This window comes from Echiichthys vipera (assembly GCF_963691815.1).
Source record: "Echiichthys vipera genome assembly, chromosome: 4".
NCBI classification, from domain to species: Eukaryota; Metazoa; Chordata; class Actinopteri; order Perciformes; family Trachinidae; genus Echiichthys; species Echiichthys vipera.
In genome coordinates this window covers 14,865,498-14,974,981 of record NC_139829.1, presented here as the reverse complement: position 1 = coordinate 14,974,981, position 109,484 = coordinate 14,865,498, and the positions used below count along the sequence as shown (strand labels likewise).

General features: G+C 39.1%; 4 protein-coding genes across 5 annotated transcripts in view; 2 read left to right on the top strand and 2 right to left on the bottom strand.

The window, feature by feature from the left end:
• Positions 1 to 3,846: 3,846 nt before the first annotated feature.
• prr16 (proline rich 16) lies at positions 3,847 to 8,644 on the bottom strand (the record flags this gene model as incomplete). The annotated part of the gene is made up of 2 exons (XM_083912734.1): positions 3,847 to 4,719; positions 8,507 to 8,644. The coding sequence occupies 2 exons, from the start codon at positions 8,642 to 8,644 to the stop codon at positions 3,847 to 3,849; spliced, it is 1,011 nt and encodes a 336-aa protein (XP_083768860.1).
• Positions 8,645 to 10,122: 1,478 nt separating this feature from the next.
• On the top strand, positions 10,123 to 31,686 carry hsd17b4 (hydroxysteroid (17-beta) dehydrogenase 4). The gene is made up of 25 exons (XM_083911840.1): positions 10,123 to 10,247; positions 11,304 to 11,357; positions 12,691 to 12,798; positions 13,372 to 13,431; positions 13,543 to 13,564; positions 13,761 to 13,807; positions 14,099 to 14,183; positions 16,117 to 16,304; positions 17,835 to 17,926; positions 18,109 to 18,133; positions 18,274 to 18,402; positions 20,736 to 20,848; positions 24,902 to 25,014; positions 25,140 to 25,263; positions 25,463 to 25,514; positions 26,702 to 26,773; positions 27,805 to 27,908; positions 28,003 to 28,068; positions 28,434 to 28,503; positions 28,671 to 28,777; positions 29,025 to 29,111; positions 29,256 to 29,342; positions 29,477 to 29,615; positions 29,911 to 30,038; positions 30,929 to 31,686. Exons 1-25 carry the CDS (start codon positions 10,196 to 10,198, stop codon positions 31,016 to 31,018), a joined length of 2,214 nt encoding a protein of 737 aa, XP_083767966.1. The 5' UTR covers positions 10,123 to 10,195; the 3' UTR covers positions 31,019 to 31,686.
• Positions 31,687 to 32,206: 520 nt separating this feature from the next.
• Positions 32,207 to 87,966, bottom strand: dmxl1 (Dmx like 1). Of its 2 annotated transcripts, XM_083913222.1 has the most exons (51): positions 87,651 to 87,966; positions 85,250 to 85,489; positions 83,721 to 83,846; positions 79,621 to 79,698; positions 78,979 to 79,057; positions 78,630 to 78,774; positions 78,212 to 78,278; positions 77,544 to 77,728; positions 75,640 to 75,838; positions 72,394 to 72,577; positions 71,652 to 71,828; positions 71,222 to 71,463; positions 69,562 to 70,279; positions 69,018 to 69,139; positions 68,385 to 68,474; positions 67,876 to 67,969; positions 67,600 to 67,719; positions 67,020 to 67,238; positions 65,459 to 66,696; positions 64,969 to 65,227; positions 64,380 to 64,513; positions 62,979 to 63,165; positions 62,744 to 62,854; positions 62,076 to 62,245; positions 61,305 to 61,402; positions 61,029 to 61,194; positions 59,754 to 59,882; positions 59,483 to 59,621; positions 57,565 to 58,361; positions 57,173 to 57,271; positions 56,595 to 56,762; positions 54,838 to 55,029; positions 53,806 to 53,882; positions 51,528 to 51,649; positions 50,790 to 51,047; positions 50,157 to 50,359; positions 49,671 to 49,819; positions 49,360 to 49,445; positions 49,033 to 49,234; positions 48,307 to 48,424; positions 47,849 to 47,911; positions 45,247 to 45,333; positions 43,670 to 43,788; positions 43,022 to 43,166; positions 40,887 to 40,947; positions 40,103 to 40,230; positions 39,017 to 39,094; positions 38,734 to 38,825; positions 37,919 to 37,971; positions 37,181 to 37,398; positions 32,207 to 35,500 (listed from the first exon to the last, which is right to left on the bottom strand). In XM_083913222.1, exons 2-51 carry the CDS (start codon positions 85,334 to 85,336, stop codon positions 35,261 to 35,263), a joined length of 9,318 nt encoding a protein of 3,105 aa, XP_083769348.1. In that variant the 5' UTR covers positions 85,337 to 85,489; positions 87,651 to 87,966; the 3' UTR covers positions 32,207 to 35,260. The 2 variants fall into 2 exon arrangements, with proteins under 2 accessions (XP_083769348.1, XP_083769349.1); XM_083913223.1 differs by lacking the exon at positions 47,849 to 47,911.
• A 17,415-nt stretch (positions 87,967 to 105,381) lies between these two features.
• sema6a (sema domain, transmembrane domain (TM), and cytoplasmic domain, (semaphorin) 6A) overlaps positions 105,382 to 109,484 on the top strand; it is a 100,082-nt gene continuing 95,979 nt past the window's right edge. The window contains exon 1 of the mRNA XM_083912746.1: positions 105,382 to 105,679. The gene's annotated coding sequence lies outside the window, so the exon portion shown is untranslated. The remainder of the gene's footprint in view (positions 105,680 to 109,484) is intronic.

The window sequence follows — 109,484 nt, the reverse complement described above, 5'->3', positions numbered from 1 at the left end:
TACAAAGTGTCAGATATGTTTTTGTAACAGATACCCCACCCACATGTTTATAGAGATACATGTGTGCAGAGAGATTATGCATACAGCTGCTGCCGTGTGGGAGTGAAGCATCATCCAAGGGGAGAGGAAGAAAGACATTAAGAAAGAGAGTGAGAGGGAGGGAGAGAGGGAGAGAAGGTTATAGATAGATAGATAGATAGATAGAGAGAGAGAGAGAGAGAGAGAGAGAGAGAGAGAGAAAGAGAGAGAAAGAGAGAGAGAGAGAGAGAGAGAGAGAGAGAGACAGAGAGAGAGACAGAGAGAGAGACAGAAAGGGGTGGGCTATGAACTAGAGCTGTAAGCTGTGAGCTGTAGGGAGTAGGTCAGTGTGGTTGAGTCAGCTCTGACTCATGATGGAGGCGGTGAAGATCCACCTCCTCCCTGCCCATTACAACTTCATCCTCAAGACTGAAGCACTGGAGCTCAGATAGCCATTTCAAAAAAAAAAAAAAACCCACTCCTACACCCATGCTTAGAGGAGAATTTGTTAGTCTGATAACAAGCCATAGATGTATTAAACAACGGACAATGAATCCAAATAAGAGGCTGGTCAGCCAGAGCAAGTGTCAAAATAGTTTCTCCCACTTCCCGCTGTGGGTGCCATTAATGTATGCACATTAGTGTATTTCCGCCCTCTCCGCAGCTAAATGTTTAAACTGGAAAAGAATGACCTTAATATGTAATTTTAATTCCTTTTGACAGCATATTAGATTATAAATATTAGGGAGTTTAAATGTGGGATATGATAGGATATGACTTGACATCATATATTGTTAAAGTGCAAAAATACCCATTGAGAATAGGGCTGAGTATCAGACCTTGATACTCTTTTTGGTGCCCACCTAAATGTGTCCTCAGCACCGAGCAACGAAATATGTCAGAGCACCAAAAGACAGCAGTGTTCGGTCCGTCTGGTAACCTTCCTTTTTTACTACTTGTGCTTGTATAGAGACAATATTTAACATTTGAGAACTCTGGGTTCTTTTGTTAGGTGTCTGTGGAGTGCCTTGGGGACCGAATGGTTACAGCGCATGCCACATAACCACAATATTGCCGGGGAGCTGTAGACCTTTGTTGCACGCCATAACCCCCCTCTCCCTCCCCCGGTACAAGTACATTACACTGCACCAGTGTTCACCAAGCAGTCAAAGGTAATAAAAATCCCTATTGTAAGTTGAAAAGGGGACATTTGGACAGTGAGTCGTGGCACAAACATTTTTTTGTTGTCAGAGCTTTTCAAACAACTTTGCGTCTTTGTAGCCTGTACATTTGAGCAAGTGCTTTTGTGATGTGTGAACTAAATAAAGTCTATCTTAAAGACAACAGATTTTTTGATTAGAGGGACATTTGGAGCAAACACCTTTGGCTCTAAACTTTAATAAAAACTCTTAAATCACCTTGAAACACAATTATATGTTAAACTCTATTTTCCCACTGAACACTGAAGCCCTCAAAAAGGTCAAAAAGAGAAAATGGAAGATGCAAAGGGAAAAGAAGAACAAGTGCAGATATCTTTACTTTTTCAATGTGTTCCCTTAATCATACGATGCCATGGCCACTGCGTCAATTGAAGTCCACATGACCTGTATCTATTGGTGATACTGGCTGCACTTATTTTGTTGCAGCTGCTCTGTTTAGTCCGAATGTGTGTGAGCATGCTGCTGCTGCCATTCTCATAGAGTTCCATTCATAAAAGGTTAATACAGTGAATGTTTTATACGGAGAGTAATCACCTTGAGGACAAACATACATCCGCATACGCTCTATCATAGTGGAAAACACTGCAGGCAAAGCAGCATCAGCCTCCAGCGCATTACTGTTTGTCTTTCAACATCTCTCTTTCTCCATCATACATGCTCTGTATTCTCTCTCTATCCCTCTGTCCCACACGTTCTCCCTCTGTGTCCTCACCCCCCCTTCAATCTTTTTCTCGTTTTTCTCATGGCTGAATATTCACTGATCCCTAATCCAAATGCAGATTTTAGATTTGTAAGGCCAGCAAGGTTGTGCATTGGATTTATTAATAATAATATTAAAGTGTGGGCTATCTCATACCCTGATTTTCCTGTTTTTATTGTCCTCTAAGCACACACAACTGCCACAAACATCTCTTATAATTCTCTTAGCTTGCTCTCTCTGTTTATCATAAAAAAATATTTGCAGCAGCAGTTCTGAGCTTTGTTGAGGCTAATGTTTGTACAAAGGCTGTCTGAGGCAGTACTGTTATCTCCTGTAGTCTAATCCGTTTAATTAAGGGCATCGCTGGGAGGAAGGTGCTACTATTCTCATTCAACTCCAGGGTATGCTGTCTCCTTAAGTTTGCCAAACTGATGTGTGCCTTTACACACACCTATGCACACATAAAGACGTGTGCACAGACGTAGTTAAAGATACACTGACACTCGATTGTAAAATTATTTCACACATATTTGAAATTTCAGCCTAATGTACACTAAATTTGCAGACACACACGCGCGCGCACACACACACACACACACACACACACACACACACACACACACACACACACACACACACACACACACACACACACACACACACACACACACATACAGGAGTCATTAAATAGGCTGCCTAATAAAAGCTAATAAAGTGGAGAATACCAACTGCTCATATAAACGGTGATAGTGATATGATTTACATTCCCTTTAGGAAATAAAGGCCATTTTTTTCTGATTCTCTCCACTCTAGAGCAGAATTGATTAGCTTACTGTCCTCATAGATATCACAGTGAGTGATAGTCCGGGTCTAGACTAATGGGAATTGAGTTGCTAAACAGGAATTTATATTAGACAATGATATATAACATTTTCAATAAGAATTTGCAAAAAACCTGTCAGCAGACACAAATCAAAATGGCAGTTTTGTTATCTATCACTTCTCTCTCTTCACCCCACCCGCCGTGCCACACTCTTCATTCACTCCTGCAGTCTGACACGTCAGCAAAATGGGAATTGTAGAGACGATGATGAAGGAAACAAACTTCGCCTGTCTATTTCTCAGCCCTAACTGTATCTTGGGAGACTTGTGTGGAGGTATAATGTAGATGCAGCTACCTGTCTGCAACGACTTTAATAAAGGTGCATCCTAACATAACAGCCTTTATTTATGTATGTATAGCCTATTTGTGTGTGTTATAGAGAGTTATGTAGGTGTCAGTGTATGGGAAGATCTTTAGGGCTTTGGATGAAATGTGAGAAAGCAGGTTTTCTTGTTTCATCGAGAAGGACATGAATAAATAAGAGCCCCTCTCTGAAAGAACTTCCTGAGTTTCAGACTCGCTAGTACCAAGAGCTTCCAGAAAGACACAAATACAATTGAATTGTATGTGATGTCAGCAGTCATTTGTCAACTGTTTAAAGTCACTGTACATTTTTCAGTCAATGCTTGCTTGAATCATCACGCTCTGCACACATATGCCTAAGCAAGCACCCGCAAGAAAACATCGCAGACATGAATATACAGGAGAAAAACAAATAAACTTGCATGGAGACAGACTCACAGACATGCTTCAGAGCACACATGCAATTGTTCTTTTTCTTTTCCCCTCTCTCTTCTCCACAAACACACTAATACATGCACAAACACTCACCACTTCTTCTCGACATCTCAACGCCCCCAGCGATGCCTTTCTCTGTGTTCTACTCACTTTATCCATGCTTTTTTCCAACTCTTCCTTTCTCTGTTTGGATAATCCAAAGTTCAACTGGCGTAGAAAGTGCTCATAAAGTAGGAAACACTATGAATGATTCAAGAATGTTTAAGTTAGAACAAGGGGTTTCGGCATCAAACCGTGGTCGTGGTTGATTTGCGTAGGATTGTTTTTTGGGGTTTGAGGGAAGGCGGGTGAGGAGGCACACAAGGTGGAGTTGTGTTTGCTGTTGGCGGGAAACTATGGCTGACCGAGAGGCCGCCATTTTCCAACATTAGTTCATGAGGATGAGTATGAGGAGGAGGAGGGGAGGAGGAGGAAGAGCAGCAATGCACTGGGCTGAGCCTCAGGTCGTTAAACTCTGCCTGTAAGTGTAGTTCTGTGTCGTCTACATCATATTGGAGGTCACAGTCTGGGCAGTAGCCGTGGTACTGAACCTTTTCACTGAATCGGACACGCTCCCTCTCACGAGACTCCCTACCAGTGGCCTTGGGACATTTGTTCTTTTCATGGCGGAGAAGAGGCATTGGCCTGGGTAATGTAGGGACAAGACCCGACTCAGGGATTCCGCTATCATTAGAAATGAAACACGGCGTTGAGGCGAATAAATCCCTGTTTGTTTTCAATGGAAAAACCGTGCCATTCCTCATTAGAGACCCGGTAGTCTTGGATACATTCCCTGATAACACTAATGTTGGATGAGGCAGATTCTTAATGTTGTGGTACTCGGCTCTCAGCGGGGTAAGTCTGGGTGGCGGTAGGGGAGGGTGGGGTCTCTTGAGCACAGTCAAGACTGCAAGAGGGTTGACCGCGACCGGGTCGATGAGGGCAGGTGGTTTGAAGATGCAGTCATCAGGAAAGAGCTTCATCTTCTCCAGACTGGAAGCAGTGGTAGTGGTGGTTGTAGAACTAGAGCTGGAGTTGAGCGTGTCCGTCTTAGAGCTGTCTGTCAGTCCGTCCTCCTCCAGTTGCAGGTCACAAGTCAGGGTGTCGATGTCATGAACAACCTGGTGACAAGAAGACGAAGTGTCACTGAGGTCAGGGATAATAAAAAAAAAGCTGATGTCTTTAAATTGTCAAGTTATTAATGAATGAATTGGAAACCTCCCTGTTTTGAATTTAAAGAAGATACACTTTGATTTAAGAGTGATTAATGAGATTTAAGAACGATTTAGATATCTCTATGACAACTACACCAGGGAGAAAAGTCATATCACTACAATTTATGAGAGCAGCCATGGGCCTGCCAGACTCTGACTTAAGTGATATACTACAACAATCCCATGCACCATCAGAACTGAGAAAAGTGATAATGCTATATATCCTGTAAGCCAAGACATGAGAAAACTATAATTTCTAATACAAAACTAATGTTAGGAATGTAGCAAACAAGGGCAGAGGAACCAGACAAACACAAACACATAAATAGAAAAGAACACACAAATGGAAAATCAATAGACTTTCAGTCCCCTATTGGGAAAAAAGTCAGAGATTGATAAGAATCTTGACATTACTGCAAAAGACAAGCACAAGTCACAACATACTGAATCAAATACTCTGAGAGTGTAGATCCATTTCTACAAACAAAACAGGTATTATATTTCAACAACAGCACAGTAAACAATTCATTGTGGCATGGATTAATTCCAAGAAAGCAACTTTGGTATGACCGATAGAATAAGATAAATAAATAGATATTTTGCAAAGAGCAGAAGATATGCAAAGTCGCCAGAAATCCAAGCAACGCAATATGAAAGGGCACACACTCTCGATCGGTTGACGCACAATAATGTACACAGTGTGCCAAGGTGGAAAAGGAGATATAAGAAATGCACTGTGGCATAGCCCAGTGAATATTTTTGGGGATGTGAATGGGTCCAAACAGAGAACTATTTGAATATCTGAATAACTTTGCAATTTTGAACTGTACACAGCAGACCATGACTGTAAAAGATGGACATTAAACAAAATTACAATAAATAGAAAATGGCAGGAATGCTGTGCTCAGGGCAGTATAAATGAATATAAGATTTCTCAGGACCCTGTGTATACAGTAGATATTTAGATCCAAAGGTACTCCCTCTGAGCTCAAAGAGCAAATTTGTTTTCACAGCTCTCATTGGGAAATATTAAAAAACTGTTGGAGCAGAAATTTGGTTGGTTGGTCCTCTAAAGGCAACAAGCAATACTGGAAATAGCTGTGATGATGCAGCAGCACAAATAGAGATAAAACATGATACACTCACAGCCGATACTGTACTGGACAGACATGCACACAATCTTACTGTATATACAAAACATTCTGGACAAAACATCTTTCAGGGAATGATGGATTGAAATTGATGCAATGTTGATCAAAACTATGCACCAATCTAAGACAAATAACTGATTACACAACTAAAAAGTGACCATACACCTCTGGTTATTATTCCCTGTCCTACAACTGAACACCCTTTGTTGACTTAAAGCAAATGTTTGCAGTGGGCACACAGTGGGCACAATATTGTTACAATCCCATAGGCTATATTTATAAATTCAGTGTTGAGGCAATGTCAGTAAGGACTGAAATTGCATGTACATATAGTACTTATTGCCCAAGGAGCCATTATATTGGATAATATTTTTAAGAAGGCGGTTTAACAAACAGAATCGACATGACGTTAAACTCTACTGAGAACTAATAACTGATATTCAATAATAAAATGTCCATGTTCTTCATCTATTTTGAGAAGTCTATTCAAAACATTCACTTTGGAGAAGAGTTTCTTCCTGGTTCTCTTCCCTTGGTGGAGTTATTACTGCTTCGATGCTCAGAACTGAAGTGCGGTGTTGGACATTTTATTACTGGCTGACTCACTATTGAGAATCCAGCACTCAGTGAGTCCACAGAAAGTCTAATATAAGTTGAGCTGAGCACATCTAAGTTCATTGCATCATAGCTGAAACACAACTGAAATAACCCTTGAGAGAAAAAAACTTACTGCATTTTTCTTTAGAACATTCATGAAATAATTATGACAATTACAATGTGCTTATTTTAATTTTCTGAATTAGTAATGTTCATCTCAGGGTACCCAGTACATTAGCTTACTAGAAAACACAAGTGCTATCATCTAAGGGTTTGAAAAGCATGTCCAAACAGTGGAGTTTGAGAGAAAAATTAAGAGAGAGTGGAATAAAAAGCAAGAATGAGTGACTGAGAGGGAGAGATAAAGAGAAAGATAGACGTCGCGGGCAGAGAGGGTAATGGAGCTAAACTCTCCATGCAGTCTTTAAATGGGTAATTTGTTGGGACACACACAAGAGGTAATACTGCTATCCCAGTGTGCAGCCCCTGCTGTAGGCCAGGCAGCTTATGTGGCTATGCCAAGCATCTGGGCAGGGTCCCTCCTCAGAGCCAGGCTCAGCTCCAGCCCTGCCTGTGAGTTATAACAGATAACGGCATTTCAAATGGATTATATATACCAAACACTGGCTTTGATAGTAACAGACCCTGGAGGTATGTGTTTAGTGTGTGCGGTGTCAGAATAACTGATCCTCTTCACACTTTTCTGCAAGCAAAAAGCGAAAAGAAAGAAGGGCACATCACACACAAAATACAGACAGATTACAATGCCTTCTTCTTCTCATTCATCTCTGGTGCCTGCTGTGAGACCCTGTAAACTGCTGAAAAACACAAAATAAGTCTTATTCAGCTCAAGTTGCAGTAAGGAGAGCAGAGAGGCAGAAGGAGACAGATGCTGTGTCGACTTCCCATCCATAATGTAGGAACCAGAAGCTGTACGAATAGGGTTTTATGAGAATGACAGCCTGTCATGTTAGGGCGAGAGGTTCAGCATAGCAAGCCGGATGCCTGGTGTGGGGCCGGTAGAGGAATGTAAACACGAGAGCAGGTAAGACTGCGGGTCGTTACAACTGGTAGTAGCATGGGATTCTGTGATTGGCAGTAGAGGAAACTGATTTAAAGAGAGCACTTACTAACACAAGAATGAAATGAATCACATATCACATATTCTCTGAATCCTTTAGAGACACCTCTTTCCCTGCATATCTGATATTTGAATGGACAATCGGACAGCTCTAAGAGTTCTGATCTTTGACCAGGATTATGTAGAGCGCAGGAGAGAGAGAGTAAGAGAGAGAGAGATAGAGAGAGAGAGAGAGAGAGAGAGAGAGAGGGAAAGAGAGGGGAAGGATGCAGATGAGTAGCTGCGATAAATACAGACATGTGATGAAAGATAGCAAAAGACAAAGATGAAGATAAAGAAATAGAAAGCCACCATGCACAAGCGATTAAGAAGAGATGAAAAGTGAAAAGATAAGACAACTGCTCTATTATTTTGGGAGGAGATAATTTGCTCCAAACAACAGTCAGCATTAAGATGATGAAATGCAATGCAAAAGCGCCTTCCTGGTAGAACCAACGTGTCCATTAAATATTAAAGACATTTCGCTCACTTTCATTACAGCACTGTGAGTGAGTCAGGGCGAAGAAGAAGATGTCCTGTCATTTCACACCCCTGTGCCAAATGACTCTCATGTTGGAGATAATAGATTACACAGATTAGTGGGCAGGGGGGAGGAGTGTGCCTGTATGTTTAAGAGTGTGTGTGTGTGTGTGTGGTGTGTGCACAGCCTTCTCCAGGCCCCAGAGGAGTAGACGCTGTCCCCCCCATGTCCTCCCAGACAGACAGGGATGCTTAGAAAGAGCATCCTTAGATCAGAGCCTGTAGCAATGACACAAATCACATGATGGGCTGCATGTAATAAATGTGTTGTTCCTTTTTGATTTACCTCTTTGAGCTCTTTGGCTACATCCTTGAGGTCTCCCAGGATGGTTTCCAAATTCTCCACGATTGTCTTGATCTCCTTTTTCACTTTCACTTTGGAGACTTGTACTCCTTCAGCCTCTGCGTTAGGTGACCCTGACATTCTTCAGTTAAATGTCACAATCTACTTCGTGAAGGATCTAAAGTCAAATCCTTTGGTCGCCACGCTGCCACTTTGCCGAAGCATTTTGTATGTAGTCCTCCGCTGCTTTCCTTCACTTTTGCTCCTACATGACGGCCAGGACGGAGCCAAGTGGCGTCGGGCAGCGTTCGGTGTATCCACCACTACTAGGCATGCGCAATAGAGCGTAACACAAAAAAATAACGCTTATGTCAAAATATTGTATCATACTGTCTGCGAAAACGGCGCCTGTGTCCACAGGTTTCTGCACCTCACACATTCATGCATGTCCAACAACAGAAGAAGACGTGCCGTGAATATCCTTCACGTCGAGAGAGCGCTAAATTCAACATTTTTGTAAGAAAAAAAAAAGGTCCAGCACAAATGCGTTGAATTATTTTTTTTCTTTTTGGCTGAAGTAAATAAAGAGAGGGACACCGAGAAGAAGAAGAAGAAGAAGCCGGTCGTTATGGTAATGGTCCATAATCCCCAGGCATCGACAGAATGGTAATGCACTCCTCCTTTCCCCAAAAATATAAGCATCTGGTGATGAGACACTCAGGAAAGACACCAGGTAACGACACCCCAGAGGCACTTTCCTCCGAAAAACACCCCGTCAGCTTCATCCTGCTGGCTCCATCGCAGCCTCCTTGGAGAGACTGAGCAACCAACGTCCGGGCGCAAGAGGATGCCCTCCCTCTCTCTCTCTCTCTCTCTCTCTCTCTCTCTCTCTCTCTCTCTCTCTCTCTCTCTCTCTCTCTCTCTCTCTCTCTCTCTCTCTCTCTCTCTCTCTCTCTCTATCTCTCTCTCTCTCTCTCTCTCTCTCTATCTCTCTCTCTCCACTGTATACTATGAACTTTTGCACATCCTACAGCTATTTCCTTTTAATATGTTTATTGTAATAATAATAATAATAATAATAATAATAATAATAAAATAATAATATAGTAAGCTTAATTTATATAAACCCCTTTCTTGTAACACTGCTACAAAGAAAATAAAACCAGACAAGGCAGAAGAAAAATGAGAATAAGAAGAAAGCACAGCTGGAATAAAAACAATAAAGTTAATAGGAACAAATACATGGAAATTAAAAAGGTATGAATAAACACATATCAAACATTTGAAAATGCTTTCAAAAAGATAAAAGGCAAGAAAAGTGCAGGTAAACAACAACAACAACAACAACAACAACAACTACCATTTACAACATTAAATAAAATACAGAATGTGTTAATGGTGAGCTCAAACAACATATAACAATAATAATAATATAGGCATTCACAAAGTGAATTAATACGATTAAGAAATAAACCGATTAGCCAATTAAAACATAATATCAAAGACCGCATGTGTAAAATCAACAGTGGTGAAAATGAAGGATAATCCCGGTTTCTGATTGGTCACTGCTGAGACTGCCCTCCTCGTAATTGCGGAAGTGGAAGTTGTCGAAGTTCACCCTGCTGTCAGTGTTTTGCTCTTGTAGCCGCTGTGCTGTCAGGGTTCAGAAACAGAGGATAATAACTCACAGGGATGTCTTTGTCATTCGAGGGAAGAGTCGTGCTTGTCACCGGGGCTGGAGGAGGTATAAACACCGTTCAAACAGAGCTGAACCTTAGCTTAGCTGTTATTGCAGCTCACTGTAACTAGGGTAACTGTAGGTTTTGGAACGTTAGCTCCGAATGCTAGCCTGTTAGCTGCATAACTATGAGCCAAATTATGAGGCAGCTACTACACAATTATTTTCTTTCTGTATAAGCTGCCCCGCAGGTAATCTCGGTATCTTTCTAATTGCTTATTCTTTCACTGGCGAAACGGTGTCGCAAAGTCGTCAAAGTAGTCAAAGTAAACGATCTTAGACCACAGTATCCCTACCTTTAACACAATTAACATGATTTACTGCATTTTCATTTGAGCAGCACAGGGAGCAAAGTACATGTGACGCAATGGCTCAAAATGATGCCAGCGCAAGTGTGTGAAAGGGCACATGCAGCAGTGGTTGTTGACAGAATAGAATATCAATACTATATATTGATACTATTAACATATGTAAATAGAAGTAAGAAATGGGTATTGTAGATGAATATAAAATGTATTTGCATTCTATTACTATAGCTGTACAGTATGTAGGAAAATAGAGATAGGGAACAAGTATGTATGCTACAGTATGATATACAACAGTTTAAATAATAATATTGCTGAACTGAAAATGTACTTTTGCACAGTATAAGTATATGCATTTTTAATATACTTAACCAAGTATAATTTAAGTAAACAGGTGCATTGCACAGTTGATTTATTGTTCTTTGTAATTTGCACACAAAGGTTTGTAATACCTTTTATTAGTATGCAGATTGTTTTCATTGTAACCCATAGAGTTACACATATTAAGGTGATTCAAGTGAGTAGAGTCAGAATATTTAATAATTCTATTGCATGTATACAGATATAAATAATGAATAAATAATTATGGGTTAATGCAGCTGATGGGGGTAAACTTAATCTGGGACCAGTATATTTAGAGTGCCTGACACTTTGGCGGAGGTTGAGAGAGTTGAATGGAGGGCAGGGATAGGGTGTTTTCATTCTGTACTGTACATTTATGCTTAGGTATTTTACTAACCAGTCTTTCTGTCTGCAGGCCTTGGCAGAGAATATGCACTGGCTTTTGCTGAAAGAGGTGCCTCAGTTGTAGGTAAATAAAGGACCTTCATTTTCAAGCATCTTGTACCTAATTGTTGAGAACAAGTATTGTGGATATCCTGTGGTGAGTGCATCCAGGCTTTAATCCTGTGTGCTTGGTGAAAAACCTGCTAATAGCAAACTCTCATAACCTCTTTCGATGTTTTCTTTGCCATGGAGACAGTCATGACAGTGTGCATGTTGACATTTGACTCAGCATAATTCCAGATGTTCCGTGAGTTGTTAGGGACTGGACACTAGTTTCTGGTTTTGCATTGCTATGTACTTACACAGAAATAGACTTAACAGCTAGGCACAAGGACACTAAAGCTGGATAGATAAAGGTTAAGAATAGACAGGGCAGGACATTGTGTACACAAATATGTGGAAAAAGGGTGTTTCTGTATGTTAAATAGTGCAAAATGAATGGATAAACATGGACTGGATGATTATGTACATCATTTGCATGTATACATGTGTATATATACTGTGTATACAGCAATATTATTTCTATTGATAGTGACAGATGAGATTATATGTATATTAAAACATAACATATTTCAGGTTTCATTAATCAAATATCCTTGTATATATTATACATATACAGAAAAGTATAGAGGTGACTGTAGGTTTAGATGCGTCCTGATTTCAGGTTTGAGTTTGGATGCACCAATCCAATACACTCGACTGATACCGGCACAGATTTTGATCTTAAGTGGGTTGGTTATCAGCCTTGACATGACCGTTCAACAATAAATAAAGTAAAGGGTCTTTAAGTAAATACAATGTCATTATGACTATGTACTGTATATTTCTGCTGCCAGTAGCATTTATTCAGTCAAAATTCGCAGCAGGCAGACTCAGTTTTAGTGTCACAGCAATCTCTGGTCTCATGTTCACTTTCTCAAAAAATCCATTGAGTTTTACATTGTGAGTTATAAAGATTTTTTTTAAAGGGGGGAAAAGAGCACTGGTATCAGAAATGGTACTTTGTATCAACAGAGATACCTTGAGGTGTAAACATTATCAAGAGAGAAAAAGTTGAATTGGTGCATCCTTTAGTTAAGTGATTTATGGGATAAACTAAACCTCAAAGGGAGGCATGTCGTAAAGAAATGCGCGTTGCATTGTCTGTCACAGTAATGATGTTATTTTTTATACTGCACAGTAAGAGTTGTTTTTTTATAAACATTTGCCCTCCCCAAAAGAATAGCTTCCCCTGAATTTGCCCTTGAACTCTTGCAAGAAATCAGCTTAGCTACACTTTTCTTCTAACCTAATCACTCATGGAGAATTGCAGAACTCACCCCATTATTGCTAATCTTTTTCTTCGTTTTGCAATAAAGTGAATGACCTTGGGGCAGACACTAAAGGGGGTGGAAAGAGTTCTGCAGCGGCTGATAAGGTGGTGGAAGAGATAAGAGCGAAGGGAGGCAAGGCCGTGGCAAACTATGGTGAGAAGTTTGGACTCTTGTCTTAAGTCTTCTTTTCCCTCGTCCCGCACATCGTTATCTCCATCTGTTTTTTGTCTCTTGCTTACCTTGTATTATTTAGATTGTGTATGGGTAGACCCAAACACAATATTGATTTCTTTCAGTCTTACTAGCTCACTGATGATGCTGTTAGCAGGTATTGATGTTATATTGATTCCCTATCATCTTTGTGCATCTTGCATATATACGATAAAACATTTTTTGATTAATGTGTTCAATAGGCAGTGTGGAACAGGGCAGATTTGTTGGTGAATTTAATACAAACGTTGGCATAATTTTTATTCAAGCTATGATAAAGCCCGGAAATCAATAACAATGTTCTATTGTCATGCCAACTCTGCACATTGTTTATATCTATAAACCTAAATACAACAAGGAACAATGTAGCCAAGAATAAGATCTTTACCAGAAGCTAAACGAACAAGAACAACGCATTTATTCAGTCTTCTTGTAAACCAGATATACCAAATTATTTAAGTTTCATGCAAAAATGTCAAAAACAGCTCTATGACCTTTTCTGTCATGCACGTACAGATTCTGTAGAAGATGGAGAAAAATTGATCCAATCAGCACTGGATGCATTTGGAAGAATAGGTAAGTATTCCTTATCACAAGTGCAGCATCATTAAATTATCTAAATTAAATTGGTTTGTAATGTTATTTCTGCTTTTTGAACTAAATTCTGTAATATATCTTTTCATCCAGATGTTGTTGTAAACAATGCCGGGTAAGTCATTTAACTATGATAATCACAATTTTTCCTAGGTCTAATCACATCATCTGTTTAAGAGAGGACATTTAAAAGTTTTAATCGTAATTGGAATATGAGTCACTATAATTATGTGAATGAGAACCTTAAGTTTTGTCATAAAGACCGAAAAGACTAAAAGCCATCCCTGATTTTCTTTTTTTTTTTTGCCAAGGATCCTTCGTGACCGATCCTTTGCCAGGACGAGTGATTTGGACTGGGGTAATTACATTATTTCTGATATTAACATTCACTTCACGCCCATTAACTCATACTTTGTATGGGGTCGTCTCATATCATCACATTATTTCCGTTCGTTTGGCACACTTAATCATAATTAAACCGTGCCACCATATTAAAAGAATACATTTGTTTTAAAGTGGGTTGGTTGTCTATGTAACGTATGTTGAAAAAACAATTGTCAGCTTTATCTGATCCACAATTGTATGGAAGTGTGTAATGTGTGTTGTGTATTCATGCTTAGTGTGTCATTCCTCTCACCCTCCATGTCAGACCTGATTCAGAGAGTTCACTTGAGAGGCTCCTTCTTGGTGACCCGAGCTGCCTGGAACCACATGAAAAACCAAAAGTTTGGCAGGTAAGGAGCCCAGCTACTAATTTCTATTGAGGTTGTCAAAGGCTGTGCCATTCTCCTTTTACATGGGTAGGATTTGTTTTTAGATCCTACAAAGGTAAAGTATCCTCAGCAGACACACCGTTGCTGGACTGTAATCAGAGGGATGTCACTATAGCACAAAATGCTGTTTGATAAAACCTGATTCAGACGTCAGCTAAAGTACCAGAGATACTCAAAATGGTTTCTACGTGCGCCATTTTAAGTGGACTCTTGAGGATATGTACTTGAGGTAATGAGTAATATAAAGCAAGTCTGCCATCGTATTATTAAATATTCTGACTCTACTCACTTGAATCCCCTTAATATGTGTAGCTCCATTGGTTACAATGAAAACAATCTGCATACTAATAAAAGCCCAAGACAGCAAATATGATATGAATATGTAAATCCCCAAAGAATGGAAATGAAATACTTAATTTGGTTATGCAGCACTGTAAGTTAATTTCAGAACGATTTGAGCGCTGTTTAAATCAATGAATCTACAAGAATACTGGATTATCTGTGCAGGCTCATCTTATTCCTGCAAGTAGTACAGCATAAAAAATTCAAATATCCACTAGTCTGAAGTCCCAGAGTTGAAGGTGTTTTGACACTCATTCAAGATTATTCACCCCTGGAGAACCCTCTTGAATTCAGTGAAAAATTCAGTGGATGATTTATACTGACTTAAGGTAGTGAGTATGTATGCAGATATGGCATGTTTTAAGGCATAATAAGTCGCTTGTGAAGATATGTTGACCTGCCAAACATATGTGCAACTAGTAACATAAACAAAGGCTGCATTCTGGATCTGAACTGAGCATCTGGTCTTTCCCGCTTTGGCAAGTAAAAATGTTTCCCCTGAAAAAGGCCTATTGAGGTTTGCACATTCTGAATTACAATTTGCAGAAGATGGGCACACTTTGCTTTGCTCCTGTGTTACTCTACTTCACATGTGCACTTGTTCTACAGTACATGATTGGGAGAAGGCAGTTGTTCATGACCATTGAAGTGACATTTTGCAGAAAGTTTCGCTGCCTTGAAGCCTTGAGCAGCTTTTTATTAAGTAGGGTAGAAATCAGTTGCAAATAATGCAGTTGGTTTTTAGGGTTTTAAATGTACAAATATTCTGTATAATCATGAACATTTCAGAATGATGTGTATTTCCTATGGGTCTGAAATCCAATCTTTGTGTGCGGTCAACCAAAGCAAAAGTTAATTGTGTGTTTAAAGGTAAAACCATAATAGAAAGAAATGAAAAGTAGAAAGGTTCATTGCATCGTGACTGTGAGACAGAATGGACATAGAAGCCAAGGTTGTGAATAAGCATGGAGCAATGCACAGACATAATTATACTCTTATTAATATGTGAACAAAAGGCAGATTGCATGTTTGCAGTTGCTCTTCTATGTAGCAACATTTTTTTTTTTTTTTGTAATAACAATTGATAGTGTGAAAAGTTCCCCCATTAAATGAATCATAGACTTTACTTTATTGTGCTGTGATATAGATGACTGCTTTCTTATAACCAGCGAGGCAGCGTGTTTTAGATGTCTCTTACAGTTAGTGTGATGGTGGTGCTTATCCTCATTACTTTTGCTTGACTGAAGCAAACCGGGATTACTATCAATGCATTTATTTCTGCATGTAGCCTGTGCTCACAATTGTTGAAGTAAAATGTTCGAGTACATTTACGGTGGGCAGTTTTGTATCTGCAATGAAACAGTTGATTGGGGTAGCTTTACATGACTAGATGCCTACATACTGTATGCATACTCCCGTATGTTTATGCATGCATGAAAAGACTGTACCACTATGTAAAATTATGTGTGTGTGTTTGTGGCCTGTTTGCGTCTCCCATCACTGCACAGCAATGCTTGTTACTGACTTGTTGCCTCGGGTTGTCTGTGGCCAGAATCATCATGACGGCTTCAGCCGCAGGCATCTATGGGAACTTCGGCCAGGCCAACTACAGCGCTGCCAAGCTGGGCATGCTGGGGCTGGCAAACACCTTGGCCATCGAGGGACGGAAGTACAACGTCCACTGCAACACTATTGCTCCTGTTGCTGGGTCACGCCTCACAGAGACTGTCATGCCCCCGGGTAAGCAGAGCAATTAACCAACATACATAATTGCATGCACTTGGTCACTATTATGCATACTGTGGTGTTCTGCTAGAATCACACTCTCTCACATATACAACCATCTTTTTTGGACAGACCAACATAGGCAAATGGATTTTAACCACAGCCTTTTTCTTTTTTAAGAGCAGCTGCATAATGTAATGCACATCTCATCTAATGTTGATTTACAAAATTTGAGGCAACAGCACTCCCGTTTGACATGCAAATTTGTCATCTAATATTCAAAAAGGGGGGTTTTTAACTGTGGGTTTTCCAACAGCCATGATGAAATCATGCACCCTGTAAGTGTTTTAAAAGTTTTAATGTGTCAGTCCTAGATTTAAACCGGCAGCTCTGGCCTCCTTATTTTACCGTAGGTGTTAGCTGTTCTTCCAAATACTACATACATGCATGAGTAAGTATGCTAACGAAACATCTTATTTTTCATGTTAAAAATATTTCTTAAGACTGATGGTAATGCAGCATTGGAAACTCCCAGTGAACACAGTGAAATAAAGCTCAGAAAAGCTCATAAACACTTAGTATTTTGTCACCTGTGAACATTATATCAAACAAAAACTAAAACAACAGCCTTCAAAATGACAGCTTGTCAGTGATATAAAAAGGAAGTGTTTTTTAGCACTCTCTGCTGTGCTTTAAGAGGATCTCATGAGGCCATAAAGATGGGGAATGTTTTTCTAACCCATCAAACCAAGTATCTGTAAATGTCTGCACATCGTGAGCATACTGTGCATGCTCTGTGACTGCAGCTCTGTTGACAGGGGTATTAAGTGACAAATTAGAGGAATGGCTTTGCTTCCCTGCTGCGCTGGTCTACAGTAGCATCTGTCACACTGCGCTGTGCCAACTGTCACAGGATGGCCTCACCTTAGTAAATGACTCGGTTCCATATGTTGGCTTTCTCTGAGTCAGGCTTTTTTTGAAAAACAAAAAACAAAACTAATCTTGCTAAACATTGCAGGGAGCAGTGAAACAGAACGCCCTGTTCTTTTACCACCATGTTTTGTTGATTGAAGGGTGCAGATATTTTCACCACACATATGGTGCCTAGAAATAAATCTTTAACAGGACTTTAAAGCCTGTGCCTGATTATATGTTTAAGAATCTCTACCTGGCTTTTGACAAATTAAGAGAATGATTTCAGAAGATGTTGATTCATAATATGCATATTGTATACGTTAATACCAGTTTTATACAAAAATAAAGGTATTTTAAACTACGTTCCTACTATTTGTTTCCCTATATCCTTTTGAAAATGGTTCCGAATAAACAGCAATTTGTAATTCATGTAAGCTTTGTAGAAAGAGGTCAAATGCTTGAGGCTTGTCTATAATAACCATGTAGTATTTTTAAAACGAGCACATTAAGTAAACACAGCATCATTTTAACAATACACTAATGACCAAACAGGGCCTGAGGCAGAAGCTCCCTTTTTCTTGTGCAATAAAAAAGGCTGTACTGTATTTGTATATGTTTTGTTTTATTTAGACCTTGTGGCATCTCTGAAGCCTGAGTATGTTGCTCCCTTGGTCCTCTGGCTCTGTCATGAACAATGCCAAGAAAATGGAGCACTGTTTGAGGTAGACAAGAAGACCCACTTTCTTTCTTTCTCTTCAATGAGATGAGTATAATCCCATTCCCACTGTACTGCCTCTAGATTTGTATCTATTGTTTTCTTGAGAACAGTAATGTACAACTGACATAGCCATTCTCCATAAATAAAAAGACAGATATCTTTTTCTTATGTTTCATTTCCCCTCAGACTGGTGCAGGCTGGATTGGTAAATGTGAGTACTGTGTGTATTTTTTCCTGAGGAAATGTCTGTATGCATCTATGATATTCATTAGCCCCTGGTTCACTCCGACTGTATGTGTGTCATATTCACCATGCAGCAACCTCTTTATTTGTGTGTGTCCATGTGTGCAGTGCGATGGGAGCGCTCTCAGGGTCGCACTGTGAGACAGAAGAACCAACCCATGACCCCTGAGGCTGTCAGGGACCAGTGGGACCAAATATGTGATTTTACAGATTCCACCATGCCGACAAACGTGCAAGGTCAGTGATGGGCTGAATGCACGCTCATATACACAACCTACAAAAACATGCATTGGTGTACACTGGACTGCACACACATGCAGTAGATGTCATGTTAAGCTTTTCATGTGTTCTAGTTGTCTATATGAGACTGTAAACCAAAAAAATAGAATTCATGAAATTAATTTCATCTTGAATAGTCATTTATTCATTGTGAACTTGATAATATCTGTTAAGACCACACAGATTTTTTATTTGAGTCCAGATTGGAGTTGGATCCTACCCTCCGTCATAACCCTGCCGGTCTGCTTTCACACTTGTTTGACTCATTCTGTGTTGAGTGAGAATTATTCTGATTGCAGATCGTTGCATAGCTACGCTGAATGTTATTATTAAGTCATAAAGCCATCAGATGCTTACCAATAAAGTAAGCATGCTAATTTTACATTTTGCTCTTTGGCCTTGTGTCACTTAACTCTGTGGTAAATCAGCTCAGCTGAGTCAGTCATCTTTTTTTACGTTTTCTTTTAAAACCTGATTTTGACTTGTCTGTTTTGTGATGCTGCATTTGAGAAGCACTTTCAAATGTGGATTTTGAAAGGTGCTCTACAGAGTAGATCATATTATTAGTATTATTATTAGAATAAATAAATAAATAAAGCCTATTATTACTCTAAAGTAACCATAATCTTTCATGTTTTAAAAAAGCATTTTAGGGGATAGACCTAGCTTCTTGAAAGTACTTCGACATCGACTGTAGCTTGCTACCTCAAACTGTATACAAGGCAGTTCAGTCCTTTTTTGTGGAGTTTCAGTCAGCACCATGAAGTGAACATCAAAGGAATGCAAGATTTAATCTTTATTATTGGGCTGTTGACAGCTATTTTAGTATGACAGTGTGTGACATTGGTAGATTACTATGATCTGATATGAAAAAGTCAGTAATAAATTTGCAGTTAAAAGTTACTAAAAGAGTTAAAAAAAGAGTTACTGAGAGCAAGATGAGTGAAGAGATCAATCGAATGAGACGGAAGAAAGAAGTGAGGGTGAACATGATGTTTAGGGTTGTTCCTGAAAGGTCTCATGCAAACAAGAGCGTGGCAAATGTTGATTATTTTTTCGCTTGTCCATCCCTTTCCACGCTCCCAGATGTACATTTGAGGAAAGGGCAGCTGTGTTAACATTAACTGAACAAGGGTGGCAATCCCACAGGGCTAGCTGGCCTCATTAGCATGACTTTGTAGTGCCTCCTCATTTGTAGCTTATTACAGAGAGTTGTTGCTGCCTCTGTTCTGTAACTGCCTACCACTGAGTGACGGTAATTAGTAGCTGTGGTCTTCCCAGTCTCATTCTGTTTCTGTTCCTCCGTTGACTTATCTGTGTTCCTCTGTTTGTGTTGACAGAATCTGCATATCATAGCTTGTGCTACCTGGGTGGATGTGTCTATACATACAGTATTCTATTTTTAGGCAAACTGAGATAACAAAGTATGGACTCAAAGTCTTTGGTATGTAAATGATTAAGGTTATAATAGAGAACTGCTCATGTTTATTTAACGCATGTGGATCTCACCTCCATCCATCCATTTTAAAGCTGCTCCTGGATCAGTTTGTGTTAGAATGGATTTTTTTAAACGTGTGTTAGCATCTCCCTGGAAGTTTATTTAACTTTACTTAAATGCAAATTCTTGCAAAAGTTATCGGACTGATGAACTCCATGCATGAACAAATCGTCTTTCCATCAGAGGCACCAGCAGAGAAATGTTTGTATAATCATGATTTTACATGAAAACATCCATATTATTGATAAATCATCAAGGTCTCTTGGTGTGATCACAATTTGACAACAATTTCATTTTATCAATAAAGAGTTGTAACAAGCATGAATACAATACAATTGGTAGTCTTAAGTAATTGGATAGACCTATAACGAATCAGAGCCATGAAACGTGACCTACAGTACAACAAATCACAGCAACAAAACAGCGGTGCTTGCTCAGTGGAAAACAGTGGCTCCCAGGTCCCACAAACGTTCTCAGATTACAGCTAAACAGCACACTAAAATGCGTTTCTGAAAACATTTAATGCAAGAAATAAGCAATAATGTAACAAAATATCGAGTCATATTTATCCTAGTTTGACAGTTTGATCTGAGTTTTGTGAGCTTGAAAAACTGCTGAAGGGACTTGCAGACAGGTTGGTGACGCTGTTAGTCATCACCTTAAACCGACCCCACATGAGATAAATGGCTGTGATTGGCTCACACGATCTCAGGATGATGGAAATATGTATAGGAGAGTGGGCACACCTATCTGGTGTTCTCCTACTCATCTGTCGTCTCTCACCTTTGTGTAGAGTCTCTACAGTTAATTGTGAGTGAGCTGTCTCGAGTGGAGTCTGAGGAAGAAGTCGGTGCCAATCCAACAGCTGCTGCCACCTCTGCAGCCTCGGCTTCAGGGATCAATCCTGTGAGTAGATGCTTTTTTTCTTTGGCAGTCATTTACAGGGTTTGCAAGTCTTAAAAAGTCTAAAAATAATTAAATGAACAATTTTTATGTGATTAATCCATCCACCCATTTTCTGCTGCTTATCTGGGTCCAGGTTGCATTAATGTGATTAATTCTTTCATTAGGGATTATTGTTATGTACTGCTAGGAAGTACTGAAAAACAACGTCTTATCGTCCCTCCTGGTTTTACGTCATGTTTTGGCCGGTATGATCGTGAAACGGGTATTAGATTTCATTCATGTGAACACTTCTTTAATTTAACATGGTGAACTCTGCAGGAACCATAATAAAGAAACATGTCAGACCTGGGTATCAAACTAGGATATGCAAAGAAAGGAAGTCCTAGTTACAGAAAATATTACTGTGACTTGAGTATAATTTGCATCCACCTGTTATACCTACTCGTTTTTTCTTTCTCGCTTACTGTATCTTACTCATCCACTTCACTTGCCCTCCTCCTCCTTTTACCCTTTGCGTTTATTTCTTCATTATTTTCTGGCCTCTGCAGATATTCTCACCAATATTTCTCTCCAGCTCATTTGCTTATGCTCCCTTCATTCCTCCTACTGAGGCTGCATCTAGCGATTGTAACGGTTGGTTGATGATGACTTTTGAAAGTGTGGAGCTGTAAAATCTCAGACAGTTTCAAACATGGCAACTTGAGTCTTTAATACCACCACATTGTACGAAGTCAGGGATGATAACAGCCTTCTCAGCGTAGCTCCTCCTGATGTCTAATACCACCACATTGTACGAAGTCAGGGACGATAACAGCCTTCTCAGCGTAGCTTCTCCTGATGTCTAATACGACCACATTGTACGAAGTCAGGGATGATAACAGCCTTCTCAGCGTAGCTCCTCCTGATGTCTAATGCATCACCATTTCATATTTTACAGCCGAAAGGTGGCAACACAGATCAGCTCAGTGCAGAGACAGCCAAGTGGTTGGGTGTTCTTTCACTCCACTGTGTTCCCCTATCATTGAATCACAGAAAGTGTCTACACTGGCTACAGTTCACACATGGCTGAGTTGATTTAATAAAACATTGAGCCACAAGTATAATTGTATCACATGAAATAATTATACACAGAAATGGCCGACATGTTCTGTTGAGCTGGCTGAAGCATGCAATCGTGAGACTATGTCAACAGATAAATCTGTATATGTAATATTACTCAAACAGATTACTGAACTGCACTGTGTCTAAATTCTACAAATATTTACAAACTATTATTGTGAGTGTTTTCCCCACAATATAAAAGAAATAGCTGATGAATCAATGAAAGTTTAGTCAGAATGAATGCTTTGTTTAGTGCAGTGTGGAGGATGGAGCAATATGATAATTGTTGAAATATGAACAGTATAATTATCGACTAACTCCATGTAGAAATTTAATATTTTGCCCAATTGTTATGTGATGTTTCTTCTGCTAAGAGCATCAAAACTTAAATAATACCCCATGGTGAACTTTACTTTCATATCAGCATCCTTCATCGTAACGTGTATATATGGTAGAAACTAGTTCACTTTTTAAATTGATACCTCTCTCACTTTTGGTGAACTCTCTGCTTTTACATCATGTGAGGCTTTAATATTACTCACTTACTTACCGGTACTTCATGATATTACGATTCAGTACCTAAAATGTTAAAGGATTTGCACGTTGTCTCTGGTATCAGTGTCCTCTCCGCTGTGTGTGTGTGCGTGCGTGCGTGCGTGCGTGCATTGCGCGATTTTGAACACAATTTTGTTACAATTAAGCCTCAAGACAAGCATCACCCTTTTGTCCTCAGCTGCAGTTTTGAAGGCCTTTGGGAAATTGCCTGATTGAATAGAGGTATTAATTATTTGCAATACGTCTGTTGATAGGCAGTCAAAAACATTCTTAAAGGAGTTGGTAGGTAAAGCATCAAGACAGCAGGTGGATGGCTTTAGATCTGTCACTGTTTCCACTAGAGTTTTAGAGTCTATGGCATTAAAGCTTGCCATCATTGCTGTGTTATTTTGGCCTAATTCTGGCTTGAAGAAGTGGATTTAATATCCCTGAAAACTCACCAGGATTCATCTTCCCTTTCAGCCTCTTCCTATCCTATTCCTATTGTTAGACATTATTATTAGCGCTTAAAGATCCCTTCCACTAAAATTTGTTTTTCTTTTGTTTATGTCCTCTAAAATGCCTGACTGTGACAATTGGTGGACTGTGAAAACAAGATTTTTCTTCTTCTCTCTAACCTCAGAGGAGAGCAAAAATTAGAAAACTTTGGTGAATCCCAGAAACACACATCTTGGATACAAACAAGAATAAGAGAAAATCTGTTCGAAAATTGCTTTTCGCACAAGGCTCATTGTTCTAAGATAGTTTCTTTTAGTAAGTTTAGTGAGGAGTCTTGAGGAGTTGTTCATTACCAGAGGAAACTTAAAAAAAATAGAATTGAACGGCTACCTGAATAAATAAAATATAAAATGTATTTTTAAACTTCTGCCTGCAGCCCTGCAAAAATTAAAATTAATAATGCTTCAGCATTAAGACTAAAATAAATAAGGCAGATATCAGAGATAGATGAACATAAATATTAAATGAATTGTAGAAATGAGTGTTAAGAATTAAAATAAATGTATCAATTTTGTAACGACTTTTGTTTTCTTCAGATCCCAAAGGAACTGTGATGGAAAATTCATGATCAGTTTGAGTCTTGAAGTATCAAAAAAAGCTCTACCAAAGGATCTCATCTGGGATTAATAAGGGTTTTAAAACATTTACAATACAGCGTTCTCACCTTCCTGAGCTTTAAAGGCATTCACGACTTTGTGTCATCAACACTCGATTACTGCAATACTTTGATCAGCCCATTTTCACACTGCCCCTTAACAGCAGTGCGTGCACAAATCGAACATCGTTCCATTTCGGGCCTCTCTGCTCTGGCAACCAGTAAGTTTTAGGGTCCCTTTTTTTGCTGATCTCTTACAAAGCTCTGCCTGGTCCGGCCCAGGAGAACATTTCTGAACTGCTGATTCCTCTTAACTCAGGGAGATCCCACAGGTCCTCAAAGTAATTACTTCTGATGATCACAAATTGAATCAAACTGACATCATGCCAGCTGTTTATTTGCTGCTGTTGAGGTTTTTGCTTGTATTTGCTTTACTTATAGCTGTCTTTTTTTAATCAATTTTTTTCCTTGTCCCTCACAATATATGTAGTTGTAAATCACTTTAAAATTCTGAATTGAAATAGATCTACTATTCCTCAGTGTGTTGATTTATTGCTTTAACTCTTTTTATCATCTCCTAATAAGTCTAAGAATTTATAGCCACTTACTTTTTCTTAATGTATATGGTTATTTAGGGCTAAATGCTAACGTCGACTTACTAAACTGTTCATAATGACTATGTTAAGCAAGTATAACCATGTTCACCATATTAGTTTAGCATGTCAAGAGATCACAAAATCCATTCGAATTCCAGATGTTCCAGGTTCATTCAATATGAGATATTTCATAGCACAAGTAAAAACTTGAACCTACTAATGGCGCTAGTTGAAAAGTCATAGAATCACCACAGTCACCGGGCGTCATCCTCTGAGGACGGTGAATGTCTATACAGAATCTCATGACATCTCATCTATTAGTTAGAGACATTCCAGTCTGAACCCAAGTGACTGACTGACTGACTGACATTGCCATCCCTAAAGCCACACTACTGGCATAGCTATAAATACTTCAACAGTTCAGAAAGGTGGAGATTAATTATTTATTCTATTAGTGCCTATGTTCCACCTATATTTTATGGTAAGATTGATTAATTTGTGACTGTACGTGCAGTGTTTATTAAAGCATTTGTATTCAGGGGTTGAGCTGTGGAGCTAATCTACAATGCTGCACACTTTATTACTTTGCTGAAAACCCTTAGACTTGCACATTATTTTCCTCTGTCTTAATTACAAGATAACTTTTCCTTTATCTGCTCCTATTGTTGAGCTTTCAAAAGTCAACTCTCCTCTCCTCTCTCCTCTCAGACTGAGGCAGTGGGACAAAAACTACCACCGACCGCGTTCAGGTTCAACCACACCCAGTGTGTCCTCTATGCGTTGGGGGTTGGCATGTCCACCAAGGACCCAGACCATCTTAGGTGTGTATCTGTGTATTTTTATGCTAATGACTGTAATTGCATGTAATCATATTGCTGTAGAAACCCAAAATACAAGTATGAACCTGGAAACGAGCCTAATATGGGACCTTTAAAATGTTATGTAGGTTCCTGTATGAAGGCCATGAAGACTTCGGCTGCCTCCCCACATTCGGGGTCATTCCCGCCCAGGCAGCCATGATGGATGGCGGGCTGTCCTCAATCCCTGGACTCAACATTGATTTCACACAGGTTAGACAAGCTACATGTAAACACTAACGTGTGTGTGTGTGCGCGTGTGTGTGTGTGTGTGTGCGTGTGCGTGTGCTGTCATATGCATATTTTTTTTTTATCCATATGGTGCATGTGTACAGTCTTGCACACATTATTCATGCTAATGAGGCTTGTAGGTATGGTTATGTATCACAGCTGTTCTAATGTTGTGTGACAGGTATTGCATGGAGAGCAGTATCTGGAGCTTTACAAACCTTTACCAACCTCAGGTATTGCCCTCACTGCTACTGTATTAAAGCTTATTGTATATAAGCACTTAATGTAATTACTGTAGATTTTACATGACAAGTATAATAAATTCTGTTTTAGAGTAATTTTACCTGGACTTATGTTATTGTATGAAACTGTATGCCGTATTATTGGGAGCAGACTGAGTTTAATAGATCATTTAGATTGAATCTTTGCCATTTTTATCATGTCTCTAAGTATAGGATCTCTAGTTTGGACCAATTTACCTCATAAGCCATGGTGGGTTTTTATCCTTCTGTATAATAACATATCCAAACAGAGGAAATTATGTATATCATTACAAGTCACATTCAAGAGTGAAGCTTTTGATTTTCTTAAAGATAAATCCCTGACCATCTATCAAGAACCCAGAAAGTTGTTTAACAACACTTGCTGCTGTTTTGAAGATGTAACCATCTTTATATCATCTTCTGTGTTAAACAAAACAAATTTGAACCCTTTTTTTCAAATTGTGACTCACAAAGTGGACCAAACCAAAGATTCCTGACAAAAAGCCCTGAAGGGTAATTTCTCACAACAATGTGACAACACAGGATGTTTGGACAGGAGGTGTGCAGTTTAGGTTCTGGGTGTGTGTCTGTCACCACGCTGCAAGTCATAGCCTACAACTAAACACAGACTAAACAGAGACAATGCAGACAATAACAGTGTTAAATAAATGTAAATTCAGTTAAAAATGAAGTAGTAGTATTTTTGTGTCTCATTTCATGTTATTATTAAATTGTTGTATTTGATCGAAAAAATTACGATGTCTACATTATGTATCGGACAGCAGTTGACCTGCTCTCGAAATATCAGCTATATAGCTATCCCATATCTGAAGACCACTACACAAAACCCACATACTGTGCAGTTGGAACACACTGCATACTCAGTTTTATGTCATACTTGTTGTTGGATGTTAGTACTGTATGTGATTTTGAACAGAACCTTTAGCATCTTTGCTTGAAAATGGACTTGTGATAAATCAGTTATCAAAGGAGTTGTAGATTAAAGTCAGGGACGCTTAGCTCTGGAACTCAAAGATAAAGATAATGCAAGTGCACAGTCATGTTATGATTTAAGTAATACTAAGTAATTACAGTACTTACCTAAAGTATGATACAGTTATTAAAGCAGAATGTAAATGCCTCAAATACCTTTGCAGGTGAACTGACCTCTGAGGCCACCATAGCAGACGTGCTGGACAAAGGGTCGGGGGCCGTCATCCTCTTGGATGGTGAGTTTCTTGTCCCTCCAGGGTGCACAACATTTATCATAAAGTATATTTATTCCACATTCATTTGTCTCCATCACTTTAATGTGCATTTTCCTGAAAGTTGCCTCTCAGGCTGAATTAATAAAAGTTAATTTTCAGTCTGCGTCTGCAGGGACTGAAATAATGGACTGAGAACGGCTCATAATTTTCTTTGACAGTCCCATAGAAACAGATGATATTGGAACCACTCTGATTTATAATTAATCGACTTAAAACAAATAACATGGGACCTGAGGTTCCCTGAGGATTCACATCTTCATACACACCAAACCAGTCAGCTTCTGTTATCCTCCCGGAGTGAAAGCAAAGTTATTACTCATAGTAACGTCCTGCAGAAGCAGCTTTGTTTATCTTTGTGCCTGGTTGTGTTTTGAATTGACCTAATGAAATTAACCATTGATTCGATTCTTCCTGACAGCTGCTAAGTGTCTCTTCACAGTCAGCCTGCATGTGGCTCTGTCCTCCTGCTCCTGTTTACTATAAATATGCTGTGATAAGGAAATGTGGCTAAAGCAGGAGTTTCCTTGTTTATTGGTATACGCACTGTTATACGCACGTTTTCACGGCCACATACAAACGCGGCAGGACAGATTATTAACTCGGATTACAACACACACAGAGGGAGAGTGACTTCATTCTTTGCACAGGATGCTATTATTCCACTATATATTTACATACTGTATATGCTATATAATGTTCTGAATGTTGAGTACAGCTCCTTTATTTGATGACTTTATTAAATATGATGGATTTTTATAGATGAAACTACCCCAAACTGTGTTAAATAGTTAAACTTAGCTCCACTACATTAATGCGTTGCTTTTACATAAATGGTGCAGTAACGATAATACAAAGATCTTATAAATGATAATAACTTCTGAAATGTTTTTTTGCAGAACTTTGAAATGTGCCTTTGCACTTGTATTTCACCGTGTTATTGCTGAATCTACATGAATAAAGAATACTTATGTCACATTCGTGTTGTTTCATAGTGAACACCTACGGCGGCGACGAGCTGATCTGCTACAACCAGTTTTCAGTTTTTGTGGTCGGAGCCGGAGGGTTTGGAGGGAAGAGAACCTCTGAGAAAGCCAAAGTTTGTATTCCATGTTTGAGTTGAAAAATCAGACATTGGGATATGCTAGCCGCCTCATATTTGATTTACATCATTTGTGTTTTATTTCCTTCAGGCTGCTCTTCCTCCACCTAAACGGGCACCAGATGCTGTGGTGATTGATTCGACCACAAGAGACCAAGTGAGCGCGTGTGTGTGGGTTTAATTGCAGAATAAATTTGCTGCAATAATGATGCTGTATGTGGGTGAAAATGGGACGGAATGTTTCGTGCCTCTGAAATAACCTTACACAAAATGTGAAGAAGGTCTCACACAGTTATAAGAAAGATGCATCAGAGAATAAAAAAGAAAGGAATAAAAAAATGAAATCCCTTAAGCAATTCAAAATGACTGCAACTGTATCACTTCAAAGACATTTTTATTTTAGGTAGCTCTTCTGTTGCCTTCATAATAATTTAATTTCATTCCACATCCGTGTATGAAAAGTTCAGGGGTTTATGAATTAAATATAGATCTAAACAATATCTGTGTCCCCTGCGGTTACAGGCGGCCCTGTATCGGTTGAGTGGAGACTGGAACCCTCTTCATATAGACCCCAGCTTTGCTGCCATGGGAGGTGAGAGTCTGGAAGCCTATTATGGCTTGATGGGTGTCGTTTTCAAAAGAATTCATCTTTTTATTTTGCTCAAGATTAAATCTTTCCCTGGGAATTTGAGGTCAAGTGATGTGTTTTGATCTCAGTTATACTTAAACGTGCTGTACTCAAAAATGCTCTTTGAGCAGGCTTCAAGGCTCCCATCCTACATGGATTGTGCTCATTTGGCTTTGCTGCCAGACATGTCCTCAAGCAGTTCGCCAACAACAACCCCTCCAGATTCAAGGCTATTAAAGTAAGCATTACCTGTTATTTAAAGCCTAACATACATGTTATTTGGCCATATGCAAGAACCATTTGTTCAGGTGTGTTCTGCAGTGGCATTTTTGTTGCATTCATTTGGAGATTTTTTATTTTTTTTAAACAGAAACTATTAACTAAATTATTTAGCATTCATCAAATCTGGTCAAATGTTATGCAGTCATTTAAATACGGATCTATCGATTCCGCCACCCTCTCTTAATCCCGTCTCTCTTTCTCAGGTTCGCTTTGCAAAGCCGGTGATGCCCGGTCAGATGCTACAGACTGAGATGTGGAAGGAGGGCAACAGAATCCACATCCAGTGCAAAGTCAGTATTTCCTGTGGATTATATCAGATAATCACATTTGTAGATAGTCACACTTATTGACTTCATCGTTTCAGTGCTGTTTTCCATTCTTTGTGAATTTTCTGCACGCGTCTGTTCTGATTAGCGCTCTTCTCTTTGGTCCAGGTGAAGGAGACTGATGCTGTCGTGCTGGCTGGCGCCTATGTGGATTTACATGGTGCGTCAGAGGATCCTCCAGAAAATCTCACTCAAGTATGTCGGCCTGAAAATGACAACATTCCTTCACTGAGCCCTGAAGTTCCATTCCTTGTTGTACTGTAGATAATTCAGACGTAATTAATTTGTAACCTGCAATGTTAAAATATCTGTTTCTTTTCTTTGTGCAGGCAGGGGGCCTTCAGAGTGAGCTAGTGTTTGCAGAGATTGGGCGTCGAATTAAAGACTCAGGCTCAGAGTTGGTCAAGAAGGTGAATGCTGTGTTCAGCTGGGAGATCACCAAAGCCGGCAATAACGCTGCACAGTGGAGTAAGTGTACTGAATGCTATACAAACACAATTACCCACACCATTAGCTCATTTTGCATTGTGACACTGGCCTATGAAACAAAGACTGAACTATCATTATGAGCTGTAAAGTTGATAGATACTGATATTGCCAACAAGCTGTCTAATAAACAAGTAAAACTAGGACAACATTGGTGTAAACGACAGAGTAACTCACAGGTAAGTTGTGAAGATAAAGCTGACCACGCCAGTGAAACACTTAGTCAAGTGTTCATGATTTATTCCATCTTTTACCTTTTCACTTTTTCTTCCTCCAGCAATCGATCTGAAGAACGGCAGCGGCTCCTTGCACAAAGGCTCTTACAGTGGGAAGGCGGATGTGACCTTCACCGTGTCAGATGAAGACTTCATGGAGGTGGTGCAGGGGAAACTCAACCCTCAGAAGGTAACAAACAATTAGTCAGACCTATTTAGTCACAATGAATCTGTTGATGATCTGCTTCACATGGACGCTCAAAAAGGGAACATTTCAGTTTATAGCAAAACAGATACTTAAATGATTTAATTTCTTCTTCAAAAAAAAAATTTTTCTAGATGAAATCCCATTTGTACATTTTATTTCAAGCAAAAGTTCCTTTGAAGGCGCCGATGACTTATCTTGATATCATCATGTCAGAAAAGAAGGAAATAAAATGATCTATCAACCCAAGTTCAGAAAGCACTCAGCACGGCTAATCAATCGTTGGTACTTGTTATGTCCGGACCATCTCATCTGTCAGAGGGAGTGGCCATCACTGTACAGGGTTGATATGCTTCCTAGAGCGCTTCATATCGATCTGAGGCCAGGGTGTGTGTGTGTGTGTGTGCGCGCGCACACATTTAACAGAGAGCGTCAACAGGCTGCGGTGCTGAAGCTCCCTGAGGCAGGGTGTTTTTCCACCATCGACGATGAAAAGGAGCAGCTGGAGAAGGATAAGTAGTTAGAGTTGAAAATGATGCAGCGACCCCGTCCCCTGATTGATTCTAGTCGAGTAAAGTGTGGCACATCATCAGCAGTTCATCTCACCCAATAAAGAGACTTTTCTGCTGCATCTCTCAGCTCTGAAATTTATGAATCTTATTTCATTGTTCTGCTGCCAGAGCACCAATGGTGACATTCTCTTTTGCCCTTGCGAGTTGCTTTGTCGTTTGTATGTTAGTGCTAGCTGCAGGCCCTGTGGCCCCATTTTACTCACTGTGTGATTAGTGGCTAACCAGCAAGAAAGAACAGGAGATTTTGTGCTTTCTTGAAAAATGTATACATGTAAAAAATGTATGTCTGTTACATTTTTCTAGGCATTCTTCTCTGGCAAGCTGAAGGTCAGAGGGAACATTATGCTGAGTCAGAAACTGGAGGTCATCCTGAAGGACTACGCCAAGCTGTGAGCTCCACAAACTAACCAAACTACCAGCTCTCTCCGTCTGTGCGCTGACATGCTTTGCCTCTCAAGGGAAACCCATAGAGAAAAAAAACACACACTAAGATTAACACTGCTTTAGAATGAACTCTTCTTTCACTGAAGTCATAAAATGTACAGAGACCACAAATACAAAGTGTTCTCAATGTACGACATAGGATCAAGATTGACTTTAATGACTGGAGAGAGGAAACAAGATTAAAACAAATAAAGTCAGAAATAAGCAATATTTCAGTGTAATTTCAGCTGGTTAGAGTTTACTTGGTTGGGTCCTTATGGTCCGTCCCTTCTAAATGTGCACCTAACACACTTGCCTTTCAAGATCCAAATGAAAACTAATCATTAGTTCACAGATTTCATTCAGTAATATATTAGGAGAAACAAGCGTCTACTAGTGAACCAAAATCCTGCCTGACATTGGGTGAATATACTGGATGAAGTCATAATTCAGTGGATTGTTATTCCATTAAAATGACTAACTCAGTTTGGTGTACCTGATACGGTCATCTCAGCAGAACCTTGTTTGTTAGTTCTGAAAAAAATGATGATTTTCACTTAATTTTTTTAATGTCAATTGTAAAGTAATTCAATGGTTGCTGGAAATAATGTGGCTCTGAATAAAATCTCCTTTCTGTACATCTGTAAAGTGTCTATAATGAATTTTTAAAAAATAATGTGTCAGATGACTGTGTGAAAGGGGGGTTGGTTATGAACCAACTGTTTTGGTTCACTCTAATAGCTTCTTTTTCATTAAAAAAACTAGTCCAAATTTGTGTAACTGATACTGCAATCACATGAGAAACTTGTATAAAGAATCTATAGAAATGTAAACTAGTGATGAAAAATAGTGATTTTCACCTAACGTTTGATATCAGTGCATTTCTGATCAGTGGTTTTATTTGCTCTTTAATGGGAATAGTTATTCAGGCTAGAATCAATTGAATACTCACCGCGACAGACAGTTATTGTTGCAAAGGTTTAATTTACCTCTAATTAATGTGTGGCTCTTTAGTTTGAGATGTTTGTTCCTCGCAAAATATAAGACTTGATCGACCTGTTTCAAAAATCACAAAAAAAAAAATCTGCTTGTGTTACGTAGTTTTTTTTATTACATTAGTACCTTTTCTGTATATAATACATCATTTTACACGGCATCTTCATTATAAAATTAGATTTCTCTGATCAAATTCACATTTGAACGATTGAAGAGGGCAAAAAAAGTAAGGAGTCAGAGTCGAATGTGTTTGTTTAATGTGCAACAGCTGCACACTGACACCCTTATGTAGATAAACGGATGTGTCAGCGGCGTACGTCGAAAATAAGCAGTATTGGCACTTGCTTTGATAAAATTGATTTTATTCTCCAGTTTCTGTAAGAGTACATATAGTTTGTCATTGATAAAAAGTATTTAATCTCCAGTTGCTGCAGGAGTACACATCAGTTTCCAACCACTTTGATTTTTTGGGGAAACAAAAATGACCATGTGGATGTTCAAGCCCACATCAGGAAATAATGAGGAAAAGAAGGGAGCGAAATGGTCACCTATAAGAGAAATAAAAGCCAGGAATAATATTACATTTGCCTTTTGATCACTCCATCGATAACCTTTAATATGAACATATTTCATAAATATACCTGTATTTATACAGAAAGATAGTCTTCATAAAGTGGCTTTTGTCTGATCTAGTTGTTTTGATTATGCAGTCATTATGAGAAGCCTAGTTTATGGATCGATACACACAACTTTAATAAATCTGCTTCATCAAAAGATTTTCCTCAGTTTATCCTCCCTGAAATCAAAGCTAATGTACATTTGTTTCCCTACAGCAGCACAACAAGGTTCCATGGGTAAATAGCTTAATGGATTATGTTCCTTCAGACTAAACAGATATAGCACAATTAGCATGAACATCTTCCCTATTTATGTGGAAGACACATCATATTACACACCAACCTAGATTACATTTTCCAAGCATGTACTGAAGGCAATGTGCTGCGTTTGGATGGTGTATAAAGCAACTGAAGGATAAAAGAAGTAATTCCTATAATTGTGACAAAGGAACTGAATAGCAAGCCAAAGGTAAATGATATTGTTTAGCAAAGCAGTTTTGAATCATGGTCCATATGGGAAATTAAAGTTTAGACTTTGTGCCTCCGCAACAAAATATTATATTCATTAAAAGTTGTTTAACTGCCGCACCCCAACACCTATCCATTGTCAACAGCAAAGTTTCCTGCTACATGTTCTACAAGCTACTTTGTGCAACCTAATATCAATAATAATCAATATTATCAGGACCAACAGCATGATGGAAAGTGTTTTCAGAGATTAAGGACACTTAATAATAATACCACTGGTTTAATCTAGGCCGGAATAAACAAAACATTCTACTATATTATTAACCTTATTACCAAAGGCTTGGGCTGCTTTACGGACATCCAGTCTTGTGTACTTATATGCATCACACTACATATAATTAAGCTTCATATTTATGTGCAAATAGAGTAAGAGAAATGGCGCATTCAGGTAGTCCATGAAAATTAAGAAAACATTGGAGTAGCGGCTCAAGTCACAAACTACTAGCTTGATTAAAGGAATACTTCTTTGTTTTGGGAAATATGCTTATTCTCTTTCTGGCGGAGACTCAACGCTAAATGAGAAGACTGACACCACTCTCATATCCGCTCGTTAAATATGAAGCCGGTCACCTTAGGTTAGACTGGAAACAAGGAAACAGCTTAAGGAGTCATAGGAATGTCATAAAAAATAATACATTTGTAAAAGAACAAAAAAAACGCAAATGTGTAAATATAAAGAGGAAAAAATCAAAAAAGTAAATCAAAAGTAACTTTCAAGAGCAATAAAATAATAAACTTCATTTAATTTCACATTTATTTCTGTATGGATTATTTAAAAAATATGTAAATCTATAAAGAAATAAGTGAGAACATAAATAAAAATGCTTATAATTATTTAACTTTTTAATTGGCTATATACTGTATTTCCACAGATTTGTTCTTTAATGGCACTCCTAAGACTCCGTTTCGTTGACCAATGGTGGTAAAATCTTCTAATACTTGTTATATCTTGTTTGTTTTATCTTAATTGTTTTTCTTGTGTGCAGCTCAGGCTTTGATCTAAGATGCTAAGCTTAGCTCAAACACTGGAAACAGTCTTTGCTGTCTGTAGCTGTACATTTCAGGGACTAACAGAGAGAGGTATCAATCTTCTCATCAAAGGTGTCTGCCTGAAAGTGCATGTGTATAGTTAGTGTTAAGAGATATCCTTTATAAAATCATCTTCCTGTGTTTATTTCAAGTCAGGCCAGAATAAGACCAGATATAAAATTGTCAACCCGTAATTCCCAAAGTGTGGTTTGATCGTGACAAACACCTGGTCCATTGAATTTCTAGCTTAAAAAAAAAATGTATGGAGCACCAGAATGCGCCAGGAATCCTTATGACTGGATATAATGTGCTTTGTACGATGTCCACTGGCCTTACTGCATTATACTGAGCGGGTCCAACAGTGTCGATGTGATGTTAGAACCCCTAAAGGGATCACTTACCTTCCCTGTACAATACACTGCATACATAGTCTACTGTATTTCATCACCTGAACACTCACAGCAGTGATTCCAGCTTCCACTATCATGAATGCTCTACTGATATAAACTAATAGATCTGGTGATACTGTTATAAGAAGAACAATCCTGCAGCTTTAGACTCTTCACAGTCTCTGGTTACTACTGCTCCTTCTGCAGCTTCACGTCATGTGCAAAGAAAAAAAAAGGGTCTCCATGTGCTGGTCAGTCCTCGCTGAGATGGCAGTTTGTTTCGGAGAATCTGCAGCTGCATTTTGTTTCTCGTTCAGTTTATACTGATGGACTGCCCTTGGTCGTTACCCTATGCCCACTTTAACTTCCACTGCAGTTTAAAACACTCGTCGAGGCTCCTGCGACTGGTTGGCTTCATGTCCCACACGAAGAGCAGCAGGTGCTATCGTTTCACTCTTGGGCCCCTGGATCAGACGACTCACTGGATGGACTGAATATTCCACCTTGCTCTGTCATGAAAGCCATTCTTTATTTAATAACACTTGACATCGTTGTTCATGGCAGCCACTGTTCCAGGTATTAAGGTATTTCCACAGCAGTAGTGGTGGCAACTTCACATTATTCAATCAAATTGCTTTAACCACTGTATTTGTCTATATGATGAACTTGACATCGTTCTTGAGGTTGCCATGGTTGTTGCTGTTATTGACAACACTGAAGCGGTTGGGGAGGACCCTCATCTTCATTGTTCCGTCGGCGCCGCAGGAGAAGATGTGATTAGCTGGTCCCACCTCTATCTGCATGACCCCCGTGCCGAGGTTCCTGAACAGCGACTGGCGAGCGTGTTCGTTTGGAAAGGTGTAGAGCGGACACTGTGTGGTCATGCTCCAGATCTGGGCGTGTTTGGAAGAAGGGAACAGTTGACAACTTAGAAAGTTATTTTAACGTTCTCTGCGTAACATTCAGAAAATCCTTGTTACTAGTGACACTTGGCCATTAGTGAACTGCAGTCAGCATCCTGATGCTGGCAGCCTCATGCTCGCACACTCCATAGCCGCGAGTGAGTACCAGCCAAAACAGTGAAACTGAACATGATTGACCGGCTTCATGGTGGTATAATGCTGTAAAATGAATTACAATCATATTTACAATAACGACAGCTTGCTGTTTGCAAATCACTCCCTCAACCAACGCCACGAAGCAACAGATTCATTAATCTTGGTTATTTAATCATTTTTGTAAGTTTATATTTGCCCTGTGGGTGTTCTTTATGTAAGCCATTACAGGTTTCTACCACATCCTCACACATACTCTTGATTAAAATAATAAAAAAAATAATTTCACTTGTCAGGTAGTATTTCTTACTTGACCCCACATACAAATACTGATATATATACACAGGTATATATATATATATATATACACATACTGTATACTGTATATTCTTGCTTAGCCTTGGGTGGAAAATTAAACTATGCATATGTGATCTGTTTTTAGTGATTAATGTCCTCAGTAGGAACCGCTGAGCACCATGATTAGCTCTGAGCAACTTGCATTGTTTGGTTTGTATTCCCAGCCTGGGAGCTATATTACTTGATAAGGTATTTCAAAGACTGGATATTACTCAATCTTCCACTTCAATGGACTCTCATCTAACACTTTAAAAGCTTATAATTTTGCAGCTCACCCATGTTACATTTTCAATCAGCCATATACAATGAATGGCTTCAGATGAGTAACATCACACAGCGTTGGAGGTTTCTGTGAGCAATCATCCAGAATGAAAGTCATTTGAATTTCAAGCAGATGTGCACTGCACCATTTCTTGTACATCTGCGCGAAGCAGTGGCTTCATCCTTAGAGTGAGAGCTGTGTGATCCTTGCCAGCATATTTAAGTCAAAAAGATAAAAGACCTGCTGCCTCTGGAAGTGCATTAACTGATGACGGTCACATGTCCTGCCTGTTCAGTCAAAACTCTTTCCTTTTCTCATGTCCCCCTGCTTTCACCTTACGCTTTCGCTCCATCATTCACGCTGTTTTCCCAAACCGGTGGTTAATCATAAGTGTGACATTAGTTTGGTATGACTTCGAAGGAGCTCACTGTCGCCATGGCTAAATGCATCTGGTTGTTGGAGTACCAGCGGGGGAGACATTCACACTTGGAGGGCCAAACTCCCTGCAGGACTGTTCAGTCAGGTACAATACAGGTTAACTTTGTGCTGAGAAAACTATAAAAACAGTTTTTTTATAATCCACTTTTTGGATTAAGTGGTACCAGCTTTCTGAAAAAAAAAAAATCTGGCTTCAAATGATTATGCTTTCTGGGAGAGTCTCTAACAAAGCAAACTGTCTGGTCTCCACTTGCGCCTGACCTTCAGCAAATGATAAGAAATTTTCATAGATTTCCCCTGAGCTCCCACCTTCCTGGAATCAAATCAAACCAAGATAATGTATGATGATGATATATCTAACTGACATGCCCGAAATAAATAAATAAACAAACAATATACATCTCAAAATATGATATCCAATATAGATGTACTTAATTGCATCAATTAACCAGTCAGAATACCTTAATGTTGCCCTCAGCTGATCCGCTGATAAAGCAGTCCTCAGTTGGATCGACAGCCAACGCTTTGACCGGCGAGTCGTGGGCCTGGAAACTCTGACGCTGGTGCCTGTGGGCAAGCTCCAGGACGCTGATCCAGCCCTTCCTTCCACCTGTGATAAGCAGCTGCTGCCTGCAGGCCATCGAGAGCACGGTGGCTCCAGACTCGTGACAGAAGAAAGCTGACAAGAAAGAGAGAAAGGGTAATGATGGGATATCATGGAGAAGATGGATAATTTAGAAGGAATGGGATAGAAATTAGAGAGGCATTAAAATGGAAATAAAAATAGAGAAAATATGGTGGGTAACACTTTTATGGCTTCAGTTTACAACTATTTTATTTCTTTACTATTAATTCATTATTTTCCCAAATTATCAATAAACAGTCCACAGATCATGCCCAGACAGGGTCATTATCCACCACTGTCTAAGTTTCTTTCCCTTATCTGCTATTTGATGCACATTAGGGCTGCAACTAATGCTGATCCTAATAATACAGAAAATATATTTTTTGTTAACTGTTTGGTCAATAAAATGTCCTAAATAAATTCTAATTACCCCAAGTACAAGCAGACTTTAAATTGTTTTCTTCCACCAATAGTCCAATTCTCCAAAATATTAATTGTATTATCAAAAACAAAGAAAAAAATAATATTAACTAAAGCAACTACTCACATTTGAAACACAAATGCTGCATCTTACCATGTACAAGGCTGTTCGCAGGAGTCACCAGAGTATCCCACAGACACACGTTCCTGTGGAGTCAAAAAAACATTCCCATATTTGATTCAAAGGACATTAACCCGACAATACCAGACCCGCTCAGTTCATTTTTTCCAAGGGGCGTTATCATCAGCCATAGACAAAATGCCTCTGGATGCACTTGGATGAACCTAAAACCAATCAGAGCAACAAATCTTGTAGTATTGCTGAGTGACTGTCAAATGTGAACAGACACCAGCGTGCAGATATGAGCTGTGATGGTGTAGCATCAATATGTCTGTGAACGAGGGTTGCCGTTTAGCCAACAGAATTTGAAAATAGTACTTTAACAGAAAATTCCACATTGGCTGCAGCCATCTTGTTTTTTTTTGAAAACTCATCAATGGCACTCCCCTTTACTAAAGTAGGTTAACACTTGCTGTAGTGTCCCCGGCCCAAGTTAAAAATGACATCTTCCCGTATTTTACGTAAAGCACGAAGGCTCTGCAAGTTGCTAGTTATCATCTGAAACATGCCCCATATGAGTTAAACGGTTGTGATTGGCAAGGGTCAGGTCGGCCGGAAGACTGTCTGAACAGGAGGGGGGCAAAATGTATCTGTCAGGGCAAATAAAATATGAAATTGCAGATCTGTCTGGTTCCCAGGCTGGGTCATTATCCCTGTTGGAACCAGTACAGTGGAGCTGAACGGAAAAAAATCTGCATTTAGTTAGAAGTTCATGAACCAGAATTCAGTTGGGAGGAGAATATTTGAAGACGACGAGACAAAACTCTCTTTTCTTCCAAGTCTCTTACCTGTTGTCTGTTGAAAGACCTGCAGAGGCAATGAGGGAGGAGGAGCCCACAAACACAAAGTCATGAGCGGTCTTGTTGTGGCACTGCAACGTCTGGCAGAGAGAAACAAAGGAGACGGTTAGTAATAGTGACAGTAATAGAGAAGCAGGTGAAGAGTAAACAAAAATGAGAATGACAGGGAGAGAGCGTGAGGACACTAAGAACGTCTAGGCAAACAAAACAAAAAACAAACATGTCGGAAAAATTAAAGGTAGTACATTGATCTGCTCAGTGAGTTTCTTACCAGGTACGGTTTAGGTGCATTTCCGCTTGTGTTGGTCTGCCAGAGACTCAAACCTCCATCAGCATCGACGATACCGAACTACACAAAACATTCAGGGAGCAGGTGTCAAACTTTGCTGAAATTAAGCTACAATTATCCTATATTTTACATCAGACAGACAAAAACATATTGCCAGGTGCTCCTCCTGAGTTTGTGCACCCACTGAGAACCTTCTGGATCGGGATAGTTCTCAAATTGTCGTCCAAAACATGTCAACAGCCTCATAAGTTCAAACACCACTTGCATAACTAAAATCAAGCTCTCTGCTTGCCCTCTTCCTTCCAATTTGTTTGCAAAGCATATTTCACTCTTTTGGCCAGAGCAGGCAGATAAGATGGTACTGGCGCAGGAGAGGCACCATCTGAGAAAGTTATTAGCTTGAGGCGACTGCATGAGTTGAGAGCAGCTGAATCACTCAGCGGAAGAACAAAATGTGCTGAAGCCAAACTCCCCACTGTGGTTCGTGTCTGACTGGCAAAGTGTGAAAATGCTGCTTAATCTGACATGGCTCTGATCACAGTGCAGTTATGTTACAAAGCTAAGAATAGTTTGACATCTGGATGGTGGTAGTTCATTTTACAGTGCATATAATATGACTTTTTCAACACTGATACCAAGTACTTATAACAATAATTCATTAATCAGCTGTATGCCTCCCTGTGTGGAAAGAATGTAAGGCAACACCAAGTCTAACTTAAACATTGCTCTGATAAAACAAAATGTAAAAAATACATTTATATATATTAAGTTACTAAATTATTATTTGTTATTAAAATAAAAAACAAGACTAAAGAATTGAATTTAAGAGATCCTACCCATTGAGTTAGTATCTGATATCTGTATTGGATCCGTGCATCCCTAGTTCATATAGTACGAGTGTTTGTGTGTGTGTGTGTGTGTGTGTGTGTGTGTGTGTGTGTGTGTGTGTGTGTGTGTGTGTGTGTGTGTGTGTGTGTGTGTGTGTGTGTGTGTGTGTGTGTGTGTGTGTGTGTGTGTGTGTGTGTGTGTGTGTGTGTGTGTGTGTGTGTGTGTGTGTGACGGTGTAACCTTGTTTCCCTGGTGGTTGAATCGTATCCTGGTGACTCTGGAGTTGCCTGGACTTCTGAAGCAGATGATCTGCTGGGAGTGACCCCACTCAAACATTCTGACGCTACCATCCTGTGCTCCTGTCAGGTCTGAAAAACAGGTCTTTATGATGTGACAATGCACTTGATAAGATGTCATTAATTCATTCATCATTTTAGACTATTAGACATTTGTGTGAAACATTGTCACAATTAGAATATTATTCTTAACTCATGTCCAAAAATGTTTTATGTGAGGTCATAGTGACTTTGACCTGGTTATACGGACGTATGTGTGGGAAAAACCCGAAAACATAATGCCTCCAACTACAGGTGTCGGCGGCAAGGAGGCATTAGAAAACCTAATCTGCCATTGGCACATTTTCCAGTGACTCTCGTTGAGCATTCTGGTCCCAACATGAGGTTTTGGCCTTTCTCTGTTCCTAAAATCATCTCATGATTGACAGAATTAATTATTTATTTCTCACACACACGCGCACACCCTTTAATCCCCAACTCTGCAGTGTGACTGGAAAATACAAGTAGGGCTCACTCAGCCTTTTCTAAATCAACAGAAGCATTGGGTCCAGAAGAAAAAAACAAAACAAACTTTGCCACTTACTAAATATCTACATATAAGAAACTTTTGGGTGATATAATCCACCCGAAGGCTCTTTTTTAACATAAGACATTTGATGTCTGGATACCACCTTCAAAGTGCGGACACTGTTCCACTCTACTAACAGACATATCAGACTAGTACTTACAGTAAGGCAGTGTGGGATGGGAGGTCATTCTTCTTACATTGTTGATATTTCTCTTGATCATCTGGGAGAAGAAAAATGAAGAGGAGGAGAAGATGTTTAGTAAGCTGACTTAACTAGAAAACAATGCAGAACTTCACTATGATAAACAGTAATTCTTAACAACAGACACTTAAACAATATTACATTATTCTGAAGCCCTTTCCACACAAAGAAGAAATTCATTGCTGCCTTCCCTTTATCTGTTAAACTAATGGCTTGTTACTAATGGATTGCAATGAACTTTTATTTGAACGTGAAAAAAAGTGCAATAACATTTACGCAACAATTTACGGACGTCTCTTTAGTTAAAATCCAGTTAGAAAGGGCAGAAATATGCTAATCTAACCATTATGCCAAAGTACATATTTAATGCTACATTTCTCTATCAAATTATAGCATACATTGTCTTAATATACAGTATAACTATTTCCCATCCTGTATTATGACTGGTGGCTCAGAAAGACATACATTAACAGCAATATCTGCCAAGAATTGTATTTATTATTGTCTCTAAACGTATTCTGCTCCAACCATGAGCACACTGCTTGACTGGTTGGTAAAATAATTACAATGCAGAGTGGCTCTTACTGTCCAGTCTGCATATCAAGAGCAACTAGTGAGCTGTTTAATATCAACAAAACATGACTCACAGCTGACTCGATTCAAAGACACTGCTACCACCAGAATAAAATGAATTTCCCTCCCCAGTCCCCACTGCTCATGTCAAGTTTCTCTGCTCAGAAAAACAGGTTTTTGTAGACTCTTCCATTAAAAAGCATAAAATGATAGAGGTTCGGGTCTGGTGTCTCACAAGCTGTAGCAGTCAGCAACATCTTTGTTCCTTTGGAAGTCAATGAGGGAGCCAATGTCAGCAGCTATAATGCTTTTGGCAAACTGAGCCCAGAGAAAGATGAATTATTAATTGAAGTCATTTAAACTTTGCTTTGAGTACAAAGAAGGGCAGATTCAAAACAAACATATTTAGCGAAGCTCCAACCTCTGAGATTTGCCTACTCAACAGCAATCCTTGTTTTAATGTAAGAAACACCCTAACTTAATATAAATGTATATTATAAAAAATAGCAATAGCAATAGAGTGAGATAGATTAACTAGTATTATATTGTCAGACCTCAACAGTGCTCTGTAAGCACTGGACTATATTCTGGCTTCACAGGTTAACATTCTGGGACAGGCAAAAAAAAAGCCCCGTCTGGCTTCTTCAAATGTATTTTCATACTGTACAGAGATGAATTAAAACAGCGGTTTCCAAAAAGGTAAGAAACCCAAACATGAGGCTTATTTTGTCTCGATTAATTAATGATTTTTTCAAATCGTCAAATCTTTGCTTGATCTATAAAATGTCAGAACATAGTGAAAATGTTCTCTCTTTGCCAAAGCACAGGTGACTTCTTCAAAATATTTTGGTCAGTCAGCAGATACTAACAATTGGGAAGATGGAATTAGGAAATATTTGTCCGCTTTGCTTAAAGAATGACTACATGCATACATTACCCTTATCCTACTGACCCATGCTAATATGTTGTATATTGGCCCACTGGCATTCTGCAATAATAGCCAGAATTTGTATGCGCAATTGCCACTTTATATTAAATGTTGTTTTTTTATTACGGTCTGCTCATTCATTGTCAAGTTTTGTTGTTGTTATGATATGCCAAATCTTCTTATGCTACATTTTTACTTGATGTCTTTCCCTTTCTCTCTTCTCTTTACCTGCCAATGGGACAATGGCAATGCAAATTAGCCACCTGGCTACAATCCCACACATATTTACATGTAAATGTTCAATAATATGTGTTATGTCCCATTTAAAAAAACAAAACAAATAAATACAAATACACCCACAAATGACTACAATGTATGATATACACAATGTACAATCTAGATGTAAAGGTGCACAGTTGCCTGGCTTTGGAAAATGGCTGTCGGATACGTAAAGTATGAAAAATTTGCCCTTAAATCACGCGAAACAATCTAAGACAGAAATCAGGAATGAAACTTAATGAAGCAGGACAGGTGAGGCAAACAAATGGCTCAGGTAATATAAATCACATACAACTTCACGTCTAGATCTCACCACAGCTGCACCCCGGCCTGTTTGCACTCCTCCTAGCCACGGCATGTTGATAGGAGTGCCAGGGCTACTGTGAGTGTACGGTGTGGTGCCGTGGAGTGCGGCAAAGTCATCGCGCGCATGGACCACCAGGAAGTCATCACCAACACTACAGAGACAGAATAATAATAAGGTGTATGAAGCATTTCCATGCCAAAATCTCAAAAAGAATACTCAGAAAGTTTGAGAAAATAGCATCGATAAAAAAAGATTGATACCAATGTCATCTCTGTGCAATCAGTTTAGAGATAGAAATTATACCAGCATTATTATTATATGCATTTATAGATAAACTATAACAGATAATGGGTATGCAGGACAATAATAAGAATGCGTACTGAAAGAAAGTGACTCGGGTCTGAAATGCTAAAATAATATCTCATAAAGGAGCATCCATACATAAATGCATAGATTATGCTGCATATCCAAACATAGACACACAATGCAAATGCATATACACTGCCTACACAGTCATTACTGTACCAATCACATTGTCCCACGCCCACACTCAATTCAGTTCTGTTGGTATGAGGGTGAAAAGTATGTTGATGTTACTCTGGATGAACTCTGCTGGCGCGCACATACACACACACACACGCACGCCTCTCTTACCCTTTGGCTTCGGCTTCATCGTCATCAATCCATGTCAAGATCTTTGTGGCCAAGATAGATGAGACATCCAACTCCTGAATGTCATGGGTGGAGGCCATGACTAAACAATTACGATTTGCCTGGGAGACAGAGAGCGTCAGAAAGTGGATAAACGGAGAGGTGGGTGACAGAGAGGTTAAGGGTGAGGACAAAAAGGAGAGGCTTACTGTGTGTGCAAAAGTGTTCAAGTTAGAAAGTCCACATAAGTGACACAAATACTTTTTCCAACTCTTCTATTCTGCCAAAACATCCAACTTTTTGCTCTTAATGATGACCTGAGGTCCACTCTCCTTTGATCTTCACTATCACTGCTTCCCTTTATATAACTATCTACATTCAAAGAGTATCACAGAGTGAACATCTTCCTCTACCAAATAAAGAAAACACAGGCTCAACAGCATCAAAGGAGCTAGGATATGGTGTAAGGGTTGTGCCACTGGCAAAAAGAGTTTGATATTTGTTTTGAATTTAAATTATGTGCTCTGATCCTGTTGGTCAAGGTGAAGCTAATGACATCAGTTTGATAAAAATTCTGTTTCTGAATCCACCCCAGTGTAAAACTTCAAATTCAGACTTCAGAATTGTATTTTATTTGGCTAGTGGCACATCTGTTTGATCATAGAAATCATGTTACCATGCACTGCTGGGCTAAACTGACTTAAAGCAGTATGGACTGATTTCTGTTTGCCACTTGGGGACACACAACCCCTGACATATTATCCCCTTATGAAACTGAAATGCAAAGGCAACAATTATTTTGCGTTTCTGGCCACCGTTAAGTCGTTTAGGCTTTGTTTTTGGTCTCCACAGACTCTAGAGGGAAATATTTAGCTCTTTAGCTGCTAAAAGTTCTACTATGTTTCAAGGGTAGTGGCTGACTAGAGTACAATAGGTTTATGAGAACTTTTTTTCTGCCAAAAAGGCTGTGGTTAGAAAGAGGACGATGAGAGCGGTAACGCTGCATCGAAACAGTAAAGTTAAAACATTGTTCCTTAGAGCTTAGTATGAGACTGCAGAGATGGAGTGATTATTCTCGGTTGGTTCGTCATAAGAAGATAACTTTTACATGACTGACCCACTGTTTATATAAAAAATATAGATTAGAGAAGCTTTAAAATGGGTTTAGAGAACATCTCTGATGGCAATAATCATACTGTAGCTGTGTTTCACAGTGAATGGTTGAGGAAACAACTACTGTACCACAGGTTACTTTACTTTCTATCAGTTTATTTTTGCTGCTCAGGTTTTATATTTGTAGTTTTCCAACAGATACAGGTAAGGTTGGAATATTTTTTACAATAAAGAAACAAAGAAATGTCTAGATATTTTTATACATTTCATTTTTCAGTAACCGAGTTAAAACTAAAATAACTTCTATATCACCGCACTTGTTTCCATAGTACTGATCACTTATAACATTACTCAACAAACTGAAGCAGATGGCCAGATAGATTGACAAACCTCCAAAGTCCTTAGTTGGAGAGCATATATTAGAGTACATTGCATTGTTCAGTCACACCTTTGTAAAAGAGCTGTACCTTGTTAATGGCAAAGGCTGTGATGATGTCAGATTCCTTATGGATAATGCGTGCCTTTCCTCCAGGAGAGCCCAGATCTGACTCAGTCTGCGCACACACACACACACACACACACACACACACACACACACACACGCACACGCACACGCACACGCACACGCACACGCACACGCACACGCACACGCACACGCGCACGCGCACGCGCACGCGCACACGCACACGCGCACACGCACACGCACACGCACACGCGCACACGCACACACGCACACACGCACACACGCACACACGCACACGCACGCACACACGCACACACACCAGGGAGATTCAAGCATTACAGTTGAAACATTGGTAAAAATGTCCTGCACACAAATAACAGCCATAACTTCAGATACAGTAAATTTCCCTTTGTCCTACAGAACAAATGACCTGACAAGATCCATGAGAGGAGTTGATGAATGAGGTGTCAAATTATTTGCTGTCAAAGATGACAGAGCTGATGCTGAAAAAGAGCCATGGCTCAAGCTCAGCCTGCTCTTTGTTTCCACACTGTAACGTGCACTCAATGTTGATGTGTTTGTTTGTCTTGCCTTTAGAGGTTAGAGGTGCATCAGGCCACCTTTTTAACCACATAACTGGGTTAGTGCCATCAGATAGCATGAGCAAAACAACCCTTGGGGGATGAGTGCACACTGTACTATAGAGGCCCTACGTGACGAAAACAGCAGCAGAGTAGAATATACTGTAGCCATGCATATTGTATAGAGATGTAACATTCTGATGTTACTCAAAATGAGACAGGCCTCCCTTGAGCACGATATTGAATTAAAGTCTTTACTGCATTTATTCAAGGGGATAGGTCCATGTCTTTTCCTGTCAGATGGAATAAAGTAAAACTTGCAGAAATCTAAATGTGGTGGTTTGCCATTTTCGCCAAGCACATAATCCCTGTGGGGCGCAGATTCACTGCGACAGTGTTGGGCCCATTAATCAGAAGCTATTCAGCTTTATAGCTTGTCCTCTGGGAGAGTGGGTTAATTAACACTGAGCCAAATGGAGTAGCTACAACATGGCAGCTTACACAGCGAGGGGCAGAAGATTAGAAACATCTATGAAGCGTCAGTGTACAGTAAAATTTGAAATCTATGGTTCACATTCACATGAAAATTTAGAGAGCTGAATGTAAGAATAATCTAAAATGCTGACAGGAACATTCCGAGTTCATGGCCCAGAAAATATATGTAGTTTAATTCTGTCAAGATCACAATTTTAAAGTTTCTTTGATTATATGTGACAGGCCACCTTTACTATACTACTGTAGGAGGCAAATACAAGACACATGATGTGCATGTTATACGTATATATGGACACTCATATGTAATCAAAAGTAAAGTTCATACCGCCAGTGCTACAGTATGGTGATGTGAAGTATTTCTCATAATGTTTCACAACCTCTAAAATGCAGCATAATCATGGGTCTTGACAAATTAGAGGTAATATTGTTAATAATGAAGACATCACACATTTTTGTTTAGAGTTACCAGAGAGTAAGGATGCATGATCAATCATATAAAAATCTCTATTACAGATTTAGCTACCACAATTAATCAAACTGGATTTTGGTGTGATATTGACTTTAGAGTTATACTCTGGTTCATCACATTCTTTAAAGCACGCTGGTAAACAGTGTGACGGATTATACAGTTTTGAATTTTCTTTTGTCAATTACGACCAAATTAATCTTAAAATTTTTTCTGCAGTCTGAGTGCAACGATCATGCAGCCCTACATAAGGGATCAAAGGTATGTTTTTAATGATATACTACAAAAAAAAGCAAACAGCATGGTTTTACTCATAAAACACTCAGTGTTGCCCACACATGTACTTTACTTGAACAGGCTGCCCAGGTATATTAACGTTCTCTGAAGTATTAGTATATTTTTTGTATGTGAACTGATTCATTTAATTTGGAACCAAATTTCACAAGCACGAGTTGCACACGGACATTTTTATCATCCATAAGCTGTTAGCAACATGTAGTCAGGCTTGCACAAGAAGTGGATTGGTGTGCGTGTCAATCACACTATGGCTGGTGCAAATAAAAAAGTGGAGCTGGAATATCCTGTTACCAATGAGCTTAAACAGCAATGGAGAGAGAGAGTTGTGTATAAGACGAGGAAGGTGTTATTGTTTCCCCACCATTGTGAGTGGAAACTAATTGTAACACTCCTCCTAACACACGTGTTTTTGGTTAAAAAATATATCTATTTATTTTGGGAATGCGTTTGAGGAAGTTATTAGTAAGCGTTTAAGGAGTCGAGCGAGAAGAATACAGCTTATATACGAAGGCAAACATGCCTGTGAATCTATTTCTTTGGGAAACACTGACATAGAATTTTCCAGATTATAATCCCCAGGAGTTGGCAACAAAAATGTCTGTCCCACTTCTAGGGTTGGGCATTGTTAGTTAACAAGATTAAGGATCTAATCAAATGACTTCTTTAGTTTTCAGTACTGTCACACACACATAATTCAGTCAGGACTGAGATTTGGTGCCCATCCCATCTCAATATCAAAAGTCAGAGTTTATCTGAGGCAGCAGTACCTGATGGTTTCCTGTCTCCTCCATCCCTGAACATTTCATATTGTCAGTCTGGTCCTCACCCGACTTTAATGTTTGGGGAAGCAGAACAGGGTAGTCACACACGCACACAAAACACACATAACACAAACACACAACATACAAAAACAACCAGGGATGAACCATGCAGTCAAACAAACACATAGACTGAATTATTGTGCTGTTAATCAAACAGGGTGTAATTACTGGAATAAAGCATCAACATGCAACTGGAGGCAGTAATACATGTGGTTAACATGCAGAACAAAAAAGCACAAATGCGTCAACAGCAATAATTATGCAGTTTCCTGGGGGTAAATAGAGCGACTTACTGTGGATTTGATCATAAAATAACAGTTAATATGTTATTCAGTGAATTTGCTAGCTGTGCAACATGGAGGCAGTTCATGCAGAGGGGTTGGCATGATGTAAACATTATGTACCTCAGTTGGGTCCCGTTTCTTCGTAAAGATGTTTCTAATGAAAGTCTCTTGAACTTCTTCCTGCTTGACCAGGAACTGCCACAGACGCTTCACTGGCAGCGCAGAATGGTGGCTAGTCCTGAAAATAATACAACACCTCCTGCATATTAACACTAATGCTCATTAAATCAGTTGCAACAGTTCACTGAAGCACAACAAAATGTGTAAGAAAATATCATTCAAGATTTGTGCCATTGGTGCTGGTCTGAAAACTCCACATATCGGTGCTTAAGGCAAAACGCATCAAATGCAGGGTAGAGTCCTCCAAGAACAGTAAATCCATACAGTGTCTACTGTACAGGCCATGCGGAAATCAATAGGGGTCACATGCTGAAGGATAAAACATGTCTAAATACAATTTACTGGTATGGATGTGTTGTACAGATATATCTGGTGCTGAAGGATAAAACTGAAATAAATTGAACATCATTAATTCATGATGTTTGAAAGCTGAAGGCGATATCCTAAAGGATAAGTCTGTTTTTTTTGTTAATCCTGCTGAGAAGAGAAAGAAACAAACCAGAAATATAAACTCCTTAGTGGAGGTGTAAATCTCTCATAATATATATATTTTTACTTGAGTTACTGATCTCCTAGTATGACTCACCATCTGACTGACCATTCTGACCAGCACTGACAGCACTAGTGAGTATGGTGTGGCTATGTAAGACCATCTCATGGCGTTACCTGAAAGGGGTGTTGGATGGTTCAAACAGGGCTTTGTGTCTTAGCAGTGCAGGGCCGGGTGCAGCCGTTTCATTCTGAAGGGGGGTGGAGATGTACTGGGAAGGGGGGCCCCCGAAAATCTCCAGCCTTTTCTGTAACACCTGCTCCCAACGCTGCAGCGTCTTCAGCACAGCATGACACAGAGGAGAGCCTATAGGTAGATCTGTGTTAAACAGAAAAGTGAAGGAAATACGATTAGCTCAGACAGGCAGTGAGAAAGTGGAGGGCACTTATCTACATCTTGAACATTAGTAAATAACAGTGGGTGTGGTGTATTTTAATGTTTACCTAATAGATCATATCCTGCCATTGGGTAAAAGGACTTGAGGTTGACCAACACCAGCTGAACCATTGCTAGACGCATTAAACACCAACTGAGAGGGAAAAAAAGCTAAATTAGATTACAATTTTGAACATAAATACTCTAAATGGTCCCAAAGCTCCTTAAAAAACAGGGGCATTGTGTTCAGACTTAATGTGGAGCAACATTTAGAGGCAGAATACAAAGTCAATGGAAAGACACAAACTCTGGGAAGCTTGAATTGATGGGGAGATAATACACTCTTTGCAGGAAAATCCACTCATTGTTGTGTCATTACCTGTATGAATTGTGGTTCGAATGCTCTCTTTGCGGAGAGCTGAGATCAAACACATCTTCATATTCATAATCGTCTTCCTCTTCATCTTGACTGCCCTGGCTCTCCTCCGAGTCATATTCAATTCTGTCTTCTGATGGTGGCAGTGAAGGCTGAAAGAACACAACAACACACTTTTAGCTTAACACAAACACCTATCCATTACCAGTCAGCATTAGTACATGTTATTTATTATAGCAGATTAACACACTTTTAATTGTGTAACCTTACAATGGCGTGCTATTTTAATCTCAAGGGCCTTCCTGGTTAAATAAAGATATCAACCACAACCATAATATCTTCAAAAATAGAGAATTATGCTGTTATATACAAATCCTGCATATAAACCATCCTCCCGATGAAAAGTCAATACACTCAGACTGAACGAAAAAGAAAAGTGTGTGGATATGAAAGGGTTGTTTCTGGGGTCGTTGTTGATATTTTCGTTACCTTGGCGATAAAGTAATCCCAAATGCTGAGCTCTGGAGGGACAAATCGTTCTTTAAAGATGGAGGTAGCTTCTTGTTCCACTACAGGGCCATGCTTGGGACTGGATGGGCCCTCCCGCTCTATGCCAGATTCGTCTTTGGATCCATTGCGCGATGACAGAAGCCGGAATCGTCTGGATTTCCTGTCTGAGCCGCTTGGTGAGACTGGGGTGTTGAGAGAAAGTGTTTGTTAAATTCTAAATCAATGATTACAGCGCTCATCACAACTCTACCCATTCATGCATTCCCACCTCATATACAATACATAAGACACGCCTGATGTTTTTGCTGATGACTTACATTAGCTTTAATTATTGCAATATCTTTGTAAAAATAGAAAATAAATCAGTTTAAATACCAAATAAACAGGTGTTACAGTTGCATTACATCAGGTTTCCTGCCAACCATGATAGAGTAGCACGAGTGTGAGGGAAACAGCTCCCACACTAATAGGTTGATGGATTTCACTATGACCTAGAGACGGGAACCCAATTAATTTAGAAGCACTGATTTGATTTAGCTACTGGGTCACCTCCAAAAGAAAAACCCCACAGAGAGACAGGCACTCAGGCAGACCAAACTAATCCCCACCAACCTGTTGGGGGTGTTCTTGTTGGGCTGTTGGGTTTCTCTATGACAGGGGTTCGGGCGCCTCCTCCGAACACTGTCACCCAAAGCTTGCTGTTGAGGGGGTGGGCCACGATGCGAAACAGCTCGTTGCTGGAGTGAGTGGCCATGCCATGGACAAACAGACTGAGGTAGACAGCAGTCAGGATCTCACAGAGCAGCACAGCTAAGCCTGGCTGGCTCTCCTCGCTTGCTGAGCTCAACAGGCGAATCAGAGAGGCAATACCTGGAGAGTGGGACACGAAGGAAGGACAATGGGGAAATGAAAAGGACAAAAGAGAGACAGGAAGCAGTTAAAGAACCAGTTAAAATGTGTAAACTACAAAAACTAAAAAAATTAAAAAAAATTCACTGACTAAAAATATTGAGCTTACTAAATAAAAAAATCCATTGTACAAACATCTACAAAAACAAAACAAAACACAGAAAGAAGAATATACAGCCCAATGCAAGTCAACTTATTAACAAGTATTGTCTGTGCGGCCAACCCTGATATAATTCCTTTGTCCTACAGACCTCCATTGACGGATAACTACTAAATAGACAGTAAGCCAAGTGATCTTGGAGCATTCAGACAACAAATGGAAGTTGTTTAGTACTGAGAGATGGACAGAAGTATTTTTGTCTTGGATCTTTTACTTGTTAAGAAAAATATACTTTGCTTCTTTAAGTTCAGGCAAAAACGTGTTTGATTTGGTTGATTTACCTGGCCACTGTGCAGGGGAAGTGTTGGGCTGAACAGACTCATCCATGCTGACAGTCCTGACTGGCTGCTTCTGAGACAACAAAACACTCTGATACACGATACCTGTGAAAGGGTTCACATGGCTGTGGGAGACAAAACAAAGCCACCACACACAATCAGTATCAGAGGGCTGGACTGAAAAGGGGTTTTAAAAAAATTGGATTAACTTGTGTAAATACCAAAAAAGAGGAAAGAAGCACTGCTGTCAAGCTCTGTAAATGTCAAGACATGAAATGCTAACAGGGTGCATTTCTGTTTTATGCTCTGTGGTAATAAAGAAGAAAAACTTTATGATGAAGAAAGCTTCAGTACTCAAGTTCTCACATCAGGTAGCTTTTCAACACGCACACAAAAAAGAGGACATTTTTACAGAGAATATGAAATTCTGAACCCACTAGGGAGTCCCTTCTAAGCTTCTGCAAAAAAAACCCAACTGATTCCACATCAAAAAGAATCCAAATGTCAAAGGGAACATAATTCAGGATGAGTGGCAGTCACTGAGGACTTAATGGATTTGTTGTGAGAAAAGCATTATGTCACACACAGTGTAGACATACAGTAACCTCTGGTGCTTTTTAGGGTTCATATGGATGTACCTGTGAGTTGTTTTCTTAACGGTTAACTAAATAAAACTGAAGTTAACAAGATAACAGAGAGAGAAAAGAGCAGAACATGTATCAAAACACTGTCGGCTGGTTGGCAACACTCAACCCCCGCAACCTACATCCTGAAATACCTTTTAAAAAATTCACACCCTCTCTTGTACTTGCTCTCTCACTCACACACAAGAGGGTAAGAAACTAAAGCACAATTTCATCAAACCACTGCAGCAACACACCAGAAGAGTTTATATCATAATTACCATAACAAAGACTGTGTTAAATTAGAAATAGCCTTGTTAATTTGGTTAGGCTGTTCAACTCCCAAATGTATGTGATAGATGGCTCTGTGTGTATGTGTGTGTGTGTGTGTGTGTGTGTGTGTGTGTGTGTGTGTGTGTGTGTGTGTGTGTGTGTGTGTGAGTAAAGTACATGGTGTGTAAGGAAGCTACAAAACCAAGTGCTTGTTTAATCAAATTGCTTAAAGTAATATGAGGTTCGAATCACCAAAGTCTGAGATCTTGCTCTGAAAGAATAATTATTTTTTTTCTGTTGGCTTAAAGAAAACTCTTTTTTTGACACATTCATTAATTTATACAACTGATTCTATCTCTGGGGTGACAACACTGTGGCTTTAAAGGTCCCAGTCTGGTCAAGCATTAGTAAAAATGCACACCATTCAGCAGTCTGACAGAACTGTGACACGGACTCACATGGCAGCACAACTGTACACACACACACACACACACACACACACACACACACACACACACGCGTACATAAGCGCCTTAAATAAACAATGTTCCCCCCATCTGTCAAAACCAAATTAAATATTTACAATAAGACTGAGAAATAGCAATCTTCATGAATCATTCTTAATGCAATCAAAACAGACAAGGGCATGTCATATTTTTGTTTGTCTCTTTCCATGTCAATAATACCCCTATAGTACATTGTAAAAGCATGTGCTAAACTGATTTGCCATAAACATAGCCATTTGAAAATAAATTTTCACTTTGGTATTACATTTGTAGTGTTTGACTTAAGATGTATATGTGCATTTCCCTCTTGCTTGGGTACCAGTAGTTGCGTCCTTCACCCTTATCTCTTATTATTCTGCTCCAATAAGTAAGTAAGTGCCACACACACACACACACGCTAATTAACATTATTTTTGCAAGCATTTTGTCTTTTAAATGTTAACAAAGTCAAATCACTCTCGAAAGATGAATAATCCAGTGGCGGCTAGTGCTGTTAAAGGAATCGTGTCAAGGTGAATGTGGTGAAAAATTTAAAAAGTGTATCAAAGTTAAGCATCGCTTGAAGTCATATAAAGAATTCAAGAAGCTTGCTCGGAGAGATGCTGTACTGTAGGTACTCACTATGAACTCAAACCCTTTTAAGTGGGGCTGAATAAAATATATTACTCCAAACACTAGGTATATGGGATAAGCGAAGATCTATTCCCCAAGATCCCACATTATTGTTAAGAAATGGATGGGGGCTTGACAATAGCTCAAAGTTTGTGATGTATTAAAGTTCACTTTGAAGCTGCTGATAATTCTTGCTTTGTGGAACGCTCCCTACTACATGGCACCCTAGAGGGCTAATTGATTAAAATCCCTGCTTTGGACACTTACCTCTGGGTGTGTCCATCACATAGACACTGATATATACAGGCTGACAGGGAGGCAGCCAACGTGTGCATCACATAGATCTGAGATAAGGCAAAGGATAAAACACTGATTAATTTGTGTTTGACAAATATAATCAAAAAAACTTAAACACAACTTAAAGAACAAAGTTAAACTTTACATGTTGTGCATTTGTTAAACATTTATAAAAACTTTAAAATTAGTGTGTACATATGGGGGAATTGTTAGGTCTATATAAACCAAACATAAGTCAGAGTGTGGTCTTTACCTACTTCATATGTTATGTGTCCTGAAATAATTTTTGTTATAAATTGGCACTGTAAATAAAACTAAACTGAATTTAATTGAACCATCAATAAGGCCCAGGCAGTATTGCCTGCCCTGAGTACCACTGCAGATGGAGTTTAAGCTCCCTTCCTTAGGCCGTAGATACAGAGTTCTTGCACAGAGGAAAAAAAGATACAAAATCTCTTGTTTGCACAGCAATTAATAGCCTTAATTTGCAGATGTGATCGTGGTGCTTAAGCACTTTATGTATTCAGCGTTGAGCTATTTTTCTCACATTTGTACTATTCATCCCTGTGATCTGTCTACTGCAGGTTGTTGCATTATGTGACTATGTTCTTTATAACCTGTCTGCAACCAAAATTCCTCAGGTGGGATACTAAAGTTTGACTTGACCTGCAAATCTCAAGAGCTTGCACTTAACACTGCACTTCCTTGGGTCCTCAGCAACACACCCGCAAGACTCCTTCAATGCTAATTAGATTTATGCTTCAACCGATGTACCTGCAATGATCCGTTATATTAGCCCAGATATAGACACTTAAAGCCAGACTCTTATAATTGATCTCAGTTTGGTAAAAAAAATATATTTCATTGACACACATAGCCCATGGTCATTGTCATTTTAAATAAGATCAAATTTATAACCCCTCTATCAAGAGAAAATGTCCATTTGTGCAATCAACTGTAGCCAAAGTAGAAATGGATGCATGAGACCAGAGCCCGCCTTACCTCATTGTTAACAACATCAGGATGTGGAGGAGAGTCGAGTGAATTAATGGTCTGCAAGATGTCATGAACCAGGTTGGTTAGGTAGACAAAGGGATTTGCCACCACTGTCTTTAAATTAGCTGTGCAAGCCATGAGAAGAGGGATAGAGGTTGGCTGACAACAAGGCAGTACTGCTGACTGGATGGAGTCATCCTGTGGGGAAAAACAGAGTGGTTCAACCATTTCAATATGTCTGCAGTTACACTAAAAGACAAATGCTCCAATGAATGCACATACCATTATGACTGTGATGATCATGTACAATACAGTAAATAAAATAATATTAAAGTAATTAGACTCATCACACCTATACACAGGGACATATGCTTAATCATATGTCTAACTCACAAGATCGGACCCATTCAACTTTTTATGAGGGTAAAAGAGAGGGCTCACAAAGAGATCTGGAAAAGAGAGGTGATGATTTGATCTGTGAAACAAAAGCCTTTTCCTGAGCCAGAAGAAGTCATACAGGATCTCATACTATGAGAATGCATGTGTTTGCCAGTGCATGTGTGAATGACACATAAAGAACTAAAGAGAGAGTCGTGTTCAGGGATCTAGTAAACAAACACAAATTCTTCTGTGTGCAAGAATACCACAGGCTTATGTTCGTTCCGCTCGATGAATCACATTCAGTTGTCACTAACCTCCTTAACAGAAGCTCTACAGACCGACTGAAGTTAAGTCAAAGAAAAAAAAAATACAGAAAGTTCCTCGATAACAATGGAGAAATTTGACAACCATGGGACCAGAGCTGGGACAAGAAAACAAACTTTTATGTAAAAAATGAAAGTAAGACAGTAAACAGAAATCCCAATGCTCATTGACTGCGCTAAAAATGTTGTTTCCATGACGGCTCATTGAGTTGTTTACCCCCTCAAATCTGACTCAACCTTCGAACAATCAGCCTGAGGCAAGACTCCCTCAGGAGTTTGGAGAATCAGCACAACCTACCAGACCATTGCTGGAAGTGTGCAGACCGCCAGTGCACAATAAGTGGGCCTGAGTGCGTAATTGTGTGTGTCTTGGGAAGAAGATGGCATCCTGTCCATCTTTCTCTGTGATCAGTTAAATAACACGGCAGCGCTGCTTACCAGTGTGAATGCTTTTACATGCAGCTGGTGGTTATTATTTTTCTAAACTTTGTGTTGCATAAATATATATTCTATTGACATAACTCTCATTCTTGGCTTAGTTATTAGTAATAACTAAGAGTTATTAGTAATAACTAAGAAAAAGAACAATCAATTATGAATTATTTTTCTCAATTTATTGTCATCCTATGTTAACTGAAACATGCTTGTTGAGTTTGACAAGTAACCAAAAAATGAGTATTAGTTTTTCGAAGGCAGGCAAAGTGTTTGTGAAGCTGTAACTGGCAAATGTATAATTATTAAACTTTCAAATTGACTTATACAAGACATCCATCACAAAACATTTTTTCTGTCTCATTTATTAATGAATATATTATTTTTCATTCTCTATATGTTAAAAGACAGAAAATCAAAGCAGACAGCAGGACCAACAAATTAATCTAAACATCCTACCGATCACAAATAATCCTACCAATTTTTCAATCAAGAATGGCCAGTCAAGTGGCTTATTGATTAAATGCCTAATTGTTTCACTAGTAACCTTAAATCAATTAGCACAGAGGCTACCACTGAAAAGTGTGTCTGTGTGTCAGTGGCTTTTAGTGTGCATGTTTTAATTACCTGATGAGACTCTTGAAGCAACAGTATGAGCTCCATGCGAACAGAGGCCAGTCCTCCACCATGGGAGCCATGCAAGCTGCAGTAGCTCAGAAACATCCTCAGTAAGGGCTGGTTACTCTGCAGCCAGTGTCTCCTGCTCCTCTGGCTGTCACTACGAGGACTCCCGGGCTGGAAAAGCATTTTTATTTGATGAATTTTATAATCAAAACAATCAGCAATCCCCTAAATATGTCAAAGATCTCCAGCTGGCTTGTGTTCAAACAAAAGTCCCAAAGTGATGTGCTAAAAATAACTATGTTTTAAAAAAATGCACATTAATCTGTTCTGTTAACAATAAATAAACTAATCTGTAAATGCACATTAAGTGTATAGTGCAAGGGTATGTATATAGAATTAGGTTTGCTGCTCAAGCTGAAGATTTACTGCAGCATGTTAAAATAATTTGAGCTATCTGAGGGAAAAAGGCTGCAACAATCTTTTCAATTGAAACTGTAAAGACACACTGTGATGTTGTGTTGCATCGATTTTTCGTCATGAACACCTGACAAATCTAGAAGCCACCAGCTATCTACACCCACCTGTTCCTCCTCCACCAACATCGAGACAGGGGTATCGCCCTGGATAGACAGCTCTGGCAAGCAGGGCTTGTAACTGCAGCAACGCTGAAGAGCCACCACCTGGGTTAAACAGGATAAAAACAAATTGTTAAAATCCATTTATCAAGAAGGATTTTTTTCTGCATGCGTGGGAGTGAAAGCAAAAAATTTCACCAAGTTGTCAAGGAGAAAAAGGCAAACAATTTCATAAGAGAAAACCACTGTAGTTGTTATCAATATGATGTTTATACACACACACGGGGAGATCATATCTTTAAAGTAAACGAAGACAGGAAAGATGTGTGGGAGTTATGTAAGGCATACTTACGACAGCCAGACTAATATTCTGTGACTAAATGTGTTTGTGCTATTACCTCTCTCTCCAACCACTGGTAGAGCTGGTAACGTAGCTTCCCACCATCGAGTTCATACCCCGTCGACAGCGTTCGGAGTTCATTGGTCATAATCTTCAGGCAGGCAGTAAACTTTAGCTGGGCGGCCAAGATGTCATTAGATGGAGCCAGGAAGTCATTGCGGTCCTCACTGTCCTCTCCCGTCACCGTCTCCATCAGCGATGACATGGCATCCTGCGAGTCCTGGAACACACTGCTGCTGTCTGCAGTTTTACCACACTTAGCATTTTTAGTGTCTTCTTCATCCTCATCATCTTCTTCCTCATCTTTATCACTGTCCCACTTCAGCTCCAGGGTCTCATCAGGATGTGTCAGTGATGGCTGGCTCCAGTCAAAACTTAACAATGAATCTGAATGGCTGTTGGATAAGCTGTTTCCGTCTGAATCGTAGCCGTTCAGAGCCGGCTGAGACCAATCTGGGTCCGATGTTTGTCCGTTCTTGCTACCTACACTGAGTTCGCCTGCAATGCCTGTATCCTCCGGGTTCGGGAGTTTGGAATGCTTGCGGACTTTGGGCATCTTGGAGAGGACTTCAAGTGCTAGCATGGGGCAGCCAGCTTGCAGGTGTGCGTAGGCAGCTGTGAAGAACAGCCTTCTTTCGTCGAGGCTAATGGAGTCAGCCCTGCGACGCTCAGCAGTCAGTCCAACTTTTGCTTTGTCTGAAGAGCCGAAATGGCGGCGAAGAAGGAGTGGATGGGTACGAAGGTAGGTGTAAAAGTTGAAAACCTCAGGGTTACATGTAGACACAGAAGAGGAACCTGTCAGAGAAAGAAAACTGGATTTTATCTGTCGGTGGAAAAAAATAGCCACCTTTAACCACAGTTTCTGTGAGGACAAGCTGTGTAAATGGATCAGACACAAAAATTGAGCTAATGCTGGCCTGATTTAATCGGTACTGAAAGTTTTGAGGCACGGAACTATGTGAGCACTTAAACAATGATAAACTGCACCATGACATAAGTAAAGAGTGAAGTTGAAAAACTGACATCTCTTTGATAGCGTCTAATGGACAAAAAGGTAATGCATTAAAGTCTACTCATTTTCATCCAGGTATAAACAAGTGTACATTATCCATAAAGCATAAGAACCATTTTAAACTTTCTATAATTTAGTGTATTCTTCTCTGTAAGCATCTTAAATGCGCTTTGGGAACATCATTTATAAAACACATGTAACACAGGATGTTAATATGGGATTGGTTTGGCTCTTAAATCAAAGTCAGGTACATACTAAATTCAGTTTATCTATATGTAAGGCACGTCTTGTATATTTTCCTCATTTAAATGGTCTTCTGTGTCCAGTAGGCTGTAAATGCAATTTTTTTCAACCTTAAAGTGCTAATCTGCACAATCTGCAGCACTCGCAGTTTTAACCTGCAATGCTGCGATTGACAGGTTTAAAATATCCACAAAGGGACCAGGGTATGAAGATATTTTAAAGGCATCTGACAGCATAGACTATATCGACTCAATTACAATTATATTTTAAATTTTACATGTCAGATTCTGGCTAAATTGTTTTTTCATTTAAAAATACATTGTATATTGAAACAATAATTCTCAGGGGACTATGCAGTAAAATCCTCAATAAATACTGAAAAAAATGATGTGAAAATCTGTCAAGTGCAAAACAATAGGGTGGTGGGCTTGCTTCCACCCAAAAGTAGGTTATCAATTTAGTGTAAAATAAATGCCTATAATACTAAACTGAGTGAGTTTTTAGCCATGGGCTAAAAAAATCACTACTCACAGCTTTCAAATCCATTTAATGGGATCTGTTTGGTGAGAGGATACACTTGTTTCAGTATCAAACTGTACCATCCTAATTTCACCTTTGCTTAGAGGTAACGAAAAAAAAAAGTAGAGCACTGCAGACCTACCAGCGTGACATTTGCTCACAGAGGACCCAGAGCTGGAGCTGTTAGGTGGCTGCTCGAGGAGGGTGTCCAAGGCTCTGCTGTAGTCCTCCAGGACCCAGTGAGCCATGCTCCGTAGGAACGGATCCTGGTGGGCTTGAATCTGACATATACAGAGAATTACAATGGCTCATTCTGGTGTCTGTTAATTAATCACAGTCCAACAACACTGGGTAGTACAATGAAATAGGCAGGCAAAACAATAGCTTATGGAGGCTGTACACAAAAGCTGCACCTGTTTATCTTGTCCCAGAACATGCCTCCGGAGGATCTTCTTATACGTGGACGAGGACTCAAACTCAGACTCATACAATCTGGAGATCACCAAGGCAAGCTGTAGGTCCTGCATTTTCTCAATACAGACCTGGAAGAGGAAATAAAAACAGGTTATCACAGTAGGTTTATCATTTAAAAATGGTTTCTGGACTACTGACACAGGCCTGAATGGGGTGAGATAAGAAAAGACTTAAGCAGACCAATAGTATATATTCTGAACACAGTAATGCAGTAGGACATAATGATCTTCAGAAGTTACAGCATTCTTGTTTGTTTATGTCTTGAAAGGGAAAGGTAAGAAAGTAAAAATATGTACACAGCAAAGAGTTAGTGGATAGATGAAGTTGTAGTTGCTCCCAACTGGTAAAGTGTGAGGTGCATTTTAATGAGACTACCTCCCAGCCAGTGAGAATAAAACAAAGTCAATGATACCCCTTCGCCTGGCTGATGCTCATTTCCATAAAATGCTTAGAGAAGCTCCAGTTACTCAGACAGATGTAATAATGTGACTAATTGCTTCAGGGACTTTCTAAACAGAAATAACCTTGATGAATAAAAGGTTAATGGACAGACAAGAGGACCAGAAAGTAGATCTATTGATACGTGAGATATGGAGAGCTGTGTTTTTTCTGGCTTAACTTAACCCTGGTGGTGGCAGAAATACTAATGCTACTAACCTTTACAACTACTACAGTCATTACCACATTTATTCCTAAAAATATGCAAGTTTACACATCAACAAACAAAAAATATGCAAATATATTTTCACGAAACGGGGGTAGTAGGCAGTGTCCCCATTTACGATGCTACAACAAGAGTGTGGTACAGCTGGCTTATAAATGTACCAACATGCTAATGAAAATTCTCACAAAAAGGAGGAAAGACAGCATCACCCAAGAGTCAGCTGCCAACATCAATAATTCTTCAGTGCATTGTGCTAAAAGCTCTTGACAAAGACACCACTGTGGGAATTTATTGAGATGTTTCAATAATACAAAGGATGCCACACATTACAGAAATACTGTTTTCTGTGAATGTGGTTTCTCTGTCTCTTAGTATTTCAAACACTGCCCTTGACTATGAATTGTTAGGGTACAGTGCTAGACATTTTATAATGAAAGAGAGCTGCACTTGACTTTACTCATTCTGAAGGTGAGGTATCTAACTTAGGTTTAGTGGGCAGACAAGTGGCACTTGTAGTTTAAACAGTGTGTCATGTCTATTTTGCACTTGCCTCCACAGCATCCTTAAGGGAGCCGGCTAGAAGGAAGAAGGCTGCAGAATGCTGGAACCGCTGCTTTCCCAACAGAGAAAATGCATTTTTCAGTGCTGCTTTTCTCCACCGGTCTTCGCTGAAGTTGTTGCGAAAAAACTCTGTCATTTTTGCATTCTTCTGAGACCTGGAGAGAAAGACATTATGGATTCATAACAACAATACTTGTGTCATAGCTCTACAGTAATCTGACATAACTTATAACTTTGTTAAGGGTAGTGCGTCCGTTTTGCCTACCTGTACAATCCCCAGACAACTGCCTTTTTTTTCAGTGCAAGGTAAAATATAGCTGCATCCAGAGGATCATTGTTTCTCTGTAATGAAGTCTTGGCAACCTGAAAAGAGTAGTTGAAAAAAAACCTAAGCAAAATTTCACCTATCTGACAGCATTTTTAAAAAATGAGGCAACTGATATGAAGTACACAGGTTTAACACACTAATGGACAACATTCAAAGTAATTACAAGCAGACCTTTTGTGTCATGCGAGTATCTTTAAAATTATTCTGTGCAAGTTGTGTTTAAAGAACAATCCTGATGTGTTGTTTAGTGTCAGACCAACAGTTCAAAGATATTCTGTTTACTGGCGAATAACACCAAGAAGAAGACCAGGACTAAGAAAGCAGCTTATCCACATTAGAGAAGCTAGGAGTCATGTTTGCTTGACTAAAACCATCAATCACTAACCAAACATTTGTCGATTAAATTTCTGTCAACCCACTTTCAACTTTGGTTTCAAATTTGTAGAAAAGCACTTCATATATCAATTATAAGACCCGCTCAACTAGCTTAACAATGCATTTGATGATTAAAACAAGACTACAATCTCTAACATGAATGCAAACTGAATATTAACTGAACTCCAGAGGTACTGCTCTTTTAGTTTTAAATCTTCTTTGTCAAATCAGACAATTTATTTTAACAAATTGGCAAAGGGTCACTATTTAACATTTAAGCTGAGACACCTTCATTGATTGTGATGATTATCTAATGTCAATTAGCTGCCTCACCTTCTCAATACACCTGCGTAGCTTGTTGGTGCTGCGCAGCCACCAGCCCACGCCCATGGAGCGCAGCTCAGGCCAGGTGGGCTCTCCCTTCTGTAGGGCAGGCAGCATGTTCAGCAGCTCCTCCTCAGCCTCAGAGTGGAAGGCCCAGGCATAATGACATGTTGACAGGCCTGAAGAGAGGAGAAAAAGATATGCGAAGAGCATTCAGTTCAATATGTGAAGCGGTAGGTTTCCTCTACCAGCCACTGAGGAGATATATGAGAGCAGAAGTGCCTTTACTGCAATAGTTAAAGATGACGAGGCTATAGCTTGTTCACTTCTCTCATTGATACTTTTACTGTCAAAAATGAAAAAAACAAACAACAAAACGGTCTAGTTTTAGAGGTCTTCATAGAGTTACTGCCCTGATACCTATTGTTTGCAGGCACTAGAGCTATAAACTTATATTAAGTCTTCCAAGATCACACAAGGTGAAAATAATATAAAGACCTTTTGGACAAACTGCTCTAATTTTGACGTACATTTATTTAGGTTTAGTTAGAAAAATATCATTTTTTATTAATGTGACCCTGTAGAGTAGTTTGAATGCTACAGTCTTTGACTGTCTATCTGTGTCAGCTATGAAATTCCCCCAATGAAACAGTTTAAAAACGACCATCCAGCTGTACCTTGCCGTAGCAGCTGTGCTCGATGTGCTGGAGGCAGGGAAGTAGAGAGGAAGGTGTGGAGTCTGACAGCCAGCAAGAACTTCAGACCGCACTCATCCAGTGTCTCTCCACCTGGTAAATGGATGACAGACAGCTCTTGTTGCTACTTCAAAACATAATTATGATGCTGTGGAATGGAGCACTTATCTATTAAATTTCTATCCATCTGAGGAGGCCTTATTTTGTGTGCAAGTACCTTTGCTCTTGCTGTGATTGTCCTTGAGGTCTGTGCTCGTGGTAGCGATAGTGTCGGCTAGCGCCATAAGAGACATCTGCTCCATACGGGTCAAGCCCGGCAAACTGGAATGAAGGAGGTGACTGGACAGAACCTGGGCATGCTCTGGACCAAAGTATGTCGGACTGTACTGGGACAGGTCTATAACCTGCAGACAGGAAAGAAAGGACAGTGTAAAATTCTTTGCATGTTGTTTTTTTTGTCTTTCTTCTTTTTAGCCAAATACAGTATACAAGAAAGTTTACAGTTTTATTATGTTCATAATAAACATAAAAACAAAGCTAAAACAGAACAAAATTAAAAGAGATTAATGATACCTATATCTATATACCTATGATGATCTATATGAAAAAAGCAAAAGCAGGCCAATTATAGCAAAACTCCAATAGGGAGTAGGGACTTCTGCTGACAATTTTAACAATTGGGTACCATCCAGGGACCCTCAAATTGTTCATGAAAACCATGTGTGTTGCTTCGAAGCCTCCCAAGATGTCTCCCTTAAACTAGTTCCTTAAGCAAGTGATTCTGTTGTTGCAAGCGAAAGCTCTGAAAGATTGTGGACTAGCTGAACGATACGTCAGCTAAAAGAAAACATACAGTTTCACTACAAGTAGTAAGCCCAGTGCTATTGCCAAATCAACCTAAATATTGACATTTCAATTAAAAAATAAAAATAAAAAACAATATCCACTTTTATATAATGAAAAGTGTCATGCACTTGGGAATTGATCAACTGACAGGGTTGTGGGGGTACCTCAGACCAAGAAGGTTGGGAACCAATCCCCTAAGACATCTGGTGAAACAAGGAGTGCTGTTAGCCTTGCAGTATCCTCTTTGCTACTATCATGCATGGAAATGCAAGAGAGGATTTGGAGCAACCAAACAAGGCATCCAGTGTATCAGGTTCAATCTGTAACTCATACATTTTACAAGTAAAGATGTCCTGCCAAAAAGGGACAATCTTAGGACAAAACCAGAAAGTATGACACTACCTTTAGAAAAATTACAGTCAATCAGAAACAGTCAGATACATTTTATTAATCTTTTCTTTAGAATAATGTAATCTGTGCATGACTTTGAACTATATCAGCGGCAACCTGGCTTTTATTGAACTTAAATGGATTGTATGGTATTTACAATTTATGCCTCATCCTTTAAACAACATATAGAGGCTGGTTTTTGATGCATTAGGTAGGGACAACATGGGCTTTTAAGGCAGTAAATTATCTAAAATGAACCTTCACACGCACAATTATGCATGTCAAAGCTTCACACTGGAAAACCAAAAGAGTCCAGATGTTGCTGCCCACTCTCATTTTTATAACTTCTCTTTTAACAATACATTAGACAACAGAAACTGACCTTGTTCCCGGTTTCCTCTTGGTCATCGTCCAGAGGGTCCAGGTCCACAATGCTGGGTGTTTGGAAGAGCTCATCATAAACATCAGCATGACTGGAACCATGCCCGCTATCTCCACTCACGCTGCCCACTTTATCTGTAGGGAGCCAAAAGACTGAGCTAAATTACACAAGACGTGTATTTCAAAGAGACATGCAGAAAAATCCAATCCTGCTGGGAAGTTTCTGCTTTCATTCTTCTCACTTTGTATCCATAGAGATAAATTAAGGAGAAGACCAAAGAGCAGGATATTATTCTTAGTCTCTTACACATTGAGGGAGAGTGGCTAAAATGTCTGCTTTTCCACTATAAAAACGGTTTGCCTGTTTCAGCTGAATTAAATTAAGTCTTATGGCAGGTGAAACAAAAACGGGTAAACATCTTTTGTCCATTGTTACTTGGCTGATTATTGTAATTTTCCAACTTCAAATTTTCTAAATATTTTCAGTACTTTACTTTTCTTGTTTTATATTAAGTACTACTGGAATAAAGTTTACTATTATATTCATTACTGAAAATGACTATTCTAAAACCACATGTTGCATAACCCACCAGGTTTTGGTGATGTATCCTCATCAGCTGCCAGAAGGGCGTACAGAGGCAGGGGAGGGATAGAGCTTATTTCTGTGTAGTCAGCTGTGGAGTTCTCCGCTTTGCTGAACATCTTCCGATCCCTAGCAGTGCTGCCTCCAGCGCTGATGGTTCGAGAGCGCACACGTTTCTCAGGATTGGTGGTGCTGTCTTTAAGTGCCACAATTTCTCCAGCAATGCATTTCACCAGGTGGGAGAGGATGGCTTTAGCACGGTGAACCTGACAAATTATGTTACACATTAAATATAACTCCCAACAAATGTTGCCTTTCTGGCAAATGTAATTATTTTTAAATGTATTGGTTTGCTGTACTTCAGCTTCAAACCTTTTGAAATTATAAAACTGACCTGTCATATTACCTGGAAGAAGGTGCTTAGATAAAAGAAAATAATCCAAATAAAAAATAAAAATAGTATTGGCAATAATAATTGAGTGATCTCTTTAACTTACCTTCCCTAGATCCATGAGCTCCAGTAAGTGTACAGGATGGTACTGGGGCAGAGTGGGAAAGAGTTCGTGAGCTGCTTCAAAAAGCCCAGAATCTTCCATCTCTACAGGCAGGTCATAAGCTGTTCTTTTCCCACTGAGTTTCTGAGCCAGGCTCATCATCGATCTTGTCAGGGCCTTTTTTGGAGGGGCCAGTAAAGACATGGGGGCCCCAGAGCTCAGACCCTCTTCCTGGCTCTGTCTGATAGCTGAGATTATTGAGGAGACGCTGCTGCTGATGTCATTGTCTTGGCCATTTGCTGTATTGGGTTTAGATGGTGCAGGGGGCTGCCACTGGGAGTAGACATGCATCTCACAGTCCATGCCTACTACTAAGATGCCGTCTCTTACCCAGGAGAGGGATACCGGAATGGGTAATGAGCCTTCAACAGAAGAGACCAGATCGACTGAACGAAGCAGAACAAGGCGCGACAAGCTCTGGTCTCTGCTGGCATCACTTGATAAACCAAGTTCTGGAGGCTTCCCAGAGAGACGACCATACATATAAATCTTTGTCCCAATACCAACAGTCAGAACATGTGACCCATCTTCTTGGGAGACCCAGTCCAAATGAACCAGGCTCTTACTAGTAGAACCAATACAGTCCTTGTCAGGTGTATGGAAGTCCATGCTACCTTGAATATTGGCATCTCCAATTGTGGGATCTGTGCTGTCCAGAACTACTGTCTGCTCTAGAATCCACTGCGAACCACCAGTGGACTCACACTGGAAGATGCCAATGTAGACCAATGGTTCTCGAGTGTTTGCCGAGTTCGGGCTTGGAGTGAGATTTGGGCTATGCTGTACAGTCAGGGTTGGGGTCAGGTGGGTGCATTTGTTGTAGTGCACATAAGGGTAGGAAGACAGGGTAGGAGGAGAAGTCAACAGTTCGTGAGAGTTCAAATAAGGTGTTGAGTTCAAAGGTGTGTTTGGCATCTGTCTGTAAGCAACTGCAATCCGTCCAGAGTGACAGCAGCTGACCTCTATCGGACGACCTTGCACGCTTACTGCGCTGCTATTGGGAAGCCCCTCCTCAACCAGCAGAGGCCACTCCTCCCACTGGTACACCAAGTTTTCCATACTGGAAGACTCTGTTGGTCTGACATTACACCTCCAGAAGCGCACTTTTCCATCAGAACAGGAAGTAGCCAGGAGGTAAGGCACACGATCAGCTGGCAGAGAACATGACGAGCTCAGGTGACCTGGGAAGAGAGTTGACAACCCACTATTAGCCAAGGAAGTTCTTCTCTTAATTCTAAAATTGAATATCTTTTCAGACTTTGACTTCTGTGAATTTATTTAAATTGTGCTAATTTTTCAGGTTCATACATGTATTCTGGGTTCCAACTAGAACATGTTCATATGCTGTGATGTTCAAAAAACACATTATTTTCCTCATATTGTCTGTTTTAATATATCTGTATTCACCTTCTGTCTGAAACGCTTTTCACTCTTTTCACTACCAGAGGTGACTCAGACTATTATATCATTTGTATGTGCATTTATTATCTTCATTCTCTCTCACCTGCTGAGGGTGTAATGCTGATGGCTTCCACCCCTTCTGGCAGAGCAAGCTCTTGGCTGTATAGCCTGTGTGTTGTGAGGCTGAGGCGACACGCACTCTGCAGATTGGAAGTGCACGGTTTACTCTTCTGAGTTACTGGAGAACTGAACATGTCAAAGCTAAATGTAGAGCTGTTCATAGGAGAAGCTGTGGCGGCATCCTTCTCTGTTGTGGTCTCTTCTGTGGTGACAGGAAGAGGGAAATATTGTTCAGTTAAAAGCAACGTCAAAACCCACTCAAATGATTTGTTTTTAAAATGCTATTTAGTGACAAAAACTGCATTAGAGACATTATTTAGACATTGATTTGAAGAGTCTATAAATGTATTTTGTAGGGTGTGTTTACATGGTCAATACAAAATAACACATTTCAGAACTTTACAACTCTACCTTAGTGAGTTATTGCTCATGAACATATATTTTGTCAGGCTTACAGTTCTCTGGGGAAAACTGTTCTTTAAACTGTCATTTATTTATTTGACAGTGAATCAGCATTTGTCTCACAAACTGTGAACGTTAAGTCTTTTGTTCAAAGTACCCACCCATGGTGATGGGCTGGGCAGCAAGATGGAGATGCCACATGTGGAGAAGCGAGCGACCTGTCGGGGTCAATTCAACCACCACAAGGAAAAACCGTGCTGAGAAAGCTGCCTCACCTGAGGCTGCAGGGAAAAATATTGACACAGAGATGATAATTAATGAACAGTGCAGCTGTTAATGTGTTTGAAGGTTGTGTAAATGTTTGGTATTAAACCTTATTAAAATATCAGGATATCATGACATTTTTAAGTATTTAGAAAAAATGATTTTGTCTATACCAGTGTGAGGACAATCAGGAGTTTCCTGTGTGCTCTCACTCTCCAAGATCAGATCCTCCTCAAAAACATGTAGGAGTTGGGTCTGCTTTCCCTGCTGTAGAAAACAACAGCAGCAGCTATAATCAAACTACATCAGATGCAGACACTGAACAACACGCTTCATTCAAGTTGGAACCAATATGCAGATGCACTTACACAAGACACAAGTTTTGTTGATGTTACACAAACGCGCACAAATGACGAGTTTTGCTTTGGACCCATTTTCGTTTTATCAAGGTTGACCTTTCATAGAGTCAGAGGTTCCTGCACTGTTTTATGCTACCAATGGTCTAGAAAAAAAGCCCCTTAAAATATATTACAGTGTGTATAGCCTTTACTTGAGGGGAGAAGTTTCTGTTAATATCCTTTTCATCCTGGATGTTTACAGTGTCTATCTTAGACAGATGACGATAAAGACAGAGAGTAAGGGAAATGTAATCAAATATACTTTTCTCTTCATGTATACTTACAAAGTCAGTGATGGCATCCAGCTCAATAATACACCCTGGTTTTGCTGTGGATTGCTGACTGATGATGTTGAACACCTCCCCAACATATTTCTAAAGGGGAAACAAAAAATATTTTTTTACATTATTTGGGAATTATTACATAGGCTAAACATACGATTAGTATGCCAGTTGTGGTCATTCTAAACCCGCTCTGTGTCATTGCAATGTCGGCAGTGTATGCAAATGAACTGTTTGACTTTTGAGTGCCTTTTCATCAATCAGCAAAATATCTTGAGAAAATGGGAAAAATGTGACTATTTTCTGAAGAGAAAAATGAGATGCTTATCTGCGAGAAAATAATTCTTAAAAATTACTATTTATGATCTACAAGAATGAATATATCATAAATCTTGCTGGATTCAACTCTTCTGTGGGTTAAAAGGATCACTACCGTTCATCTTATTTCTCGTGTTATTTAATTGTGCTCTATACTAATGAAATTGCAAGACTACAAAAATACTATTACCTAATTCTTTAAGACTCCGAGGGGAAATGCTGATGTATTGTTATTAGAGTAAATAAAAAATGTCTTTGCAATGGTAACTATACCCTGCAGAGTTTGTTGAAGTTTCGGCATCCTATTTGATGACTTACTGATATCTCAGGATTGGAGAGCTCACTCAGGAGTTTCTTAGCTTCAATAACAGCCTGATACAGTCTGAGTGAGTGGCCGTCACTTGCCACGAAGCAGGCGCTGGGTGAATTACAGTATACGCCTACAAAGACAGAGATCTGCGATTATGCTTGTTTTTCCAAATAAACAAAAAAAATGTAAAGAACACTGTGGTACAGTAAATTTAACAAACAAGCAAATTTCAAAGACTCCTGTTCTAAAGCAATATAGCCTAAGTACACTCTGGCTACAATTTTATTAGTGGGATATTATTTGGAACTTTGAAGCCTTCATGGATTTAATAGAGTTGAAATGAGTTGATTTCACAAGAAGTGTTTATGTATAAAGAAGTGAAGGAAAACTGTTCTAAAACCTTTATCTATGTGGATTTCATCTCTCAAAGCTAGTCTCTCTTATTTAGACAAAGATACCTGTATTTCCTTCATATAACTGAACCAAAAATAACTGTAAACAAAGGGAATTCTAAAAATGTCTGCTCACCACACAATGAGAATATGTTCTTACCTAAACAGCTGCTCGGAATAAGTGTGGGCAGCCAGGCTACATTAGCAAAGGCTGATGCATGGAGAGAATTGATCCGAGCTAGCTCGGAGACTCCGCCTGACAAAGACAGCGGGCCTACAGGGTCCACTCTCCATAAAATCAGCTCACTGTAGATCGCATTGGGGTCTTGGGAAATTATACTCAGGGAAATCCGGCTAGGCCTCGACCCTCGGGGCAGAGATGATGGATGTGAGAAACCAGAGGTGTAGGCGTCTGGAGGAGCCAGGATGCTGTCTGCCTCTGGCGTCCTCAGGGCGTTGTGATGCGAGGTGGTGAGGAGGAGAGGGAGTAATGAGTGACAGGCCAGGTCGTTGACGTGGAAGCGGTGGCCACAGTACCGTGACTTGTGAGAAACGCTGAGCACAGTGGAGAAAGCAGAGTCCTCTGCGAAGCTGACAGCCCACTGGTTCAGGGAGCCATCGGCATGTTTGGAGATCATAAGGACGTTGGGGGTGAAAATGCTTAGTCGGAGACTACTGCTGGGTGCAGCTTTTCCTTGACCTCCGTAGCTTATTAGAGCAGATTTGGTTTGCGGCAATGTGCCACCAGATGGCCGCTGTCTGCCATGCTGAATAGCGAGATCCACATTCTTGTTGCAGGCATACATAACCACACTTTGGCTCAAGGAGATCGCATCTCCTGTAGGGAACGCCGTAGGGATACGGGACACAAATGACACCTGAGAGGGAGAGAGAGACAGGACAGAAATTAAATCAAAAGGAAATTAAATTCATAGCTCTGAGTTAGTGGTAAGAATGGCTGAGTCAATCAAGTCATTCTATTTTCGCTTGAACTAAGCATACATCATGAAACAGTTCCAATGTGAATGTGGCACATGTGAATGACCCAAGTGGCACAGCTCATGAACTCCTTATATAAAGGGTTAGCTTAAAAAGAAAGTGCTGAAATCCCCCTAGGGTCCATTTTTGAATCACCAAGACAGTAATGGAGACTCGAGGGTTACAGCCTTCTTAATTTGGCCCTTTCTATATGTAAAAAAACTAAAATGTTCAACATTCAAAGTTCAATAATAATAATAATTATTATTATTATTAATAATATAAATATGAATATGAATAAATACAATAATAATAGGATCCTTTCATCGAATTAAAGCAGTCAGGCCCAATCAACCTGCATGTCAATGAAACTTGGGATTCTTTTAGCTGCCTTGACCGGCTGACTAACTGCCTTGTCACAAGGCTCACATAATTAGAATATAATTGTCTCAATGGCTGGATGAGAAGCCACTGAAATATGAGCTAGTAGACCATCACAGCTGTCACAAAATTACAGATACATTAATTCTTTCCCAAAGATGTGCCTCTTGAAATTGTGAACACAAACCATCTATGACACAAACAAGTCTCTTGAAAGAATGACATTAAAGTTAGTGTTCATTAAATTCTAAATTAAAAGTATAATTAATTTGGTCTATTGTAGATTTCCATTATATCCCTTCTATGTGTCTGTTGTATTTCTTTATAAATCTGTGAACTGTGATAATACAAATGAGGAAAAGTGATTATTAGTGGTAGACGGATAAAAGATTAGGGATTAAGACATCAACATACATTTGATATTCATTGTCCTACAGAAATCATATGCACAGTGAACGTACCTGAGCTTGTCTGAACATGCCTGGCTGATATTCATCTAACCAGTCGACATGCCAGACTAACAGAGAGCCGTCCATGGGATGGATACTGAACAGCATGTCTGCCCCTTTATTCCACTCCTCTAACAGTACGTCCACCTGGTGCTTCACTGCCGCCATAGGAAGCTCCGTAGCCTCGGGTCCTTGGGAGTTACTTGGCCTGCTACTATTATCTTCTTCATCAAAATTATCCTCATCTTCAGGATCTGGAGGAGAATGCAAATCATGGTGTTCAAATGTAAATTCTGAAAATCAGTATGAAAAACATAATGCAAGTGCAATAAGCATAAGCATAATGCAATATGTGAAAGTCTAGTTATGATAGCTATTCCAGTTTCATGTGCTCAGCCCTTTATATAAAGTGTTAACGCCTGATCCAAATATTGTTCTGTACCTTCATGGGAACATTCGGTCTGCTGCTCCAGGCTGCCTTGGAGCTGTTGCAGGAAGACTTCCATAGCTAAAGTGAAATGAAGCTCTTTGTTATTAAGCCAGTGGACAGTGAAAGGACCTCCAGGTTCTTCATCATCCACTGCACTCAGAGAGGAGATGGAGGGCAGCAGAGGAATGTCTGTGATAAAAAATAGAAAGAATGTGACCATAAGTGATAAAGAGGTTCAGAAAAAGAAGGCCAAGAATCACAGAATAACATTAGATTAGGGGCGTGCAGGACAAAAAGGCCATCTGCTGGAGCAAATTTACTTAAATTTGACTTGTATACTTGAATTTAATTTTAGGATATGTCAAACTATACTCATATGTATTAAAGTGCCCCACAAAAACATGGAGGAACAAAATAAAAACACCTTACATTTAGTCTCACTGATCAGAAAAGCTCACATTTGGCAATCTTTACAAGTTTACACCATTTTTGTCATAACAAATAAAGAGCAGAGGCCGTCTGACCTCCAACTGATTTTATGCCGAGCCAACCATCAATGCAGTCTTTATGGTTTAGGAATACCAACTGTAGGTGTCCTTCATTCTTTCCTTCTCTTTAAGAAGTACTTTGTACACTGTTGCAGCTTCAAATTCCACTAAATTTGGAGAACTTATTTGGTGTTCAACGAGATACTAGAAACGAGTATCAACAGGATTATAAACTAGTTACAGAAACTAATGTGTGTGAGTCCAACCTGTGGCAGGGTTGATGCTGGCAGCAATGTGGAAGTGGCAGAGAGCGTTGGCATGGGGCATGCTGCTGCTGCTGCTCCTCTTGTGGTTGTAGTGTCGGCTCTGATGGTGAGGAAGGCAGCCAGTCAGAGGGGGCTGGGGCACATCTCGTTGAAAGGAGGCGTGCAATGATTCTTGAAAACTTGACTGAGGAAAATATGAATTTTTCAAGTTAGATAAGTAATACACAATACTGAATGTCTTTTAACTTCTGAATTCTTACATGCTGAAAATGGTTGATGATTGTAGTTACATTAAATCTATATTTAAAGAGAATAGACTGCCTTGGGTTTTTCCATAGCTTACAAAATGAGACAAAAAGCAAACTTGTGTGAATCCCTACAGAGATTCAGACCTGCTTAAATAATGGTGTTTTATAGAGTGGGGCTGGGATGTGAAACATCATAATGTAGTTCCCTGTTCTCTCTTTCAGGCTGGGACAGCGATGCACGTTAAACCTGCTTTTGAAGGTTGATATGAATGATTCAAGTAAAGCGGGTTTCTCTCCTCCCAGCATGTGCTGAGCTGCTTTGCTTGGGTGACTAAGTGTTTCTCTGTGGGATGGGGATTTAATATAATGTTATAGACACTTAAATGCCATTTAAGTCAACAGCCCAGTTTATCAAAAAAGAGCCAGAGAAAAACAGACAGCATGGAAGAAGCTGAGCAAGAAAGATAGGTGTGTAAAGGGAACTGAAATCAAACTTAACTTAATTTGGTACTTAGGTTATGTAATTTGGGTTGTTTTGCAGTGACACGTAAAGTATAGTATAGTTTTAGACTTGAGCTTCAGTAAAACCTGTAACAGCAGTCAAGGTTCATGGAGATTAAACAACATAATAATGGGTATGAATATAACTGATTTTATGCAGCTTGTCTTGTGCAGAATGAGTAATATAATGTGCGGTTAGTCCAAATATTATTGCAATGCATGTGCTTTTCACACCCACAAAGTCCTTTGTCAAATATTTATAAGAAATGTGTTCAAACTCACCATTTGAACATTTTACATTTTGAATGGTTTAATATCTGCAAATACCAAATTACGGTCTCCAATGGAGGCCCCTTAAACAGCAACCTTATCAACAACCTTTCTGGGCTCAATTATCTTCATTGATTTCGCGAGAAATCTTGTACTGTTCATCCCACCCTGAGGCATCATACTAAAATGTAAACTGAGGCTCACTAGTGTCCATCCATTCAGTTTTAGTGGGAGAGAGTAACTTCAAAATGAATCATCCAGCACAGTCTGTGATTTTTAATGAATAATTCCACACACATACTCTTACAGACTCTCCTCAAGGCACAGTGGAGAAATTTTCATACCTATTTTTCCTGTAATCTAATGTGCCCTGAGCTCTGTTAGTGCCAGTGAGACCCATAACCATTTAAATGTCCATATCAAAATGGATGTTAAGTATTGTGTTTGAGGCCTATGCTGTCAGCAACAACCATAGTCCCTTAAAGCAGAAGACATCAACATTACAGATGAGAGCTAGCAGCAGCAGCTGCTCAATGTACCAGAAAAACAACCATCAAAAGACAATGTTAGAATTTTGCGGTGTTGCACAGATTACAGAAAGGAGGCCAATATTCTTCACTGATGCAGCTCTTAAGCCCTACAAAGCTTCAAAAACCACCTTCATGTCTGATAGCCAATTAATTTTCCCTTTTAACTCCACTAAGCCCGTTTTTTTTTCTTCCGATCTTTCTTGCTCTTGTTCCCCCAGCTCTTCAGCACCCTAATGTCCTACATTAGCACTGGTGAAAATACAGCAGACTGGCTTCTACGTCACTGCCAAATGCATTTGCACCATTTATTTTCCTATTAGTGAAATTATGGTGACTCTTTTTTCATTTTGTAACCAAAATAGATAATATTATTACTGTGATACAGAGCAATGCTTTTGATTCTGGCTGTAGCAAGCACTTGTTTGACCTAACTTGTTTACCTTTTGTCAACATTTGTCAATTTTCACCTTACTTTATGTAAATATATATTTAATCTGATATTATTTAGAATTACTACACATTACATATAATTATAGTATACAGGTATATTTTTATTCAAGTTACGGTTTAAGATGTGATTTGGGTTCCAATTATTATTGTATCTCGTTATTATATTTAGCTAGATATACATACATGCCAATTTGTTAAGTTCACGCATCTATAACTAATGTGTAATACAACATCCCAGCACTAAATTCTACAATCATGTGTTCATTTTATTTTATGGTCATTTTGGCAGCTACAGTGATAGTGCTGTTGAAAGTGTTTCTAATATCCACCACATTAATATCAATAAAGGTTGACTTATAACACCATTACGTATAATGCAATACAACACTGCAAACTAAAGCCTCTAAAACGACTAGGGGTGTGACGAGACCATCAGCTCACGAGACAAGATGATACAGGATATTGCGTTCACGAGAACACTAATTTTAAATTTCGATATTTTCTTGTTTTTGATTTCAGCAGAGAGCTGTGGTGGTGCCGCAACTTTCTTTGCATAGCGCTCTTGTTAGCCTTGGTGTTTGTTTTGAACATATTAACCGTGTCTTTATTGACTGATCAGTTCGGTCTGTGTGTGTCACCTGCTGCTGGCTGCCTTACACGCTGCGCTGGGTGGAGAAATAAAGTCAATGAATCAGTTTAAACACTGTTGATTTATCCCCATGGAGCCGTTTTCTCTACCCGTCACATATGGAGGATTCGGGTCGGTCAGGTGTCGACACCGAGCCTATAACTTGTAGCCCGATGTTCAAGAAGCTGTGGCACTCACATGTTAAATCTTTGTGTATCTTCTTACAGTGCTCACTACTCATATATTATTCGTGTCGTATCTGTCACTCTGTTGCCGTTTCTACTTACATATTGATACTGTGAAACAACTTTCAACCTTGACGAGAGATATCATCACTTTTTAATATCGCAATGGGGGACGATATCTCGTCACACGCTTTAAAACGACCATGAAAAACCTTCATGGGCGGCAGTAGCTCAGTCCATAGGTGACTTGGCTGGGAACCGTAGGGTCGCTGGTTCAAGTCCCTGTCTGGACCATGTATGGAGCGTGGACTCCATACATAAAAGACTTCTTCTTCTTTTACTGCACTAGCACTGTTGTATTCTGCTTTAGTTTTAACCAGTTGTACCCAAATAAAGTGGTAAATGAGTGTATTTACTGTATTAGAGCAGCTTACTTCCTGTGCTGTTCTTCCTTGCGACTTCCCATTGAAGACATTTTTCCTAGAAGTGTCAGTACATCTGGGTGCGTCACTGTGTTGGCCTGTGTTGCTATGGTAACCAGACAGGAGGCTGTCACCCGGCAACAGCGTCTCAGCCCAGAGCCGACACACGCTGTCCTTACAGCAGGTGAGCAGAACATCACACACCTCACCTCTGTTGAGAGAGGAAAGAAAGGGAACAGGGATAGAGAAAGGATTATAGCAAATGGTTAAAGATGAATTGAGTAATGATTTTATCATCTGATCGTACTATTCAACAGCGGGTCAAAGGAGAAACACCTCTGGAGAGATACAATAAAGTAAATGTCAAAAAGTAAAGATTAAAAGAGTGACAACGAACTGACTGAATCTTATCTCTTCTATAGTTTGTTTTTTAATAATAATTAATAATAATTACAATATATATATATATGAATAATATAAGTATTTTTTATTAAATGATTATATATTACATGATTGATGATTTGAATTTATCTATATTTTAAATAAAACTAAATGCTGAATTCTAGAGCAGCAACAGTAAAGTTTACAACAGTAAAGTGACTGTATAAACTCAATGGGAACAAATCTTAAATGCAATAAAATAAATCATATACCTGACATCACAATACTGAGTAACGTTTAGAAAGAAGGAAGAACAGAGACATCTGTCAGTATCAGTCATTCATCCTGTCCTGTCTGCTGTGATTCACTCCCTGCAGGTACTGCTAGTAGAGAGAAGGGGCTGGTTTGTCTCAACCAGCAGTTGACAAGAATTTTCCAAATTTTAAGATATGTGGCAAACTAAAATAAACAGTTAGAATACATACAGACCATTCTCGCTTTAGTTTGTTTTTAACTTTTTATTAGACAAAGGTAGGGCACTGTCCTTGTGGAAAACATAACAGTGGTGGATGAGAAACTGCAGACAGAGCAGGTTGAAATACAACTTTCTAGTTGTTGCTTGTTGAAAAAGTGTATTGATTAAATATTGGCTTTAAACATACAAAGGTTTTATCGCACTTAACAGTCACAAGCCTAGTTGGAGGAGCTCAGCCCTGAAAAAGATAGCAGAAAAGAAGCTGCAGCGTGATAATATATTAGTAGTATATAGTATATAATATATTAAAAAGAACAAAAAAATAACCAGTAATGTTGCAGCTGATTGATGCTACAATCTTTGGTAATTTAACCCCGGGTTTCGATACCCATCCCTAATGATTACAGAACATGTCACACCAGTTTATTCAAAAAGGGAAATATTAAGACTATATGCAAACAGAGTTGGTTGCCAAAGGTAGAATAAGAGACAATGTTTTATTATTGCAACCAATAATTGACAGACCTTCAACATAGCAGTACAACCAAGATCACCACTTCATTACTTCCTAAAGTCTAATTTATACAAGCAAATCATTTTATTGAGAATTCTGTCATTGCACAAAATTACACTGTCTACGTTCATTTGCTGAACAGAAACTGTAGGTAGAGTAACAATAATCGCTCCCTAGTCATTTCCAAAATAATACGCCTGTATGCTAAATCTGCTGTGAACTGGGCGACATCATACTTTTTTGTCAGAGAACAATTACAGGTCACATAAGATTAGCAATGCTGTAACAAAGCAGGGCAGAACTGAGAGCTATAGTGTGATACTGCACAGTGGCTGACCTATTTTGAATTGGCTCCTTAAAAGAGCTCCTTTATTTTCATTAATTCCACAAAATCAGGTTATGCCATTATTGTGGGATTTTTAACTTATGCTGTGCTTTTGTTATTGTCCTCAGGTTTGTCAGCTAAGGTCAAAATGAGCGAAGTGAGGAAAAAATAAAAGAATAATGACTGCAGAGAAGGAAATGTTGCCTTGTCAGTGTCCATACCGTGACATGTACTTGCTGGTCTTCCTCCAAGAGAAGCCGGTAACAGAGCGGGGATGGGCCAAGTAGACAAAGGAAAAAGCTAGCTCTCCCTGGAAACTGACACTGGGTTCTGGAGGTGTGAATAGTCTGGAAACACCAGACTTCCACTTACTGGTGCTGTACCAGACCTTAACTAGGCAGTCATCCTGAAGAGGAGGGACAAACAGGGATATAATTGATACCATGCTGTTGAATGTGTAATTACAAAAGCAACTCGTCCGTAGAATGAGTAGGATTTTCCAGAAAAACATTGACTCATGCAAAAGTAATCCCTCTCAATCATCACTAATGACCTACTAGAGGTGTGTCAGGGTGTCTGTATCTGAAGAGACCCTGTCCACTTTATTTTTTTCCTTTCCATTTTGCTGTGTTCTGGACATTTCTGCGCATCAGCATTTGGGCAATGGGTGTGTAGCCCCCAGGCACAGAGTGGGAACGCAAACACTTCTGGTGTTGTTGACCAAAAGGCCATCTTTGAATGTGTTTACAAACCATTACAAATGTGTTTACTTTACTACTGCTGTACTACTTGTTTGAGTTTACAGTGTTTCGCATTATCTATATAAATAGACATGGCAAACATGACTTTTACGCACTAATTTGCATCCAAATCCTGGTAAAAGCCTTACCTGGCCAGCAGTAGCAAAGAATTCCCCATCAGGAGAGAACTTCATTAAACTGACCGGAGAGGCCGTCCTAAGACAAAAAAAATTAAAACAGTATTTTCAATACTAAATAAGCATGTATTTTCTGATATAAAATATATAAGTAATGGCAACTGTTAAGACAGAATACAATACATTGAAATTAATGAATTACAAAAACAAGTAAATTCAAAGTTAGATGTACTGTAGAATTGGAAAGAATGAAAGAATATTACAAAAAAACATCTTTAGAAGCAGGTTTTACTCAATTGTAAATTTAGCAGATAACTAAAATGACTGTTGATAATCCAACAAATCTTTCTTTTCAAAAACAAAAAAGAAAGCAATACAATCACCATCTTAAAAAAGGTAGGCAACGGATTTTGTACTTTGCAGTTCTTACTTGCTTTGCCAGATACACCTCCAGGCAGAATGAGAGTCACTTTTGGTGATTTCTATCTGCTTTTCCATGTCTTCAGCTTCATCTTTAACTTTATCAACATTAGACCACAACTGGAGGCTACTAGAGCCTGTCAAGAGAGTGCTGCCTGGATACACAAAAACACATTCACTGTCAGGACGGATACCACCCATAATGTCTTGTATCATATAATTTGTTGAAAGAAATTGACATGAAGGCTGCATGGTATTTATGTACTAGAACTTTAGTATCAAGATACACTTTTTAAGGACATCACTGCAAATTAAAATATCTTTATGTCACATTAAGAGAGCACTTTGTATAAAAGTACCTGTGGGGTGCCAGGCCAGGTTCCGTACCATAGACTTTAATACAAATTGACCAGTCTTCTGCCATTGGCAGTTCAACTTCTGTACAAAAAACAGAAACAATACTTTTGAAAACACAATTTTTTTTTTTTTAAAGGATAGATTGTAAGACAAAAAATGTTTTGTCCTTTATATCAGTAGTTACAACTGCCTAACAAGAACCAACAGTAAAGCTGCTTCCATGTGAGCCACTTGTGACCAGGCCACATGGACAGCAGCTGTAACACCAGGGAACTTCTACAATGAAAGAGGTACTGGGTTGTTTTTAAGATGCGTACAATCTTTTCCATTGCTTATGACTATTCTTTGACTTCTCTAAGGCTTGAACATAACATGGACGTAACACACCTTGGACTTCTGCACTGACTAAAGAACAGGAATAGACACTAAAAATAACAATGAATGCAAAATCTTCAGTAAGAAAGTGCATGCGTTTAAAATATTAGTTCATCCCTGGTGATTTTCTGATGGGTTAGGAAAAACAATATTCTGCTCCATTTCAAATATTAAGAGAGCGTTGCCTGAAAGAGAAAAGTCTTGTTTTTTTTTCAGGAGGATCTGAATATATGCATGACTGTGACTGGAAGATAATGTAGACGACTCACAGTCAGCGATGTGTGTTTTTGATCTGGGTGCTGAACTGGCTCAAAGACACACACAGTGCTTCCATAGGAAGCTGCAATCTGTCAGCAGAAAAAGAAAAGGCAACATGTTAAATAATAAGACATGCTTTCTCATACAGAATGAAAAGGTTTTACTAAAAACATATTTGCAAAAATCATATATTATTTCACATATTATCAGTGCTCCAGACTAACTTTTTTCACTAGGAGCACTGCGGCCCCCAAACGAAAATTTTAAGGGCGCAACCAGAAATTTTAGGGGCACACACGGTAAAGCAATAATAGATGCAGAAATGACAAGCTGCTGTTTCAAATTCAGTGTCACATTTTTATTGTGCTCTTTTGAAGATGCAACATAGAAGGTAAACCGACAGCACCATCGCTGCCATGACAATATCGTGTATCGTATTGTCAAACCCCTTATCCTGAATGTATGGTACATTTTCAATATAGTACTGATTCCACGAGAACAAGATGCGAGGAGATTTTAATACTATTTTAAAATGTCAGTATTTTCTTTACAGGGAGGTTAATTTTAGCAGAGAGCTGTGGTGGTGCTGCAGGTGTCTTTGCATAGTACTTTTGTTAGCTGTAACACGTTTGACCAGGTTGTTGTATGTTGTTTCTAGCGCCGCTTTGGCAGTAAAATGTAATTGCATGCGAGCCTTTGGGACCTCACTTCCCAGAATCCCTTTTTAAAACCCAAGAGTGTTGACTGTATTACATCAGTAGATTGGCAGCTCTCACCTGAGCAATGTGGCTTGATGCATTCACATGCTCACCACTGATAGGATCTCCAAACAGAGAACGGGATTGATGTAAAAAGCATCACAAACTGTGCAGTGCATTTGATTTTAGAGCAGCAAAGTCCTCACAGACACACTGGGTCATATGCTCAAACCGCATTGTTTTAACACACTCTTGATAGATAGTAATTAAACAGACAATTAACTAAATGAAAATCTTGTGGACTACAAGTTTAAGTCAACAATGTCTTTAATTGCATTAATGCATTGCTTAGGGCCTACATGCTAAGTGCTTTCCATGGGAGCCAGTCGCAATGTTAATGTCTGTTTCTGTGGCAGTGAACACAAATAACAAGCCTGATAAGGTCTTGGATAATACAAGCTGTGTCTCTGGTGGGGTAAATAATATGCCTACTGTTACAGAACGAATAGCGTGAAGGATTACACTCACGTGAACATATGCGTGCTTGTATTAATTGACACATGCACAAAGCACAATCTCATACAATCTTTCGAGACAGACAATGGCTCATGGCATGACGAAAATATATCCTTTTTTTGGACACAGTTCAGATTTCATCAAAATTCCAGTGGAGAGGAAATGTAACACATATATGCTGTAAAAGAACTAACACTATGCTGTAGCTCTAGTCCAGGTCATAAAGTAGTCAAATCAACATAGTGTTATGCATGTAGCAAAAAGAATAATAATGTGATGGTATCAAACATTAAGACTAGAAGTAGTTTTAATAACTATTATTTGGTCTAATTTTCAAAAAACCCCAACCGAGATTTTACAGCCATGTTATGCTGAAAGAATATGACAACATCATGAAGCTCCAGTAAACCTGAATTTATTTAACCAGGAAAAGCTTGTTGTTTTAGCAGGCCAACAAAAATAGTTGCAGTTTTAAAAGTTGATTTAATACTACCGCTTTCTAGCGTTGGAGGAGGTTGCTCCCTGTCCCGTCTCCACAGTGTTGCTCTGCACGCATTTGTTTTAATGCCTTGACCTGATGTATGCGTGTGTGTGAGTTAGAACAATATTATTAAGTTTGTTTGTCTTGTGCTTTAAATACATTATTCTCAATGACATTGAGCAATGCAAAGTTCAAGCTGGTAGAACACAACATTAATGTAGAGCAAAGGCCCTGTGCAGGTTGCTGTTCTTCTCAGTAATTATGCTGTTTGCTCAATTTTTTCTCTCCCAATAACGTGGTATGCTTTGATTGTAACTAATTACACCTTAAATATAATGATTTAGGAAAATACATGTTTCATCAAGGTGGTACCAGACAGCAAAGATGATGTGTGCTTAACAACGCTGTGTAAACTAATAGCATTGTAAATATCACAGCATGGAAAGGGGCAGTGAAGTGGAACTGGCAAGCACACAACTTGAGCATGCTTAAACAGATGCTAGACCGTGCTGGAGGCATGTGAGGTTACTTCTGGCTCAACTGAATTGGATTAAACATCACATGAGGGGAGTGGTGAACGATTGGGTGAGCATTTTTCTTTCTCTCATTTGAGTTGAATTAGGCATCTTTGCTGTTTTAGCAAGTATACGACCATCCCCAATTAAAAAATAAACCCAAATGGGCACAGTGATGGGCTGGCAATGATGACTTCTGTCTTTAATAACTTTATGGAGCAATTTGTCATATGTAATAACCATAGGATTCTCCCTTTTCTACGGGATTGCAGTATCAGTACTTAGTAAATAAAGGAATTGTGAATACTTTGACTGTAGTAATAATGCAGGTTGGATGATTTGGCTTTCACTAAATAAAATTTAAAAAAAACTAATTCTAGAAGACACTACTTAAAGAACCCAGACCAGTCAGGACTAATGGTGTTTGCACACTACGTCCGTAATTTTCATATGCATTTTTAAAATCCTTTATCCGATAAAAAACAACAACTTTATAGACAGAAACCACGCACATTGATTCCAATGTGTTGTATAATCTTATTTGTTGCAAAAAAAGCGCAAAACAAGACAAAATGCTGTCATCCTGTCTCTCACATTTCCTCCCTTGCTTCTCTCCACCCAGCTGACGCCACTCTCTGCCCATGTCTTACATTTGGCACCTAAAGGGACCGAGCTGTGTGCTCTCTCCGTCTCCATCCATATACTGACACTCTCCCTCTCTGTCTGTGTGCTGTGCTAATCTTCTATTCATCATCCACCTGTTGAAAGTAGGCTATTGTAGTTATTAAAAGATCTCTGTAGTCTTTTTGTCATAAAGTACTTTGCGGTGGGAGAAGAAGTGATTCCATCCGTTTTATCAGAGGTTTTGATGATGATGTTTATGAAGTGGTTCTGAGTGGTCAAAAGGCTTTTGACGGATGCAAAAACTGCAGAAAATGTTTCCTGTTCTGCAAACTTTAAAAATGGACAAAATCTCGCTGGGTAAACATGATTAACACAATGTGAGGTTGTGATAAAAAATAGGGACATGGTATGCAAAAACCTTTACATCGGGTCAACTAGTTTCAGCAAGTGCTGTGTTGAATCTCAGCCAAGTTTTTGGCATGTTCCAATGTCAGTTTTTTAGCTTTTAAAACTTAAACTTCAAGTTAATTTTAGGCTGTTTAAATGATAGACATGAGACAGTGAATTGAACACTTAAGGTCTGAACTTAATCAAAATATACAGTACAATTATTCATTCTTGCTCCTAAATGGTTTTTGCAACTGAGACAATTGGACTGGAAAATCCACCAAGACAAGTAAAATCTGATCCAATTTGACTACACGCAGACTACTCCTGTAGGAAAACAAAGGTGTACACACAAGCAATTCTCTTGATGTGTCTCTGTTCCACAGATGAACAAGGAAACATAAGAAAGAATACATATTTTAAAGATCTGTCCCAGATATAAATTACAAAAACATCATGACAGATCTTTTGTTTTTGGCAGCACTTAAACCCATTGCTGGGGTCATTTAAAGAATGACCAGTGGCATTGTGTCATACAATGAGTGCCATTGTTAACAATCTAGTTAATTTGAAACTAGGACTACTCAAGGAATTTTTTCACTCACAGCCACCCCTAATATGCTGGCAACATTTTCTGTAGATTTTCTGCATAGATCTACAATACAATATTGACCTCTAATTAAAAAAAAATAATAATAAAGAAACAAAAATGCCCATTTGGTTATTCAATTTCTTTTCAGTGATTATGGGCACACTATAAATACATTCAAATAACCTTTAAAAAATAAACATTCCTTCAAAATGAAAAATTTGTGCTTAACAGTAATGGTATGGTTTTTCAGGAACATCCAAGTTTGCACATCAGCGTGAGGACCCAACATGAGTCTTACCTGTCCACCCTGTAGTGAGCAGTCAACACAGCCGACCTGGATGTTACCATGTTTGGCCCCTGGGATGATCTGCAGTCGCTCAAAATCACTGCCCAAAATCACCACGTCACAACCTGATGCGTAGGCCTATCAAGGAGACATCACAAAGAGACAGCACGAAGGGGAGAGTGATGAATATGACACTAAGATCCACCCATATATGGTTACTTGAACTTCACCTGTCCTGGAGCCAGTGTCACTGGAGTACAAGCAGATAAGATTAGAATTCAACATTCCCTTTCTGTGGCTCTCAGAAGAGAGATCTTCATGTGAGCTGTGACTCACTGTGACTCTACTTCCTTCACAAGACGACAGACAAATAGAAATAGTTCTCCTATTCCACTCTCTGAATAGCATTGCAGTACTATCTTATAGAGTATGCTTTGGGATCGCAGAGTGTAAAAGCAAACAGAGGTACTGCCTTTGTATTTCAGACAGTCCTAAAACCTGAATGTGAAACAAGGATTTCCTGCAGTAGAGAAAAGTGTATTTGTACTATTAAGCAGGAATCAGGATCTAAAATGTATAGCACTTTACATAATACAACCACATATGCTTCATCCTAATGCAATTTTTAAATATCACTGATAATACCGAGCATTTGATAAAGCTAACACATCCCTATTTGTTAGACGTATGGTAGAGGGAGCTCATTTTCATCAATGGCAAATGATCATATCATACATTTTTAGCATAAGAAACCTGGTTTAGCTCCTTCTCTACTCAGTGAGTTATTCCTAGACCTGAGAGAAATTTACCAAACTAATATGATATTTTGTAGGTTTTTCTACGGAGTATTACAATTTAGGTGCACCACTTTGCTTGAAACAAATACATTTACTGTTGTGAACACCTAGGGAAAAGGAGAAGAGGCACCGTGTGGCCAATGTTTAGGCTCATCTACTTATCTAAGGCTTATTATCTTGGCAAAAAAAATCCTGGGAGAAAACCAGGACCTTGATAACATTAATGTAGCAACATTTTGTGTTTGACTGTTCTTATCTTAACTTCTCAGGGAACAAAATAATGTGTGCATATTGACCAGGCCGAAAGACGCGATGGCACTTTCATTCGGAAAAATTGCCAAATGAGCTCAATGTATTTTTTATTTATCTTAACTCACCACTAATGCACTTTAAAATACACCAAAAAACAGAAAAAAAAGGTTTGGGGCCTATACATAACTAATATTACCAATGAGGAAATCTGGTACTTCAGACTACTTAGTATTTGCTTAAAAATACCTGACAAAAAATTCTTATTTTGTTATGCCAAGGTAAGGATGACAACTTTGACTTCATTCCCAGTTCATGTAGTGATATTAACCTTAGCAAAGCATTGTTTGCATCAGTGCTTTTTACATTATGTATTTTGACTTTGCTATTCATAACAACTAAACAAATAACTGTGCTGACAGAAGTTTAACCACCCCCTAAGAATTGAAGCTCCTAAATTCGAGGGAAATATTTCAAGAGCTTGAAATATCTTACCGTGAATGGCACATTGTTGATGCTCCCTACAGAGAAACAATTGTCTCCAGGGTTGACAGCCCCTGTGAGGACCTGATGGAGATTCATGACTCTTGTTTATAGTCCCCTCGTGTTCCTTCCTCCTCTCTCCTTTCTCACAACACCCTCCCACTCCAGGTGAGAAACATGGGAAACCATGGGAAGGATGTGTTCATCTTCATCTGTAGCCTGTAATTTCACTTCACTGTCTCTACAGGTTTGCTGTTAGAAAGAGAGGAGGGAAAAGATCAAACCAAGGAAGGATGTAAGCATTGCTTTGGTTTAATTGGTAAATGTACTGCATATAGAGCACCTTTCTACCTTATAGGAAAAAGCACTTTACAATTTGCCTCTCATTCACCCATACACACACAGCAGCTGTGGAAGAATTGCCATGCAGCAGCAACTGGATTCTGTGTCTTGCTCAAGGACACTTTAACATGACAGAGGGCAGACAGGGGACCGGGGATCAAACCGCAAACCTTGTGATTAAAAGATGAGAAACACTGTACCTCGTGAGCCACAGTAGCCCCAGTCAGCATCGGGTTTAGTGTGCATATTTCTAACTCCTGGATATTGACTACAAATTGATTTAACACTCAGCAGCACATGTGATGTTGTCGAGGAGGGAACAGTGAATTGTGAATTGTGAATTGTTACTGTTGCACCGCATTGTGCATACAGAGCATGTTCTGTTAAAATCAGCATGAAATATGTCTCACAATGGGACCTTTGCACAAAAACATACTGGCAGTATTGTCACAGACATCAAGGCTCATTTGATCCTAGTGACCTATCTTAAAATCAATGCCAGTGCGTCAGCTGGTTGTCATTGAGAGATTTTTCACTGCAAAACAAATGTAGTCAGCTCGTTTATTGAAAACTAGTTAGTACGTATAATAACTTGAATGACATTCAGGTCAGACCATCAGGTAGAAACAGCAGGGTACATGGGGTAGAGCTTTTAGGGAGCCTAAAAATAGAGCATATACAGCATCCCCTAGGACAAGCAAGGCTGCAATGCACACCAGTGTCACATAATCTCTGGATGGCAAGACTTTCTAGCAGTGTGGTATCACCTTTTGTGCACTGCCCAGGTGAAAATGATTGTCATGTGCATTGATAAAGAGGAAACTGTAACATATACTGAAGATGTCACAGTGTTAGATTTATTGGCTGGGTAACAAAAGATAATACCAGCAATGACTTAAGAAATATACCTGTGCATGTGTACAGTAGTTCACCTCTGTATGCTGGCAGCAGAGCAAGGCAAATAGAAAAGCCATTATGAAAAGGGTGCAGAATAAGTGTCAGTGAGCTAAGTGGGTCGCCAGTGAAGGCACCTTCCTCCAGCATTGCAAGCCTGGTTAAGCTCCATTGTTTTACAACTTTTTTACAGGGTTTGTCCACTAAACTTTGTTGCAGACACTGATAGGGATAATTAAGGAAACTAACATAACTACTATTATCAATTAATCCATATCACGTCACAAAAAGCTGTATTGATATGTATCTCACTTTTAGAGCACAATTGGTCTGTTATAATTTTAATATCAAAGAATAATATTTTTACAGTAAGTGGACAACAAGCCTTTGAATGTTAAAGTTTGGTGTACAACATTAACTAAAACACAGTGCAGCAGCGTTAGGGTACTTTACTATGGAAGACTAAACATGTAATAAATAAATGCATAGATAAATGTATACAGAAATACAGGAATTAATACATACGTGCGGAGACAAATAAATGAATAAACAATGCTGAAATAAATGAATAAATAAATGCATGGATAAATGGGACCTCCTACCTCATTAACAGATGGAAACAAATAAATAATTGTAGGTGACAACAATGTAGAATTAAATGTAAAACATTTATTTATGTATGTATTTATTTGTTAATTTATTATTTTATTTGTACATTTATTTAATCATTTATTTCATAATTTGTGTATTAATGTACTCCTGCATTTATTTATTTATTTATGCATTAATTAATTTATTCATGTATTTATTAATGCAATTATGCATGTATTTATGTATTAAGACTAAAGTGATGTTTACTTCTCCATAGTTTATATCCGGAGAAAATGTGAGTAATGTTCCCCTTGCACTCACGTGATAACGTTTCAGACACGAGCACATTAAAACATAGCAAGTGACACCACATCTGACTAACACTGTCAGCCGTATAGATTAGACATACAATTGGTTAGGTGTGTCTCAACTGTTTTAAGCAAACACTTCATACATTTACCTGTTTTCAAGTGGTCGCATCATGACGCTAACTTTAGCTGTCAAGTTTAGCTACAGTAGCATCTGCAGTTTATGACATACACACCGTAACACGAGCAGTGTTTGGACACAGTAAATCGCTACTTACTTTGTAACTTGTCTTGTAAATACAACGATGACAGGTTTCCCTTTCAGCTGCTGTGTTCGATGAATATTAGATCTCCAACGTTAACGGATTTGCAGTCTCTTCACAGTTAGCTAAGTTAGCGTTAGCGCGTACTAGCTTGTGAAGCTCTCCTTTAGCGAGCTACAAAGCTAGCTGTAGATCACTTATGGCACACATTTAGTGCCTGACAATCTCTAATTTGCCAGAAACGAGCAGCTTTTTTAATTGCTTCTCAAGTGCTAAACCACAAGAAGGAGCCAACCTCTCCCCAAGGTTAGCAAATAAAACGCTTCCAAGGAGTAAGCTTTTCCTTATGTTGAAGATGTGTCATAGTTATGACTGTTTCGCTGCAATGCATTATGGTCCATGTAGTTGTGTTTTAACAGCAGCCCTGTCAGCCCCAAGGCATGGGGCATGAAAACAAAAAGAAAACTATTAATTCGACTAGCATCCTATTTATTCTACATGGAAACATTCACATCCATAAAGCTACATTTTCAAAATCACAGCTAACCTTTAATCCCTTCAAAATTGAATTTCAGAATTATTTTGAGTGTATCCAAACTATTAATAAGATAAGAAAGGTATATATATATATATATATATATATATATATATATATATATATATATATATATATATATATATATATTTCAATTACATTTGTTTGTATTTATTTATTTACTTTGTGTTTATTGTGTATTTAAGTACTCTTTCTTCTTAAATTTACTTGTTATGTCATCATAATATCAGATTGTAATGATTATCGAAAGGAAAAATTACTGGGAAATATTGTACTTTTTATTCCACTACATTTAGGCCATGTGACAGCTTTAGATATATGGTCCTAAAATAATTATGGATTGCTATAGATTAAGCTACCAGTTAAAATCTTAATATACAACATAAAGTGCAACCTTTCTGTCTGCAACATTAGTGATTAGCTTACACATTAATGCATCACTAAGTATAATCTACAAATATGATACATCTTTTATTCTTAAAAGTGCCATTCTGCATGACTAGCTTTACTGTTGGTACTTAAAGTGTTTTTGACATGTGTGTAGGTTACTTTTACTTCAGTAAGATTTTGAATGCATGATTTTTACTTGTTACAGAGCATTTCTACACTATTACTTCTTTTACTTCTGTAAAATGTATGACTACTTATTCCAACACTGCATTTAACCAATATGGGTGTCATGATGAGCCACCTGCATCCGTGAATAAAGCAAACTCAGATCTATGGACACGCATAGACTTTATCCATACCCAACATTACTGACACACCTGTCATGTACACTTCTGCATCACCACAGAGTATATCTGTGTGTGTGTATATATGTGTCTACTGCAAACTAACCTAAAAACATAACTTTCATAGCTGCAATCATACTGTGTGGCACATAGTTTGAATGTGTTTGATTATTCACCTGATTGTGGAATAATGTTTTTGTGTATTGATGTTTATTTTGTGCAGTGTCATTGTGCCCATTGTATGTGTCAATATGTATGTTTCTGTGTCAGTCATGCTCTCTTGTTGGGGGCCAAGAAATATTGGTACCTGCTGAACCAAGTAATCTATAGTTTTGAACTGGACTATGTGATGTTTTTTGTGTGATATGGAACATGGTGAATGGTTGTTATTAAGTTGACTGAAAGGCAAAATATGATAATACTCCTTTATTGCAACATTACATTTAACAAATATAATATTTAGCATGCAGCTCACTTCTATACTTACACATATTTCTGAACATTCTGCCCAAGCTGCACTGTAATGGGCAAAACACTGAGGATGGGGGGCTGGAGGTGCCAAACTCAATTAAACCATGTGGAGATAAATAGCAAAGACAGCCACCATGAATAATTAAAATGGCTGACATGTCAGTGACATTAGGGAAGGTTGCGACATTTATCGTCATGGCAGTTGGATGGTGGCGATGATGAAACTGTTGACTTTCCAGTCAGGAAGTGGGTCACAGCGTTATTAAAGATGTAGCTTTATAGTGTTACTGTGCTAAATATTACATTGTTTTTTTTGTTTTGACACACACACACACATACACACACACACACACACACACACACACACACACACACACACACACACACACACACACACACACACACACACACACACACACACACACACACACACACACACACACATACACACACACACACACACACACACACACACACACACACACACACACACACACACACACACACACACACACACACACCATCCATCCATCCTGGTGTAATAACATCACCCTGTCTCGTTTTACCATCTCAGTTTTCTACCAGTGGATTTGACTTTGAACAACATCCACAGAGACAATAAAAGAGAATTCTTTAGACAAACTCTAGTTCACTGTGTATAAAGGATATTGCTCTTCAGTGTGATATTGAATTCTCTGAATTTATGTAAGAGTGCCTAGTTCTTTGCCAGTAACAGTTATTTTTCAGTGCAGACACCCATAAATATTCTGTTCTCTCCCAAGTGACATTGGAAATAACTATGAAAAGGTTTAGGTTGGTTGTGTGTAAAAGAGCCCTCCAGTGCCAAAACATCATCTAAATGACAACAGATGTTGTTCTGAATTACTGACATGAAATATGGTGTTGTATGAAGGTTTTTTTTTTGTTTTAAGTTAGAATGCGCTCTTAGTCTCAGCTGTTATTTCAGTGGTAGGGGTAAAGAGCTAAAAGTTAGAAGAGGTCCTAAAAATATCATCTTTGTGCATGGTCCAAGATAGATTTGGCAGCCTCTCTCCAAACCTACAAGTCTGTTCATCTGGAGAAAATGGGCATCAGCACACTAGAAGTACTAATAGACAATGGACAATGTTGTTGATGCACTTCATCTTAACCTTTACCTCCAATATATTTAGCATTAAACATTGATATATATACATCTCCTGTCCTTCAACAGTAGCAACAAACAACTTTTCTTATGTACAGTATCTTTTGTTTCATATACAGACAATATATACCCTCAAGTGCAATTTTTCTCTATTTTTGTTCTATTTGTTATCTTATTTATTAGTTTAAAATGTTAATTGAAAAAACAAACAAATATGTAAATAACTTAATGTTCTTGATTTTTGGTTTGCAGATTTGTTATTTTTAATTTGAGGGAATTAAGTAATATAGAGGAGAAAAATAGAAAAAAAATAATTGTACAATATTTTTGACACTGTTACTATAGGACACAAGAGGGCAGTATTGAAACATATAAAAAATCTTGGTGGTTGAGGTTGTCCTACCTGTCAATGCACTTCGATTTAACCAACAGCAAAACAAACACATAGCGTGTTACATTTGAAATAGGCACAGTGTTAATGGAAAACAGGCGGGTAAAAAATACCCTAAACTATGGGTCTGAACACTTTTAACAATCATATAAAATGTATTTTCAAATGACACCAACATAAATCTTAATTATCACGTTTGGGTCTTGCTCCAAATATCATGAACTGAGCCCCAGCTGCTTTGGAAGGTTGATTCAGACCTACCTAATGCATAATCCATGAGTTTTTATTTTTGCCTTGAAATGTGAGATGTCTCTTTGAAGTGTTTTGTGGTATTATTATACTGTGGCTTGACGAGTAATAATGTTGATGTCTTGTATGAGCTGTAATTACTGGATCTGGAGGTAGGAGGGCATGCCAAAATGGGCTTGAAGTTTCATAGTGGCAGTGCTTTGATGTTTCATGGGTGGGGGGGATACCAGGCAAGGCAGCTTTTCCACAGGAGAAAATACCCACAAGTTGCTGAACTTTGTCTGAGAGACGGGGACATGAGTAACTAACCATAATGAAGCATACTGGCAAATAAAACATCTGTTCTTTTGAAGAGACTAGCTATTTAACATTTGGCTTTGGTAACGACAAAGTGATAAATACTTAGGGTAATTATGAGTATCCTTTAACCACTCATCAAATCTTAAGCTTTCATATATTAGTGTAAAACTGCTCTGAGAGGGATAATACGCTTTGTTTACACTCAGTCAACCAAACCAGCTGCACTCCACTGCACTGCATGATAATATTGTTTTTGTTAGTGCCATCTCTGGCAGACTAACTGTATTTGTAATCCAAGGCTCTTCCTCCTCTGCACTATAATTTCAACACTGTCCCACATTTCTGCGTAATGCATTGACCTGAGGAAAAGCGTCCTTGGATGTGAATGTTATTGAGTCAACTGGAGGTGTGTTTATGTGTGTGTTTTTGGCTGTCAGCATGTGTGAAGGCCTGCGTACATCAGCGCATACATCCATCTGTGCGACTGTGCATGTGACCATGTGTGCGTCACTGCATGAGGTGTCTATCAGTGTATCTCTCCTGTGTGTCTGTGTTGCTCTTGAGCTTCATCATGCAGAGGTGACTGTGAAACGATGGGAACAGACATAACGGTCGGAGGAAGAGGGGTTAGTAGGCAGGCAGCAGGATATCCCATCACATTAGGGCTGCTGCTGTAGCTGCGCCCACTTCCTTCTACTCTTCTCAGGAAGAGGTCAGCAGAGGTCAAGCAGGCTCCTCCCTCTGTCATTATCCTTCCATCACCTGCCGTCCTCTCTGTGCTGACAAGAGAACTTTCTCTTCTGTCTCTTCAACCTTTACTCTTGGAAGCAGCTTTAGCTTTTATAAGGGCCAACCCCTTTTTTTTTCTTCTTGTCTGACTCTGCCTTTATGATTTTCACATCTTTTTTTCTCTCCATCTGTTCCCCAGTTCGTGTTCTTTTCACAGCCTATTGTTTGTCTGTTTTTGCTCTTTTGATAGCCCTACATCACATTCAATTTCCCTCTGTCATTTTCTATCACACATTCAGAGAACTCAGGGGTCTTTCTTTCTGAGATCTGTTGGTGAGTCTGCAGCTGATCTCTAGATTGCAACAGAGATACTATACACCCGCTGCTGCTTTTATAGACACACTGGAGATTTAACCAAATTCTGACAGAGGAGGATCTGGGATGAGTTTTTAGCAAGGGAGGAGAGGACTAGCTGTGTATTGTGAGCCTTAGAGTGCAGCCTAACGTGTGTCAAAAATACAGCCAAAAACTGGGGCAAGTGGTAATGCAATATAAATGTTATGTCATCATGAATATTTCATCATACACAACAATGTACTAGATAGAGTAATGTATGGGTATTGACTAAACTGAGCAACTGAGGTTATCACTTGATGTCTATATTTTGTGTCTTTCAAATTTCAAGTGAAATCTCTCAGCTGTCTTAGCAAAACACAATAGACTGGAAACAGCGTAAACTTCATTCACTTGATTCACATTTAAAGCAGCACTCAAATATTTGAGCATGATGGTTCAACACTGAAGAAAAAAAACTGTATCTGAAAGTATCTCACTCGAAACTGGAAATGAGTCATTTGCCTCATGCACATCTTTTAAACTGCTGATATATTCTTGCTTTGAGTTCTAGGATGCTCTGTGGTTCACTCATTTGAGCTGTAAGTGTTGTGACTTTGTTTGAGCTCAGGTCTCTTTATCATCAGATACTTTGGCATCATTATTTGTCTGACTGTCTCTTCTCTGTGGAAATGTGGAATAAACTTGGTTAATGAGGAGACAAGAATATTTTTCCATGATTTAAACACAGATCACAGAGCAGATGTCCAGAACACATCCTTCTCAAACAACACTCAAATAATAACAAATAAAATAGAGACACTAGATGTGAAACACTTACCAAAGGAGTAATAATAAATTAGTTTCACATACTGTAAATAATTTCCCCCTGGGATTATAAAAGTGTTTCTGATTCTGATTCTGTATAAACGATCTCAATTCACTACGTGTGAAAAAAGTTCAACTTTCTTTTTACATCAAAGGTCACATACTGTAAAAAATGAGATTTCCCTTTTTACTAAAAAGCAGGCTAGGTTGCTGTGAAAGTATAAAAATGCTAAATCCACAGAGAAAAGCAAGCAGTCCCTTTGAACAAGCTATCAGGACCTCTGTTGTTTGTGATATCACAACTATACTATACATAGGTATAAAGCACTGCTACAGTGCCGTTACAGTCATCCCCCTGCCGGCTGCAATGATGGCGCAGAAGCACCGAGAGCGGAGATGCGCAAGACACGAAAACAGACCAGTCAGAGCAGACTGGGCATTTCAGACAGAGTGGACACAGATATATTCAGACATACAGTATGAGAAAAACAAATGTTTTTTTTGTTGTTTTTATACATTAAAGCATGTAAACATGTTTAAACAAGAAACCTATAAACCTGAAAATGAGCGTTATATGGAACCTTACAGTTAGTATCTACTTCACTTTAATAATATACAATTTAGGTGAATACTGTATCATATCACGTCATGGTTAAACACTAAACATATTTTCTACAACATCTAATGATCTGTTCGTAATGAAATGTGCAATCCAGTGTTTAGTGTCGATGCCAGATTGTTGAATGATGGCTGCTGAATATACCTGTAATGGCTCTGGTTGGGCCATTATCCTCCATGATATCTGGTTATTATGCCTGTCTGATTTATAATGTTTCAGTCGACCCTCACCCACGGTGACCTACATTCACTTTCATTTTACCCATCAATCATGTAACAGTTCAAACAAAGGTCTGTCTGTGGAGGAACACAGAGGGTTTGATCATAATGGCATTCATTCCCCAATGACACCAAAAAAAATGCCCAATATTACGTATCTAAAAGTGCTGTCACTGTATCGCTGCAGATGAAATGGAATACAAACTACAGTACATCAAGAGATAATAAACGGGAAGCAGATTGTTTTGATGATCATCTAAAATGAGTGGATAGCAATCTGTCATTCAAGGCTTGCAGTGAATGCAAATACTTTGGTTAAAGTCCAATTCAAACCAATTCTTCTCCCTTCTTTATACAGACCACTCATCCATCCACGCCCTAACAACCACAGACAATTGTAGAGATAATGCAATAGAAGAAGAAGAATTTAAGAAGAATTACTTTATTTTTATCCCACACGGGGAAATTCAATTTTCACTCTTATTATCATACATGTTACACACACACAGGCCCAAAATACACACATGCACAACCAGGACCTATACATGCAATTGAGGAGAGATGTTAGAGCAAGGGGGCTGCCAGTGACCAGCGCCCCGAGCAGTTGGGGGTTCGGTGCCTTGCTCAACAGCACCTCAGCAGTGCCCAGGAGATGAACTGGCACCTCTCCAGCCACCAGTCCACGCTACATATATGGTCCAGACAGGGACTTGAACCAGCGACCCTACGGTTCCCAGCCAAGTCACCTATGGACTGAGCTACTGCCGCCCTGAGAAACAACCCCTGCGGACTCCAAAGAAAAAAAGAATGACTTGGTAGACACTAGTTTGGTGGCATTAAAACAGCATACTATTTACACACAGAACAGGGCAGAGACAGAAGAGACAGACACAGAGCTAGATAGACAGGCACACAGAGTTGGATGGAGAAAGCAAGACAGAGAAATGTCTTGCTATTGAAAAATAGATGAGCACTATGGGTGTGTAAGCAGAGGTTGGATGACTTATTCAGTAGGGACTGTGTGTGTACATGCCATTAAATTTCCCACATCCAGCTGCCCAGGTGAAGTTAAAGCTGGAACTCAGGGAGAGAATGGAGACACTGGGGTCGAATCTGAATCTGGATTTGGATTTGGATCAACGGGCTGGGATGAAGATAGGAATAATAATATGCAATGTCAGGGGAACATCTGCTTCCACTTTGTATGCCATTGTAGTTCTCTCGAGCTATAGTCTGCTTCATTTCCTCATAAAATCAATTCCACTCAACACCTGATATGCATTCGCAGGTGCAACAAGGTAGGTAAGGTACACTGTACTTCCATGTCCACAAATATCTTGCTTGCTCATGTAGCCAGAGCCAGGGGACAAAGGTCAAATGTCACCATCACCCACCATGTACATCACATAGGCTATCCTGTATATTTTTTCCTGCAGGTATTCCATGCAGTTATTTATAGTTATATATATTCTTGTATTTTCAAGTTCAATGCTGCAATACAAATATACGTGTAACATAATTTGCTACTATGCGGTTATCATGCAATTTGTCAGATATATTTATTTGTATTTCTATCTGTGCTTTAATTTCATTTTTTATTACTCAGTCACTTTCCCCCCACTTTTCTAAACTCATGAGCTACTGTAAAAGGTAAATTTCCCCAGGGTGGATTCAGTGAAGTTTATCTTACCTTATCTTAGGTCACACTTTTCAAACATTGTCACTGAAATCAATAATTAATTGTGTTGTTGCATGAACTTATTCCAAATATAGTTATACCTTCAAATATTTTTTTTCTTCATGATACCATTGTGGTAAAACTAATATAAATTCTACCTTTACTTTATTTTTGTAAATAAACAAAAAACAATTAACATGTAAAACCAGTACGTGGAACCAGCATTGCCTAGTTGGTTGGAGCGAATTTGTCTGGCTTGGGGTTGACTGGGCTGTGATTGGTTAGGGCCAAGAAATGAGAGTCAGCCTGTTAAAAAAGCTATTTAACACATGAATTATCAAAATACAAAGCAATGGCACACATCCTGATAGCTTGCACATTTTACTTATACATGCCAACATGTCTCACAGGTCTCACATAAATTCCTGATAATCCACGCATGTAATTTGTACAGTATTTTACAGCTTTGGGATACCACGCTTACAAAATGTGAAAATTCTGACCTCGTTTATTTTGGTGCATCAGCCACTATAGGGAGGAAAGGAGAACACACAGGGCCAGACTTTTTAATAAAAAAACAAAGTAAAAACAGGATATTCCATCATCACAAGGAATAAACTGGTGTTTAAATAAAGGTGATTCTGCATTGTCATCACCTCCAACTGGGTAGAAAATTACAAATGGACCCCATCAGGGTTGTAAAGGATCAAGCTGGCAGGCAAAAGGAGTCAAGGGTACATTTCCAAGAAAAGAGTTTTATTTACCCCAAAATGAAACAAATAATTTACAAAATGTGTAAAGATGTGCTCTGCCTGTAAAAAGGGGTCAACTATACAGAAGTAAAGTAAAGGCTATAATGAGGGCTGCGTTCCAGTTAAACACATAAGTTGGGGATTTCAGAGCTCCCAGTCCCAGCATCAACAGTAGTTAAAGCTGTAGCCGCACTTCTGTCTTATTTGTGTCTCATTAAATCAGTCATACACACAGTACTATCCATCTTCAATTTCTGGAATTGTTGCTATGGTGTGGCAAACAAGCATTGTTGTCATATGGTATTGCTAAAAATGGCTAACTTGGCTAGAATCTCCCCACCTTGTTAAATGTAATGGTTTTGCAACTTGCAACTAACGCAGTCAGCTTGTTGTGACATTGTAGCAAAAAATGTTTATATAAACTGAAATGGTGGTGTGTTGAACACCCTTCAGTGTATGCAAGCACATTACCTTTTTAATACCATGAGTTTACATACATTACCCTGCTAATTGGCTAACACCTCTGAGACCAACTCAACTTGCCAGAAGGCTGGGACAATGCAAGGATTGCAATGACAGGAGACCTGACATCCTTAAGGGGGGTCCACCTGACTCTACCCACTTTCCTTTTTTTTTTTTTTAACTCCCATTACAAGTGATTTGCATGATTCAGTTTAAATACACCTATAATAATAATAATAATAATAATAATAATAATAATAATAATAATAATGATAATAATAATACTAATACTACTACTACTACTACTACTACTAATAATAATAATAATAATAATAATAATAATAATAATAATAATAATAATAATAGTGATGAATGCTGGTTGAGGGGCCCCCCATTGCCTCTGTCTGACACAGCCACCAAACAGGAGAAAAAATACCTTAAAGCCCGTTAGACACAGTTGCACACTGTTTGGAGGCAACACGTTGTACAACCCACTAACAGCAAACAACCATTTGCCATGTAAAGATAGTGGACTAATGGCGACCTGAGTCGATAATGAAGTCACTCTTCCTCTGTGTGTGTTGTCATCCATTTTGTTGTTTGTTGTGGTAGAACGTCCGGTCGCTCGTGCATGTTGATACATGTGGCTGTAAAAAACATTGTTATTTCACGTATTGGGGTCAGAGCCTTGTGGATGCATTCCCAGTCTACTTGTTTTTCAGTGTTTTGAGTAGAGCACCTTTAAGGCTCCATGTATAACTTTCAACCTACACGACCACTTGCTATCATTTACTTAGGTCAAGTGAGGACAAAAGTAAACCTTGAGTTTAGAACATGTCACTGATTAATAAAGAAATAAAATAACTAATCCATATATTGCTGTTTGTTAATGCGATGACCCAGTTTGGTTTCCTGAACACTCTCTCTCTTTCAGACCTCATCAGCAGCATGACGCCCATTCGTGAGGTAGATGAGGGAAGTGGGAGGACACAGGCTCACGTGCACAAGCACAGACACAGACACGCACACACTCCCCATCTGAGGTCCCATCTGAGATTCTAAAGACTATGCTCTCTAACTGTCACTCCTAGTTACAGACCTATCATGCAGAAATGCTGACTTATTTATGGCTTTCATGCAAACCTAGATGCACAGAGGAAACTGAAGCTGGCTGGGGCGAGGCCCAGCGGGCATGTGTGTGTGTGTGTATGTGTGTGTGTGTGTGTGTGTGTGTGTGTGTGTTTGTGTGTGTGTGTGTGTGTGTGTGTGTGTGTGTGTGTGTGTGTGTGTGCATTTGTGTGTGGTCGGTTTTACAGTACTTTGCTTACTGTATCTTCCTCAGCCATGCTTTACATATTTTGCCATTACAGTTACTAATCTATATGCAGTTTACACTTAGAGCCAATCTCTATCAAGGCCAACAATATATTTGGCAACTGTTGACTACATATTGATGGCAGGATGGAAATACAATTTTTTCCTTGTACTAACTCATCATATGTTTATATTCACTGATAACAGGGAGTGTAGCATCTAGATAATTGCACCTCTGATGGTTTTGAAATGTCTAGAAAGTCAAATAAAGCAGGACCCTGTTAGTAGCCAATATGCAACAATATAGCAATGCAAAACCGATTCCAGGAGGCTAACTATAAGTAATGATGATAAAATACAATTAAATTGTTAAATGAGCATTCACACATGTACACCCAACAAAGGTTGCCTATACTTGTTGGTGTTTAGAGGTGAAAATAGTGAGAAGTAGTTGATCTTTATGTGGCTGTATAAATGTTTAGGAGAAATAACCTCTGGATGCAAATCAGCTACCCCAAACCTTTTGCCAGCAGCAGTAGTGAACTTAATGGAAAAAAAGAGAGATTCAGTCAACTAGAATCTTTCTTGGATACCAATTAAAATTGTCTGAAAGTGTTGCTTGCCAGATGGATGGTGCTAAAAAGGTGAATGCTCTTTCTGGGACTCTAGGTGATTCTTATTCCCTGTAAATCTTACTATTGTCTACTAATGAATATATATCCACCAAAACTGTGTGTGTGTTTGTACTACATATATAGGTGTCTGCGTATGTGGGTGAGGGATCTTTACAACATTGAATTTATAACAAGGGCATCTGACTGTCACTGTCTACAAGGTTTTCCTATGATATATTCCAGGCTCCATCACTTACAACTGAAAGCAATGCATCCATCTATGTGATTGTGTCCATCTGTGTCAATGTGCACACATACATGCATATGAGTGCATGTTTGAGTGACATCCCCTACTTGAGATAACTAATGATCATTATTCAGCAGCTCAGGGGCAGCAGTATCCCAGTTCAGTTTTTAAAAAATGCAGATTTAGGTAGAAACTGACACTGACATTGCTCTCTAGTTACCCACACACATGTTGTTAAAATGTGCTCATGCATACTGGAAATACACAAATTAATACACAGAATATTTCCCTACAAATTTGAAGTTTAGAACAGTTTCTTTTCTTTTCTTTTAGTCGATAGTAAGACTTCTACACTACACTAGACAAACAGGGATGGCGTCAGCTATTTTACGTGTATAACTGGGCATCTGTAACTAAGGAGAGATGAAGAAGTGTACAGGCTGGGTGAGATTGAAGGTGAAGAGTGTCAGGAGTGATTAACGACAAAAGGGTACCAAGTAAGACTGAAGGGGAAGTTTTACCTGCTGGTAGCCAGACCAGTCATGTTGTATTGTTTGGAAATGGTAACGAAAAGACAGGAGGCAAAGGTGGAGGTGGCAGAATTGAGGATTTTCATTGGGAGTGATGGGGATGGAGAGGATTAGGAATGAGTATATTAGAGGGACAAGCTCAGGTTAGATGGTTTGTAGGCAAAGAGAGAGAGGCGAGTATTGATATGGTTTAGACATGTGCAAAGGAGAGATGCTGGGTATATCAGGAGAAGGATACTGAAGATGGAGCTGCAAGGCAAAAGGAAAAGAGGAAGCCCAAAGAGGTGACCCCTAACGGGAGAAGCCAAAATAATAATTAGAAGAATTGGGCATTTGCTATATCTATTACCCGGTGTTAAGATAGTTTTGGATTTGGCTTTGGTTGCTTTAATACAGCAGTTCTTTGCAAATTGTGGCCCATGTGCTACTTGTTTTAAAAACACAGGTTAAACACACTTAATTACATTTAGTTTTGATGTATAAACACCGAAGAATTCATATTGTATCATTTCTATGAGTTCAGATTTTATATTTGGTCAGTTTTGATATTGTTTGCTTCTTCTCTGCTTTAGACTCAAGGGTTTTGAAATGAAAATGTACAGTGACAACAGCTAAATCATTCGCCCCTATCAAGCCATACTGACATTTGTGTAGATGGTTGAGTAGAATGTCTAACTGTGCAACACAGTGGTGTATGATTTATTTTCCTATTTGTGAAGTTTGTACAATTATTTTACATTTTTCTGACCTCCATAAACATTTGTTTCTTATGATGAAAGATGGTGTGAGATGGCAATGCTTATAAATTATATACTGTAATTTTATTCATTTTACTTTCCTATAGTTCATCATATTGACGTAGGAAGCTACATATGGTAAAATACCACAAACTGCACATTTACATAGATATTTCTCTTACATATCTGCAATATGGGACACTTTGTCAATTTTGTACAAAATAACATTTGAGTCCAGAGAAAATGCACACATCAGAAGTGATAAATACACCTACAGCATTCAAACTACCTAATCCCTGTGGGGGATACAAGTTAATTCTTTAGAACTAATGTCCTGTTATCTCATGTTTGCATGGTAGTTTTTTGTGTAGATAAGAACATGTTTTTGAGTATTTGGGCCTTTTAAACTCCAGCTAGTTCACTGAAACATTTGTGTCCACTCCTTAAGCAGACTTTTAGCCTACTTTGGCTTTGTCAACTGTCCAGTTGTCTAATATCATCACAGACTCTTCTGTTGATTACTGTAATTGGTCTGATGCCATTTAAAGTGAACAGTCAGTCCGTTTTTTTGCAGTTAAAATAAGGTATTTTGTCCTTTTAGAAATGTACGTAAATGATTAAATTTAAGATTCAAAAGGCAATAACTTAAAATCTGAATGCACTTAAAATATGCGACTTTGTACTGAATTTGGCCTCTACCTTAGTACTCCTGTTATGTTTTGACCCCTCTTATAGTCCTGGAAGTGCTGCAGACTTACATACACAGTGTACTGAACCTGGACAATGTTCCAAAATTCACAGCATCACTTTCCAGCCTGTGGCTGTTTACCAGGGTTCCACTAGATCCTATAATCTTCACTTTCCTGTCTGTTTTCAGCACGATCCACAAGTTAGTATCAATTATGAGATGACAGAAACAGCATAATACAGTCGATGCTATGAATGCTGCCGTGCTCCCGGAAGTCACATATGGAAAAGTTTAGCAATCAGCAGTATGTTGGCCACAATTTCTAGATGTAACTGTATGTTTACTCTTTTCCACTTTACACCCTTAAGTGAAAGCAAACAGTCTGCAGTGGCCATTAAAGTACCAAGAGGAGAGGTAACAGACAGGTTCAGTGATTGGCCTGCAACAGAACAATGGCAGTTACCTCTGTAAATGGGCTCTGTGTCTTTATCAGCTGTCTGTATGATCCACTGGTGACCAGCAGCCATTAGGACTCTGGCAGCAATGGCAGTTTTAACAAACGATGCTCTTGCAGCTGTAAACCACACAGCTCAGCAGGTTTCAGATGGACGTTGGATGTTTATTTTATTATTTTTTATCTCATTAATTATAAACATGCACACATATTCAATTTAAGGATGTCTACTGCAGAAGTGGAATGTAACCAATTACAAGCACTTTACTTAAGTAGGCCTATAGTTTTGAGGTTGAGTACTGAGTTTTGATTTTCATTTTATGCTGCTTTATACTTTACTTATCATTCAAAACATATGGTCATCTTATGATACTTCTTATAGATTAAAATACCCAATAGTTTATAAAGTTGTTGAGAATAGCACCTTGACAAGCTACAACATATACTGTAGGCTACACAGTAAATGCTTGATGCAAACATCTGTAATAATAAGACAATAAAAGCACCACTCTGTATAATGAGTACTTTGTTTTTACAAAGTACATTTAGTTGATAATACTTTTCTTTAGTAACATTTTGAATACAGGGGCTTTACTTGTTATGGAATGTTTATAAAGTGTGGTGATCTCAATTTTTCCACCACTGTACTGCATGTTGTTTCAGTGTATATGGGTTCTTAAATACATGTGTGAACCTTTGTTCACATTTCAGCATGTGCATATACTGTATGTATATGCAGCCTAGCATAGTTTACTGGGTTTTTACATTTTACGTTAGTATATAGATATAATTGATTGTGGTGGAGTATTTATGTTACTGAATACTTTTCAGAGAAGAAAAGTATTTTTACTCTCTAACATTTATTTCAATTTCACTGCTGTATACTTTTCAGATTATGATTTTTATATACAATTCAACACATTGTTAAAGTCTATCTAGTTTATGCCCCTTGTCATGTTTCAGATGTTGTTAGTTCCATCAAAAAGGTTACTGCCCCACTAAACATCTCAGATTGTATTTTCAGTATCATCTTCTCAACAAAGACTAAAAGTAACAAATGTATGTAATGTCGTGATTATACTATATCCATCACAGGGGCTATTTTTCTGCAGAACAGGAACTTTACTTTTAATACTTTAAATACATTTTACTGATTATACTTCTGTACTTTATTTAAGCAGGTTTTTTTTAACTCTGGAGTGTACTTTCACTTCAGTTAAGGATCTGAGTTCTTCACCACTGGTGTGTTTTTCATCGATGGGAGGAAAGGAGGAAAAGAGTGGTAAAGTGTCAGCGACACAGGAAATTGCTGCATGTTGTTATAAAATTTTTAATGTTATGCACTGTCTAGAGGAAGGTGGGCACGGTTCCTTTTAGTATCTTCACAAGCCAGCACAAGAGTGTGAATTAGTTGAAGGGAACTTTGGGAGGCCAGTAAAATAAGCAGATGATTTGTGTGACACTGGAGACATGCGAGTATAAGAGCTGCTGCAGTCTAGTAAGGAGATGAACAAAAAGCCTGGGTATGGAGCTGAGCTGGGTCCCTGCAGAGTCACTGGTGTGTTTCCCATTCGGGGATGTGATGGTTTCTCTATTTCAACTGCCTCTCCTCTACACACAGAGTCCTAGTGCGCCTGGGACATCTTTAGCAAGATAAGTGAGATAAGCTCTGACATGAGCATATTTCCAGAGTTCAAACTAACTGGTGTGTATCTTGACATTATTGAGCTCAAATTATATCCTGCCCGCCTCCCACACTTAGCAACACTTCCACTTCAAAGTGTGTGTGAGAGCGTTAGAGAGAGAGAGAGAGAGAGAGAGAGAGAGAGAGAGAGAGAGAGAGAGAGAGAGAGAGAGAGAGAGAGAGAGAGAGAGAGAGACAGAGAGAGAGAGAGAGAGAGAGAGAGAGAGAGAGACAGAGAGAGAGAGATTAAAGACTATTGGAGTGTGAAACACAGAAGCTTTGTATGTAGCTTGTTTTTGTTAGGGCTTGCAGTATTTGCATTGATGTTAGCAGATCAAAATGCTTTTTCTCATCTGCTTCTGTGTATAGTATCCATAATGACTCACCTGCATGTGTCATCAGCATATCTCTCACACATAATTTTAACGAACTCAAACAAGCCTGCTGTATATTATACTCTAAAGTAAGATGTACGATATACTGTGTGAACACACTGAAGGTATAATTGCCAAATAAGTTATTACCGCACAAACCAAATCCAAATCTGCCTGAGAGAAACATCAGAATAATTATGTTTTCTCCATTACGTGCAGCACATCCCCACCTGTTGGTTCAGTTGCATGATGGTAAATTAATTTTGCTTTTAAAGTAAATTAAATGATATCAGATGAGGAAAGGATTGGCAGACATGAGTGCATTAGTTTACATTAAAAAGCAACATTATAGTCTTTGGCACTGGGCCTGTAGAGGCAGCACTGTACAGAGCTGTTACAGTAACAAGACAGCAATAGAGCCTGACAGGCCACTACTCAGGAGCACAATCACACACACACACACACACACACACACACACACACACACACACACACACACACACACACACACACACACACACACACACACACACACACACACTACTGCTTTCACAGGTGACCTGTTATTATATAATAAGCCCAAAGCCTTGCACGCATTAGCTTTGTCCCTCTGGAGCTTACACACATATATCTAGATGTTCACACAGGTGTGTGCACAAGGTAATATACCGTATGTGCTTGCATGCCCAAGAAGTAGGTTTGTGTTTTGTAGCAGGCTTGCAGTTTCCAATCTGACAAATTGATGTTGATTTTGGCTGGGTTTAAGGCTAGGACAATGTGTGTGTGTGTGTGTGTGTGTGTGTGTGTGTGTGTGTGTGTGTGTGTGTGTGTGTGTGTGTGTGTGTGTGAGAGAGAGAGAGAGAGAGAGAGAGAGAGAGAGAGAGATAGAGAGAAAGAGAGAGAATATGTGGAGCATGCATCCCTGACATCAGATTGTAGCCTAAATGTACCAGAAATGTAAGCCAACAACTTTTCGAACTTGTTTTCAGACTTCAGCTTATCTCTCTCTGATGAGATCGTAGCCAAGTGAAGTAAGGGCCCATTTGTTAAAAACCTAATGACGGCAAAGCGTGTGCTCCTGTATGTGGTGTGTGTGTATGTGTGTGTGTGTGCACGCGCGCGCATGGGACCAGGGGGGACCACCAGGGAAGAAATAGCAGTCCAGAGAGAACATACAAGAGAGGCTTTGAACCTGATCACATTCCGATTCGCATCGGCTGTGACAAAACGACCTGCATCTTTATTTTGTCTTCAGAATAACTGACAATTCGCATGACACAGAGCCAGCAGACCAAACGCCAGTTAATCTTATTGGAATTGAAAAACAAGCTCTGTACATTTTTCTTTTATTTTTTCATTCCGTGTCGAAACTATTAATATCGCTCGCTTCTCCTTCTCGACGCGCATTCTTATGAAATGCCTCTGCGTAAAAATAGAAATACAGTTGTCCATAACTGGCACCCATTGACACAATACCTCCCGTTCCAGAGACGTAGCTCCTCCCTATGTAAGTGTGAGAGAGTGTGTGTGTGTGTGTGTGTGTAGCGGGTGGGTGACAGCTGGGATCGCTGCGCTCCGCTCCAGTCTAGTAAGAAGCTTCATCTCCAAATAGGATGACCGTCGGCTTTTGTGGAAGGGACTGCATTCAGCTCCGTAGCTAGTTCTGGGACACCCGATTCGTTCAGTTTACCTGAGCGGAGTTTAAGAGCCTAAACGTCGTTTTTCCCTCTCTAGTTTGGATTTCCGATGGATATTTCGATTTGAAGAGGTGTGATTTCAGCGCGGCATGTAACAAAAAGAAGCGCATGAGAAAAGTAGCGCTCGTATTGTTATTCTGAAACGGGCACCGTCTGAACTGCTTTGACAGCCATACCTCATGGATTACTAAAAGACAGAGCTGTAAAACCACTCCGAGAGATATCCATTCATGAGCTGAAGGTAAGATTTCATTGGTTATTTCAAACTTTAGGTGCGCTTATAGCCTGTACCAGTCTTTCTCCAGCCCCGGAGGCTTGTTTTTTGTACGGCCGGGCTGCCGGGCGACAAGTGCACACGCTTCACAGGTTTACTGTATGAACTTGGTGATTTCGCGTATTCAAAACGCATTTTTAAAGTTATAAAAAAATCATAAAGTGCCTATTTTTCCAATTCCAATAAGTACTGTTTATGCTTTCCTGCAAGAAAAACACCTTCTGCCGATATAAACGGTCCACAATTCCATGCGTAATCCCTCTTGTGCTGTTTACCTATATGAAATAATGAAGTGTCAGTTTCAAAAGACCTATTGCGGACCAGAATGAGTCTAAACGCAAGTAAACTTATGTAAACCGTCCCGGGCATCAGACACATACAGTATACAACAAATAAGAAATGTGCTGTGGGAACTTGCAGGTCTCGGACCGATTATTGTCCTCTTGGTCCTCCGTCCAACAGTGCCATTTTCCAACCTCGTTGACTCTCCACAGATGCAGAAGCCTAAAACTACAGCCACAACACTACCAGTTGTATAATGTGTCAATAAAAATGAAAATTTGCTGTATTTATAGTAGCCTAATAAAATAGCTCAGCCATGCCTGATTTGTTATGAAAACGATTTAACACTGAAGTGGAAATATTACAGTGCATGATGGGATTTGCCATTATTTTCAAATGATTGGAAATTCAGAATAAGAGCAGCAATTTACATGTAGACCCATGATGCAGCCGGTCTTTACGATCTTTCTTTCTGTTCTTGTTCTTTCTATTAAACTAATCAGAATCAGAGATATGATGTGAATCAGTTACTCATTTTTTATTGATCTTCAGACTGACTAGGGTGTGTTCAGGGATTTCTACCAGGAGGCAGAGTGGTCAGCATTACTCTTGTCCAAAAGATCAATCAAATGTTTATAATTCTGACCAGGAGTCAAAATTGCTCCAGACTCAGAAGTGGATGTGCCATTAAATGAAGTGCTACTGCACATTATTTCTTTAACAAGCTGGGAGGAGATAGAGGCCTCACAAACCACATCCAGCAGCATGACTGCCAACACCCAGTCACTCCCAGTGGTTCTCTCCTCTCCTGTGTTTTCCTCTCCTCTCCTCTCCTCTCCTCTCCTCTCCTCTCCTCTCCTCTCCTGTGTTTTCCTCTCCTCTCCTCTCCTCTCCTCTCCTCTCCTCTCTTCTCCTCTCCTCTCCTCTCCTCTCCTCTCCTCTCCTCTCCTCTCCTCTCCTCTCCCAGTATGAAAGACCCCCCCTCCCAGAGGCACTGGAAAAACGTATTCAACAACTCTGAATGTAGGTTATAGATTATCAAGTGTGCAAGGGTGATGCTATAAATGGGGGAATCTAAGGAGTATTGAATGCCCACAGCAAAATGAGGTTGTCAGCTGATTTGCAGCAGCAGCACATAGAAACATGATTCTAGTATCAGCCTTAACAAAAAAGAGATACAAATGGAAATATGTCATGCCAGTTATGAGAGGAAAGGGTCTTGTATTTCATCTGTTTTTCTTGAAATAATTTTAAATATTTGGTATTCTTGTGTGTTGCATGTTTTTTTTTAATCTGTGCCTTTATGTCTTTTTGTAGTGAGTATACATTCTTTGCTGGTCATCACACATAAATCTTGAATGTAAAATAACAGATTTCCCAGTGCTCGTCCTACAATATGAGCCTCAAGGCATTCAAATGTCCTGGAGGCATTTTTTTTTTTTAGATGTTGCATGGCTGTAAATCTCACCACGGTGTTTCATAAAAGCTACAACACCACAAACCAGAGTGCTAATCCACACATTGTACATTGACATGTTGTTGTGCTAAATACATGAATTACAGCATGATTACCTTTGTCACAGCAGCCTGTGAGAGGCAGAATAGAGCAGGGCGACCAGAGTTGTTGCTTGTATTTGGAGCAATGCTCTACGGAGCATTTGATCCGCCGATCCCCCAACAATAGCAATGGGGATGGCATTGTGTGTAACTGATGTGGATTTGTCACACTATATATATATCTATATATATATATAGATATATATATATATATATATACAGTATATATATATATATATATATATATATATGCGTGTGTGTGTGTGTGTGTGTGTGTGTGTGTGTGTGTGTGCGTGTATGTATGTGTGTGTTAGAGAGAGAGCGAGAATGAGAGTTAGTATTTACTTTTGCGAGTTAAGGACAGATGCAGTTTGAATACAGTGGGTTTTAATAATTGATACACGGCTCCTGTACAAATGAATTGGCCCTCTGTTATAAACAATGAAACCGGTCAGCTGCTGTTAACCATTGGTCCTCATTCAGACAGTGTCAATACCCAGCATTCAATAGTGTGTGTATTTATGAATATTTTATAAAAGCCATGCTTTATTGATGCACGTCCTTGGTGTGTGGGCTGGTGGGCTTTTTTTTTTTTTTTTAAACAATTGTGAGAAAGCATCAAACCCCTCTCATCTGGTTGTGATTTATTGATGCTTAACCCATTTTACAGATCCCACATCTTTCTAAATTACAGCTGCCTCAATTACGCTACCTTAATGCTTAATGACAAACCCGCTAGTTGTGGAACATTGAAAAAGGAATAATCATGAGTGTGCGTATGTGTCTGAGCACATTTTGCTTTAGGTCAGCACAATCAAAGAAGTTTGTATTTTAATGGAGTTGTCCATCATAGATGTTATATGGCACATTTGCTGATTTTAGCTCTACTCAAGTTGGCTCCCTTTTCAGATTCAGTGGGAGTCTGTTGTGATTCAGAAGGTGAAAAAAGAAACGGGAAGATATTCTAACATGTCATAACAAATTACACAACTCCCTCTTTGTATAAACATTTTACTTAACCTTTTGACGCTTCAACCCTCTCGTCTCTTTTGGTTACAGTTTCCCTGACCCTCTGACGTTGAAATCATAACTTGATAAATGCCTTTCATTGATCTAACAAAACGTACTGAATTATACTATACAGGATGAAAGGAGATGGCAAACCTACGTCTAAATTTCCATGTATCTTCTGTATTTATGTATTCGAGCCAGCAGTTTACTTGCTCACTGCTCGCCATCCTTTCTTGTTAAGTTGGAACATATCGCCCCCTGTTTATAGGAGATGATAAATGATATTCAGTGTACTATAGAGACCTAATCTTTCTCACCGTGCAGTATGGTCCAGTATGCTCTACTCACAGCATGGCTAATTGAAAATGTAATCAGTTGCTGATCACTTGCTCCAGTGTGTTGTTCCATGTTCTCTCTGTCTTGCACACACACAAACACACACACACACACACACACACACACACACACACACACACACACACACACACACACACACACACACACACACACACACACACACACACACACACACACACACACACACACACACACACACACACACACACACACACACACCCATGGATGCATGCAGTGTTCCACTTTGTGTTGCTCTAACTGGCTGCTTTCCTCCACTTAGCTTTAACCCTTCCGGCTCCCTATAAATGACTCTACAGTGCATACACTGAATTAACTGTCCATGTGTTAAACACTCTTCATACTTGTTACATTTGCATAATTGATTGAGTGTGTTGTCTGTTCCAAGAAAGCCAGAGGCATGAAGGAACAGGCGGAAGGGCTTATTTGAGCTGGGCGGAAATTGGCAGAGTTTCTGTTGGTTTGCTGGGTGTTGGTCCTTGGCAAACCTTTGTTGTTAGAAATTAACTGAATAAGAAAGTGATAGCCAGCCCATCTACACGAAGAT

What these genes read in the sequence shown, in the direction of transcription:
- dmxl1 (XM_083913222.1), bottom strand. Translation starts at nt 85,336, where the DNA reads ATGAATCTCCATCAGGTCCTCACAGGGGCTGTCAACCCTGGAGACAAT. An exon ending in CAGCATCAACCCTGCCACAG is followed by an intron (nt 71,829 to 72,393) that starts GTTGGACTCACA and finishes TTTTTATCACAG; the next exon opens with ACATTCCTCTGCTGCCCTCC. An exon ending in CAATCACAGCAAGAGCAAAG is followed by an intron (nt 62,855 to 62,978) that starts GTACTTGCACAC and finishes TCCATTTACCAG; the next exon opens with GTGGAGAGACACTGGATGAG.
- hsd17b4 (XM_083911840.1), top strand. Translation starts at nt 10,196, where the DNA reads ATGTCTTTGTCATTCGAGGGAAGAGTCGTGCTTGTCACCGGGGCTGGA. An exon ending in GTTGTTGTAAACAATGCCGG is followed by an intron (nt 13,565 to 13,760) that starts GTAAGTCATTTA and finishes TTTTTTGCCAAG; the next exon opens with GATCCTTCGTGACCGATCCT. An exon ending in TCAACATTGATTTCACACAG is followed by an intron (nt 25,264 to 25,462) that starts GTTAGACAAGCT and finishes GTTGTGTGACAG; the next exon opens with GTATTGCATGGAGAGCAGTA.